The following is a 123,094-nucleotide window of genomic DNA, read 5'->3' as shown; positions in this document are numbered from 1 at the left end:
AACATTAATGTCCTCAACTGGTGATTTGGACGAGAACTCGTCACCCCGTACATCACTACCATAAATAAGTATCGGTCGTATTAGTTTGTCAAAAAGCGATAGTGACAAGGTGATGGACAAATTGTGTATTGCGCCTAATTTAGTTTTGAGAGAAAACAGTGCTTTTTAAGCTTTTCTCTTAAGGTGCTTTAGAGCTTCCTTAAATTGTTCACTTGCAATGATTATTAAGCCAATATAATTAAATGTTTTGACTGTCACAATGTCACTGCCCCCTAGAAAGAAAGTGTCACTGTTTAGACATCTGTTTGATTTGTTAAAAACTGATACTTTTTTGGGGGGGTTACAGTTAATTGCCATTTATTAACATATTCTGACAAGTTATCCAGACATGATTGTAGTCCATGCTTTGTTCTAGAGAGAAGGACCAGGTCATCTGCATAAAGTATGCAGTTGACAGGCAAATTTTCAAGATGAAGACCTTTGTTATACGACGCACTGATTTTAATCAATACTTGTCCACATTTAATTATATGTTGTTTATATGTGGCTTACTGTCTAAGAATGATAATTTTCAAGCTAATCAGTTGTATTCACAGAAGGAATAGGAGCTGATACGAATATGTGTACACACATGTTGTTTAAATTAGTGCCGAGGAAGTGTTTTGTGAATCACAGTCGTCATGGTTAATTTCTATCAAAATGAGACATTAAATTGATTCATCGGACAAGCCCGTTTTTAGAGTCTGATTTGTGGCCGTACATGTAATACACTGGCATTGTATCAGTACAATCGTCAATGTGTTCTGGTCACTTTCATCAAGAAGCCAGGTCAAGGAGTACCTCATCGTTCAATGATTTTATTGTTTGAGCTGTGCGTTCTGTTTGTCTTAATGGATGGCGTTCAGTTTGATTGATTGGTGTATTGTTCACGTGACTACTGAAGAGTACATTGAACATCTAAAAACTGTAGGAAGGATAAAGGAATGACGTCACACTAAATTTAACTTAAAATAGTTAGATGAATAGCCGATCTGATTGAAATCCAATGTCATTTTTTTGTTTTTTTGTTTTCAAATTGTATTTATTATATTTTTATGGCTAGTTTTTGTTTTACTGTTCGTTATCAAGTTATTTATATATATATATATTTTTCGATTGTTTAATTGTGTCTATTGTGACTGTAAATATTTTTTTGGGTTCGGTTTAACTGTACTAAATATTAAAAATAATATTTTTCTGATTCTCTTCAAGTTGGCCATGAGGGCGCACTTTCATCACGATTGTTTCAGTCATTGCCTGAACCAATTAGAATAAGTCTGTATAATCTAATTCTGCCCACTCACATTGGCAAAATATTCATTGCCCAATATTAGAGGGTAACAATTAGAAAACTTGATATAGTACTACATTACTAGCTAGCTGTCAGGTATTTTGAAAGTAATTCCCGCCTCTCCCGGTATCAAATGGTTCGCCCCTTACAAGATGGCTGCGTCCAGTAAACGCATGTTGTCCACGCTGTTGTCAGATTTGAATGACACAGCGTCTTCCAAAAGACCAATAGCACACACTGTCGCAATTTTTGATGCTCACCAGACACTGAGAACACAAGTAAGTTGTTTTCCAATCATATACTATGTACTTTGCACATATTTTTCGTCGATGAGAAATGTGAATGTATGCTAGTTGTGATGTAGAGGGCGCTTCCAATAAGCGGCTCCTGTGAAATACATGTAGCTGCGTTAAAATGGAAGGGGATCAACTTAAGGATCAGCCATACGTCGTATCAATGTAGCATGAACACGTATGGTTATTTTTGAAGTTGTCATGTTATATGCTCTGCAGTTGATTATTTGTCTCAATAAACTATAAAGCCAAATAATACTTGCTTACTAGTAGCTTTTCAGTGTGTAGTTCTCATAGCCCCGAGTACAGTCCTGTAGGTTTGCCTTCTTCCGCTGATCATTCGACCCCCACAGTCCTGAGAAGTCGCATAGACCAGGAATTCGACACTATTGTGAAGGAATGTATCAAGCGATTTAAGAGGCATTCAGCTTTGCAGTTAAAAAATAAGCAAGTCGATATTTTTTTATTTTATTTTTTTATTAGACGCATAAAATCCTTAGGAAAGGATAAAAAGGGTCTTACAGAAAGAAATTAAAAAAAAAACTACAATCTAAAAAAGAAAACAAAAAAAGAAAAACTTTTCTAAAAAAAACAAACAAAGTCAAAAACAAAAAAAGACAATTTGCAGCCAATGGTGAATACAGAATATAAAATGAACACAAAATGTGGCCTAATACACTGATAGTTGTTGCTGTTTTGTTCCATAGCTGTTTTTTAAGAAGACAGCTAAGGCTGGTGCTAGAGTATGGTTTGCCATAATCAAAATGAATTTATTCTGACTATTTTCTTTATCAAAATTTGGAATTTTATTTTGTGCAGTCAGGAATAATTTGTCCCTATGGTGACTGTAAGCTGGACATTTCATTACAAAATGTTGCTCATCCTCAACTATATTTTGGCTGCACATATCACATGTTCTTTTATCCAGCGGCACATTATTATGTCTGCCTTTCTCAATTTTAAGGTCATGGTTGCTTGTCCTGAATTTTGCAATTAACCTTCTAAGACCATGGTTCTGCATATTAATTAGGTAATTTTCAATTTTTAAATCTTGTTTGAAAAGTCAAACGTCAAACTATTCTAAATGCAGCACCTTAACTGGAAGCGAAATTACACAAGATTTCCCACTAGGGACGATCGAATCAACATTTTCCAACGTCAACCGAAAATATACGCCGCCATCTTGTTCTTGACATATTTATTTACAAAACATTGTTTTGTTGTGTAAAACTAGCTTTCGCAAACGTTCCACTATTGTAGGTTCATTTTTCGGCCACAAATTTATGATCGTTAGATTGGTCGATAGATGTTTTAGCTAGTTACAATCATGAAAACTGCAGAACTGTTCTCTGCCATAAATTTGTAGGCGGGTGTCGAATCCTCGGTTTATGAAACTTCTTAGGACTGTGGAGCCGAATGATCAACGGAAGAAGGCCAACCTACAGGACTGTACTCGGGGCTATGGTTCTCATAGTGAGTAGAGCTTTGACGCCGTAACTGGTCCTTTCATCGGAGTTGAACAACTGGTATTAATCTGGGAATACCGCGGGTACCATTCGTAAGAAACATTTGACAATTTATAGAATGGGTTTTGCATCATGCATTCTTTTTATACTAGTATATCTTAGTGACATACTACAAGTAATGATCTTATTGGTGTTGCAGAAAGACAGTTGAATATATTTATTGAAATTAATAATCCGCAGAACAGTTTTCTATATAGATAAGAAATTATAGTACAAAACAAATATACAGCTCATTCTCAGCAATGAAATAAAGAAATATATATATATTCCTTAAGTATCAATTGTTTAACATTTGGGGAAATAGATTATGGTACCTGCTGACCATGAAGTTCTTGTTGTATTTGTCATGGAATTTTGCTAAAAATTCGAAAAAATATTCATTACAGTTTTATTGTCGTAGTGATATTTCTGAACACTCAAACTGATACAAATTTAACATATTTGTAGTTACTCTCACGAACCTAAGCGTATATATCAATAATTTGTTGTTAATTTTGTTATGTAATACTCTACCATGAAGTCCCAGATGAAAGTGACCATTGTTGACCATGGTTGTTAAATGGTACAAACAACCATAGTCACCAACCATGGTTGACCATGGATATATGACCATGGTTGTTTGTGCCATTTAATGACCATGGACATGATCAGAGAAGTTTGTAACATTTACTACCTCTCAGACCAGAATTTGTCTTCATGTTGTTAAATGTTTATTATCATTAGTCTTAGAGAAATTCTATAAGCAATTTGGTTCTGGATTTATTTTCTCCCATTCAACATTCTACCAAAACATGTGACTAAATTCACCATGTTTCATCCAGGCTCGAATACTATTTTTCTTTTTAAACTAGTTGCAAATCTTGTTTCTAAACTTGTAACAAAAATATGGTGGGTGATTTTTTTTCAGATAGCTTTCTGAACTTACTTTTTAAAAATGACAAGATATGGGAGTTTGTTTTTCAGTACAACATTTCGGCAACTGGTTGACGATGGACATTTAACTGTTGAGCTAGTCATCCTTGATTATTCACGAAGTTACTCGCGTCGATGGGAGAAATAAGAAGAGGATACTATACAATAACAATAACACAAGCCATCTTGACGGTTAACGGAATACAGGAATATTCCCTAATTTATTATGCACACATGCGTAAATGCAAAAAGTGAACTTACAAAAACTCATGAACCAATAGAATTTGGTCTTTCACTAACACTGGAGTTTACAGCCTAACATTAACTTGGTTGAAAACTACCGGTACATTATATGTGTGCAAAAACATGTCTGATTGTTATAATTCTCAATCTCTATAAGCATTGTCTAATGCTTCAGAAATTTGTGTCATCCAAATAGAGATCAAACATTAATATGTCATGTTTGTTGACATCGTGTTAACACCATGCAAATAGTGTTAATTCAGGCAGTGTATTGCCAAGACTAGAAAACATTGCATCACACACTGATCCCAGACTGGTGACACTCATCACCCGTGTCACAAGAAGGAGTTTACAAGGGTCACATGGTTCGATGTACCCTGGCTTTTGCCATTTATGCACTCCCATAATATTTTATTTTATTGAGAAAACACCAAAAAAAAAAGAGATTGTATGTCTAGGGAATGTAGGTGAGATTAGTAAGTGGTAAAAAAAAAATTGTCTGAGAAACACAGGTAACACAAATTTGGAGAACATTTACAAGCTTACTACCCCTATAAGAAAGTGAGAATCATTCAATGAGTTTTTGTTTTTTAATGCTGTGATGTGTTTTTGTTTTCAAGTAAAAATGAAAATGTATGTTCAAGTATTCCACAGTATGAAAAATACTGTCTGTCCATCTAAATGTATATACCGTATTTACAACTGAAAAGCAAACAAACTAGCTTGTATTCTGTTCAAAGTAGTTGCCTTCTTGATTGGCTAAAGCTGATTTCCACATCATTGTAATTTTTTTAATTCTGTATCTGTATGATAAATTATAGAGATATATAACTCAGAATTGTAAATCTTGTTATTAAAAGATATGCACCAATACACACCAGTAATAACCAAATATTCAAAAACCGTTACTGTAAAAGGGTTAATTATTCACGGGGTTTTAATTTTGCTTATTTCGCTGACTGGAAAATGCGCTAAATTAAAACCCAGTGAATATGTAAAAATCGTAATAAAACACATTATCTAAATGATAAAACAGTGAATTTAAAACCCACTGAATATGCCTGAAATGCTAAATCAGTGAAATTTAAACCCAGCGAAAATTAATCATTTTACAGTATTATTGTTGGTAGTAAGTTCTGATTAAATTTTATTGCAGCCTTCAAGTCTTGCTGATTTCATCGGTTTTATACATACATCTTTGCATTCATCTGAATCAAGGTAAGAGTGGTTAAAGCAATTGAACATTCACATTTCTTTGTACAATATTGTGTCAATGCGATGTGATGTTCATTGTTATTTCAGTCTCTATGGAAACAGTTTGGTATGCAACCTTGAACGAAATTTGCATCATTCAGGGTTGCAGTTTTCCCAAGCATGTTACACAATTTGTATACTTTTTAGTAGAATTTCGTCTTCTCTTATTAATTCTATTGAAAAAAGGAGTTTTCTTGTTAAAGTGCTATTGTAATCATACATGGCATGTTTCACATATAAACATTCAATGTATTGTACTACATTGGGTATGTTGCATTGTACTCTATCATATAGGACACGGGGGGGGGGGGGGACTTGGGGTTTTAAAGGAAATGGCATTACCAAGTTTGAAGGATGGTTGATTGATTTATTAATAACAAATTAATATTTTATTCTACACTTGTCTGAAACAAAAATTTCTCAGATGATCATACAACATTCAGTGTTTGAAATAACCTCCTCCATGATGGGTAACTTTTTACTCAGACAGGATAAAATCCTAACCTCCAAGTCCATGTGTCAGGCTGCTATATCAGTCATATATTAAGATTTAGGACTGTATAATTATGAATACGAACACATCATTTTTTAGCTCCGCTGTCGACTTTGTCGAGCGGAGCTTATCATTTGAGTGATTGTCCGTTGTCATCCGTGTCAATGTTTTACTTTTTCGACTTCTTCTTGAAAACTACTTGGGTAGACCTCTCTCAGATTTGTTCATTTTATAATGATATCTTTAATTCTCTAATTTTGGTGAATATTTTTGTCATTTTTGGTAAAAAGTGATATTTTCAACTTCTTGTTAAAAACCGCAAGTCCAATTGCTTTGATATTACATATATATTTACTAAATGTGAACCTCTTATTCATTTTGTAATGATATCTTTAATTCTCTAATTTTGATGATTATTTTTGTCATTTTTGGTAAAAAGTGATATTTTTGAATTCTTGTTGAAAACAGTAAGTCCCATTGCTTTGATACTATACATATTGTTCATTTTGTAATGATATCTTCTGTTCTTTTATTGAAATGTGCATTGCTAACAGCGGTGCTATCTCCGCCGACTGGTTGCTTGTTTTAAAAATCATTTTGGCTTTCTTTCAATTATGTCAAAAAGTACTGTATCGCCAATAAAAACATTTCTGGACACATTAGAATTAGAGTGAAACTTCATTATGGGGATTCTCTTGTTCAAGTCTAAATGCACATATGTGACTGTCAAGATTTCCAGTTTACATGATCAGGTGATAATTTGAGCTGAGTTCCGTTCGGTGTGTGTGTGTGCACCATATCATCATCGTCATATTTCAGACACACTGTGAGGTTTTTATTCATATGCATATAGACCCAAAAATGTGCAGATTATAATTAAGCGTCATTCTAAATTACATGTATTTAATAGAAAGTTGAATTAATGTCAATAAAGTAGTAGTAGTAGTATTTTGTTTGTCAGAATGTTACCTTTTTTTTTATATTGTTTGATATCCTGATTTGAATAAGATTGCAAGATATATTATCAGTATTATTACTGCGTAACTAGATCCTGCCATTTCCATGCATGAGTTCAGGCAATGGCTGTTTTCCATGCACATCAATTTCTTGGTGCCTTGCTGAAGTTGACTATATAACCTTGACATTGCATTTCCGATATTGAACACTGCCTTAAACAATGTTTTTAAAAGTACTCGAACTTGATCTGTGCACTTGAAACCATTTTCTTTGTTTTGTTTTTTCATGTCATTTGACATATCCTGTGTATGTACATAGTATCAAGTATGTACATATTGGGGCATGACCTATATTTGTAGGCTCTTTCACAACTTGCCTTTGTAAATACTTTTTTTGAATATTGTCAAGACCAGGTTCAATTTGAACAGTTTAAATGGGAACTGTGTTTGCAATGATTGTTTTGTGACTTGATCGAATTTGTAAAATTGATGACCATTTTGTCTAAAATTCTAAAATCGCAGTCTGTAAGTCTCAGAGATGAACAACGCTAAAATTTCAATAGTTCAATAGTTTTTTTAGCTCCACTGTTGACTACAGTACTCATCCGAGAGAGGCTGCTTGTTTTTATAGTATCCATGCTAGTTCCTCTGTATGTGTGATTATAATCACCACATTTTGTCAGTCTATGCAGTTCCAGTCACATAGCATTGATATGGACATACAGACAATGCATGACATGTATATATGACTTGATTACAGGTGAAAACAACACATGGATTGTTCATTATTTGTTATTGCTTGTTGAGTTATGTTTTATAGATTAGCTGGAATAGGATTACTACATACATTGGTTTCTCAGTGTACTACAGCAGTTTTCACACAGCATTGTAGCACATGGATCAGACTCTTGTTAAATGGACTACAGGTGAGTGTCTAGTGTACTCACTTTGTGTTTAAAGTTTTGTGAACTGGCTTTGTTGGAATTATACTAGTTGGGAAGGGAACATTGTTCAACATATGCAGCAGGATTGACCTAGTTATCCTAGTTATGTAAAGCAAACTCGTACATTTTATTTAAGTTAAAAACTTTAGTGTGTGTTTCAGATACAATAATTGCTTTTCTATCCCTTCACACTCACAATGTCTTTACATTTCTTGACATATCATAATAATATGATATATTTCAGTCACATGATCCACCGGACATCATTCAATCTGCAGCTGAAGTATTGTCTGAAATACTGGAGTATGTTGCCGGAGTGTCTGAGTTATCCAGAGAGATTGCATCCTGTCATATCGGTAATATAATTACATGGGTTATATCTTCAAAACCACTGGTGAGTTCATAGTTGTCTTGCTAATTTATGTAACTGGCCAATAAGTGATTTTTCGTTCACTTCAAGATCTTGCGTATTGTGTGAAAAGTGCTACCTTAACATCTTCCATAAAAATCAAACGATTTGAATTTGAATTTTTAGCGTCAATGTTGAATTGCCGATCTTTGAGAGGGGAATATTGTATTAAGATTCCCTCATTTCATCAAAATTGATGATCGAATGCCTATAGCACATTAAAAAACATTATAATACTACATTTCTCAAATCCCTCAAGATATTTGACACACTGCGATGCTATGACCTTTGTTTGATTTCATGCATTTTGCGGCTTTCTGTAAAACATTGCTGATAAGCTGGAAATGACTCACTGAACACAGTAATGACAGTAACTTAACCTTTTTAAAATAATACATGTATGTACCAAGATATCTAATCATCATATTTCATCAGTATGAATGAATAAAAAATAATGTTTTTCTTAATTTACATATATTTTGAAAGATTTTAAAGGAAACTGCAGCACACCCAGTTATTCATCAACTATTGAACCCAACACTCAAAATAAAATTGTTATTATTTTGATGTAAGTGCCTGAATTGTTCCACAACTTTGTGTTATATTTAACAATTTCAGAATTATTTGGCAGCTGTACAAGTTCTCAAATCGTGTTTCCAGTACTTTCCTGCGCCATGTGGACCATTCAAGTCAAAAGCGGAAAAATTTCTGTTACACATCTTTCAGGAAACCCATCATCCTAGTATCTTAAAGGTAACTGACATCCAACAACATGTAACACTCAAAGTGATTGGAATATTATACATAAAACAGTTCTTTCTATTGGCTAATTTGTTTTGATAAGTTTTCCAATCATTGTGAGAATCTTGTTATAATTCTACTGACTCTCATAAACCATGTTGTTTATCTGAATTTATATTCTCTTTTTTCTGTAACCATCAGTTGGGATCATGTGACATTGTTATCATTGGGTTTGTATTTAGCTTTGTTGTTTTAATTCTTCTTCTCTTTTTCCTCTTTTAAATTTTACACTAGCTCATGGAATCTTTTCAAACTTGGCAAGATGCAAATGAAAATGTGCATTTGACTTTTGACCTGTCACTCACAGTTTGATGACCATCTTGGATTTAAGGAGGAACAGTATTTTTTAGGGATCTGAGTGATCTGAAATTGTTGTATGATGTGCATTATTTCTCATAAATTGACATTATGCTGCTTTATTTATGATATGACTGATTTGTTCATTGACAGGCCTCTTGTCAAGTATTTGCATTATTACCTGGACTGGGTGGTGCTGGTTCTAATGGAATAAAGCACACAGAATCATGGATCACACAATGTAATAATATCATAGGGACATTGCATAATATACTATCACAACTTTATCAAGATATTGAAACAGGTCAGTTGGCTTACGAGTGTTTTTTGTTCATAACTAAAGTGTCAATGTACATATGTAGTAATAAATGTCCGATGAAGGTATATGACTTATGTACGATATTATGCAATGAAGATACAATTGAGTGTGTGTGCCAGTTCTAACCAGTGTCGTTTATAGGGTTTAACCTATAACATTCCCAGCTTTACCTGTGACCTCTAACAATGAGATATACAAATTGGTGGTGTATAATAAACTAATCATTCATGTTATACACCAGTGTTGATTTTTCTTCATAATTATTATTAATATTATGATTTGATATGATTGTTATTCTTCTTTGTTCATTTGATTTTTCCTGCATTATTATTAATTTTGGATTCTCATGGACTAACTGTGACTAGTGGATTGACCTCATGACATTGTAACATCCTATTTTCTCTGTGAATGTGACAATTATGACATTTTTTGCAATTTTAGGGATAGAAATGTACAATGTCCCTGAGACATCAGTACCATTAGGAGAGGTGCTAGATATTGAACCACAGCGTACATTTCTACTAGCAAGTCAATTTCAGATAATGACAATGTGTCTCAAGTACCAGATAAGGTTAGTGTCTTAATTTCATTTATAGTGTTTTAAATAACATTGACATTGCAAACATCTTTAGCAGGACACCGCTAAGAAATTTTTTATTTATCTTCCACAGTCAGAGTTTTTCGTCAGTTGTACAGATGCCGGTAGAATCTATTTTGTCTATCGTATGTAGAACATTATCAATTAATTGTAAAATACTGGTAAGTTAGTATTTATGGATTAAACCGACCTTTGAACTGCAAACTCTTGTCTTTTACTGCATAGGGGCTAAGGATGGGTTTATTTTTGTTTATTTTGCTGATAGCAAGTTAGTCTTCATCAGCGCATACAACAGACATGTTTACAAATAAGCGTTCACCATGAGCCTTTGTATTTTTAGCAAGTGCTGTTAAAGTTGCCTGAGACTTGTTTCCTGTGCGTATACAGGTGATGATCCCTTAGCTTTAACATGTGTTAAAATTAAACCCAGTGACATTGAATATTTAAGTACATACATTTCCAGTAAAGATGTTGAGAATATAGTAACAATACTTTATAGAAATAGTCCTTAAAAAAAACTGTTTAAATTCCTTAAATTTCCATGATTTACCTTTGTGCAACTCATAAAGTTTTTTTTTTATTTATAGCTTAATTATCTTTCTTTCATTACAGGCAAACAAAACTACTACAGAGTTTGTGTTACTGTCAGGACTTCTTCCTTCATTACACATTGATGCATTCAATGTATTAGAATCTCATATCAAATGGTAAATTGTCTTTATAATTCTATATAACATTTCTGAACTAGAAATACCAATTCATAGAGTGTGTAATGCATGTTTTCACTTACTTGAATAATAGACCATATTGTAGGGTGTTCCAGGGCAATACAAGACTTGCTGTTTCATGCAACATTCAAATTCATTATTAGGGAATTGCGGATAAATGATGCCACATGTACTGCTCATTATTGAGTGATGGATGATAGGACAAGGACAGGGATTTGTGCAATAGCGAGTGAGACAAAAGTCGAAAGCGTGCATTTTGATCTGAGTCGTGTTATCATGAAATAATGGGCACTGCAGAGTCGTTTATTTCAATTATAAGAACAGTACCACAGACTGTCAAAAAATTGAATATACCGGGGGTACATGCAGTGGTAGATTGAAAAGAAAAAAATATACAGTTTAGTTAGTGTATTTAAAGTTGCGGGTAGAAGAGCAAACAACATGTGAACATATATGTACACATATGTTAATTTCCAGATGAATATGACCAGGATTTCTTCACCTGAACAAATATTTGAGGGTTACCGGTACTTAAACTACTGAGGTATTTATAGAAATGTGATGTGGGGGTAAAATTGAATGTTGACAAGTCGCACATAAACTTTGTTTGTGTGTTTATCCACCGACCTCAAGCACTACCCTGTTAATGTTTATAACAAGACTGCACATGGTACTGGTTGACTAATAAGAATGTAAAGGGCAGCTCATGCTATTATACCATAATAAAATAATGAACTTTCGTAGTGAAAATAATGAAATTCTTACAGTTAAAATACAAGCTTTCTTGGCAAAATGGTGTGATGCTGATGTCATGAGTTGATGCTACCATCATGGAATTTTCTTGACTAATAGAAGTAGAAATGCTTTCAGCTTCAAATATGGCTGTTTTATCTGAGAATCTTGAAGGTAGAGAAGCAAATCTGTGTGTTTACATCTATTTTGTAGGAGTTTGAGCTGGCAAATGTGTGTTTTCTAATAAAAATTACATTGCATACATGAACATGTGGTTTCAGACAAATCAAAACAATGTTTTGATATTTGAAACCTGTTTTGGGGTAATTCACCAAAACAGTTACATTGAAAGAAATCTAATCAGCATACCATGAGACTTTTCAAAAATGTATGGAGGACCAGTTTTCTGACTAATAGGCACTAACAGGTCATATAAACACACTTCGGGTGAACTGAACTTTATGGTTACTGCAAATAAAAAATCAATTCTGAGCGGCAGATAACATATAATACCAGAATGAGGCCACCAAAGGAATCCAGATAATCACCACTAGAGGGCGCTAGATAGTTGAAAATTAACTACAAACCAGCAATTAACCAAATTTATGAACAGCATTTACAGTAATTTATAAAATATTTATATAACAATCACCCTAAAAAACGTGTGTCCTTCATTCAAATCCAAATCTGACGCTTTCATTGGATATATACACCATTTGGTAATGCCCATTCCCCATGAATGTTTGCAGTTTTATTAATTCTTTGGCCATTTTACTACCTGAACACAAAAGATAACACCTGATGTGTTGTTAATGGTCAAGTTGTTTCATTTGTCATTTGAATTTTTTTAAACATTTATAAATATGTTTTCATGAAATAGTGTGTTTATATTTAGCGCAATGACATTGATAATCAAATAGAATCAAACTTGTCTTGTCTATCATTGTGTAATTCATTATTGACCCTATACTTTCACCCATCTTTATTTCAGTTGCAGTAGTCATTTGATAGTGCATGGACTGGTCATCAATAAAGCCATACTCCAGACATTGAGCTGGACTAATGCAGAACAGCCATGTTATGGGCAACAACACCCATATAGGTAATGCTTATAGGAATGACTCAGATAAAAATAAATTGTAGGCACTTTAGTATGCAGTGAAGTCAATATAAACTGACTACGGAACATTGCATTATTACTTCCAACATGTTTAGTGGTGTTTGTTACAACATTGTACTGTTTGAATATCGCATATTGAAAGTCCTATATTTGATGGGGTAGTTACAATTTGAAATAACATTGTATGCTTGTAATCAAATAAAAATGCACTGTGTTCAAGTATAAAATGCTTGATTAAAAAATTCAAGATTTTAATATTTTACCATATTACATTATTTAGAATCTAAATTTACACATAATCAATTTGAAAATGGGTTTGTCAAGTCACTGTGTTTGAAATTCGAGTGACTCTCGCTGTACTCTAGTTAAACATTCTCAACAAATTAGTCACGAATTTGTAATCCTGAGATGTCTTTACAAAGCTCACATATGGTATATTGACTACACAACATATACTGTAAAACCATTTATTTGCACTGGCATTTACTTTCACTATTTTGATGTTTTGAGTGATCTAACTGGGTTTTAAATTCACATACTTGACAGGAAAACAATGAGTTTGATTGTTATTCTATGTGTTCACATGGATTTAAATTTAGCAAAATTAAAAACCAGTGAATAATCAATATGTTGATACTGTAATACTGTGTTTGATGGAAGGTGGTCCACCACAGAGAAATATTGACCGCAAAATTAACCGTCTATAGAGTACCATCTACAATGTGATTGAGAAATAATGCCAAACAGGGTTAGTCCATAGTTGTAAATTGAATGTGGACAAGACCATTAAAACAATGTTTCTATCTGTGTTTACAACCATAATTGAATTGTTCTTCTCAACATAATAATGTGGGGGGGAAATAAAAAATTATAAAACAAAGTGGAACCTGTTAATGACTTCCTTCTTGTCGAATCATCTCTCCTCACACATCATAAAAATTGCTGTGTCTGGGGGCATCGGCTGTTGCCGAATTGAAAGTGTCAAGTCAAAACAAACACTGCTATGAATATTCCAAGGAAAATTACCCAGGTAGTAGGATAGCGGTTGTAAATGAGCGTTTTATTATGACGCCCACTGTATAGAAATTAGTTCAAAGTTCAAATACATGTAGTGTTAAATATCTTATTATTTATGTAATAATAGCTATAATGAAATGAAACATGGAAGGTTTTCTTCTAAAAATCATTAGTAAAAATCATATTTTCATAGAAATAAAATGTTAAATCATGGTCTTCTAGTAACCATGGTTAAATGTATGTTTGTTGTCAGCTCATTAAGGTCTTTTTGTTATGATGTCTTAACAACATGGCTGTCAACTGTTGGTGCAGCATCCGGTATTGATGTCCATGCTGACAAGTTGATAGAATTCATCCTGCAAGATATTCAACTGCATCAAGATGATACCAAGGTAGTTTTAGTCTTATTTCTCAACTTCTTGCATTCATGGGTAGATTTCTATGGTGTCAGGTGATTTGACTTTCTGTGTATCCCACAACTTGAAAATTGAGTCATCTAATCTTAAATGTTGGTTGAATTATTATATACTTTCTGTGATTTATATTTATATTTTTTCCAACCAGCATAGCCATAGACAGACAGACAGACAGACAGAAAATAAGATTTAATAGTTTGCCTTACAATAATACACTTTGAGAAAAAATAAATACCAAAACATATTTTTGAGTTTTCCAAAGTACAAGCCTATATTCAAACTAGCAGGGAGTGAATCTTGTCATGTGCATATCGCGAACGTGTATCTGTACTGACAATTAAGTTAGCTTTGAGATTGAATACATGTTGTGCTGTTTTTTTTGTTCAAAAGTCCATTGCTGTTTATTGAAACTTTTGGTATGGGCTTGTTACATCATTTTTTAACTATGTATGCTATGCTCTCTGTTGACAGCTTGAAGTTGCAAATATTACAGAAAGCAGAAAGAAGAAAAAGAAAAAGAAAACTAGTTTTGAAATATCAGGGCAGATAGTAGGACAGCAAAAAATATATCAGTTGGCAAATAGTGAAGTTACTCTTGCAGCTCTCAAAGGTACGAGAAATGTATTGTTTGCTAAATAACCTCTTGCAGCTTCTAGGGTATGAGAAAAAAATTGTATACTGAATAGATTCGAAGCTCTCAAGGGTATGAGAAATAAATTGTATACTGAATAGATTCAAAGCTCTCAAGGGTATGAGAAATAAATTGTATACTGAATAGATTCAAAGCTCTCAAGGGTATGAGAAATAAATTGTATACTGAATAGATTCAAAGCTCTCAAGGGTATGAGAAATAAATTGTATACTGAATAGATTCAAAGCTCTCAAGGGTATGAGAAATAAATTGTATACTGAATAGATTCAAAGCTCTCAAGGGTATGAGAAATAAATTGTATACTGAATAGATTCAAAGCTCTCAAGGGTATGAGAAATAAATTGTATACTGAATAGATTCGAAGCTCTCAAGGGTATGAGAAATAAATTGTATACTGAATAGATTCGAAGCTCTCAAGGGTATGAGAAATACATTGTATACTGAATAGATTCGAAGCTCACAAGGGTATGAGAAATACATTGTATACTGAATAGATTCGAAGCTCTCAAGGGTATGAGAAATACATTGTAAACTGAATAGACTTAAGGCTCTCAAGGGTATGAGAAATAAATTGTATAATGAATAGATTCGAAGCTTTCTAGGGTATGAGAAATGAATTGTATACTGAATAGATTCAAAGCTCTCAAGGGTATGAGAAATACATTGTAAACTGAATAGACTTGAGGCTCTCAAGGGTATGAGAAATAAATTGTATAATGAATAGATTCGAAGCTTTCTAGGTTATGAGAAATACATTGTATACTGAATAGATTCGAAGCTCTCAAGGGTATGAGAAATACATTGTAAACTGAATAGACTTGAGGCTCTCAAGGGCATGAGAAATAAATTGTATAATGAATAGATTCAAAGCTTTCTAGGTTATGAGAAATACATTGTATACTGAATAGATTCGAAGCTCTCAAGGGTATGAGAAATACATTGTAAACTGAATAGACTTGAGGCTCTCAAGGGTATGAGAAATAAATTGTATAATAATAGATTCGAAGCTTTCTAGGTTATGAGAAATACATTGTATACTGAATAGATTCGAAGCTCTCAAGGGTATGAGAAATACATTGTAAACTGAATAGACTTGAGGCTCTCAAGGGTATGAGAAATACATTGTTTGCTAAATAACCTCTTGCAGCTTCTAGGGTATGAGAAATAAATTGTATACTGAATAGATTCGAAGCTCTCAAGGGTATGAGAAATACATTGTATACTGAATAGATTCGAAGCTCTCAAGGGTATGAGAAATACATTGTAAACTGAATAGACTTGAGGCTCTCAAGGGTATGAGAAATACATTGTATACTGAATAGATTCGAAGCTCTCAAGGGTATGAGAAATGCATTGTATACTGAATAGATTCGAAGCTCTTAAGGGTATGAGAAATACATTGTAAACTGAATAGATGTGAAGCTCTCAAAGGTATGAGAAATACATTGTATACTGAATAGCTTCAAATGTCTCAAGGTATGAGAAATAAATCATATACTGAATAGATTCAAATGTCCTAAGGGTATGAGAAATAAATTGTATACTGAATAGATTCAAATGTCTCAAGGGTATGAGAAATAAATTGTATACTGAATAGATTCAAATGTCTAAGGGTATGAGAAATAAATTGTATACTGAATAGATTCAAATGTCTCAAGGGTATGAGAAATAAATTGTATACTGAATAGATTCAAATGTCTAAGGGTATGAGAAATAAATTGTATACTGAATGGATTCAAATGTCTCAAGGGTATGAGAAATAAATTGTATACTGAATAGATTCAAATGTCTAAGGGTATGAGAAATAAATTGTATACTGAATAGATTCAAATGTCTCAAGGGTATGAGAAATAAATTGTATACTGAATAGATTCAAATGTCTAAGGGTATGAGAAATAAATTGTATACTGAATAGATTCAAATGTCTAAGGGTATGAGAAATAAATCGTATACTGAATAGATTCAAAGCTCTCAAGGGTATGAGAAATAGATTGTATACTGAATAGACTTGAAGCTCTCAAGAATATGAGAAATACATTGTACTTTTGAATACAAGTTTGAGTTTGGAAAATTACTGTTACTGAGCATGAGATCAGTCATACAAGTCATTATTCCTGTAGACTAGTAACACTGCTTCTTGAGAGTCTACCTACATACATTTATACATGAAATATGTTTATATGTTATTCCAGGTTTGACAGTGTTGATTCAAGTCAAAGGAACATCACTTAAACCCACATTACATAGGGTAAGCCAATATCAATATCAGTTCTAGTTGCGACCAGTATTCAGAAATTAACTTTGTAGGGCGAACAAATATAGTAGTCATTACTGTGTGTTCTGAAAATAAATGTGCGTGTAATAATTCAGAAAGATACTACCTCATGGAATTCCTATCATTCTATATTGTGATCTGCTTTCACCGGATTATATTGGACACAGTATTTACATTGATGCATTATGGGATTCATGAACATTCTGAAATTGTCATTATTTTGTTAGTTGAAAATAATTGACTTCTGGTTTTAAGAGCCTGTATTCTCAAACTTATTGAATGTATTAATATAAGGTTATTACGAGAATACCTCAAAGTATGCACAAAGACAGTACAGCTGGAGTATCGACCAACGCGTGGCGTACTGTCTGAGTGCATACTTTGAGGTATTCTCGTATTAACCTTATTATTATATATATTTTCAATCCAAGGATACATCATGGGAATGCCGAAATCCGAAAAGTTTAGAATAAAATCAGCAAACTTCTTTGTGTGGAGTCTTGTCAAACCCCGATGGCAGCCATGTTTGTTTTTATTATTAGAGGACGCTTGCGTGCGTAATCATTCCCTTATATGGTAGGATGGAAATACCCCGTAAAATACCTCAAAATTACGGCACGCTGTAACATATGGTGTTACGGTGACAGATGTATAATAATAGGTTATATGTGTACATCATTATGATTCAAATTCAGTCTGCCAGTGGACATTATATTTCAGAAAATACACGTGTTCAAGCTTTGTCTTTGAACATTCAAGGTCTCTTCTGTACAGATACATAGTCTCATCAAAGATGGTAGAATGGTGCCCATTTTGTTATAAATTCTCAGGTTCAATGCACCTTTCCAAGTTGCAACTTATATCGTAATATATTGTAGTTCCATCTATAAGATTGAAGGATTGTATCTGAATGATGTGTATGTTGCTTGTATGCCACAAGTCTACACAGTTAGGTACTTGTATATGATGAATGTCAATGTTTCCTTACAGGATATCCACACTGCTATAGTGCCCCTATTACTTGATATCCAACAGAATATGCACAAACTACCAATACCATATTCATGTGCTAAATGTCGTCAACAGCTCTATCGTGTAATATTATCCTGTATGCTTTCACCTCATCCAAGATGGCCACCTCCGCTGCACTATGCAATCAGAGTGTTCAGTTGTGGACTACAAGATCCAAATATCGAGGTGAGATGCACAAAATGTAAGGTCTGATTCCTTTTCTTGAATTTACTTTTCAATTTATAAGCTAATCTAAATATTTATAAAATGTTTCAGGTTTCTAGTTTTTGTCGAGAAGCCCAGTTGGTCTGTAATTCTATCATTCATCCACGTGTACCAAGTTTGTGCTTGCCACTAACACTTGCGGATTTACCACCAGTGCAGAGTGATACAACAAGTAACCAGGTCCATAAAAATACAGAACAGGTTGTGCCAAGCATGGTAACTTTATCAGCTATGGGAGATATGCCAGGAAAGAAAGGCGAGGGTGATCCTGAACCTCTACTGGTCCATGAGGATGTTACTCATGCAGAAGTGCAGAATGAATATCAGAAGACAGAAGAAGCGAGTCTTGTTACTATGGCAATAGAAGCTGAAGCAAGTGATGATGACAAGGAAGATAAAGACGTGAAAGATGAAGACAGTTCGAATTGTGAGGAGGAGGAGGAAGAAGTGGAAGAGAATACAAACAAAGCGACAAAAAGAAAACACAATGCAGAAGAATATGTGAAAGATGAACCAGACGCCAAAAAAGTAGGTATTTTTTTCACTAAATTAGTTTCCATTTAATGCAGCTCTCTTTTTCTATATATGCCCATTAAGACAGTACATTATATTTGGTAATCATAGATAATATAGAAGAAAACATATAAATTAATCGGTCTGAAAAGCTTTTATTTACCATGAAGACAGGTTATTGTCATGCTCCTTGAAAACTATAATACAGAGTAAATGAAATAAGTAGTAGTATGTCACTTGATTGATACAAGTCTTTTTGATTCACAAAAATACAACACAATATATGTACTGGGGTACATTCTAGTGCCATGAATGTAGATAAACACTGTTCAATATGTATCCTATGTCAATGTATACAACTCAAGTAACAGTACAATTTGTTTATACATGAAATTCAGACATGTTCTGTGCAAAGAATGTGTCACTTCAAAGCTTTTATAATGTGAAATGCATTTCTTGTCACTACAGGTAATGGATAGCTATAAAATTCCTGCCATTTCTTGTGAAAAAGAAGAGCTGCATATGGAAGATGAAAAGGATGGATCTGATACAGAAGCAATGTTAGCAACCTTTGTAGATGCATCTCCTGACTCTGAGTAGATGAAAATGTCAGAAAACTAAATGGAATCAGTTACTTGAATAAAAGGAAATAAATGTTGGCAAATTCTCATTTGGGTATTTGGTGTCAGAATTATCCACTCCTGTATTTGCATAATCACTATTTTTCCCCCCAAGTCATGTGATAGAGTGTTTATTTTACATATAAAGTGACCAATTGCTATCTAACAAGTTATAAATCTTCAAAATTACAACTGTTATTTGATTGGACTACAAGTCCAGCTGGACTCTACTGTCTATTGCTATTGACTATGGTGTGTCATTAGGGCCATAATTATGTTGAGTGGTGAACATTTATTACCCTTAACCATCAGCAATTTTTAAATTATCATATTTTAACATAGCAAGTTGGTGCTACTCTCCTGGACATGTATGGAAATAGAAACCTTTGACTTCATACGGAAGAAATAGCCAAACAATGTACATGTTCTTTGGGCACAGTGGGTCAAACATATTACGATACTTCATGGTGGTAAAAATAATCTAATTTGCCGTGGGGTTTACCGCTCAATTTCGCCTAATATCCATTGATTTATTACAGCGACTCAAATACGTGCATAACCTATATAGGAAAGGTTTTGGCTTGTACTTACCCAAGCTGAATGAGGGAATAATATGTACCGGTAAATGTGTATATCTGTAGATAGCTCATCAAGTTTACACAGTAAGGATAGGAATAGTGATAAGTTAATTTGATCAGCTTATTGAAGTAGAGGATATGCCGTACTGTTAAAATATATTCCTGCCTGACTAACGTAGTAAATTTTAATCAAGGAGACAGAAGTGCAAATTAAAGCTCAAACAATACTGGAAAAAGCCCATCAGACCACAGATAAGTGTAAATTGAAGTACAGATTCACTATTACATTAAGTCTTCATATTTGTAATCTACAATTACAGTCACATACATTTTTGCAAAGTTCCACCGTAATTCTTTAATTGATGGTAGTGACATGCAAAGACATCATGCTGTTATTGTGATGCGACCTAACATTTTCTGTTGATCAGTCAAGTGACAAAAGTACAACATTGCACATTTATACAATATTAGATAACATACTCAATACAAATTTTACATTAATAGAGTGGAGTTAAAGAGTGTCATCTTACACTTAACCAGGCATAATGTTTCCAAATAAAATGACTACAATTTTCAGAAACGCTTTTGGAAACATTTTATGCAATGGTTAAAGCTACTCCTAGTTTAATTTGGTGACATCATTGTAAACTTGCTGCTGTCAATGGGGGGAAAAAACACTTCTTAATAAATATCAGGCTCCCACAGATTATGCTGGACATCAAACAAATGAAATATATTTACTAAGAATAAACACAATGCAATAAAGCCTTGCAACTCCATGTCTGTAAAAATAGTACAGGCCGCACCTTTTAAGTGTTGAAAAGCCATTTTACCATGGCACTGCTTAGTTTACCCCCAGCTTCCTGAATTATAATACCGGTAGTAATAAATATTCACCATAATTTAAGGTGTAAAAATTTTAATTATGGTCCTAATGACATGTTCTAACAGGACCACCAGTATATCAAAATAGACGAAACAGGATGACCCATTGGGGGGGGGGGGGGTGAAACATTGAAACCGGTTTTGGTATTTACTTTTTCCATAATACATTTTATGATTGCTTAACTCCACCCCCAGTCAATCAGTTTCACATTGAATGAGCTTGTAAAGTTAAAAGAATTTTAATTTTATCATTGTGGTACAGATATGCCGTGAAACTTGAAATTATAATGTTGCTCTATTTAGAGAAAAGGTCCAGGAATGCAAGACTTAACAGTTTTTTCATGACTATACATGTATCTACCATGTTGATCCACAGCTGTACAACTTGAGAATTTTGATATACCATATGAAAATATAGTCAATTTTTTGTTATGTAGGTACTAGTACCTAACAGATGATTTATTAACGTGAACTTTATGAACTGACTAAACAGTGCCAATACAAAATCATGTTCAAAATTATTAAATACAAAAATGTGTAAATTATTCTTATGGCAGTGTAAATTGCAGTCTAGTATCAATAAATTCTGCTTACAGGAGACAAACTACAGCTTTGTATTTACTTGAGGTATTTATAAAATAAATGCTTCTGCAAACACAAGAGCCTCTAACATTTATGACAAGTCATCAAATGGGTATTGAGCACACACATCAGAAAGTGCCAACAAATACTGCATTAAAATAAGAGCCATGGAGATTCCTTGTGGTGGACGTACACATTGATATATAAGTTGGGATTGGAGAAATAAAATGCCCGTTAACAATCCAATAGAATATACTCTTTTACCACCATGCCCTGTGCATACTCAATTTCAACAATTAAGTGATTAATGACCACTTGTGCAGATCCTGTCTTAGAACTCAGAATTAACAATTCATGAGAAGGCCCAAAGTTCTGCTGATACTTTTATCAGTATCAGTACTTATTTGTATGTACACAGTTAAGAAACACACTGGTCAACTTATATTAGATTTAATGAGTGTTTCCCTAGGACAAGATCTGGCAACATGTACAGCCTTGCTTCACTGTTAAAATAAGGATTCCAGACTATTTAAGTGTCAAGCTAGTAGTTTGTTATTTTCCAGAATGATAATAGTAAATTCAATATGTCAGAATACTAATGGGCCCTGTCTATGGTTGTCATTTTCCTCCATATATGAACATAAAACATATACAAATAGGTAAAGTGTTCTAATTTCACCCAGGCATGGGAAGAACTTTATAATTTCACATGACTATTGTATTTCAGTTATAAATATGCACTTTATATCATTATACAGACTTGATGCATTGTCCATTCAATAACATTGGATCATGTCACAAGAAACTACAGTGGAGAAAGATTCTCACAACTCTTCACACTGCACTTGTATATACTGGTATATATATATATATATATATATATATATATATATATATTTTAAAAAATTGAAAAAAAGTTTAACAAAATTATTGGTAGGTTATGGAAAGCAATATCTGATCAAATGTCACAATTTGATGGACAAAATCATACCACAAGCTCTGCTCAGTCTTCTTTAACAACTGCAAATGTGAATACAATTATGAAGTAAAGTATTGTATTACTGAAAAAACCTTGACTCGTACGCAAATGTTTTACTGACCATTCTTGAGGTATCTGTGGAACAGACAATCAGGCTGTTCCAATAAGTACAGCAAATACCAGTACATTTATGTCTGCCTAAAAATGAGTTGCTTTTTTCATAGCAAATGTCTCTAACATGTAAATGTCAAAATAATCAAGGTGTCCTATGACCAATACATAAAATATATATACAAAATGACCTATAAATGAAACAATTTCATTAAAATACCTTTGATAAATTAAGAAGTGGAAATTGAATATCAGCATGCTAGATACTGATAAGTGCATGTTGAATTTTTTTTTAAGAGTTGCTTTACAATGCAAATATCACTCTAAAGAACTCAACATATAACTTATGTCCTTCATTTTCATAAATATTATCAGGAAATATGCATGCAATCTATGAATTGTTCTAGATCTATCTTTAAATAGTAAAAGGGTAAGAAGTATGCAAGAGCTTTCATGTGACATCCAATCCAGGATCAGAACTTGGGCTCCTAGTTTTTTTTCTCAACATGTAAGCATTTTGAGATCCCCTTGTTCTGTTAACTTGATTTCTTTCACTCCTCTGTTCAGTATCAAACTTCTGTTGTAATTTCAAAGCCAACTGAAAGTCAATTTCCTCCTGTGAGAGCTTCCTGGTTTTATTTGGATTAGCAAATTCATCAATAGCTCCTCTGTGGCATGTTTTTATTTTCTTGTTACGACTACTTTTTCGGTCACCGCTTAGCTGCCTCTTGCTTTGATTATTGGCATTAGTTGAGTTATGTAATGGCTGAGGTTCTCTCTGTTCATGTGTTATAATATCGTGATTAAGTACACTCTCATTTTCACGACTAAATCTACACTTTCTGGGAGTACTACAGCTTCCCTCTACTGATAAATCTAGTTTGGAAGTACATGGTTCAGAAACAGTGTTTAGTTTAGAGACCATCTCAATCTGATTGTTGCTAGAACGAGTTTTCCCAGATGTAACATGCTCAGTAATGATTGCAGTTTGTTTTGATATTTTTTTAGGTCTTCCTCTTTTTCTAGGGGTGTTGTGATTTTTGTCTGTACTATTATCACTGTGTTCTTTCACAAATATTTCAGACACATGTTTCTCAGCATTGTCTTCAAGCATACTTGCTTCTTTTGTTGAGCAAATTGAGTTCAGATTTGGTTCTGTAGATACGTCACAATGTTGAGCCATTTTATCATTTACTTTGTTGCTACTGTATTCAATGCCTAAAGGCTCATTGACACTTTTACTTTTAAAGCTATCTCCAACAAACATGTCCTTAATAGTTCTTGCCTTGGATTTTCTGGTTTCTTTCCTAGGCATACAACAATTAGTAGGTAACTGTTTATTCGAGGTATGTCTGATATCAACATCAACATTTCCTGATTTGTCAAGCGTTCTGTTACGATTACCAACTGCCACTTTGAAATTTACAGAACTTTCACTGTCTGTCTGTGACTGTAATACAGGCATTTCAAACCCAAGTTTGTTTTGATTTGGAGAAATGCTTTGCTGTGGCACAAGAACGGGTGGGAGTTGAAAGGGATCACATTCCATTTTTAAATTAGAACGATTGAATGCTTTAGCACGTTTGTCATTATGTTTAGCTTTCTTTGAAGGGGTCTCACTTGAATGCTCACTGGATGAAATTGTTGCTGATGCTTTATTTTTCTTTGCAGTTTGTCTTTCAACTAGATTTGGTATGATAGCAGTCCCTTCTTTTTTGAATACATTAACAGTGTGAGGAGATATCCTAGAAAATTCTAGGTTTGTCATGGTGGCTTTGGATTGGTTTTCCACTTGTCTTTTTCTTTCCTCCGTCAAACTCAGCCATCTGGCCATCACTAAAGGTGAACTTTGTAGCCAGTCATTGTCATCATTACTGTTAAATCTGGTTTTATTAAGATTCAGGGGAGTACTGTAAACAATGACAGGCTGCTGTAATTTGCCATTTGACAGTCTCTTTGGTGGGGTTCTAGGTGATACATGGATTGGCTTAAAATGATTCATTTCTGGGGATATACTGTCAATACTTGTGTTACTACTCCTTCCACACACATTAACAGGAGTAAGTTTCCCTTGTTCCACATTTTGAACTGACATACCACTGTTAGATGTCATTTCACTTGAACTTCTGTAAGGCACTGGCTCACTCATACACTCAACCAATATGCATGATTCTGGACTTGTTATATCAGATGAGGTGCTTCTACTTGGTTGAGATTTAGAAAAAAATTCAGCTATACTGGGAGAACTTTCTGGTCTATTTTTCTTCCCTCCACTGGCAGACCGCTTCTTAGATGTCCCATGAACTCCAGGAGACTATATGGGGAAAAGTACAAAACCAAATATTGAAGATATAGTTGCTATACATATGCCACAAAGAAGCTCCTACCTTATGACTAGTTTAGAATACAACACATCTTGGAAAAAAGTGGGATTCTAGGTGATAAATCCTGAGAGCACTCAAGATGCACTTATTATGAAATCTTCACCAAGAATACCAATTATTCCCATATTGTGATGGGATTAAAAGAATATTTATCCAGAATTTTTTCTCAAACATGCCTTGACAGAGCATAAAGTTCTACATATGCATGTTGATTTGGTTTTGGTTTTGATAATATCTGACCAACTGCTGGCAATTTTTTCCTTCCAAAATTTTTAACATTTTATCACCATTGCTTAGGCATGGCCAATTTAATTCAAACTTCACACATGAGTGATTTGATTTAAAATAGCCAACTGGCATTTATATAGATTTTATTTTCATGTGTCCTTAAACCATTTCTCAAACTAGTTTTTGTTGTCTTTACTCAGTGGGTCACATCATAATTTATTTTCAAAATTTGATTCAAACTAGCCACTTTCGCACTTGTGTGTTCTACACCAGTTCTCAGATACATTTACATCTATTTAGTTTAAATTTTGTATCAAGGCAAGACATAATGTTGTGAATATTCATCTCAACTGCTTTGGGGTTTTGATGAAATTTAACTGGCCGATGGCCATTTTTGTCCCAAAAAAAACAACCTATTATCACAATGTCAAGTATTTTTCATGCCTAGCTGAATTTTAAATGTGGTGCGAAAAACATACATGATTTTATATAAGGATTATACTGAAAACCCCCAAACAAATAATTATAATCTACTACATATTTCATTGACAATGAGATTGAAACACAATTTTAACTACAATTTAGAGCTTTCTCAGGTGAGCCTTCGTGCAGGTTGCTTGTAGGTTGCGACTCACTCGGTTAAGGTAGAAACAGAGGTAAAACATGTTAAACATTATTCTTTGATACAGACTTTCTCTAAAAGTTATTAAGCATACTACCAAAAACCTATACATCATCTGAAAGCTTAGAAACAGGCGAATACGGTAGTACTATACAAATTAGGGGTCGAAATTAAGGACTGTCCACATGTCCCACACAGGCAGATTTTAGCTGTGACAGGTAAATAAAAAAAATTACCTGACCCTGTGGGACCTATGAATGAAGATATCAAAATGTTACTAACTGACTAAATTAGGCAGTTCCATGTTAGTGTCTGGAAAAATACTTTCAGAAACTTATGAAAAGATGATCAGCCAAGAATTATCATTTTATTTACTGCATACAATTGTGAACAAGACTAGATATTACGGCGTAAATTTGGTTTTATAACACTTACATGTACTTCATCAAGTTCATTTTGCAGCTTTTTAGCCAATTCTTCATCTCCCACTGGTACATAGGTATCATTAATTTCATCATTAAGTCTCTTGGCTAACTCTTCATCAGTAACAACTATTTGTTCTGGCTCAAATAAGACATCGTCATCCTACAAATGAAATTGGTACAGATAACAAATATAAGAAAAATTGCATGAAAATCATACCAGTTTTTGCCAGCAAGCAATTTCAGGGTGTAAATAAATTTATTATACGTCTGCACATGTTATTATAGTTAATATAGCAATGACATCCAAACACAGTAACTATATTTGGTTTGTTTGTGCGAAAATGGTAGGGCAACTATCTAACAGCAAATAAATACCCTGGCTAGAGGAATGAATTTCCAATCCAACAAAAAAATGGGTTTAATAATCCTGAGAGTGAAAAGTCAGGATTTTAATTCTATTGAGGACCAAAGATATAAGTAGTGTTCACACTACACAAAGTACGGGCTAAGATTTAAACTAATCTTGTATGTTTGTGAATCGGATAGACCAAAATGCACACAGGAGGAAACAGTCGCTAACACTGGGTTAAAGTGTAACTGAATTGGGACAATTGACTTTCTTTGTGTGCAAAATTTATTTATAAACAACATTATGAAAAAAAAACAAGTGAAAAATGTACATAAATTAAATAAACGATCAATAATAATGTTCTGGATAAGGAAACGCCCACGTCCAATTTCTTGGCCGACTCAGAACGAGGCTTCAGCTAGAGTACCTAATTAGCATGCAAGGGTGATTTGTGACGTCACGGGGGGAACTTGTCATCGTTTCACAATGGCCGCTATATGCATGCAGTGCTCGGAAAGCGACACTTATCATCGTCTGACGAGAGTTATGAGATCGAGGAATATGATGACAACGAGAGATGTCACGATTTTGTTTTACAGTGCCAGGGACAAAGTGGCCCATACAGGTTTGAACCTGCGAGAAAATACGCGATGTGGGTGATAGTGTACCTTACCAAAATGACCATGACGATTCAGGCACCCGGTTAAGGCACAGGCACAGAGTTTAAACATCGTGACCGAAAATCTTAACGTTGTTATTTTTATTAAACTCCACCTGAACAATGTATCAATAATGTTAGAAAATCTGCACTCTAAAATGTAAATTTGTGTGCGACTGGTAGGACGCGAATACCTACAACTGCAAGATCGAAACAAATGAAATTGTACTGATAAATGATTCGGGCGTAAATGATACGTACTGATAAATGATTCGGGCACTGCAGATAACGTTATGAGGAGAAGGTCCATTCCAATATTTCCTGGTGTTCTTGACGGCTTTGGTCCACTGAAGCCGTAAATTCGAATTATTGTTGTTCCCCCCCCCCCCACCCCCAAGGAGAAGACAAGCCGAAGGACCATAAAAGTATAATACTAGTATTACACGTATTTGTGTATTTGTCAATTTTGCATATATTTGGTATATACATGTTCGTATATATCTAGAAAAATCTTGTCTTTCGTTAATAATTTCATTTGTTTGAAAGGTCCACCGACCGTGTCCCAATAATTTGTTTGGAATATCGATCCCTGTTGGTTTCTCCAAACGGTCCCGACGTCCGCCATTCAACACAATCAGCATTTATTTATAGCAATTCACCGGGATCATGTTCCGTAATTTGCTGTAAAACCAAATAATGAAACAAGTACTATTTATTATATATATTTTTACCTCTCGAAACTACAACAGTGCGTAGAGTTATTGCAGTGGAATAGTCGCCTTGAAATCGATGGAACTTCAACTATCCATTTCTCACCTTGAAAGAAAAAAAATCGAAGAGCATCGGGGGATATATATTTTAACCAGTCTTGCCAATCGCTAGCTTTATTTTATTCGAATCCATAAAATTCATGAGTTTTTCGACATTTGTTGGCAACTTCCGCGCTAAAAATGGATGAAAATGTGGGTGTGGTTCTCTCGCAAAGTTCTGTCGATAATACGGACAAATATGGTTCTGTGACCCAGGTCGTGCCCCGATCAGGTGACTCTCATCCAATCAATGGTGTTGTAACAAAGCATATTTGATGCAAATTGAAGGGTCGTCGTACCATCCAATCTCCGGCGTCGATTCACTAAGTTTTTTTGCACTGTGACAGGCTTCACAATTATTCACTGAAAAAACATCGGCATATTTTGACCATGGAGCTCCATGTTTTGACAAACGGATGGGATTTGACCTCAGTTCAAAAAAAGAAAAAAAAACAGGGCTGAGATACAAATCAGTTTTGTGAGTTGGGAAATAAGATAAACCAGACTAGGCTGGGGTCGACGATTTTCAGTATCGAAGGACTTCCGTGTGAATCATAATTTTCAAATTGTTCATCGGCTGGTCACCAAATACGTCCATGCTGATCGTGACTTAATTTTGAAAATTGGATGTCAAATTTTATCAAAGACCGACGCCATCACAACCATCCAATCATAGGTGGGAATGTACGCACTTGTTTTGGAACTTTGTATCAAGATGACTGGCGACAACGCCGACGCACCAGGCAGCGTAAGTGGGTTTTGCATGTATTAATAGTCCAGGCATGGGATCGGTTCTCTTACCAGCAAATAAAATGAGTGAAAAAAAGGTAATTTTATAACAAGAACAGTTTCATTTCGTATATAGCAAATTTTGTTGTATCCGAACGACGATTGCATCGTGTGATTTAAATTTATCACAATTTTCCTTGCAGCCAATACGACACTCGTCACCTTGCCAATTGTAATTTACTTCACAAAGTTGTTGGTGCCCAATACTCGCAACACTAAAATAATTCAACAAGATATCTTTTTAGTAAAATGTCATTTTACTCTTGATTATTTTATTTTATTATTTTATTCCCCTTACCGCCCTGAATTTCAAATCGATTATATATCAAACTTCTTTACATGTGTTTTCCTTTACTGTGTGAAAATAATGAGGTCATACTCATGTCACAATACTTTGAAGCTGATGCCATGTTGATGCCATGAGACTGCGAACCTGAGGCCACGATGATGTCACAAAATAAGCGAGGCGAGCACAGCTTCAATTTTCAATGACGCGAAGCTGATGCCACAATGATGCGATGCTGGGGCGACAATGAAGCCATGCGTAGGCGACAATGATGCCACAAAGGCCAAAGCTTTCGCAAGAACTGTACTGTATGCTGGTTTACTAAACGCTTGCGTATGGAAAATGGTTAACAATCTTGTCTGCTAGCAATCTCCTGCTTTATGGTCCCGTTGGTGGCGCCATTTCGGCAACACTCGTAATGCCGAAAAAACTCGAAGGTGACGGGAGAGGGGGGCGTGGCCCAGTTTTGGAATATCATTGACTGTTTACCCAATTTATATACCATTTTCACTTGATTTTTTTTCATAATGTTGTTTATAAATATTTTTTGCACACAAAAAAGTCAATTGGCCCAATTCAGTTACACTTTAAGGAGTGTCTGTACTTGTTAAGAATATACAAAAATCTATGATTACTAGTGCAGTAACTAGGAAGGTATACATGATATTTCTATGCTTATAAAACAATACCAAAACAATTCAGAAAGTGCAGATTACAGAATAACAGAAAGTAGCACAGAGTCTCATCGTCAGTTCATTTCTTCTCAAGAACATTCTGTTTATGTGTGTTCGCGTTGATTGTCATGACGGTATGGTATATCGAAAAGATTAGTTATGAATATATTAGTAAATCGTTTTGGGCACTTCGCTTAATCAATATATTTTCCATATTTGAAAATCTAGATAGCATGACATGATGGTTGCTCAAGACAGGAACTACATATCTCGAGAAACAGGTAAGCCAATCACTGCCATCGAACAACACTTATTTTCACAATCCACACAAAAATTACTAACATTATTGACTATTGAGATGACACATAATTTGAAGATGGCTGAGCTCAATCTCCAGAATTCATCAAAGGTCAAACTCTGCTCAAGCTAAACATGTTTACACATTTTTGAAGGCTCAGGCCTTTGGGCTTTGATTAAATGGTGTTGTTGTGAAATCAAGCTTATAAATGTCATAGTCCCTTTAAATAGAAGATGCATATACCTGATAGACATGACTTAGTTTTTTTGCAAGTTCTTCATCCCTTAGACGCTGTAGTTGCAGTGATCGTTTTCTCTCTTCAATTTGTCTTTTTTCTTCTTCTTGTAATTGTCTAATGAGCTCCTCACTTGCTCGGATTTCCATTGCTGCCTCTTTTTTCTTCAATTCTTGCAACTAGAAACCAAGTTTTAAGTTACTTATTTATTTATTTACTTTATTTCCATTATTGCCATATATATATATAATACAATTATTAAAAGCTACATTACAGAAATATATATTATTCGCCATAATATAATATAATGCAGATATGGCTGGTAAGCAGAAGTTAACTTTGTTAAGTTACTCGTAGTCCAGATCTAATGAAATAACAAAAAATGTAAATTCATCCTCACAACCTCATCAACAAGTTATTGTTAATGACACAGTCCCTGTCCAAAATTTTGTGATCTGACATATCAATTTGATGCTGATGAAGTCATTGAAGTTATAATGAAACAAACAATAGGAGATGGATTTGTAAAAAATTATGATTTAGTGCTTTTACACAATAATTGGACATTGGGCAGTCATATTGAATCAAATTACAAAACTAATGTTCATGTTGATGTATCTATTGGTATACTGTCTTTGTACAAAATTTAAACAGAAATGTTCATTGCATTCATGGGAAAGTAGGCATGGGTATCACGAAAAACAAAATGGCCACCAGTCAGCCATATTAGTTTGAATCACAGAAAAAATCTGACATGCAACTATAACCCAATATGTATGATCATCATACCAACTTTGATCTAAATTGGCCTAGTCATCTCTGAGAAACAGCTCCGGGCACATTTAGGTATCAGAAATAGCAAATTTTACATCCAAAATGGCCGCCAGTCAACCATTTTTGCTTTGATCAAAAAGTAACTTGACGCGCATATGCAAGACATGTCTTCATGTAAAGTTTGAATGAAATCCGTCAATGGATGTCTGAGATATAGCCCTGATATAGATATAACCCTGTTTTTGAACTTTGTCCGAGCGGGGACTAAAAAAATCGCACTTATTTGGGGTTAAAAATTTAAAAAAATTTCAATCAAACATTTTTTAGGGACTTGTATTTTCATTGAAAAATCCACCTATACCGACTTTCAAAGACGGCAGTTAGACCCACCAAAACGAAAGAAAATATTACAGAAGCTAATCTAAAATTTTATACATTTTTTTCTTGCTGAATTAAAAAGTAGGCCGCATAAAATTTCATTACAGTGTCATCAGCGCATCATTCTAAAAAAAAAAATCACATTAACGAACCTCGAGCGCCAATTTGTTTTATTTAATTAGTAGCAAAAGATTATTTTAAAAGAAGTTTCAAATAAAAACGAACACAACTACATTAGCAAATGATCGCGATAGCGCAATCCGATCATGCTGTGTTTCACAATTGTTGATTATCACCTAGTAATGATTATAATAACGTGCAAACAATAAATTCGTTGAATTGTTATGAAATGCAAATAAATTTTAACTTATTTCATCGAATGATTCCGGTCGCATTTTAAACGCTCGATGCTGTAGAATAATCTGCCATGAATATCCGCCATGTTTTGACCTGACGTTTTTTGACAGGTCAACTTGCTAATTAACCAATCAAAATGATGGATGATGCCAATGTGTTCATAGCTAATTTAAATATGTTAATGTTATTGAACTTCAGGTTTGTGTATATAACCAGCTGAACTCGCGCAACCATTCTTGGCAAAATTTCTATTTGTTGCTACTGACTTGCTTGAAATAACCATTATACATTTTTGCAAGTTATAGCCACATGGGAACTTGTCTGGGTGAGTAACATTGTGAATTCACCCAGCTGTTTTGATACACAGCTGAAATCAACATGTATGGACAGATTGCATAATCAAGTTCAATTATTAATGTACCAGATTCTGTCGTAAATTTGCCCAGGGCGATTTTTCGGCAGTTTTTTAACGCGTTATTTCAATCTTTTCTGATGCCTAAAAGTCTCACCGTAATCTTTGACGCCGCCTATTCAAAAGTATGGTGTTTATTGCGACTAGCGTGAATTGGTATAACTTCGTTTCGACAATGAGCTGTTATCACTGTAAACAATATTAAATTAAACTAAATCAAGCCAAAAGATCGTAAAACAACATGGGCAAATCTTGGTGGTTGCGTTCATTAACATTAACACATTTAAGTGAGCTATGGTAATTGAACATGTTGGCATCATGCAGCATTTTGATTGGTTAATTAATTGGACCTATCAGGTCAACTTGTGTAAAAGAGAAAACATGGTGGATATTGTATCACACTGAGCATTTACATGACGTGACCGGAATCAATCGCTTACGATGAAACTAAGTTGAACTTTACTTGTTTTTCATAACAATTCAACAAATTTATTTTTTGTACATTATTATCACTACTGAGTAATAAGCAATAATCAATTTTGAAAAGCAGCATGACCGGTTGCGCTACTTTGATTACTCGGGGTATTTGCTACTAAGCAATGCAGTTGTGTTTGTTTTATTTGAAACTTCTTTTAGAATATAAAATAAAAATAATAAATGCATATTACATTAAATATGCTGAGTATTTTTTGTCATCAGGTGACAAATTTTTTTTGATGAAGCACACAATGATTGGTATGGCCAAAACAATGTTGGTTGTTGGTCTTTTTGTATAACTTTCTAGACTGTCTGGAAACATTCCATTTACTTAGTATTTAAAGTAAATGATACAATGATTAAGTGTCCGTAATGAGCTGCAAATAGTTGTTGTGTAATACTATGTAGTAGGCGTGCAGGAAAAAATTGTTCTCTTATGGAGGCTGTATGTGTCAGAAATCAACAAGACATTGACTGACTGCTTCATGGAGTGTGACCCTTTGTTTTATTTTTTTACGAAAATGAACACACACAAAATTAAATTAAAATAATCAACTCAAATTCAGAATAAAATGGTTTCCAAAATGTTGAGAATTTATATCAACATGAAACAATGCACGCATATACATGTAGTGTCCCCCACGTGATTACACTGTGACAAGTGGTCTTTCAATCAAAATATGCTGTTTCGCAGCGTGATGTACACTGCGACCCTTTTGAAGAGTGTAATAATCAACATTCGACGAGTTGCACTTTCACATAACAGAGTTAGATTTTAGAACCCCATACATACATGTAGTTTTGTCAATGTTCTCATTGTGTTAATTTGTGTATTAAAACAGACAGGGACAATAACATGATGGACCATTGGCAAACATCCTGCATGAATCTGTCATTTTTTGTTCCACTCGAAAATTCATGCAAACATTAGCAACCGACATGGGCAGATACCTGAATATTACAGCAATAATAAATGAATTGCTTATGTATAGACACAATCCCATCTACAGAGAGAGACAGTGGTGTGGAGATTTTATTCATGAAAGATCAAAATACACAAACAGGAAACATATCAGGTGGTCTGAATAGGGGCTTTAATACATCGTCCAAGAAAAACAATTCTACTGTTATAGTTAAACACTTAGCAGAAGCACAGACTTGTATTGGACTACCACTATCCATAAAAGCATGTAGGGCTCTATTATAAAAGTTGTGTTTAATTTGATATGCACCTATTATTTTTTTTTTCATTATTTTTTCAAAACTATTGCAGTCTTGACCTTCCATTTAAACAATAACAAAAAATAATAGGATTTTGTTTATACCCAAAGTACCTTTTTCATTTCTTTCTCATATTCTCTTCTGACTTCCCCTGGTTCACACAAGTGAGGTTTACTTGGAGAACTAATTTCTGGAAAAAAAACAATATGAAGGGATGATGAAATGAAATTGTGATAGCCAAACTGTCAAATATGCACATTGTAAACAACACACGCATTGCCTTTCTCATGAGTCATGGCAATATTGGCAATTCGCCAAGTAACACAACAGCACAGTTTTGCTTTTTTTCTATATATACACGCAAATTGAAGATAAGACTGCCAAATCTCTAATGTAGAAAATCAAATTCAACTACACAGACGGCGAAGCTGAGAGAACGAAAGTGGGCGTGTCACCATACATATGTGCGACCGATTTATTTGGCGCGCTGCTTCAAAAATCTGCCGTCTGCCGACAGTGACAATTGTTTTGGTGTTTGTGTCAAGAACACTGCGTTACCTTCATCCTGGCTTTCATCTTCAAGGCCTTCGATGCGTCTTCTACATTTTTCAGGAAACGCCGATAATATACTTTCCCATCTTTTTTGATTGATCAATTTCTTTTCGCGAGTTTTCTTTCTTGCCCAGCTGCTAATACGAACGCGACACATCGGGCAAGTAAAGTTTGCTTGTTCAACATTTTCACGAAAACACGGCATACAGAGTTCATGCGAACACGGCATAGTAACAGGCTCAATCAAAATTGACATACATATTGGACATAAACATTCCGAAAGCTGTAAATCTGTCATGTTAACAACAGTTGTACTTGACAACTGCAGCTCTTGAGACGACGTATCTTCTCGCAAGGCCGCCATTTTGTTAGCCTCGCGACTACTTCTCGCGCTGCGCGAGACTGTCAATAGTACAATTTGCTAGTTTATCATGTTAAAACACGTAATATAGTGTCAATAAAATATAATATAAAATAATATCGCATATCATTTCAACAGTTATTACCACTGACATCTCCATCTATTTTTTTAGACTAACTCTAAATTTGTTTACGTTTATCAGTAGATACTCCCGTGATGCTTTGCGAAACAATATGGCGGAACCCTGTCCACTTCTTGCTGGTTGGTATTTTTTCTTGGTATTTTCAGAATAACTGTTTTTCCTTGAAAGCATATAGTATATACTGTTGCAAAATAATATCACCTCTCTATGGCAGAGATAACATTTGAATAACAGTGTGTGTAGAATAATTGTTTTGTTACATTGGGTTCGTCAATCCGGAGCACACGTGGATTTGTGTTTATTTTTTCATGGAACAAGATGTCAAATTATTCCACGATGCTAAGTTGATTGTATTTATGTTGACGCGCAAACAAATTACATGTTAGTAAAGTAACAGAAAAAAAAAAAATGTTTGAAATAAAAACAAGCGAAAAGAATGTTGTGTCATTATTATCAGAAAATTAATAAAAAATACGTTCATTGTTTTGAATCAAAAGGGTTAATAATTAAAAAAAACACAACTAAAATTCAGGAATAATGTTGATACATGTTGCTTCTCCAAAGTTGCCTGTCATAGGTACAAAAATAGCATGTTTGGTCTGCTGCATTTCGCTATATAGTAAGAACTTGATAACTTTATTTACCTGTCCACAGGGAAAGAAATATACCTGTCCAAGCTTAAAATCTACTTGTTTGTGTACTTTAATAATAAATGCAATAGCTATGGTGTTCAATAACCGAAAATCACCAAACAGTCTGGTGTCGTTGGTATTGGTATTAATTCAGTTTTCTGCAACACTGAGTTAGGTCCCTCTTTATTCAATTCAGAGCATGATTATTTTACTCTTGTTACCACACCACTCAGAGAAATTGTGTTCAAGCATGCTTCTGAAGCAGAATCCAAACAGCAATGCACGAAACAGCTCTCAACTACATTTTGCTGACAATACAACTACAATAGAAGTTGAAGTACATTAAAAATAATTACATGTATACAAATCGTGTATTGTGTGTCCTTACAAGACTGGAATGCAATTAGCATTGGTAATTTGTCAGATGCCATTTGATACGATGTAAACCAGTGACAGAATCAGATCAGATTGATTTTTCAACCAGCTTTACAAACAAGTGATACCAGTTGATAACCAGTTTATAATAATTACTATTATTATTATCATTGTGTATATTATTTATTGTATATTTTCTGGTGAAATAAAAACAACAACAACAACCTTGTATGATTCTCATATTCCTTATAGTTTATCCACATGCATGTCCCCTGCTCAGCGTATATGGCACTGGCTCATATAATTGGTCATATTACATATTAGTATGTCATAGATGTTGATGATGTACGATATATATAATTGGTACTAAACAAGTCTTGGTTTAACATATTAATATTCATTAACTTGTATGTATCTGATATATCAACTTAGAAAAAGTAATATTAATTTTCCCGGGCAAGATTTTTTAGATGTATTCAAGATCACGTTTATTCATTTGGATGTGTTGATTGGTTCCCAAAAGGTGGAATCCTGAATACAGAACACCCAACTTTTTGTCACTGCTCTAAAGTACATTTTAAATATATTGAAAAAACTTGCCTTAGACTTCTACATGAATATTCATTTGCTCCACTAACATATATCAACAATGTCACACATTTGATTATATCTGACTGGATACATTTCTAATAACTGCTTAGGGCACAGTTCATCTTCAGCATCTATTGTTGGAGGTTATTCCAGTCTGTGGTGAGTGGTGACTTTGTTGAGTCCTGTAGTTGATTTATTCTCAGTTTTGTGAAGTTCTATTTTTTTAATTAGAGCTTGAAAAAATTGTAATTCAAACAGATGAGCCAATTTGTAATAAAAAATTTCTGTACATGGTTCTGTTCAGGCCATAGAGGGGACTGTACATGATGTGATATTAAAAATGAAACAATGCTACCTAGCAGTATTTTAAAAAATCATTCTTTAAGCCATTAATTTAGAGCACAAGATAAAACACCCAGGGTACTTTTTTTTTCTGGATAAAAAAGTAATTGATGGAATTCTTTGGTAAAGTTGTTCCAGTTAACTTTCTGCTGATACTAAATTTTGCAACTTTCTCTGAAATCCTGGGAAATTTATCTCTTACTCAATTAAAACATTTTATAAGTAACCTTACTTGGAGTGAAATGGAAAAAATGTACTAGTATGGTTGTAGTGTGGTCAATCCAATTGTCACTGTCAGTCCTCAGTAATGACACAAATACTTAATCAAGTGTTTCCATTCCTATTTATTTTGTTGCAGTGAGAGGGTCTACTGGCCTGTCATTGTTTGAAGGTCCACCATCATTGAAAGAACATTCTGATTTCCCAAAGTAAGTTTTCCATCTCTTCAGCATACGCCGATATAGACTCCCAAGAAATCATTTATTGATAAGTTACTCTTGATGTCTGAATGGTGCGAGTTGATCACCAGCTGCTAATCAATGATGCATTTCTTAAAATTCATGTTAATATCTATATTTGTTTTCAATCTTCAGAGATATCAGTAACAAGTGTAAAGTGTGTGCATACAGTTCAGATGGTGCTTTGTTTGCTTGGTGTAATGGACAAAGGTAAGACCACAACTTGTAAAACACAACATGACTGGGATATGCAGAGCTGCCAACCCTTGCAAAAAATTTGTATTGGTTACGAAAATACAACGGGAATACGCTAATATGAAAACACATCAAATAAATACGAATCTACGAAATTTAAAAAGGTATAAAACATGGTCAAAGCAGAGTTCACGATCAGTTTACGCTACTCACGAAAAAATGTGTGTTTATTCCGTGATTGGGTAAAATACATTTGCACTGTTATCATCGCGAATCGTGTAAAAACTATTCTTTCAAGACTTGTTTTACCTTTTAAAAATTGTTAATCACCTCTTTCGAAAACCACCATGCAGTTTTCAACTGAAATCAATGCCAACACATTGTACTACGACATAGCTTTACTTCTGCAATGTTATTTTTATAATCACTAACATTTGGAAAATTTTGGGTTCTACCAGCAATTCCATGCAGCATTCTGATTGGTTAATGGCATTCTTGACCCATCGGGTCAAAGGACATATGTCGGTCAACCAATGCGTCACAAACATCATGGTTTGAACAAGGTTTTTTACCAAAGCACTCAAGTGATCAAAAATAACCACTCCTGAAGTCAAATAAAAAAAAAAGAAGTAACATTTTTTGCATGGCATCATGACTGAGTAAGAGGAATTATTGGTAAAATAGGTGTATAACGTAAGTTATGTCACGTTGTAACTTTGATGATCGTTTGGATATTATCTTAAAATTTAATTTTGCAACAATTCAAATTTTTTTGTTTCTTGTTAATTTAATCCAATGCATTGTAATTAACCCATACAGTTTGATGTATTGTTTTGAGACAACATTTACCTTAACCCACCCTATGGTATGGTATGCATTAGTGCTGCGATAATACATGATCAGGTCTTTATATATGTAAAACACTGCAACTTAAAAAAAATATGAATTTAGTAGGTGATGAGTACTAATTCTGATTTTCAAAGGTTGGCAGCTCTGCATATGACTAGTACTGATGATTGTGTGGTAATTTCTTACATGTTATTGAAGGCTGTGCAATGTATAGTGTTGTAACCATGAAAGTTGACTTTTATTAGATGCGTTCATGGTCAAATTTGTTAGACTTTGGGAGCTGATCAAAATCAAACAAGTGGTTTCCATCCAGGGAAGCTCCAAGGATCTCTACCTATATGCAAATTTATGCAAGAATATTCATGAGCTGAAAGTTCAGTGCAACACATTGTATTCACAAAATAGGACAACTAAACAATTCATGAATGTAGCAAGGTTTTTGCGCTACCTATTTCCTGGTGTCGCATAAATAAAGTGTTTGCTTATTCATCAAAACGTCAATTTCAAAACATTATGGGTTGTAATATTTCCTGTGTTATGTTTCTTTATTGTTGAAGAAAAACATTGGGCTACTTGAGTTATAATATGTTGCTATGATCTGAATAAAACAAATTTTCCCCACTAAAAACTAGCTATAGTGGATCGCACTGAAATAAAAACTTTGCCTTCAAAATGGAATTGCACAACCCTGTAAATTTAGGTCAGAAGTAATAATACTGTTTTCATGAATGCATAGATTTTAGAAACTTAGGGCCATAAATAATTGCTGTGTCACATTTCCTTGTTGATTGGAACACTGAAACGTTTGAGGACTTGTTATATCTTACGCTGTTTATTTCACAATAAAAACGAAATGTAGTGGTTCGCACTGAAATAAAAACTTTGTCAATAAAATGTAACTACCGGTATGAAGTTCAAACTGCATACATTAGAAATCTCTGACTAGACATGATTGCCTTCCTGAAATTTGGACCGATTTCTTTTAATGTTTTTTATTTTCAAAGGCAGACATCTGGTAGTTACACTTTCTATAAATTGTAGTTACACTTTCTATAAATTGACTACTAGTGGTTGAACCTGTTTGTATTCAGAACAAATGATGCTTTCTGGGTGACTTCATTAAAAGTTAATTAGTGAAATCAGCGGAGCTCCTTGAGAGACCAGGTAACTCCTTGGAGCTCCCCAGTCTGGAAACCACTGGTTTGATTTTGTTCACCTGCCTTGACTTGATTAATGTGAAAATAGCAATAATGTGTTGATAGTGTTTATAGTGTTTGAACACCAGTGCGAGTCAGTTAGCAATGTTGCTTTTTAGATAAGTCGCGAGTACGCTCTGTGGCACAGATAAAGTTTTGTACAAACACAATAAACTAGTGCACTGATAACATGTAATTATATAACAGACAGTAAGCTAAGCAACATTTTCTGTATCCAATATCTTGCATAGAACCACCAAGGCAAGCTGAAACAGTGAAATTAGTGTGTTTCTATTTTCTTGAGGTGTTTACCCCAAGAGTTACCATCATGACTTCAAAACTGACTTGCATGCACTGTATGTATGCGGAGGAAATTTAAAATTTTGTACAAATTTCAGATTGTAATTCTAATAGCAAAAAAAAAAAAAAAAAACTGGGAATGTTTCATACATGTACATGTAGAATAACTGTATTTTTTTGAACCTTGTATAACAAAAACATAAAATAAGGTATACTCCATGTTATAAATGATTTTTAAAAAGCAGTAGTGGTTTACACCTCAAAACAATGGTATCTTCCATGACACTTTCGACTCTGCTGATGAGAAGTCATATATAGTAAATTTTAAAAGCAGTCATTCTCTAAACCCAACATTACTAACTGACTAGCAAATCTTATGACTAATGAGCTGCATTGGTGTTGGAACTCAACATGTGGCAGTAGTAAATGTAAACCGGTTTCCACTTTGTGTATCAACACAAAACAAATGAATAGATAAAATATCACTTGGTTTACAGTGTTATTATAATAGAAGTAGCGTCATGTTCCCTTGTACAGAGGATAAACAGACCAAAAACCATATTTTTAGAGTTTTCTCCAAAGAACAGTATTCTTGCAACATGGGAACCTTATGTGGGTAAGTCATTTGATTTTGTCTCTATTTGTGTATTTAGCATTTCTATTGGGCATTTAGCAAGCCAATGCATGGTTTACTACATTGATGCTATATTTATTTAAATTCATAATATCTAAAGGAAGAATAGTCCCAGTGTCCATTTACCGTATGAAGATTATTTTTAGTCCCCATTCAGATGCACTCCAAGAATAGGGACTTACGTTTTGACCTCTGTGTTTGCATGTTACCTGTATCTCGTACATGAGTTATCTTCACACATACATCACACATTTGGATCCACACCTATATATCAGACATTTACTTACCAAACCTTTTCATTCTTTAGATGTACATCATGTCGCACATATGTACATTTGACAATTCAATTCAAGATGGCCAATTAAGACCATTTCAATGTTAAAAATTTATCAAAATCAAGCAATTCTGCCAGTCCAGAACCTGATTTTGGTCATGTATATGTTTCAATGAAACTTGGTACAAACATTGGACAATATGGGACCCCTATGCACATCTATTTGTTTTTTGGATTGGATTAAAAACGGCTGACTGGTGGCCATTTTGTTTTAACAGTTCTAGAGCTCTTTACATGTACATCATAAATTATGTTGGACATGTGCATATTTATTCATTTGGTTATCTTATTCAAGATGGTTGAATTGTAGTTGTTTGTAGTCCCCATTCAGACGCCTTCCGAAAACGAGACATGGGGATTGACCTCTGTGCATGTGTCCATGCATCTGGACTTGTATCTTGGACATTCCTGGACTGATTATTATCATTGTAACTTTGTGTACACAAGCATCTATGATGTGCATAGACAGATTTTGTTTGTATGTATGTACATTGAACTTTATGGGACCATAATTTACATCACTTTGTTTGTCAGATCTGACTCAAAATGGCCGACTGGTGACCATTTTGTTTTAATGAAAGCAATTTTGGAGCCATATCTCTGACATTCTCTTGATCGTTCATGTTCAAACCTTTTTTTTCTCAAACTTAAGAACTCGCTATGTTATACAATCACTTGTCACCATACGAGATATGAATGTCAGCAAGGTTGACCTGAGACGAGTCAAGTGAACACAGTACATGATTGTAGACTTGGAGGATGGTCAGCGAATGGACTTTCCATTAAATAATTATTATGATCAGCTTGTATTAAATGTTCCACTACACTTGCGGTTCAGTAAGAGCAGTTTAGTTAGAAATCAATAGCATATGTGTCCAAACATTTTCATTTTATTTTAATGCGTAATTTGTGCTTACATGTACAGCAATTTATCCAAAAATGCCCTGACAATACTGTATTACCGGTACAACTTGTGTGACAGTCGGTTAATAGTAATCTATGAATGTTGAAGTGTCAAATATTTCATTGCTTCAGAATAGATCCATTGTTAAATTCATAGTCAATGTTTTCATTAACAGCATCAAAGGATATTCCCGGTGGAAATCCCAACTTGCAGCTCTGGAATGTCAAATCTGGTGATCACATCAAAGGATTTGTTCAGAAAAGACAAGATACTTGGTATGTGGTTTTATCATTTGCATATTTTTATCCAAAGATGTAAAGACAATCCTCTAATTGTTAAAATGGATGTCTGTTTTTTCTTTACCATACAAGTATGGAACGCTAAGGAATCATTGGGTGTCACTCATTTTGATGAATTAATTGATAGATTACAATCACTGATATTATGCCTGCTTGCGTAAATATTATGTTAGTATAGCATGCATTGGGATATTTTCATGAAAATATAACTGAAATCCTAGAACATGGTACAGTCGTAAAATAGATCAAATAAGATCAACGTTCACAGACTTTACAGTGATGTGAATTCTAATGAAGTTTATTGTCTGAACAAAGCACTTAAAAATGTGTTATTTTCAATCCCACAACAGTTATTAATATGTCTGTCGTTATTTTAGTTTTTGTTTACTCATTGTCCGAATCAAACTGTCTTGAGTAATTTTTCATTTGAAACAGTATTGTCGCTGTTTGTCTTGTGCATTCTCACTTCCCATGCTACAATTCAATGTCTTATGATCGGTTTGTCAGGTGTCCTCAGTGGTCATCAGATGAGAGTCTTTGTGCACGGAATGTCAATAATGAAATCCATTTCTTTGAAGGCAATAATTTTGGTAAGTTAGATATTATTTTTGCTGGAATATGAATTTTGAAAAATAAAAAGTCTAGGGTTTATGTTTTAACGATGGATGCAGATGAATACTTTCGACTTGGGAAATTTATCGCCTGTGACTGAATGTTTAAATATCTGAAGACAAAAAAAAAATTATTTATTCATGAACTTTTAGTTTTATTAAATTGTGGAGTAATGCTATGAGAGAAGCATAGTAATTTTGTCTATGCATACAAGCTTGGGTAACCCCACTGTTTTATTCTCACCTTGTTATTCATTTGATGTACACCTTAGCTATAAAAATATTAAGAAATTATATTGAATTGTCTGTGTTCTTGGCTTGCTAGAACAGACTATATAGTTACTACCTTAACTGTAGCCAACTTACAAATGCCCATTTGCATCACAATTTACACATACTAAATTATTTATTTTAGATACAATTGCTAAAAAACTTCACATACAGAAAGTATCTGACTTCCAGTTGTCTCCCGGTGATATGCCGTGCAAGGTTGCTGCGTATGTACCAGGATCTAAGGTATATCATCTCATGGCTATATCTAGCGCCCTCTAGACTATTCACATGTCAATGCATACCTACTTGTTTTTCATTCACATCCACAACCTGTGGTTTACAGCAAGTCTCAGAAATATTGGGGCAGCCAATTTGCAAACTCGCTAGCGAATTGGCTAACTGCTTGGGTTATGACTAAATAGTTGGCTTTCAAATCTCGCTGGCATCGGATTGTGAAAAATCGTCATAATATATCCCTGACATGTTTATGTTCCAACTATATCACTATAAACAAAACTATACATCTTAAATTTGATAACTAACAGGAACTGTGCCATGCATGGCTTGTTCTATTGTTTCAATTAGTTTAGCTTCTTTACATTTCCACTGTATTCTTTACCCCTAAAAGACATGAAATAAAACACAACCATCATTGGTGCAGGGAACGAAATGCAGAATGTTTTGCACCAACGTACCGCATGACTTGTACATAGAGGGGTCATATAAAAGGAAAGCTGTATATCATCATCTATAGAGTGATTTTATATTACTCTCGGCACAACAAACCCATTCCTTTCATCTTTATAAGTATTTATAAATTTCAATGGCATTTGAATCCAACCAGCCAATCAATGAGCACAGTGCGCAACTTTAGTTGAAAATAATCTAATCTTTTTTTTAGTTTTGATGATTAATGTATTTTGTTTCAGGGTGCGCCTTCATTTGTACGTATATTTAAATATCCTAACTTAGAGGGCCCTGGTGCTGCCCTAGCTAATAAGAGTTTCTTCAAAGCCGACCGTGTCACAATGTTATGGAACAAACGAGGTAAGCGGAAAGTTGAACTCAAACTTGCATTCCATTCGTTATTCAGTAAATGCCCAAGATGTAATGCTGTGTTCAATTCAAAACCAAAGACTTGTAATTTCTATGTCAGTGCTTTCACCGACACTTTTTCTCAGTCTTGCTTTCACTGATTTTGTTCAAATTTTCAAACTTGTCATTCTTTATTTGTCAAGCATGACTCTGGCCTATCCTTTAAAACTTGGTTATTAACATCACATTTGAGGTTTAACAACATGATCAGTATTCACTGTCACTTCTCGTACACTCTTTTCATGGTGTATGTTTTTGGATCTGATCACATTTGACCAATTGCTGGCTATTTTTCAAAAATATTTCTTGGGTGCACCAACACTGATTTAAGCGCAACACACAGTCAGTCACTGATAAGTGTTTGATACAAAATGGCTGATTAGTGGCCTCGTTTCTGAAACACTTTGACTAATTTTCTACAAAGTTGGTACATAGACGTCATATGATGAAATTTTTTATGGACTGACTTTCAAAATGCAAAAGTATTTGGTCTCAATCCATTGAGCAACTCAACAACCAAATATTAAAATATGATTTTTGGATACATCCTATCCCCTTTCTGTGGATGTTTTATGTTGCATATTTTATAAATCTTCTAGTTTATGAGTGATGTAATATCGTCATCTTTTATTGAGGTCGTGATTTACTTGTAATAACTACAGTGGATGTGGATAAGACTGGTGCTTCATATTACGGTGAACAGACTCTGCATTATCTTTCTACCAATGGAGAAACATGTGCTGTGCCCTTAGGTGAGTAAGATACAACTAGATAAAGGATAATCACATGTGATAATCAACTGCACATATATCAAACAACAGTTGTTGATGCATTTAATTTACTGGCATTATCACTGGGTTATTATTCATACGAGAAAATCTTCATCCTTGCATATTAATAGTTATGAAATAAATACCAAAGTTATCCTTAAATAATACAGGCTATAAAGTGAATATGTTATCCAAATTAAATAGGAATGAATTTATGGGACAATGTATAGATGACCATTTTGCCATATCTGTGTGTTTCACACGCAATACAATGTGTTTGTGATATACTTCCGATTAATATTGCAGCCAAGAAAGGACCCATTTACAGTGTTGATTGGAATCCAAATTCTTCAGATTTTTGTGTTGTGTATGGCTGTATCCTTTCATGTAAAAGTCTTCTGTGATAGTTTACTACAACTGTGTGGTAAAGGTATTGTATATATTAAATTAAATTAGTCAACTGCTTGGTACATGAAGTGCAGAACTGGGCTCTCACAATAAACTTTTAAAACATCTCCACTAGTTGGAATTTCAATTTTCTAATACGATAAAATGTCAGCTCAGTGTAACTTATTGATGTAGTCTAAAGATCTATAATAAATCACTTTCTGTTCATTTAGCTGCATTTTCCAATTTCTAAAACACAAGGTAGTTAAATCATGGCTCCAGATGTATGAAAGGAAAGATTGCTATCAGATATTCGTATACAAATGATGCTCAAGAGACGTGCATTGATTCATGGTTATCCATGAAATCACTCTTTTCAAAATCAAAATGCATGGGGTATTGTATTTGTTTGTCATACACAACATTGAATATACAAGAGATACAAATGTGATGCTAGTTTACTAGTTGGGTGAGATTTCAGCGTAATTTTTGCCTAAAACAACAAAGTACAAATCAAATAAACCATAGCAAAAGTGATATGCATTGATGTTGTATGGAACACCTTGTACATGAAGAATTGCCAAAAAAATCCATGGATTGGAAGTCAAATATTACCGTCATAGTAAATAGTGAAGAATATTTAAAGATTATTGATTTTGTTAAAATAAAAATCAGATGATGTGTACTCCAGCCTGAATAGCCTATAAAGCATGTGTGTATGTACATGTATCACTATGCTATATATTGTCTTTCCCTAACACACCTACTCAGTCATGCCTGCAAAAGCCACATTATATAATTTGAAATGTGACCCAGTGTTTGATTTTGGTACTGGACCAAGGAATACAGTTTATTTCAATCCTCAGGGGAATAATATCCTTTTTTAAATATATTTGATTTTGTATTCAATTTTGTTTGTTACTGAAATATTGTTCATCGGTGTTGTTGAAGTTTGGATAATTGTTTACACCTGAGATATTTTATGATGTAACTTTAACTAGACACATTGCTGATTTAAGTTAATATTTTAAAAAACAATTCAGGGTTCAGTACTCAAAAGAGTAGACGAATCTGAACTGGACTTGTTGATAGTCAACAATCAGATACAGTACATCATGAATATTTTTAAACCAATTTTGGCGTAGATCTGTTTTGTAATTTTGTGTCAGCAGCTATTGCTGACTGAAGTATACAAGTCTCGCACATATTTAATGGAGTTATTATATGGAAAAAAGGATAAAGCCTCAGCAAGTTAATGTAAAAGCTGGCTCTTAAGGTAGAGATGCAGTTTATTTGGCAAGCTTTTTAATTGAGTAATTAGACAATGAAGATAGTATTATATATCCAACATGTTATATATTTTCTGAAAGCTTATTATACAAACTTTGTGAAACTTGTCTTTATTTTGAATATCCAGAATGCGTTTTTGATTTTGGGTCAAAAATATGCTTTTTTGGGCAAAAGTTGTTTAAAAAAAATTAGCTTAAAAACTTCAAGTCCGTTTGTGGGTAAAATTACATCACTGGATACCTTGGTATACTACTAATTCAAATGCGTCTGCTCATCTCTCTAACGGCTATCAAAATCGCACAGCATGACCTCAAAGTTCACTATTTTCTATTTTTGCATAATTTATATATCTATATTAATTGCGGACTTGTTATTTTTGTTCCACTCGCCGTAATAAACTGTCCGGACGCATTTTGAAGGGGGAACACCTTGTCAATAATGTGTGAAAATTTCAAGGCAAATGGCCAAAGCGTCTATCAGCTATTTTAAAATAAAACCCAAGAATTCACCAAAATTAGAAGACGAGAAAAAGGCTAATTTGCATATTTGCACGTTCAACCGGGAATTACTGCTTTGTCATACTTTGTCAGACTTTCTAGACTATTGAAATTGAAAGTTAACGTATAAAAATAGACATTTGATGTAAAATCGTTGAATCAGAACAACTGCTCTCGAATATATAAATCAGAAACACGTCATTCGTACCAGTGTTTTGATGGGGTCGGTAAAAACACGTGGCAATGCCCGGTAAATATGACGTCATTTCATGAATTATTAAACAGGGGGCGGTCCTAAGAAGGTGACCTTTTATCACGACCAAAACATCATGGCTTCTCTTCAATGTATTTTCAATAAAAAATCTACAAGTATTTCAGAGCCTATGGTTTACCGTGAAGAGTACAAAGTGGGATATTAAATTATTTATCCTCGATGAGTTTTATGTAGTATTGAGAACCAACTCCAGGAAGCGAACGCACAGTAATGAATAATCGCGTAACCCTAGAATTGAAACGCGAGGCACAGAAGTTTCCAATCCTATTTTTCCCACTGCAACATATTTGTTAAAAGAAATATTTGAATTCTGTTCGTTTTTTTAAGGAGGCATTTTTTTTATTGTTTTTATTTTTTTTCGATTTTGGTACGCCCTATTCAGCGCTTTTCTAAGACAGTCTCGGACAATCAGCGCACGGATACATGTACAAAACATGTTGTTGTACTACCGGCGACGGTCGTCTGCAAGAAGAGAGCTCCAGCACATACAGTAATCAAAGAAAGCTTAGAAAGAACTCCCATGTGCTGAGAGTATTGGAGACACATTAAATAACAGAAAATCTATGTCTCCAAGTTTAATTGAAATGTGATTAGAACCAAAAAATTATGAATTATTATGCTTATTAGGGAATTAATATGAACAGATTTTTACCCCAAACTAGTTAGGTTTGTACATTGTCCTAGAGCATCTTTGTACTAAGTTTCATTGAAATGGAATAATTAGCACCGTGAAAACTCCAAAATTTCGACCCCTCTAAAAATTTGACCGCCTATTTATTTGCCGGGTTTCGGTGTTTTATTTACCTCCAAATTTTCGACTCCACTAAAAATTGCCGACTCATTCTTATTCGAAAATTGCGACCAGTTTTAGTTTTCCCCCAAACGAAAAAAAAAAACGATGTGAGCGTTCAAACGGGACCTTCCTCAAAGGCATGAATCCGGGTTTCTGATTGACTGAGAGATTTTTATTTTATTGGTAACGAAAAATATATTCTAAATAAACGAAGTTTCAAATAAAAACGAACACAAAAATCTCGGCATGCTGCGTTTCTGAATTGTTGATTATTACTGTACTCAGTAGTGATTATAATAATGTACACAAAATAAATTTGTTGAATGGTTATGAAATACAAATAAAAGTCAACTTAGTTTCATCGTAAGCGAATGATTCCGGTCTCGTATAAACGTTTGATGCTGTAGGATATCCGCCATGTTCTCTTAGGTCAAATAGGTCAAATCGCTAATTAACCAATCAAAAAGCTGGATGATGCGAAAACGGCATGATTTTTTTTAAATAAAAAAATTAGTTGTTTTTAAAAAATAAACTGGTCATCTGAAGAATAATTTAACATTGTTCACAGTGATAACAGCTCATTCTCGAAAGGAAGCTTACCCGCTCACGCTAGTCACGATAAAAATCATACACGTGTACTCTTGAATAGACAGACGTCAATGACTACGGTAAAACTTAGACTCTATTTTAGCCGGCAGGATTGATTGAAATGTCCGAAAAATGACGCCAAAATACACCTTAAAAGTCCCATTTTATTTTCTTAAATCCCATTATATTTTTTAATCCAAGGGCGAATTTACGGCAGAATTTGGTCCCTCAAATCACCGGTACGGTGCTCAAATAAGGGACACGTGAGCTTTGATTCTAACCGGATACATTGCACTGGGTCGGGGAGATCGTTTGCTAAACTTCCATGTATCTTTTGTCCAATGGGTACCTGTACTTCGAACATTCGCAAGTTTTCCTAGGTAGTGCGAGACAGCTTTGTCTTTTGACCTATTAGTTTTGTGCTGACCTCTTCTCCGCGTCTTGATGTTTTGTTTTGCTTGTCATAATACTCACTGATTGATGACTTTGTTTAGATTTTGAGTTACAACTCGGCCACGACCTTTGCTTTTACCGTGAAACATGAGGAAGTTTACGTCAATTGACGGACATTGCATTTTTTAAAAACTAATGAAGCACACTGTCTATCATCCCCATTTTTTTTTGCTGATTTCTATTCTGAAAAATTCGACCGTCCGAAAATGCACCTTAATTTTGACTCTAAAAACACGTCACATTTCTAACACAAATTATTTAAAACCGGTCGAAATTTTGGAGTTTTTACGGTACTTTAGATATCAGTGTGAAAGATTAAAATTGGTTAATTATGCAAATTAGGTAATTAATATGTACAGATTTTAACCCACAATTATTCAGGTCTGTCTATTGTCCTACAGCATCCATGTACATTCATTGATATGTGATGTATAGTACCTGAGATATCAGTGTGAAAGTTGGTTAATTATGCAAATTAGGTGATTAATATGCACAAATATTTACCGGAAACTAATTGGGTCTGCATAATTCTAGATTCATTGAAATATGATGATTAGTACTTTAGATATCAGTAGAAAAGCTGAAAATTAATTATGCAAATTAGGTAATTAATATGCACAATTATTTACCCTAAAACTAATCAGGTCTCTGCATAGTCCTAAAGGATCTATGTACCAAGTTTCATTGAAATGCGATGATTAGTACTTGAGATACCCGTGGAAAAGCTGAAAATTAACTAATTATGCAAATTAGGTGATTAATATGCACAAATATTTATCGAAAACAATCAATCTCTGCATAGTCCTTGAGTATGTAAGTACCAAGTTTCATTGAAATGTAATGCTAACTACTTATATCAAATGCTGAAAATTAATTAATTATGCAAATTAGGTAATTAATATGTACTGATATTACCATAAAAACTATCAGGTCTGTGCAGTGTCGTATGACATCTATGTACCAAGTTTCATTGAAATGTGATGATTAGTACTTGAGATATCAGTGGAAAAACCGAAAATTGACTAATCATTATGCAAATTAGGTAATTAGTATCCACGGATTATTACCAAAAACTAATCAAAACCTAGCATTAGTTCAGAGCATCTATGTACCAAGTTTCATCAAAATCCAATGAGTGGTTGTTTAGATATCAGTGGAACAGTCATGGAACCACTAAAAAATAGCTAATTATCATGCAAATTAGGTAATTAATATGCACGGATTTTTACCAAAAATTAATCAAATCTGCACATATGTTCAGAGCATCTATGTACCAAGTTTCATCAAAATCCAATGAGTGGTTCTTTAGATATCAGTGGAACAGTCATAGAACAGCTAAAAATTAGCTAATTATCATGCAAATTAGGTAATTAACGAGCATGGATTTTTACCAAAACCTAATCAAATCTGCGCATTGGCCCAGAGCATCTATGCACCAAGTTTCATCAAAAACCGATGTATGGTTCTTGAGATAGCAGTGGAACAGTCGGACACACATACACACACACACACACATACACACATACACACATACACACATACACACATACAGACACACTAACTGCAAAGACTCCCATTTTGTGCTTCGCACATGGGAGTCAAAAACTAATGAAGCACACTGTCTATCATCCCCATTTTTTCATTTGCTGATTTCTATTCTGAAAAATTCGACCGTCCGAAAATGCACCTTAATTTTGACTATAAAAACACGTCACATATCGAACACCAATTATTTAAAACCGGTCGAAATTTTGGAGTTTTTACGGTACTTTAGATATCAGTGTGAAAGCTTAAAATTGGTTAATTATGCAAATTAGGTAATTAATATGTACAGATTTTAACCCACAATTATTCAGGTCTGTCTATTGTCCTACAGCATCCATGTACATTCATTGATATGTGATGTATAGTACCTGAGATATCAGTGTGAAAGTTGGTTAATTATGCAAATTAGGTGATTAATATGCACAAATATTTACCGGAAACTAATTGGGTCTGCATAATTCTAGATTCATTGAAATGTGATGATTAGTACTTTAGATATCAGTAGAAAAGCTGAAAATTAATTATGCAAATTAGGTAATTAATATGCACAATTATTTACCCTAAAACTAATCAGGTCTCTGCATAGTCCTAAAGGATCTATGTACCAAGTTTCATTGAAATGCGATGATTAGTACTTGAGATACCTGTGGAAAAGCTGAAAATTAACTAATTATGCAAATTAGGTGATTAATATGCACAAATATTTATCGAAAACAATCAATCTCTGCATAGTCCTTGAGTATGTAAGTACCAAGTTTCATTGAAATGTAATGCTAACTACTTATATCAAATGCTGAAAATTAATTAATTATGCAAATTAGGTAATTAATATGTACTGATATTACCATAAAAACTATCAGGTCTGTGCAGTGTCGTATGACATCTATGTACCAAGTTTCATTGAAATGTGATGATTAGTACTTGAGATATCAGTGGAAAAACCGAAAATTGACTAATCATTATGCAAATTAGGTAATTAGTATCCACGGATTATTACCAAAAACTAATCAAAACCTAGCATTAGTTCAGAGCATCTATGTACCAAGTTTCATCAAAATCCAATGAGTGGTTGTTTAGATATCAGTGGAACAGTCATGGAACCACTAAAAAATAGCTAATTATCATGCAAATTAGGTAATTAATATGCACAGATTTTTACCAAAAATTAATCAAATCTGCGCATATGTTCAGAGCATCTATGTACCAAGTTTCATCAAAATCCAATAAGTGGTTCTTTAGATATCAGTGGAACAGTCATAGAACAGCTAAAAATTAGCTAATTATCATGCAAATTAGGTAATTAACGAGCATGGATTTTTACCAAAACCTAATCAAATCTGCGCATTGGCCCAGAGCATCTATGCACCAAGTTTCATCAAAAACCGATGTATGGTTCTTGAGATAGCAGTGGAACAGTCGGACACACATACACACACACACACATACACACATACACACATACACACACACATACAGACACACTAACTGCAAAGACTCCCATTTTGTGCTTCGCACATGGGAGTCAAAAATTCTAAAATTTCGACAGGTTTTTAAATAATTGGTTTTGGAAATCTGACATGTTTTCGAGCATTTTCGAGCGGTCGAATTTTTCTGAATAGAAATCAGCAAATGAAAAAATGGGGATGCTAGACAGTGTGTTTCGTTAGTTTTGAAAAAAAGAATTGTCCGTCAAATTGACGTAAACTTCCCCATTTTTCACGGTAAAAGCAAAGGTCGTGTCCGAGTTGTAGGCTAAAAAAATCAAAATCAAAACAAAGTCATCAATCAGTAAGTATTATGACAAGGAAAACAAAACATCAGACACGGAGAAGCGGTCAGCACAAAACTAATACATGTAGGTCAAAAGAGTTGTTAATGTATCAAGTTATCTCTCTCTGTGATTTATTTTTCATGGAGATTATTTGCTTGTTTTCAATTAATTGTAGGGTACCTCTGCAATTTATTTTAGCATTGTCAGTTGTTTCATTTCACGGAGTTCATCCGGTTACGAACGAAGCTGTCTCTACCCCAGACCATTCGTCCCGGTGTTATCGCTATCGCCACACGAGACTCCAGCTTGTCTCCTATACAATTTTCCTTCCGCCCACGTAATTTTAATATTCATATGACCTTTGCACTGACATCGATAGCCAATCGCATTCGACCGCGGACGTCACTCTAAATAAACAACTGAATAAATTAATATACCATATTTGGAAGATAGCGGGTAAATTCAACGTTGTTGGTGTGTTCCTTCGGGTTCCGAAGTCGCACGAAACGAGTTCATGTTCCGTTATCTTTCGCAAGTAAAACAGGTCGATATGTATTAAACATGGCATTTGTTTTCTTGTTTTAACCCCCTTATTACGCAAGCTTCCGTCGAAGTGGTGTTTTTTTCGACGATTTGTGGCATGTTGCAAAACGAACGAAACATTGCGGCATTCTTAGCGGTGGATAAGGGATCGACTATGTCGTCACATTTATGTCTCGTTTGAAAGAGAATAAACAACCGCTCAGAAAAATATGTTGCTAATATTTAAGTGCGGTGCCTTGAAATCGCCTGCCCGACGTCCAAATTTCAAAAGGATGTTCGATTTGCAATGACAACCGTTCATATGTACTAGGCGACGTTACTAATTACTACTAAGGTCGGTGTTTGCATTAAGAATTATGGAACAAAAGATCAGCAAAGCAGTGCTTTTGTCGGCGATTTTGTCAAAGGGAATATTGATAAAATGTTGCAAAACAGAATCGCGAGTTGGGTGAAAAATTGCGCCGGCGGCATTCTCAGCGATGGCGACACCCGAGAAACACCGTGTCACGGTGCATTCGTGCATCAGTACACCGAAGAAATACATACATATTGTTGCGGACGACTATTGTAGACTGTGTTCGTGTAGTCTTCGAGTTTGTGGACAGTTAAAGTCGTGTGTGAATTTATTCAAGCCAGGAAAAGCAGGAGGGATAACTTATGGAAATCGTCTTTCCAATTTGATCCAGTGCGACGTTGTGAAAGGAGCGACTCTGTCGTCTCATCTATGTCTAGTTTGTAAGAGAAAGATTGATAACGCAGAAAAATCCGCCAATAATGTAAAACAGTGGCGTGAAATTGTCAGTCATTCTAATATCTCCCAACCTGTGAACGAAAGGGTTAAGCGTGCTGCCTTGAAATCGCCTGCCCGACCACGTTCAAGTTCAAAACGACGTTCCATAACTTTCTCACATTCAATTTGCAATGATGACCGCAGTTCAAATGTACTTAGCGACAATTTCCTTAGAAATCATTTTGATTTGATTTATGGATGGCGAGCACCGACACTCCGATCCGATGAACTAATCAAAACTAAAATGGCGCGTGTCACGTGACTTTGTTTACTAAATATAGCGTGGGCGTTTGATTGACACTCAACTCATTAGTATTCCACCAATCACAGCTACATCTACTTTCTGGATGTGCGCAGTCAAATTGTATAGGAGACAAGCTGGAGTCTCGTGTGGCGATAGCGATAACACCGGGACGAATGGTCTGGGGTAAGCTGTCTCACACCACCTAGCAAAACTTGCGAATGATCGAAGTACAAAAGATACGTGAAAGTTTGTATCTCCCGACCCAGTGCAATATATCCGGTTAGAATCAAAGCTCACGTGTCCCTTATTTGAGGGACCAGATTCTGCCGTAAATTCGGGATGGGATTAAGAAAAAAATAAAACGGGACTTTTAAGGTGTATTTTGACTTCATTTTCGGACATTTCAATCATTCCTGACGCCTAAAATAGAGTCTAAGTTTTACCGTAGTCATTGACGCCTATTCAAGAGTATGATGTTTATTGTGACTAGCGTGAATGGGTAAGCTTCGTTTCGACATGGTTTCGACAATGAGTTGTTATCACGGTAAACAATGTTAAATTATTCTTCACATGCTCAGTTTATTTTTTGAGAACAATTATTTAAAAATAAAATCTCCCAGTCAATCAGAAACTCGGATTCACGCCTCCAAGGAAAGTCACGTTTGGACGCTCTCATCGATTTTGTTTTTCGTTCGGCGGTCTGATGCCTTCAGTGTAGATTTTGCCTCTTCCGACATAGAAATCTTCTGAATCTTCTTTCTACCTCTCTTTCTTTTTACGCCACGCATAATGTAATGATAAAAATTAGGAAAAAAACGCCGAGGAAATATAATGTTTGGTTTGCTAGCGAGCGAGAACTGATTTCAGAATAATTGTACATGCGCGTGATTGAATGAACTATGACCCGTACAATCGCGATTTGCATATTGTCAATCAAAGGTCCTGTTATTTGCTTACTCATGCAAATTAGGCAATTGGACATAAACATTGCCACGTGTGAGTGTTTTGTATTTTTAATCAGAAAATAACCAGCAATTTTAACGGTGTTCCATTAAGAATTCATTGATCAAATTTTCACAGAATGTTCTCCAGATAAAAATCTATATGAAAAACGAAAAAAACTATTTTTGATTGAAATTCACAAAGAAACTGCATCTCTACCTTAAAGCTCATGCAAACATACTTGTAAACAGTAACATGTAAACATGCCCGTACCATTGTATTACTTTCCTGAACTATTATCACTTATTTGTCTTGCTGGATTTGGTAATCTGAGGGGTAACATGGTGAGTATTGGGATCTCTAAAGTTGTATGCTAGCAGTTTAAAGTGCCTGTGAAATGGCTGCTATTTTCACGCCTAAAATTATCCATTGATACATAAATATTATTATTTTGTTATGTTTCTAAGCATGAATTATTTTTTTAAGTGAAAAAATGTGTTTTAAACTCAATCTACGGCAACTTTATTTTTGTGTATTTTAAAACGAGGCTCCTCATTAACTTCTTATTTGCATACAGAAATTCTCCTTGTGACGTCAGAAGGGGAAGTCGCATGGCAGCTTACATTGCCGATACGTGTAAATAAGACAAATTTCTTCTGCAGTTTTCTCGTCTTTGACTAAATTTTCACTTATGTACTTGTTCGTCGAGGAGGAATGGACCATAATGAACACATAGTATCAATTTTTGTTGCATGGGGTTTACTTAGATGTTCGTTCTGGTGTAGCTGGTCACCGTGATCGTCAGCGGCGCACGTTTGTACACTATCGCTGGACAAAATAGAATTTGACATCAGAATTATCTCGTTCTTTAGCAGGTTACTAGGCACGTCACTACACTGTTTTATTTCATCGATCGTCTGAGGAAAGCTTTCAAAATTAAAATAAAAGAGAACATATTTTGACATTCTAAACATTAGACCATAGTGATCACTGTAAAATAATTTAAAAAACGACAAATCACAGTTACAAAATAAATGACAGCCGCGTGGAAATAAATTGAAATTTTGTTGAAATAGGTGAACGCGTCGGGTCACGGCGAGGGCAAGTGCGTTAAAAGCGGCGTTTAATTGGATAACAAAAATAATCGGGATCGACACACATACAGATAAATTCAAAGTGGATTCGAGTTAGCGTGATCCATGGCGTGATTGTCATAATTATAACATCATATTAAAACTTTATTTGGTGGAAACACATTGACCAAGCCCGGATTCTTATTTCAGAAATTATTACGCAGATCAAGCTGCAAGCATGGAGGTAAAAAAAGAACAGAATTCGACATTCAACACAAACCACCAAACAATTCAGAAACTTTTAGCCTTCGAAAATGAAAACAATTAGCAGTGTGTAAGGGCTGTGTAATTTCCTGTTTGTCCGACGCTTCGTTTTCGTGTCACTGTCAAAATTATTGCTATCTTTTACCTCAGACTAGTAATACTAGTATTACTAGTCTGAGCTTTTACTTAACAGGGACTAAATGGTCTCTATAAAACGATAATCAGGATCGCAAAAAAGTCGACTCATTTGAAACACTTGCCGGACATCTCTCTCTCTCTTCTGAAATACGCCTCGGTGATCATGGTCCGGAATCTATTTCTTTCAAAAGTGTTGCGCCAGGTTTATGTTGTCGGCATTTCTCTTAAAACCTAGTTGTTTTTTTCATGAACGAGGACAGTTTTTCCAAAAAATGAATCTGAGGTTAAGTGGCTTTTGTCCACTAATGTCGCACCTTCGGATCGATTAGAAACGTGTGAATACTTGCACTATGACTATACGTTTCACAACACAACATCTAAAAACTCTCTCTCTCAAAAAAAAAAGAAAATAGACAAAAAAAGAAGAAGAAAAAACGCCGACTGAAAAATGTATATCGTTTAAAAGTATACTGAATGACCAGTGTTATTACGGCTCAGGGGTATGACTTCCTCTCACATTTTGGCATTTGATGGCGCACTTTCGGCGAGTCGGAAATCCGGAAACAGTCAACCGTTTCAGGATAGGTGAGCGTGGCTACAACACGAGAAATATCCCAAATTTACTTGGATACGAGTAATCATTTTCAGCAAAAAAATCAATAACTGCTCGTTTCAGTGGGATACAGATCTAAAATGGGAAACGCGAGGGTAGGCATTGCACAGGCACTTTAATGCAAATTCTACATGTTCTGTTGAAACTGCCAATGGAATGCAGATAGTTACTGTGTACCAATCTTGTAGGCAAAAGAAATTAACCTTTTCACCACCAGATTTTTTTGTTCAAATTTTTCTTTAATATTTCTAGAAATGAACCTTAATTTTGAAGCCAACTGACAAAATTTGAGTCAATTTTCAGCTTTTACTCAAAAGATTTGACTCGTTTTATTCCAATCTTCTAAACGAAGGAGCAGACTATAAACAGGACTATTTTGTGAATTTGTGATGAAAAGATGGAACTGGTGGTGAAAAGGTTAAACGGGAGATGTTTACAGAGACAGGCCACTTGATTATGGCTATCTAAAAAAATTTCGGAAAAAAATGCTTTTCCTACATAGTTGTATTGTAGGTTTTTATGGTATTCCCAAAATGAGTGGAAACCTGTGTTAGTGTGGTCAGAAATAATTTGAGATCCATTAACAATGACTTGTTATGGTAATTCATTATGTATTACCCTTCATGATTTGATTTCAAGGAATTTTGGGATCGCAAACAGTTGAATATGGTGAGCGAGATGCAGGCCAGTGATTCTACATCTTTTGAGTGGTGTCCAGATGGGGTTCATATCCTGACATCAACATGTGCTCCAAGACTCAGAGTTGGCAATGGGCAAGTTTCTTATAAATAGAATTAGTCTTGGTCTTTATATCCTATGACTAAAAATACACCTCAATCCAAACAAATGTAGTATCGAAGTGATTTATTATTAATGAGAAAAAAATGTGTATTATATATTGAAATATTCAATACTTCAATTTCATGATGTCTGATGAATGACTATTTGTCGTATGCAAACTGATATCCATGTACAGTGATACCCAATTTAGATCGTCAGTCCGTCTCATTTACTAATCAACACAATGTGCACTAATTAGAAATTAGCAAGACTATCAAGATTATCATAAAACATGAGCAAAAAACACACTAACCATTACCATTTTATATAATTACTCACTGTCTGGAAGTGATTTCTAGATTTTTCGATTTTGCAATTTACATTTCCTGAATTCTCATCATCTCCTTCAAATATCACATCCCTTCCATATCTTCATCATACATGTCTTTTATTGTGTTGTACTCAAAGATTTAATTTCAATCTAATAGGGACATTTATGTAACATTGTTAAATGTGTAAATGGTCTGTCATTATTTACACACAGGTTCAAAATCTGGAATTACTCTGGTGCTCTTCTTTATGAAACGACAATAGAAGCCAATGCTGAATTGTGGGAAGCAAAATGGCAGTCATTCCCAGTAGAAGTATTTCAAGAAAAGTCTACTAGATCAGGGGGTCATAGTGCTATCAAAGTCTCCAAACCAGAACCAAAGCCAGCTGCTTATCGGCCACCAGGATTGAGAGGACAACCTCAAAGAAAAGCTGATGGTTTGGTAGGATGCAATTTTGTATTTATTTCTCATTTATTTGATGTTTAGCAAGTAATCTGTTTAATCGTTTTTCTTCATTTCTTCTCTAGCATGCTGATGATAAAGAGTTACCTCAGAATATGAAAACTCAAACCACAAATCCAGGTAAATCAACTGTTGTATCATTTTGCAAATCAGCTTAGCGTCATAGGCTACATTTGTACTTTGAGATCATATGTCAAAAGATTTAATCCTTCATGTTAGTAGTCCGATTTCCATTAAACAGATTCCAATTAAACATAATATGTAGATTCCCTGGGATAATGTACAGACCTGATCAGTTTAATAATCCTTCTATATTAATTACCTAATTGACCTAAATGCAATACTTATCCATACATGTTCAATTCAATCATTTTCAATAGAAGGTTTATCCAAGACTGCATTGAAAAAGAAAAAAAGAAAAGAAGCTAAAGTGAGGGCTCTGCAACAGGCTGATCATGTTGTGAGTACATATTTTTTTTAGTTCTAATGTCATCGAAGATGTTATATCAACAATGCAGTGATTATTAGTTTATTTTATTAGATTATTTCCTTGAAAAAGGCATATTCTGTGAATATCTCTTCAGGTTAACTCTGTCTCACTTTAAGCTAATTGGGTCAGTATTTCTGGTGCATTATTATAGAATTGTGCAATGTAAATAAGTCCTTTGCATACATGCATGGATAACTAATAAACATGGCAAATAGCTAATATTGTATAGAATAATATCAACTTTGTTTTGAGTAAGACACTTTGAAAAGACAGCAGAGCTATTTAGACCATGAGGTCGCTTGTTTGTAAATTCTGTGTAAATTCTCCTGAAATAAGAGTGAAGCATCTCTGTTGTCTCTTGCAGGATTCAAGGTCACAGGAACAGAAAGATGCAATTGCCATGGCAACTTATGTCACTGCTCCAATTTCAAGTGGTGATAATAATCCAGCTAAGGAAACAGAGAATAGACTTAGAGCAGTAAAAAAGGTTGGTTTGCTCAAAATATGGGAAACATGTTGTGTGTGTGTTTGTGTGTGTGAATGAATGCGAGGCAGGCGTCTTCTCAATAAAATTTAGAAAGTAAAGTACCAACAAAAGTAACTTGTGTTCTGGTGACACTCAATTTTCGACTCCGACTTCATGCCAGTTGCCTGAATTCCGGTAAAATGTATACTGCACTATTTCTTTTTACATGCAAGATTTAATAACAAAATGTTAAATTTTGTCACCACTCGTGTGATTGGTCAGATTTAGAAGCTCAATCCCATGATTGTGGTTCAGTAGTTGTTTTATTGGACCGAGTTTACCAAGTTTCCAATTTTTTAGTTTATATTCTATTCCATCAAAGCAGTTTTACAGAATAGTTCATAGAATGCTGTGATCCATCCTACAATAGATATAGATAGATTGATTAAGTTGTTTCCGTCTTTGAATCAGAAACTGAATCAGATAAGAAAGATGAAGGAAGAACAGGCATCTGGCAAGAAAATGGATCCTAATCAGCTGAAGAAAATAGCATGTGAAGCGGAATTACAGAAAGAACTAAAGAAGCTGCAGATATCATAGCAAATGTTTATTTTATGAAGATGAAATAAAACAACATTTCAGTGTCTTCCTTTTTCTCATTATTTTATATACATACATTTTATTCTCTAAAGTAATGTTTATAACAGCTTTAAAATGAACAATAACATGAATATGAAAAAACTTGTACTCTTAGTAACAACATTGCATTATAGAATCACTGTTGGACATTTTTACGGTGGTAACCACAACATAATTTTATTTAACACTCCGCCACTATCAGTATCTTCAATAGTTTGAAAACAATATTATCATTATTTTTCCAAATATTGTCATCAAGGCAGTTAATTATTAAATTATCCTATTATAAAATTTTCTTGCATATTACTCATCCAAGTCTATTTCAGTTTCTCGAAACAAAAGGCAGCATTATAGACAGCCATGAATGAGTTGATAGGTTGTTTCCATGGTATATTAAAACAAATCTAGTGCCATGAATAATATTTACTTTCTGTCCCATATAACTATATATCTTTTCTTGTAAGTAAATTGTCAATTTCAGGTTGCATCTGTCTAGTTGTGATTGGGCTAGAAATAAATGCAAGTACACCATTAACTGGTGCTTTAATTATTAATTTGTTCCCTTGTGCGGTAACACATACTTTGTGGCAGCGATGTCAAGAGCATTCAGGCCAGATTGGGCGTGTGTAAACAAAAACTCCAAAGTAGATTGTGATTAAATTTGGTACCTCAGGGTAATGTGCAGACATGATTAGTGTTAGGGCCATTTTGGTACATATTAATTGACTCCTGTGTGCACACAATGGGAGTCTTTGCAGTTAGCGTGTCTGTATGTATGTATGTGTGTCCGTCTGTTCCACTGATATCTCAAGAACCATACACTGATTTTTGATGAAACTTGGTGCACAGATGCTCTGGGCCAATGCGCAGATTTGATTAGGTTTTGGTAAAAATCCCATGCATATTAATTACCTAATTTGCGTGATAATTAGCTGATTTTTAGCTGTTCCATGACTGTTCCACTGATATCTAAAGAATATTTAAAGAACCACTCATTGGATTTTGATAAAACTTGGCACATATATGGTCTGAACTAATGTGCAGATTTTATTAGTTTTGGATAAAAATCTGTGCAATATTAATTACCTAATTTGCATAATGATTAATCAATATTTGGCTTTTCCACTGATATCACATTTCAATAAAACTTGGTACATAAATGTCATAGGACACTGCACAGACCTGATAGTTTTTAGGGTAATATCAGTACATATTAATTACCTAATTTGCATAATTAATTAATTTTCAGCTTTTGATATTTCAAGTAATAATCATCACATTTTAATAAAACTTGGTTCATAGACGTCATAGGACACTGCACAGACCTGATAGTTTTTAGGGCAATATCAGTATATATTAATTACCTAATTTGCATAATTAATTTTCAGCTTTTGATATTTCAAGTAGTAATCATCACATTTCAATGAAACTTGGTACATAGTTACTTAAGGACTGTGCAGGACTGATTAGTTTTGGGGTAAATAATTGTGCATATTAATTAACTTATTAGCATAATTAGCTAATTTGCATAATTAATTAATTTTAGCTTTCGATATTTCAAGTAGTAATCATCACATTTCAATGAAACTTGATACATAGTTACTTAAGGACTGTGCAAGACTGATTAGTTTTGGGGTAAATAATTGTGCATATTAATTAACTTATTAGCATAATTAGTTCATGTTCAGCTTTTGCCTGATATCTCGAGTAATAATCATATTTCAATGAGACTTGCTACATAGATCTTTTAGGACTATGTAGAGACCTGATTAGTTTTAGGGTAAATAATTGTGGATATTAATTACCTAATTTGCATAATTAGTTAATTTTGTCCATGGATATTCCACTGATATATAAAGAACTACCAATTGGATTTTTAATGAAACTTTCTCATCATCAAATTTCAATGAATCTAAAACTATGCAGAGACCCAATTAAATAGTTGTGCTTATTAATCACCTAATTAAAATAATTAATTAACACTGATATCTCAATTACTGATCGTCACATTTGAATAAAATTTGGTACATAAATGCTCTAAGACGATAGACAGGCCCGATTAATTATGGGTTGAAATTTGTTCATAGTTTTTTTGTTCTAATCATATTTCAATGAAACTTGGTAAATAGATATTACATTATGCAGACCTTATTAGTTTTACAATCAAATCAAATTAGTTTTCAGCTTTTTCCATCAATATCTTGTATACAAGTAATTTTGAATTAATTTTTAATGTGTCTTCAATGCTTCTCAGCACACGGGAGTTCTTTCTAAGCTTTCTTTGATTTTCTCATTTCAGCCAGTGTTAACAAAATATCAAAAACTTCATAGTGAAGTTTTTATAACATAAACTCTGATGGTGCATTAGGATTTATCATAGCCCTGCGTACAGTGATGTGTGTACGGGGACGCGGTCGCTTGATAGATGTCCCCACCACAGCCCTGCGTACAGTGATGTGTGTACGGGGACGCGGTCGGTTGATAGATGTCCCCACCACAGCCCTGCGTACAGTGATGTGTGTACAGGGACGCGGTCGGTTGATAGATGTCCCCACCACAGCCCTGCGTACAGTGCTGTGTGTACAGGGACGCGGTCGGTTGATAGATGTCCCCACCACAGCCCTGCGTACAGTGATGTGTGTACAGGGACGCGGTCGGTTGATAGATGTCCCCACCACAGCCCTGCGTACAGTGCTGTGTGTACAGGGACGCGGTCGGTTGATAGATGTCCCCACCACAGCCCTGCGTACAGTGCTGTGTGTACAGGGACGCGTTCGGTTGATAGATGTCCCCACCACAGCCCTGCATACAGTGCTGTGTGTACAGGGACGCAGTCGGTTGATAGATGTCCCCACCACAGCCCTACGTACAGTGCTGTGTGTACAGGGACGCAGTCGCTTGATAGATGTCCTCACCACAGCCCTGCGTACAGTGATGTGTGTACAGGGACGCGTTCGGTTGATAGATGTCCCCACCACAGCCCTGCGTACAGTGCTGTGTGTAACGGGACGCGGTCGGTTGATAGATGTCCCAACCACAGCCCTGCATACCTCCATAGATAAAGTCTGGGTGCGCAAGTTAAAAATAAGTAGTTTCCCAGCCGAAATCGGTTGAAATGACGATAGTTATCAGTAACAACCATTACAAAATTATCTGAAACTGAAATGTCTTAAAAAAACAACTACTAAAGACGGAAAAATTGTAAATGTGTAGGTACCGGAGGAATCATCCACCAAACGTCAACATTTTTAATTTAATTCATGCGAGAGAATGCGTTTGTTTTAGGGCAAAATAGCCGATTTCATCCACAATTGGACTTCGAACTGGGAGTGCTGGATATATCTGTTAATCATCATTTTTGGTACCTGGGCATGTTGTTTCATTAAAAAAAGTTATATTTTTCAAAGTCCCGTACTTCGTCTATGGAGGTACGCAGCGCTGTGGTAGGGGACATCTATCAACCAAACACGTCCCTGTACACGCAGGGCTAGATTTATCAGTGCAAATGTACAAGAACTGATGAGTGCACCAGGATTTATCAGTGTTAGTGCACACAACCGGATTTTAATTACAAATACACTGCAAAATTAAATATTCAGTCTCCCACAATATTTGCCACTCGATAATTGTACATTCTACACTGAAAATTATGTTAACTTTATATTGTGAAACTTGTAGCTGTGTGTATTAATTATCAATAGCATATCAATTGCAACCCTGAATGCACTCTTGATGAGGGATGAGTACAAAGTCTAAATTTATGGTGTACATATTCATAAAATTCCCTTAGCTGATAGGAAGTACAAATACTGTGGAATACTTTATTTTCGCTGGATTTAATTTTCGCTGAAAAGGCTTTTTGCTTGGAATTTATTTTCACTGATTTTTGATGAGTTTAATGTGAAATATAGGAAAAAAAGTATATTCGCTGGATTTTATTTTCACGGAATCATCCCTTCAGCGAAAATAAATTATTCTACAGTAGTCAATATTATTAATCGTTACATAATGTAGGTACAAATACTTATGATACAATGGTTGAATGTCAATTGTACAACTAGAGATCTGATTGGATAAAAATAAGTGAAACCTTGGACTAAAAGCTTTCTAAAATAAACAGTTAGATGTGCCATCAACTACTCAACATACTGACCAAAAATCACCTGATCACAGAAATCTGCAATTTTACAATACGGATTTTGAAGTCTCCTATCGCATTTCACAGTATAAGATCTGGTAGTGATATATCAAATTTAAAAAAAATGTAAAAATATTGTTTAAAAATGTTTTAAACATGCTTAAAATTAATTTGGTTTCCATGGCAGAATTGGTTCACTTTGAAATCATACTGGCTTGCAAATAGTTGTGGACATTCAAGTCATTTAGACCCTGCACATAACTCACACGTTGGTTTCAACACTCAAGACATTGCCAATTTTATGGATAGAAAACTTAGTAATCAGCTGAGGATTGTTCTTGTCCTGTTTCATTAACATGAGCTTTTTCCCACTTTTAGCAAGGTACTGTCCTATAAATTAAAAGGAAATCAAACAAATGTAAAGATCTCCTGTGTACTAAAAAACAGGTATTGGAGGCAAAGGAAACATTTAAAGTGAGAGGGTCGTCACTTGCTCACACGCAGGAATTGAGTTCAAGCGATGATAACACGCTAAAAACGCAAGGACTCATGGGTAGACGCTTGTTTGTAAACAATGGCGTGCTATGGCCATCTGAAGCATGCGCTGGTGACAACTCCCTTTCTTTAATTAGCAACCACAAAAATCATGGATAGAGCTAAACACTAGAACATGTTTTGTATATTATGTTTGGCAAAGCTGGGAATCTTGTGAACAAAGAGTAATCTACTGCAAGATATTTTGCTTACTTGAAGACCTACCTCGATACTTTGCTGACTCAAACACAATACGATCATCTCCTTTCATCATCTTTTCAAAAAATATTCTGCTGTCAATTTTTTTCAACTTTTTGAGATTGTTGAATAAAGGTCTCTGATGGAAAAGTAAATGAATCGATTAAAAACAAGTGTAATTATTACAAATTTGTATATTGAGAACCAGATTAAATAACAAAAGTATGGGGATAACATTAATGACCAGTATCTTTTTTTTGCAAGGCAAAAGTCCCGAAACAATGCATTTTGTTTGGAAAATACAGACCAAAAAGTCATAATTTTATAAAACAATAGTAATATACCTTAGATCATATAAAAGTTTCTAAAATTAATAGTTCAGCAACATATCTAAGCGAAAAGAAGCAAGGAAAGTACTAGCAAATGTGCAATGTATTTAGGCAAAATCAAAAAATTAAATTAAAAAAGGGCAAAAAACACTGCTATTTCCAACACCTGACAACTTGGAGAGTATATTACTACCATATTACTGTTCACAAGCAAAATGTCATCCAGAAATAAACGATTAAACTACACATAGCATTCTTTTTAAAATGTCATTTAACAAAAAGTTAAGGGAGCCATCTATTGATAACACTTTCAAAAAAATGTGACATAAAAAATGCTGAAAAAAAGCAAAAATAATATCGCACGGAAATTATAGAATTCCTCGTTTCTAGCATGGATTTACTAAAAAAAAATTTATGGAAGATCAACTCCAAATCTATATGGCCAACTTGTACCTACAGATTAACCATATATACAAGTTTGACAGTGATTGTCAGAATACTATTTGATTCATCATGCCCACATGAAAAGTTTACAATGGACGACAGGCATTTTGTGGCTAAGTCTTTCCCTTCACTTTATTTACCAGTAAGCCAAAAATTGACCAGTTAAGAGCTGTTCAGTTTCATTACTGAATTTTTTCTAAAGTATTCACAAATACATGTAGTACACAATCCTGACTCTTGAAGGTTTATTCTATCATATGCATGGAGAAATGTGTCCTGGTTTGAAGAATGTTTAAATTTGAATGATGTTGATACAAAAATCTCCACTACTCCTTCATTAATAACACCTTTTCTATCAGTTGTGGTACATCCACAAAACTTCTGTGATGTACAAATGTATTTGTTCATCACTTGGACAAATTTAATAAAAATCTTAAATTTTTTTTTATGGATGGATGTTAACCTTCTCACCACCAGAATTTCTCACACAAATTTGCATGTTTTTTCTGTATTCTTCAATATTTCTGGAAATGAACCCTAATTTTGGAGCCAACTGAATCATAAAAATGTCGTCAGTCTTCTGAAGGAAAGTGCAGACTATAAATAAAACTATTTGTGATAAAAAGAAGGAACTGGTGATGAAAAGGTTAAGCAATGTAAAAGACCTTTGTCACAAGAGGGCGCTATTTAAAATTAAGCTGGGTTAAATGCAAAGGTATATTTAATGATTATTACCTGGACAGTAAGAGCTGATTTCTTAACAACTAAGCATTGTTGATGCACCATATTATAAAAGACTACTGCAATGGATGGATAAGTGACATTATCTGTCTTGGCCTTTTCTTCAACCTTTTTCGGCCACACAACACTGTACCTGTATATTTTCCATTTACCTTCATGGTTAACAATATGAAAACTGCCATTAGTTAAAAATTATAAATTGTATTCACTGGCAATTACAAGAAAACATAATCAATGCTCCCAAAAACAAAAGTTTTTACATTTAAAAATTAATTCTATAGGTTTAATCCCAAGATTTTCTCGGCTATGAGACATCAACCATACCTGGGTTATTTGGGTTTTACATTTGCAGCAAAATACCAAAACTCAATCTGCTGTAGTCAAGCTTTGTTACCATGGTAATAAAGTAATCAATCAGGTGAGAATGGATTAAATTAGTTTTCATTTTGAATATGATGGGACTCCATAAAGGCGGAAAAGCTGCATGTATTTGTGGATGTGCCTTCAGGTATGTAATGCCATAATTATTAGAATCCTGGTAACTTAAAAAAACAGTATACTATCAGACCCAGTTTTAATTACAGTAACATTAGAGAATAGATTTTTGCTAACATGCAAGTTTATTGCAATTTCTTACCACGGTCATCATTGATATGTGCAGGAATGATGGCAATAGATGAGCTTGATGTCATTGACAGTATTAAGCTGGAGTCGCTGCTAGCAGTGTAGATGTAACAGTCTCCCTCGTAGTAACAGCGCAATTTGGGGTACTCATTGTCTGATTTTGTAATATATTCTTCTTCAAATTCAGCAATTACTTCAATTTGGACTTCGTTATCTAAATTGCAAGCAAACAAAGTGTACTAAACAAGTGATAAAATATTTGGGTATACATACGTTTATAAACAATCAGGATGCCTGCCATCATAATGCAAGAACGCTAGTAAAGGCAAAGAAAGGTTTGTTTTTCTGTAGATATGTGTTGAAGATCTGAATTTATCCTGATTCTAAAATTTGCTGCCTTCTGTCAACCTTCTAATGATGCAATTTGTGAAAACGTCCAAAAGTCGCTAGTATTCAAGAAGATAATAGTTAAACAACTTTTTGTTCGGCCAAGAAATAAATTCTCGTCATCCTGCATCATCAGTTAAAAAAATACACACTAAAGATACACAATAAATTGGCTATATTCAATAATATCAATGTAGGCAAGGTACACATAAATAGGCTATGTTCAGACTAGTAAACTTGCCACACTCGAATGAAATACAATTACTTTTGTGTCAATAAATAAAGGAAATCACACTATTTAGAATAGCGTGCAACCTGTTGCCACTCACTCACACAAACGCATAGTCTTGCTACGTATAATGTCAGCTGGCTAAAAGTAGAATCGATAAACGCAAAAGGAAATTCGCGCGGCACAGAAATATATAAAGAGAAACCCAACTAAACACAAATGGGTAAAATTTCCTCAAATACTGTCACCACCTAACACAAGTGACCCCAAATATTAGTACAACGTCTAAATGCAAGCAATAAGAAACAACAAACTGACATTTGAGCTAACAAGACACTGACGTCTCTCACGCGCATACACAGATACACACAGTGACAAATAAAAAAGGGGAAACAACCCAAGAAAAGTCTGAATAAACAGAAATAAGTGCACTGATAAATAACTCACAAGTCAATGTTCACTATTCGGTCTTTAGCTGCTTTTCCACGTCAGAACACATAAACGGCGATTTCCTGGGGGATTTCTGTCACAGCGAGGCAAAACAACAATGTACGGCACCACAGGAACAGCAAGATTTCACACACTAGACTTCATACACACGTACTTTACATACGTTGCGCTGTATTACAACCAAGTCCGACTCAATTTCCTACAAGCACTTGTCGCAAACAATACAAATCATGTACTGCGCAGTGTTCGTGTCACGATAAGCCTGTCCAACACTCACTCTTCCCCACAGCCTTTCCGTTGCTTCCCGTCCTTCCACTCTTTTTGTACCCGTTTCTCCGTCCTCGCGCTGTTTCTCCTGTTTCCTCCTCCTCGCGATGTTCGTTCCTTCATTCTCGCGCTGTTCGTCCCTCTCGCTAAGTTCTGATCTAGCGTTGAAGCGTACTCAGCCCATTGCTTTGCGCGAGTCACATCATTCATAACAACTTTGTACAGATTCCACTGTTTCCTACGAGGTTCGCCATGATCACATGACAGTGTTCTAGAAGTAAACAACCGATGATGGGCGAGACCATTCATGAAAACGGGGGATGTCACTATCACACAAGGTTGAGCACAGCATACAAACTTACAAACAATGTGGCAACAACTTACACAATCTCACAACAAGGGACAGGAAGCGACTGTTGCCCCAAAGTTTACAAGAGAAAACTATGGGTGCGACACTAAAATTTGCTGCCTTCTGTCAACCTTCTAATGATGCAATTTGTGAAAACGTCCAAAAGTCGCTAGTATTCAAGAAGATAATAGTTAAACAACTTTTTGTTCGGCCAAGAAATAAATTCTCGTCATCCTGCATCATCAGTTAAAAAAATTTTGAAAAAATAAAAAAAACATTCATTATAATTTTTATGAAAATCAAAAAGAACAATTTTAAAACAGAAACATAGCGGAACTATAACCACCTATACCTTTTGTTATATTTTGTAATATTTAAACTTTGAAGTGTTTTGAAGCATTTTGGGTGTATGACACGCAAGATGACTCACGTTAGCACTACTTTGAATAGAGAGCCCTGATTTCAATTTCTTAAAAAGAGCAAAAAATATCAACAAACAAAATAGGAAGAATCAGTTGCTTATACAAAAGGATTAAATACAAACAGTTAAATAACAGAAACAAAGAGGGAACACAATTGAACCCAGGTCTGTCAGTTGAGGCTGATTCCATTTAGAACCAATGGAGATTTTAAGCTACTTTTTTTACATATATCTGAAAAAAATATAACAGCTAGACACACAAACTTTGAACTTGGCTAAGTATTTATATTAAATCAGAATATATAGTAAAATGAAAACAGTTGAATAAATATTTTTTGACTTATTGCACTAACAAGCCAGAGTTAACATGACCGACGACATGACGCCGCGGACAAAAACATCCACTTCCACTTCCTCATTTATGATTCGGGCAAGGTAAAAATGGGTTTCGATTTTGGAGAATGAATTGACCAGGAATTTTTACTTGGCCTCAAGTATATAAACACTCACTTGTAATTTCCATTTTCAATTTGAACTTTGTGAATACATACATCATCTGATCATCATCACTATCACCACCATCAATATTGTCTTCTGTCTGTCTTCTAATTGTCTGTACAAGTGACAACATTAACGTTTGATTATTGAGGATAACTTTACCATGGAATTTGTGAAATGACAAAACAGATAGGAAATGGTAAAGTTTATAAAGATTCTATAAAAATTGTCGTAGATGATTGTGATAAAAAATGTAATTCATATTGATGGATTTTCAGTAAAGGTACACCTACCACATCAAATTCCTCATCAAGATTGTAAAACATATCGAGTACTCCACCATGCTCACAATCAAACAAAGGAAAATCATTAATTTTGTGAATAATATCACCATTCCTGTCAACATAAATGTAAAAAATCTTGTTACAGCAGGCACAAACACGATTTGTACGAGAAGTCAACGAACTCCCTAGGAAAGTCCCTGAGAATATTGCAATACAGCGAAGGACTTTCTTATTTGGGGTATCAAACAATCTTATGTTATGAAAATGCCACTTGTTTTTAGGCTAATTCATTTTTGTCTAGGTACGTTCTATGGCTAAGTTGTCTGTTTTCATATTACAACAATGTTGCGACTATACAAATGAAGTTGTAAATTATCAATACAAATTTTATTTGCAGTCGCTTCAACTGTCTTGGGGAAGTTGATGGAGTTATTGGAACTCATAAGAATCTCATTTGCGGTGGCTGTAATGAACTAAAACGTGAAGTCACATAGGCAGTCAGTAGTACTAGATGTGATGAAAGAAATACAATAGTGCCCAGTTGACTACACTTTTGTTCTATAAGAAAATGGTGCCACCCTCACTTGACAAGGTGTTGAAATTTAAAGCCGAACACAAAGGTTATAAAAACAATGTATATTGAATCATAACATGGTAATCATTACATTCACTTGTACACATCATGAGATACTTAGAGGGTGCTGGAAGCATGAAAATAGATGTAGGAAATGTTAAAAATGTATAGTCATTAAAATAAGAATCTTTTACTTTTTGAGTTGTTCAATGTTGTCTTGACATGTATGCTTTAGAAACTGCAGATGACATGCTCAAATGTTTTTGTTTTTTTAACTAAAATGGCCATAGATTGGTCAGATGTCATCAAAATGAAAAACAAATCAACATGCATACATGTATACCATTATATACTTAATTTGAACTATATCTGTCAAACCATGTCAAGGAAATGGTTAAAGACGTGTGAAAATAAAATCAACATGGCTGTCAGTCGGCCCTTTTGAATGAAATCACAAAATAAACTTATCTGCATCTGCAGTAACCTGTCATGTGTGCAGGCAATCATGCTATGTTTGAATAAAATCTGCCCAGACATGCATGATGACATTTTGACATTTTTTCAAATTTTTTGATTTTTGCCAAACTGATTAACATTCAACAAAGGTTGGTATATATAACATAATACATACCTCATGTTAAGTCGATGTGCCAAGCTACCATCGTCTACTTCTACAACACTATGTTGGTATATAGATTCTACCAATTCAGTTTTAAATGTCATGCCCAGGTCAACAAGTGTATTTGGATCATTGTCTGGATGTGGGACTTTAACACTAGACACTCCCAACTCTGGTAACTCTGGCAAATCCTAAATAAACAACAAAATATGATAATTTTTTTGAAAGCCAACATATACGAATTGGCATGTGCTGACACATTTAAAGCAGGACTGGCACTAGTTCCCACCAATGCTCAAAGTGCTGTGACCAAGAGGACCACAATTCTTGTCAATACAGTAAAAAAATATACTATATTACTAGCACAAAACATCTGTTACATAATTGCAAAGAAAAGAAGTTCTGTGATTTGTCAACATTATATATGTTTCATTGCATAACATCACATTTTGAAAATAGTGGTATTGTCAAATACAACATAAAACTTTGAACTTATTGTTTACACTTCCTATTTCAAAATGAAATATAATCTGCTGAAATCAGTAGTAACAGCATTCGTGTGTCAGAGCCTTCTTGATCTATATTTTATTTGGCCAATCTAATATAATACTGCCATACAATGTAATTACAAATCATGATTTAACACTTTAATCTAAAAAGTGTGAAATGTTCCATGGTCAGGGTTTGCTTGAATGCAGTGTGTTGTCATATAAATTTAGAATGAGCCTAAATGTACACAAGGAGCAGGTACATGTCTCAAACCTCTTCTGTGGCTTCACATCAAATTCTAACAAGATTATATTTATATTGCAAATCATAAGGCAGAAAATATTGCATGCAATTCAATGGACTTTATGTTAAGCAGAGATGCTGAAATCTCACTCGCATCTGAATCTATGGAAATACTTGTCTATTTTTGACTATTTGCAAACATTTTCTGACCCGGATATCTTGTAAATATCGTATTGTATGTGGTATATGGCACATATCGTACCACTTCATGCATACATCAATAGTTAGAAACAACATTGTTGACACCCACATTGTATACACAAGCATTATTTGCGACCACTCTATTCAAATTAAAGCATTAACAGATTGGATGACATTGAACTCATTAATATTTATTTATCCTCACTACAATGTCAAAGTACCATAAATACTTTGTTTAATTGTAATTAAATATATTTAAAAACAAGCAGCCGTTCGGGTGAGATAGCTCTGCTGTTAGCGATGCACATTTCAATTATTAATGAACTGATATCATTAGAAAATGAACAAATCTGAGAGAGGTCTGCCCGAGGTACCTATATGTATAGTATCAAAACAATCAGACTTGCTGTTTGCAAAAACAATTCGGAAATGTCACTCAAAATTAAAAAATTGAAGATACAATTACGAAATAAACAAATCTAAGAGAGGTCTACCCAAGATACATGTATACCAAGTATCAAAGCAAAAAGGCTTGTAGTTTTCAAGAAGTCGAAAAAGTAAAAAGTTGACACGGACGACAATGGGCAATCACTCATATAAGTTCAGCTCGACAAAGTCAACAGCAGAGCTAAATATCCTCACCTGGGGAAAATATAAATTTATAAAAAATGGATCTTGGCAAGGCCTTTGACCTTGTGAATCAAAATATTTTGATGACAAAAATTAAAATGGTTTTAACAAGTCATTGAAAATGACACAGTCCCCATTAAATTTTTTAAAGTTCTCTTTGTGCTTGTCATATTAAAGCGGAGGGGTTGTCGCGAGCATGTCCTTGAAACTTGAGTTCCAAGTGGCATATACAACAGATTGTTTATTTACATCAAAACACGTGTTCCGTGTAGTAGTAATGTGGTAGTAATATCTTTGATCTGATTATGAAACACTGATATGTATGATGTATGTGCCAAATATGAATGAAAATGGTAGATAAATTGTAGATAAATTGTAGAAATATAGTAGTAAAGCCAAAAAGTTAGATGGCTGTCAATCGGCCATCCTTGACCAGATTTTGAAACAAATTGTCATGGACATGCATCCTAACATGTATAAAGTACATGTATGTGCCAAATTTGAATGAAAACTGACAGAGCACGTCCAAGATACCGCATAAAAAAAAAAAAAAAAAGATGCCTGCCAGTCGACAAATCTTTGATCCAATTGCGAAATAAATCGTCATGGACATGTATCCTAACATGTATAATCTATGTACCAAGTTTGAATGACAACTGACAAAGCATGTCCAAAGTACAACATTTTCAAAAAACAAGATGGCTGCCAGTTGGCCATTTTGAATCGAATCGCTAAACCACTGCATGTGCATATGTTCCACATAAGGTACTGGGCACATACAAAGAATGAACAGAATCGGTCCACAGGATTCTGAAATTTGACTCTGGACAGACTGACGAATGGACGGACAGACTCAGGAACTCACCGACAGTCGGGACATGTATCCTAACATGTATGATCTATGTACTAAATTTGAATGAATACTGACAAAGCATGTCCAAAATACGACATTTTCAAAAAACAAGATGGCTGCCAGTCTGCCATCTTTGATCCAATTGTGAAATAAATTGATATGGACATGTATCCTAACATGTATAATCTATGTACCAAGTTTGAATGAAAACTGACAAAGCATGTCCAAAATACAACATTTTCAAAAAACAAGATGGCTGCCAGTCTGCCATTTTGAATCGAATCGCTAAACCACTGCATGTGCATATGTCCCACATAAAGTACTAGGCACATGCAAAGAATGAACGGAATCGGTCCAAGAGATTCTGAGATATGACTCCGGACGGACGCACGGACGGAGACCGAATTATAAGTCCCCGAACAGGGACTAATAATCAGACCATGTCATTCTTTACTTCATAATTGGACATGTACAAACAATGTGTAAACTTTAAAGGCAAATTGTCATGCTTTAACAGTGTAGAAGCTGGTGTCCACCAAAGGTAAATCCTCTGCCCTCTACTTTTTATTCTTTTTGTGAATGATATGCGTTATTATTATTTTATTATATTATTTTTGCTGATATCACAATGTCCTATACTGCTGAAAAAATCATTGAAATCTTAACATTGTAAATAATTGGTGTGAGTTGAACAGTTAGCGTGCATAAGGCCTGCTCCAATTTTTTGTTTGTTAGGCCAGCCTAATTTGGGGATTAAAATTAGGGCAAGCTCTGGCTCAACTTCCGAGGTGTGACTCATTTAGGCTAGCCTAAATAATTTGGTTTGTGTTCACATATACAATTTAGTCAAGTCTAAAATTTGGATAAGTCTAAGGCCTGCCTTATTTTCCAATGTACACCCACCTAATACTTGTGCTTAAATCAAAGTCGATGGTTATCACCACTAATAGACGAATGGGCATTATCGATTTGTCAAATTTTAATTTTATTCTCAATAATAAAGAGCTGTGATATGTGTCAAATGAAATGTCACTGGGTGTTGTATTAATCACAATCTTGGTTGTTCCAAATCACATCAATAAAACCGAAAAGCAGGTTATATCTTTTCACTAGATACATTTTCCAGGAAAGTGTTATTGAATTGTTTTATTTTTCCACCTATGTCGTAATGTTCTACTGTCTGGAGCAAGTGTTAATGTTATTCAAATCTTAGATCGTCCTCCAGAGACGATCAATGAAATTTATTTTAGACACTGAACCAAACTGCACCAACAATAAATCATAATCTGGAACTAAATTCAAATTAAATTAGTCTTTCAGTGTTTTTTAAATCTATTCATAGGCTGGTTCCCTATTATGTCCCATCACAGTCCCTCCACATTATTACATTGGAGGGACACTGTGGTCTCATCAATGTTTGTTAAAAGAAAAGTCAAGTCTAACAAAATAATACTCCCAGATGAAAGAGTTCGACAAATGTAACACAATTTACAGCTTTTTCATATCACTTTTTATTCTCTAGATATTTAACTTTTCATCATTGATTCTTCAGCAAGCATTATGTTTGGCTTGACTTCCCATTTTTAAATATTCACCATCCAAAATGTATGCCCCTCTGTCCACCCGTTATTGCCTGTTTCTAGAACATGGACTGTCATGTATGGGTGATCTCAGTTTGTCATTTTTTTTATCTGTACTTTTTTCACAATTTCCATCAGAATAATTTTTATGGATTGTACATTTGTATTTTTATTCATTTTTTTGTTTTTGCCCCCCCCCCCCTCTCATGAAAATAGGTACTGGAGTTATCAAGTTTAAATAAATATTATCTATCTATCAAATTAACCAATCCAGCAAAAGTTATGTTGATTTCATTAGTTCTAATTATTATTAATAAGTTTGTTATACATTATCCAATATTATTCATTCGGCAAGTGTTTTATTTTGACTAAGTGGGTGAAGTGATCGCTGTTGCTTTGTCACATAATGGCATGTGTGTGCATTATTGGTGTAGACAATTTTCAGGTCTTGTGCCAATCACTATTAAATATTTTAATTTGAATGAAAACTGATGATCGATATTTACAAATTGTTATAAATATCTTTATAAGCAAAGCACTGTTGTGCTCGTCACTGTAGTTGTGCACTGTATTTCTCTTTTAAATATTAAATAGTTGCTGGCTTTTGTGCCCACCTCCGATTGAGATAAATTTTGCTTCTATATACGACTATGATTTCTGATCTCATCCAGTGAGCTCACCACTCACCTACTCCCAAACACATTCTGCGGTTCATAATTATCGCTGCATGAGGGAATAACACTTTAAAATTTAGCGTTTGTTCATGATACCCATGCACAACCACACCTGATTGTATGGACAGTCTTATGTTTGTTTTTTATGAGTGAATAACTACCGAAAGCAAAAGCCGGGTAGACTGCAAGAAACTGTATGCTAGTCTAACACGTTCTGGATTACTGAGTGGTATTCACGTAAGAGGGACAAACATTGTACTGTAACACAGGAGATCGCATCGTAACGTGAACAATCATTTGCATCCTATTCTACCGCAAAAGGAATAAAATCGATGTGACGTCGTGTGATTAGTCTGAAACTTTTTTATGAAACTTACCGCGTTCTGATTAGGTTGTAAACATGATGGGATGGGATCCTCGACGAAATCGGAATGTCCCTCATCGTCTAGTCGAAGAACCAGTAGCCTTTCTGTGGCTGATTTGTCGCATACTTCTTCGGAGTGACCATTTCTCTCTTCGCGTTCATGTACGTTTTTCCTTCGTGAAAGTGAAAGGTCTGTCTTGTCCGCCATCATTGCATCCGGTAATACAGCGTGGAAAGTGACGACATGGACTACCCCCCATCCAGGCACCAACCATTTTATGATGGGGGTGATGATGGAAAGAATTTAAAGATCAAGCTGGGAGGGATATAAAAACATGTATAAATTTAATTATTAAAGCAGCTTTTCAATAATACGGGAACGTAAACATGGCAAAATGAGTTTGTGATTACTGAACTGGTACAGAAGATAAGACTTATAAATTATTCTTGTACTTTGCGTACTACTACAGTCCCTCTATTACCTGTGATATAGGAAATGTGGTACTACACTACCTATGTACCGTGATCGTTCTACGAATTCACACCCACGCTAACACACACTAGCTGAATCACCGTCGACCGTACGACGAGAACCGACCAGCACAGCGCCACCACATGACAGACAAGGTCGACGCAGGTAACTCATTAGGTGTTCGGAAAAATAATGGATCTCATGAACTCGTATAATGAACTAACAATGGGGTGATCAGAGGCCAAATGAATTTATAATATTTTCTGGATTCTAACATTTCGGTTTTTTGGCGTAATTTCAATGAATTGGCGACAAGTAATCTCAATTAAAAGTTTAGCTGTAGTTTTTCATAGTTTTGCCCGTAACTCGAACAATCCAGCATCTGCGTCAAAACAGAGAGATGCCGAATCGTTCGAGTTACGGATATTGAGTTGCGAACATCGAGTTACGAAAACATCGAGTTACAAAAATGACCACGTCCATGTTTTAAAAACCACGCCTACCCTTGAGAAACACACGCCCAAATTGTAACTCGATGACCAACTAACAGTTAACCGAACTTCGAGTTATGGGTGACACATTTTATTTTAATGTGTTATTTTTTTTACCCATAACTCGAAGTTGAGTTTGAAGTTACTAAATCTGGACGTTCAACAAAAACAAAAATGTATCTTGCCCGTAACTCAAAGTTCTGTTAACTGTTAAAGCCTGGAAGTCGTCATCTGCGCGTACGTCAGATGGCCATAGCGTGTCGCCCCTCCGAAAATCCAACTGAAACCCTTTGTGTCGGCAAAATTTGTCCCTCTATATGCAGAAAATATATTTCAGAGGGTCTACATTTCAGATCTCGCCCCTCATGCAAAATTGCGCGCCGCCGCCTCTGAAGTAATACATGTCTTTTCCATGATCCGTGTAAAAAAACGGAAGAACAATAAAACAAAACATTGGATTGATAATGATTGTTCGCATTTGGTATTTTCAACCGCGAACAACAAAACAAAGAAATGTTAGCGTTGATATTCTCGCCAAAACCATGTTCATTTCATACCCCAACACTAACATTCATATATTCACAGTCCCTCTATCACGATAGAGGGACTGTGATACATGTATATTTAACAATATGAAACAAACAAACAAACAAACAAACAAACAAACAAACAAACAAACAAACAAATAAATAAATATAACTTCTTTCACTGTTGCCATGGAGTACTTTTTGGAACAGACTATCTATTCTATTACAGTTTCAAAAAATCGGATACACACAAACAACAAAAAGTATATAGTAGCCATTCCATTTTACGCCTGTTGAAATTCGCCGAATTTGACGACAAAGTACATCCCCGAGCTTTATACGCAATTAATCGTTGACCACATTTACAATAGTTGGCGAGCTCATTTCCGGTGCAACAAAGATGAAAAGGCACAAAGATACCGGTAAATACGTAGAGTAGCATTCATTACATTCGTAGCAGTCCTTACAGGATATTTACAACTAATGATTCAATGGATATGTTTTTTGTGCGTTTTTTTTAAGTGGTCAGTAATTACAGAGGTGAAATTACACTTCCGATTGTAGGCAGCACCATTTGACTGATGGCCTGCGTTGTGGGATTCACTATTTCTAATAAACGGCATGGTAAATACTATGTCAAATCAAAGTAAACATTTACTGCGTGCATGATTCGTACCGACGCTCACGTATGGAACCTAATCGCCTGGCGCGTCTTTCTCTCAGAACCGTTGTAAAGTTATATACAGCCATTTCAGTTATTGCCGAACAAGATCTCGGTTGCGTATGAATAGATTTCGTTCAATATTTGTACATACATTGGACATTATGAAACCTTGATGCACGTCATTTTGTTTCTAAGATCAGATTCAAAATGGCTGACTGGCGGCCATTTCGTTGTTTTAATGAATGTGGTTTTGGAGCTGTATCTCTGACATGCCTTGATTAATCATGTTAAAATATGCATCATATATCCTGCTTCACATATGCACATGCATTTAATTGGTAATCAGATTCAAAATTGCCGAATGACGACTATGTTATTGTTATCAATTTATCAAAATCAAACATTTCTTCCACCCAGGTACCAGAACTTCGTCTTGTATAGATGAATTTCGTTCAACCTTGGTACATACATAGGATATTAAAGGACCTTATGCACGACATTTAGTTTTTCAGATTGGATTAAAATGGCCAACTATGGAATGAACGCTGTTCCAGAGCCATAGATACATCATACGTCATGTCAAACATTTGTATGAAGATCCAATTCAAGATGGCCGAAGTTGACATTTTAATGTAACAATGCATAAAAATAGAGAATTTCTGTCATGCAGAACTCGGTAACGCGTTAACAGCTATTGCCCATTTGTGTATATACTCTTATATAACAGGATAATTTTACAGATCAGATTCAAAATAGTCGAATGCAAATGCCTTTCTGATATATATTAACTGATCACAGTCAAACTTTACAACTACATTCCGCATCGTGTAATTTATTTCATGTTCCGATTCAAGATGGCTGACTTATTCAGTTTTAAAAAATGTTTATTATTGAACTAATGGTAATTCGCTCTAAGCAATAGTTGGTGGTTTGTTGGCGTTGGCGAAATAAAAGGCGGGTTCATCTGATTTTTCTATTTAATACAATTAGTACATATGCAATGTTAATAAGTCAGCTACATAGCTAGCAATGTCGCTGTTTTGGTGTACGAAACAATATGGCATGACAATAAGTCATCCGCCTCTTGTTAATATCATTACATTAAATTCACACAGGAACCATAATTGATCATGAGTATTCTGTTTTAGTGTTTGGAAGGTATCGAAAGAGTCGCCAGCGGTAATTAGCACAAGTGCCATCCAGGGCAAAACTGGTACTCATAATTTCATTAGAAAAGCGCATTGGATTGTGGGAAAATCCATGTTTATCAACACAAATGTCGGACATGCGCGGCGCAACGACTACCGCGTATCGGTATACGCTGTACTGCTCCAGTTTCTTCTCCCTCTTCTATAGAAGCTAAGATTAACGTTTTTTACTAGTGTACATGCATCGACCATTCAAAGTGAGGCTACATATAATTAAATGTAACTAATATTTTAACAGTTATGGGAATATATAATAGATATATTAATTATTCACTGAGTTTTAATTTTGAAATTTTCGCTGAAAACTACATTTTTTTACAGTATTTCGTAAAGTAACTAAACAACGCCCTCAATCAGATTGTAAAGAAACAATATCCCCATTTTAGAAGCACAATAGTTATGTATTATTCTTATACTTTAGGCCAGACTTTTATTATCCCTTGTTTCGCGAACCCGCCGAATGAACAGGAGCCGAAAATGAAAATATAATTTTATTTCAGCGTAATTTCTCGCACCCGCCGACTTGTAAGTGCAAACAAATGCTAAAAAATATTATTTTTATCTTCAATTTTTTACCGCCCGCCGCGGCATAACAAATCCAAGGAATAAAAAAAGTCTGGCCTTACAGAATATTAAAACGTTCGTGAGTCAACGAAATAGTCATTCGACAAAATATGGGAACGATAATTTTTTGAAAGAAATATGATTAGGAAATGTGGTCAGTCTAGTATTACGCCCATGTTATAGAGGACTACAGGTGGACAAGTCCTAAATCATTCAAAGTCCATATGCATATTTAGTTCATGGTGATTTTGTAACTCTATTTTGGTGGGACAAATATTGGAGATGCTTTATGGATACTTTCATTCCGAAATGTTGACAAACCTGCATGTTTAAAGTTAGCATATTCCGCAATGTTGATCGACCTGTATGTTTAGAATTAGTGTATTCCGAAATGTTGATAAACCTGTATGTTTAGAGTTAGCATATTCCGCAATGTTGACCGACCTGTACTGGTATATTTTAAAACAAGGTATTTCGAAATATTGACAAATATGTTTAATATATCGTATTCCGATCTGTAAGTTTAGAACATCGTATTCTAAAATATGTTTGTGGTGTTCAGACGAGCCTATTCATTCGGGTTGAAACTCGACTCCGATCACAGTCAGCTGGCGTACATGCGATAATAACATAATTGCAATTAATTTATCGACACTTACTATATCGGGGCAGCCATCTTGAATACGACTTTAAACTAAAGAAAGAAACAATTTGAGAAACGTTTCCTACTAATGGGCGAAAAAATAACACTTTCAAACTATCCATTATTGTGTATGTGAATTTCGATCACAGGAATTCTGAAATGGCGATATCCAACATCGCCCTCAACCAACCCCAGGATACTGATGTGTATCATTGGATAACTCCGTCACAAATAAGCTGACACATGTTTTCGATACTGGAGACATGCACTTTACTCGAGTTTGAATACAAAAATTGCATAAATATATGAAAAATAGAAATGAAAAGTTTGTGACCATATCTTAGATTGCGAATTTAGAAGTCAATTATTAAATTAAATTAGTCTATTATTCACTCCCAATTATTGATGACACGACAGTACTTCTCGATAGGGGGACTGTGACGATACACAACAAATTTATTCAGAAACAATTTAACTCATCACATGACCAGTGATTTGCATATCCAAGTTGATCTGTATAACTTTCTGATACCTCAAGAATCACTAAACAAATATATGAAACTAATTGGTTTCACATGTGGTGTGGCATATATGTTAATAGTCCAGGGTCGAGTTCTGTTATTACATAAATTAACCAATTTTTAGAGGGTGCTTAGGTATTCATTCATCAAACATGAACAAAACTTGGTACACACATGTTCTAAGAAATCCTGATTATTTAGGGTAGAATTCCATGCATATTAATTTGCGTAATTTGCATGAATGAACTATTTTCTGATATCTCAATAGCTATCGATCAGATTTCAATGAAACTTGCATACAGGTGCACTAGGGGTAATCCAGATGTAACATGTTAATTACCATGCATATTAATGACCTAACTTGCATAACTTTCTTATACAGTGTATATCCACAATTTATTTATATTAACTTTGATGCATGTAGATGCTCTCACACAATTCACTGACAGCAAATCACTGTTGTACAATCAAATTTATTACCTTATTTCTATTTTACATGCTTTCAATAGTTTTAGAACAAGCACAAGTTCTTTTTAAGCTTTCTTTGATCGATAGGTTTCTTTGAACATTACTATGGTAGCTTTAATTAATATGTTATAAATTTGTATACTGGCAATATAAATTGTATTTATATTTTTAAATAAAAAAATAATGAACTTTAAATATACTGGCTTCAAAAAGAAATTCTAGTACAAGATTTTGCGTTTTAAAAAAATATACAACTTCTCATACAATTTCAGTCAAATAATCAAATAATGCTGTCAGAATAGTTTGAGCCAAGCCATAATTAAAATCATTTATGAGACTTTAACATCTGGCAAATCTTAATTTAAAATACAAAATTAAAATCAGTTCAATTGAAAATAAATACATTCTTTATTTGATGAATGTTAAAAAAATAACTAAGATGTTATTTTTAAAAAAAAGAAACAGTTAGTACATAAATTGTATAAGATACATCAGAAAAAAAACTGTCAATAAATCACAATATTTAAAATATATGTATGATATACATACGCATTTTAAGGCAGTACTGGTAATTATAATTTGAAACACTGAATAATGTTGGTGAACAAAACACCTGTACATGTAGATTAATCATCTCCACAGTAACCATAGCAACACTATTATTAGACATCCATGCTTAACTTGAATTTTGTACTTGGTTCCAGATCACTGGAATCTTTCTGTTCTATCAATAAGACACCTTTGCCACTCTTGGCTAAATAGAGATCTAAAAAAATCAGAAACATACACAATTTAGACACGCATGTATTTTGGCACTCTTAAAAGTTAAGCATTCAGAGTTGAGTTATGTGATTATGACAAGTCTGGAGAGTGTGGGATGAGTAAAGTACAGCCACGTATTTATGGCATGTCTGAAGGACAGTGGGGTGAGTTAAGATCAAGGCATGTGATTATGGTACTGGGTATGTCAGGAGAACAGTGGAGTGAATTACGATCAAGTCATGTGATTATGGTATGTCTGGAGGACAGTGGAATGAGTTACGATCAAGTCATGTGATTATGGTATGTCAGGAGAACAGTGGAGTGAGTTACGATCAAGTCATGTGATTATGGTATGTCAGGAGAACAGTGGAGTGAGTTACGATCAAGTCATGTGATTATGGTATGTCAGGAGAACAGTGGAGTGAGTTACGATCAAGTCATGTGATTATGGTATGTCAGGAGAACAGTGGAGTGAATTACGATCAAGTCATGTGATTATGGTATGTCAGGAGAACAGTGGAGTGAGTTACGATCAAGTCATGTGATTATGGTATGTCAGGAGAACAGTGGAGTGAGTTACGATCAAGTCATGTGATTATGGTATGTCAGGAGAACAGTGGAGTGAGTTACGATCAAGTCATGTGATTATGGTATGTCAGGAGAACAGTGGAGTGAGTTACGATCAAGTCATGTGATTATGGTATGTCAGGAGGACAGTGTAGTGAGTTAGGATCAAGTCATGTGATTATAGTATGTCTGGAGAACAGTGGAGTGAGTTAAGATCAAGTCATGTGATACAATGGACACTTTTCAGCTGAGCATATTGAATGTTATACCAGTGTTGCTTACCTCTGTATTTTGCTGACTCAAACACAATATGGTCACTTCCTTTCACCCACTTCTTTTTAAAAAATACATGGCTGTCTATAGTCTTTAACCTGGACAGGTTCTTTTTGGAAGTTTTCTAAATAGATATAAAAATGATATGAATCACACATATAGTAACTACCAATAGTACCGTACTGTAAAATACTTTATTATAGCTGGAATTAATTGTTGTTGAAACATTATAGGTGTTTTGTATGAAATATTTTGATTGTAAAATATAGGAAAAAAGGTATATTCACTAGATTTTAATTTCACTGAATCATTTCTTCAGTGAAAATAGTAATCAAAGAAAGCTTAGAAAGAACTCCCATGTGCTGAGAGTATTGGAGACACATTAAATATAATTCGAAATTATTTAGCTGAAAACTAATTATGCAAATCAGAAAATTAATATGACCAGATTTGAGTGTAAAACTAATGAGTTCTGCGCAATGTAACAGAAAATCTATGTCTCCAAGTTTAATTGAAATGTGATTAGAACCAAAAAATTATGAATTATTATGCTTATTAGGGAATTAATATGAACAGATTTTTACCCAAAACTAATTAGGTTTGTACATTGTCCTAGAGCATCTTTATACTAAGTTTCATTGAAATGGAATAATTAGTACCGTGAAAACTCCAAAATTTCGACCCCTCTAAAAATTCGATCGCCTATTTATTTGCCGGTTTCTGTGTTTTATTTACCTACAAATTTTCGACTCCACTAAAAATTGCCGACTCATTCTTATTCGAAAATTGCGACCAGTTTTAGTTTTCCCCCAAACGAAAAAAAAAACGATGTGAGCGTTCAAGCGGGACCTTCCTCGAAGGCATGAATCCGGGTTTCTGATTGACTGAGAGATTTTTATTTTATTGGTAACGAAAATATATTCTAAATAAACGAAGTTTCAAATAAAAACGAACACAAAAATCTCGGCATGCTGCGTTTCTGAATTGTTGATTATTACTGTACTCAGTAGTGATTATAATAATGTACACAAAATAAATTTGTTGAATGGTTATGAAATACAAATAAAAGTCAACTTAGTTTCATCGTAAGCGAATGATTCCGGTCTCGTATAAACGTTTGATGCTGTAGGACATCCGCCATGTTCTCTTAGGTCAAATAGGTCAAATCGCTAATTAACCAATCAAAAAGCTGGATGATGCCAACGTGTTCAAATTACCATAGCTTATTTAAATATGTTAATGTTATTGAACGCAATGCGGAAGAAATTGGTGTTGTAGTACGATATTTTGGCTTGGATTTTGATGCGAAAACGGCATGATTTTTTTTAAATAAAAAAATTAGTTGTTTTTAAAAAATAAACTGGTCATCTGAAGAATAATTTAACATTGTTCACAGTGATAACAGCTCATTCTCGAAAGGAAGCTTACCCGCTCACGCTAGTCACGATAAAAATCATACACGTGTACTCTTGAATAGACAAACGTCAATGACTACGGTAAAACTTAGACTCTATTTTAGCCGGCAGGATTGATTGAAATGTCCGAAAAATGACGCCAAAATACACCTTAAAAGTCCCATTTTATTTTCTTAAATCCCATTTTATTTTTTAATCCAAGGGCGAATTTACGGCAGAATTTGGTCCCTCAAATAAGGGACACGTGAGCTTTGATTCTAACCGGATACATTGCACTGGGTCGGGGAGATAGTTTGCTAAACTTCCATGCATCTTTTGTCCAATGGGTACCTGTACTTCGAACATTCGCAAGTTTTTCTAGGTAGTGCGAGACAGCTTTGTCTTTTGACCTATTAGTTTTGTGCTGACCTCTTCTCCGCGTCTTGATGTTTTGTTTTGCTTGTCATAATACTCACTGATTGATGACTTTGTTTAGATTTTGAGTTACAACTCGGCCACGACCTTTGCTTTTACCGTGAAACATGAGGAAGTTTACGTCAATTGACGGACATTGCATTTTTTAAAAACTAATGAAGCACACTGTCTATCATCCCCATTTTTTCATTTGCTGATTTCTATTCTGAAAAATTCGACCGTCCGAAAATGCACCTTAATTTTGACTATAAAAACACGTCACATATCGAACACCAATTATTTAAAACCGGTCGAAATTTTGGAGTTTTTACGGTACTTTAGATATCAGTGTGAAAGCTTAAAATTGGTTAATTATGCAAATTAGGTAATTAATATGTACAGATTTTAACCCACAATTATTCAGGTCTGTCTATTGTCCTACAGCATCCATGTACATTCATTGATATGTGATGTATAGTACCTGAGATATCAGTGTGAAAGTTGGTTAATTATGCAAATTAGGTGATTAATATGCACAAATATTTACCGGAAACTAATTGGGTCTGCATAATTCTAGATTCATTGAAATGTGATGATTAGTACTTTAGATATCAGTAGAAAAGCTGAAAATTAATTATGCAAATTAGGTAATTAATATGCACAATTATTTACCCTAAAACAAATCAGGTCTCTGCATAGTCCTAAAGGATCTATGTACCAAGTTTCATTGAAATGCGATGATTAGTACTTGAGATACCTGTGGAAAAGCTGAAAATTAACTAATTATGCAAATTAGGTGATTAATATGCACAAATATTTATCGAAAACAATCAATCTCTGCATAGTCCTTGAGTATGTAAGTACCAAGTTTCATTGAAATGTAATGCTAACTACTTATATCAAATGCTGAAAATTAATTAATTATGCAAATTAGGTAATTAATATGTACTGATATTACCTTAAAAACTATCAGGTCTGTGCAGTGTCGTATGACATCTATGTACCAAGTTTCATTGAAATGTGATGATTAGTACTTGAGATATCAGTGGAAAAACCGAAGATTGACTAATCATTATGCAAATTAGGTAATTAGTATCCACGGATTATTACCAAAAACTAATCAAAACCTAGCATTAGTTCAGAGCATCTATGTACCAAGTTTCATCAAAATCCAATGAGTGGTTGTTTAGATATCAGTGGAACAGTCATGGAACCACTAAAAAATAGCTAATTATCATGCAAATTAGGTAATTAATATGCACGGATTTTTACCAAAAATTAATCAATTCTGCGCATATGTTCAGAGCATCTATGTACCAAGTTTCATCAAAATCCAATGAGTGGTTCTTTAGATATCAGTGGAACAGTCATAGAACAGCTAAAAATTAGCTAATTATCATGCAAATTAGGTAATTAACGAGCATGGATTTTTACCAAAACCTAATCAAATCTGCGCATTGGCCCAGAGCATCTATGCACCAAGTTTCATCAAAAACCGATGTATGGTTCTTGAGATAGCAGTGGAACAGTCGGACACACATACACACACACACACATACACACATACACACATACACACACACATACAGACACACTAACTGCAAAGACTCCCATTTTGTGCTTCGCACATGGGAGTCAAAAATAAAGTATTTTAAAGTAACAAGTAAAATGTCAATGCTCTAAGCTTGCATATTATATTTGACACTATGAGAGATGCTACAATTATTTATGCTGATTTCAACCATCATGAAGGGAATTGACATTTTAGAGCATTCATGAAAACAAAAGTCAGATTACACGTTACATAAGATGGGAGTTTTTACAAGGGAATATGAAAGCTAGCTGGTGTTTTTCAAGATAACTGGATATTTTGTGAATCATAACTGTTCCATACCTAATCCAGCAGGATGGGTCATTGAAAAAAATAGGACATGATGATTTAATGGAATTCAAGAAGACAAAATAGATTTTTCACCAAACATTACATTTCAGCAACGTACATGTTTGTAAACACCTGGATAGAATGTGCGACAGATGGAAAACTTATACAAAGCAGTTCATGTATCCCAATGTAATTTTCATGATTTGCTGTGACTAATAGAATTTGAGATTATCTATCACTCAGAATGAAATGTTTTCAATAAATAAGAATAGAACAAAATATTTCTGGTTATCAAAAAAAGCACCAATGACACCTGTGCACATCACAATTTTGGAAATCAAGTTGACCAGAAAACTTTCTTTTTTTTAGGTCTATCACAAGAGATGGTCACCACATATATATATAGTGTGTGGAAATACATGAATGTAATTTGTTACCTAATCTGATTCAAAATTAAAATAAAATAAAAATAAAATTACCATACAAATCAGTTGGTTCAATTCCGAAATGGACAGACATTTGTCATATTTTACGTTGTATAAAACCATGGCAAAAGATGGGTATTTGGTTGTATCAGCCTGAGCTATGATGTCAAACTTAATTGGCCATAGAACGCTATAGAGATACACAATCCACTGACCTGTTGACAAAAAAATAATAATATGGATTAAAACAAAGCATTAATAGATCACCACATGACATTGCTGTTGTTTAAGTGAATACATGTGTACAAAACTGAAATGAATCAGGCCAAATGAACAATGCAAGTCAATAAGTGTACAGACCAAATAAACAATGCAAGTAAATAAGTGTACTGGCCAAATGAACAATGCAGGCCAATATGTGTACAGGCTAAATGAACAATGCAAGTCAATATGTGTACTGGCTAAATGAACAATGCAGGTCAATATGTGTACTGGCCAAATGAACAATGCAGGTCAATATGTGTACTGGCCAAATGAACAATGCAGGCCAATATGTATACAAGCTAAATGAACAATGCAAGTCAATATGTGCACTGGCCAAATGAACAATGCAGGTCAATATGTGTACAGACTAAATGAACAATGCAAGTCAATATGTGTACAGGCTAAACGAACAATGCAGATCAATATGTGTACAGACTAAATGAACAATGCAAGTCAATATGTGTACAGGTTAAATGAACAATGCAAGTCAATATGTGTACTGGCCAAATGAACAATGCAGATCAATATGTGTACAGACTAAATGAACAATGCAAGTCAATATATGTACAGACTAAATGAACAATGCAAGTCAATATGTGTACAGGCTAAATGAAAAATGCAGGTCAATATGTGTATAGGCCAAATGAACAATGCAAGTCAATATGTGTACAGGCCAAATGAACAATGCAAGTCAATATGTGCACAGGCCAAATGAACAATGCAAGTCAATAAGTGTACAGACCAAATAAACAATGCAAGTAAATAAGTGTACTGGCCAAATGAACAATGCAGGCCAATATGTGTACAGGCTAAATGAACAATGCAAGTCAATATGTGTACTGGCCAAATGAACAATGCAGGTCAATATGTGTACTGGCCAAATGAACAATGCAGGTCAATATGTGTACTGGCCAAATGAACAATGCAGGCCAATATGTGTACAGGCTAAATGAACAATGCAAGTCAATATGTGTACTGGCCAAATGAACAATGCAGGTCAATATGTGTACAGACTAAATGAACAATGCAAGTCAATATGTGTACAGGCTAAATGAACAATGCAAATCAATATGTGTACTGGCCAAATGAACAATGCAGATCAATATGTGTACAGACTAAATGAACAATGCAAGTCAATATGTGTACAGGTTAAATGAACAATGCAAGTCAATATGTGTACTGGCCAAATGAACAATGCAGATCAATATGTGTACAGACTAAATGAACAATGCAAGTCAATATATGTACAGACTAAATGAACAATGCAAGTCAATATGTGTACAGGCTAAATGAAAAATGCAGGTCAATATGTGTATAGGCTAAATGAACAATGCAAGTCAATATGTGCACAGGCCAAATGAACAATGCAAGTCAATATGTGTACAGGCCAAATGAACAATGCAAGTCAATATGTGTATAGGCCAAATGAACAATGCAAGTCAATATGTGTACAGGCCAAATGAACAATGCAAGTCAATATGTGTACTGGCCAAATGAACAATGCAAGTCAATATGTGTACTGGCCAAATGAACAATACAAGTCAATATGTAAACTGGCCATATGAACAATGCAAGTCAATATGTGTACTGGCCAAATGAACAATGCAAGTCAATATGTGTACTGGCCAAATGAACAATGCAAGTCAATATGTGTGCTGGCCAAATGAACAATGCAAGTCAAATGTGTACTGGCCAAATGAACAATGCAAGTCAATATGTAAACTGGCCAAATGAACAATGCAAGTCAATATGTGTAATATGAAAACGTAACAATAACACTGATTTTCAATAAATGAATGAAAATGTATGAACAAAACACAAGTTAACAAACTATGTTCAATAGCCAGAGCATCTATGTACCACTAGTTTCATTGGAATCTTATGAATGGTTCTTAAAATATCAGTGGAACAGATATATATATGTACATATAGAGTAACATTCAGACTTCAATGGTTTGCTTTGCACATGGGAGTTAAGAACAGTAACATTTGCACATGTGGTATACAATGACGATGTTTGTTGTGTATTTTCTACCAGACAGACCTAAATTACCATCTCCTGGTACCGGTATATATCGCAGAGAATCACAAACACTTTATATAGCCTTGACCAGAGATCAAAATCACATATAAATAAGTGTTTTATTAAGTCTGGATAAAGTCAACATCACTGTTGTTCCATCAGAATTTAGCTTGTAGATTTTGATACACCCTATTTTGCAATCACTTTTTTTTTACGTTTTACTATTACTAAAAATAATGCTACTGACACTGGTTATGAGTCATGGCAATCACGGCGTTCTTTATGTCGTGTACAAATTAGTAAAGTGTATAGCGGTTATTGTTACTATCTTCACAATCTAAAAAGTTAGAAATGTTTACACATGTGATCTCTTACCACCATCATCCTCAATGTGAGCTGGAATAATCTTAACAGATGAGCTTGATGTCATTGACAACAAAGAAGTAGAATCACTGGTAGCAGTATGGACATAACAATCTGACTGTTTGTAACAACGCAGTTTTGGTACATTGTTTTTAGTGAACTCCCTCTGCCACTCAGCAATAATTTCAACTGTAACATTATCATCTGAAAGAAAACCCGACAGTCATGTGAGAAGGTTTAGAAAACGATAAAGCCCTGAAAAAAAATATATTATCTGGTCAATTCATTTTCCCAAATCACATGTGTGATTTTCAATTATAATTTTAAAATTGTCATAACAATTGTTATTATTAAAATTATTAAGGTTTTCCCAGAAATCTTCTTCCCACATTTTAACTGAAATGCGCATAGACAATCAGAAAAATAAAAATGTTTTTTTTCCCAGACTTAACCAGATCTTTACACTCAGAACATTATCAGATAGTTTGTAACTATAAATATACTCACCTTCAAGTTCAATTTCAACTTCAATTTCCATATAAGTACATACATCTTCATAATCATCATCATTACCATCAACAACATCTTCCGGTGCTCTACTCAAAGTCTATAAAATAAAACTCAAAGCTTAGAAAGAACTCCCATGTTCTAAAGGGTATTGAAGGCATGAAGTACAAATAAGGAATACTGTATTTACTCTATTAGAAGCACAACTCAAATAGAAATAAAGTAAAAATTGCCTTTATTGCATGCAATTGAATCATGTCTTATTTTAACCATAGACATTCCGTTGTCATTTACATTATGACAGGGCTTCACCAATTGACAGGGTTTTGCTAACCCTTCATCAATCACCAATTGGCAGAAATATGCTAATTCTTCACCAGTCGTCCAAATGTTCGGTAGGGCTTCCCTAACTCTTCACCAGTCACCAATTGCAAGTTAATTCCCATCCCAACCACACAACAGATAAGATACACAGCAACAGAATTAAAAAATCTCTAAAACCACACTACCTGAAAAAGCATTACTTACAAGTTTGAATTTTTGGGTAATCTGAAAAAACTTGTTGACAACATCGTGATGATCAGAATCCAATAAGACAGAACCATTAATTCTGTGAATAGTATCACCATTCCTTCAAACAAACAAACATATGAAAATAAATTATTTTGCAGTACATATTTTATGCATTGATTAAACCCAATGATTATTCCACATACTACTAGTAAAAGGCAAAAGTAAATTCTAAATTATGCAAATTAGGGAATTGTCTCTGGAACCTATGTAGCAAGTTGGTGGAAAAGCCAAAAATGTATTATTATGCAAAGTAGCTAATTATTATGGATATATTTAAACCCCAAACTAATTAGGTCATCGCATTGTCTCACAGCATTTATGTACCAATATTCATAGAAATGTGATGATTAGCAATTAAGATATTGGCAGAAAAGTTGAAAAATTGCATTTCTATACACTGGACTATCAAAATATGACTTAAGACCAGAGAAACATCGCATCTATGTACATGTATGTGCTACTGATAAAGCAAATATAGAGTACATTAAAGGGGAGCAGAGGTGTGGCTTTTGACACTCTGTACATGAAATTTGAGATCTATGAATGAATTCTGTCGATAAAAATAACTTGTATGTGCTGCGAAATGCCCTAAATATCGGGTATAAAACGAACTGTGAAGCAGACGACAAACTTCCGCTTTTCCTGTTGTCATTTCGCCTCTAGAGGGCCAGTCAAATGACGTCATCAGTGAACACTGATAATTGAACCCATTCATGCTAGTACGCCAATCCCATAGAAATGCTACTATGAAAGACCTTGTTAACTGACTACTAAGTTGAAACATGGCGAAATGTTGAGCGCATGAATGCCATAACGATTCATGTTAAGTTTCTCGAAATCCCAAATAAAAAATAACGTTGTTGGTTGCGAGAAATCGGCAGAAGAACTAACCTGAAAATGAAGACACGTACAGCGCTCTAGCTATAGTAAACAGTGAGTAAATAAATATTGTTTGAGTTAAAAACTAAATTAGAAATACGCTAATATCATTACAGTAATCATTTCGCCCAACTTCCCACTTTCAATCGACCGCTTATCGCTTAATTTCCGACCGCACTGTATTTTCCGAACGGAAAACGACCGCATTTTTATCGTAATTTTTCTCTCACCGACCCATTGAAAACACCGACCGGTCGCCCAAACACTGGTCACTGGCACAGGAGTGATCGAAATAGTGGTTTTGAGTGATACAGTTTGGGGATACAATGGGTACTAACTATTATTAAATTCCAAACTACTCTTCAAATCTATACCACATTGTATCGTTCGCGGACGAAACTTCACCTGTGTCCAATATTAAATAACTGACTTTGCGTAATTATTATGAAATCGATATATTACAATGTTGAAATTTTTAGAGCCGGTACAACATTGTAAACAAATTTGCGTAATTAGAAAAGCAGCGCACTAAGTAAACGACCTCAAAATATACAAGTTTGTGTACAGCACCGTCAGAACTAATAACAATTTTACAAGATTGACGCGCGGAGCAAGAAAGAAAAAGATTGCTAAGGTAAAGCGCCTGTTCAGTGCGTGACTTGGGGGTCAAACTTCGGTCAACACACACTTGATGTCAGCATTGCCGCGCAATAAGTTATGCAATAAAGTACTTCAAATTCAATTGCATCCCAAAATGATGTCGTTGATCACTCAGTCTTTTGCAAAATATTATAACTAGTTTCCAAGCTTTTGATGCAGCCAGATTTATTTAACTTTGTGGAAATATAATCTTTTTAATTTCTCAGTCCTTTCTGGGCGACCTGCGGCTGTTTGATTTCCTACTCGCTTCTAAGCTAGCGATTGGTGAGAATGGTTATTAATATATTACCCAATGCACTTGTAAATCGGACAGTCATACCGCAATTGTGTTGAAACATTTTTGGGCAGTAAGTAAAGTCAGAATATTGTTTAAAATAAAATATTCCATCCCAATCAAATCTAGGTCAAAGGGTCAAAGTGCGTGCATATAATTATAGATAGTTAAAAACTAAATAGATTTGAATGTTTGACGGCTATTCAATGTTTGTGCAAACCAGAATAAAAAAGGTAGTGTATACAATAGCGATATGACTGAGATATCATGGCATTTGTTTACAATATTGTACCGGCTCTAGTATTTGACACAGATGAAGTTGTTCGCGAACGATACAGAGTGGTATAGATTTGAAGAGCCGTTCAGAATTTATAATAGTTAACACTTGTTGTATATCCCCAAACATTTTGACTACTCCTGTGCCGGTGACCAGTGTTTGAGCGAGCGGTCGGTGTTTTCAATAAGCGAGCGAGAGAAAAAAAAAACGGTAAAAATGTGGTCGTTTTCCAGTCGGAAAATACAGTGCGGTCGGAAATTAAGCAATCGTTTAAAAAGTGGGAAGTTGGGCAAAATGAGTACTGTGGTTCAAGTGATATTAGCATATTTTTCATTTAGTTTAACTCGTACAATATTTATTCACTCACTGTTTACTATAGCCAGAACGCTGTACTGTCTTCACTTTCAGGTTAGTTCTTGAGCCGATTTCTCGCAACCAACAACGTGATTTTTTATTTGGGATTTCGAGAAACATAACATGAATCGTTACGACATTCATAACACAACACCTCGCCATGTTTCAACTTTTAAGTAGTCAGTTAACAAGGTCTTTCATAGTAGCATTTCTATGGGATTGACGTACTAGCATGAATGGGTTCAATTATCAGTGTTCACTGATGACGTCATTTGACTGGCCCTCTAGAGGCGAAATGACGCCAAGAAAAGCGGAAGTTTGTCGTCTGCTTCACAGCCCGTTTTATACCAGATATTTAGGGCATTTTAGCACATATAAGTTGTTTTTATCGACAGAATTCATTCATAGATCTCAAATTTCATGTACAGACTGTCACAAGCCACACCTCTGCTCCCTTTTATATTGTAAATCCTTCACTGAAAGACAATAGCTGATTGGTCAGATGTGAAACGTTTAGTGATAGGGTTTCTGATTTGCCAAATATCAACATGAGTAATAATATTTTTTATTATTATCTCTTCGATCATTCCCAGACCACTAGATTTCCACCAGACCCATCCAGTGTAGATAAAGAGTCACGTCATGATCTCCTCCCCTTCTTTCGTTCCGAATCCGTGCGATAATCATCTAGTATATTCAGTACATTTTCCTTAAATGACAGGTGAGGTGCTACAGTAGTAGGTGTATATTTGTTTAATAAAAAGGTATGTTCTGTTATCAATATTTACAGACAGCATGACAATCGTACCCTTTTCATCTGTCTGAACTTTATGAACCACATAGTCAAGATCTCTGATAATTAACCCTACATTATGAGCTGTGTCCTGGCCCAGGACTTGGTCACTTGTTTTCCACATTGTAAGTGGAGTGAATTTCATGAAGCATAATCATTCAATGATTGAAACACCCTCTCTCTGACGAGTAAACATACCAATTCAATTGATTTATTATACAACCTGTTATTGATATAGAGTCGACCATTAATTAGTAACCCTAACCCTAACCTCTATTTTTTTTTTTGCAGTCTCTTACGCAGAGATCTTCTTGAACAAACATTCATCTCTTTCATGGCACAAAGTCGATTGGTAAAGAACTGTCTGCATTGCAACCATTTTGGAAATTTAACAATATTGTGACGAGGAGTATTCCGTCCTTCATCACCTTTTAAAACTATTGGTGTTTGATGTGTATTTTCAATTATCACTTCCAAAATTTTCTTTAAATGTTAACTGATTTGCAATGTGGAATTCATGATCCATAGAGAAGACCACTCCTACAATGAATAAATACAACAAGCATCAAACCACCTACCTAATCTTAAGTTGATGTGCCGAACTATTTTCTTCGACTTCAAGCACACTATGTTCATACTGATCATTATCTAACTGAATAGTTCTAAATTTCATTCCTAAGTCAATGCGTTGACTGGGAGCATTGGGATGTGGGATTCCCACTCTAGATTCAGGCCATTGAGGCAAATCCTGAAAAGATGAAAAAAAAAATAGTAAATTTATCATCCTCATCGTGATTTTGTTTCTGCATCATCCTGTGTAACCAGTATTTTTGTTTTTAGATAGAAAACCTTCTATAATTATACTGTAATTTAACTGTGGCTAATTTTAAAATTAAATATAATGTACAACATGTTTTTTCTTCAAAATTAAAAAACAAAAAGAATCTTAATGTTTAGTTCATGATTAGTAGCACACCACATTCTCACCAGAGTAAAATCATAAAGGAAATGACAAATCACAGTGAAGGCCAGTTAACCGTGGACAATAAATCTGTTTTACTCTTTATGATTTACACTGATCATGTCACTGTTATGACACTGAGGACCAAGTCTGAATAAAATCTACAAAAAAAAGTTTGAAGACATTTTCAAATGTTTTTTTTTTGGACTTAAATCAGACAGTCGGTCAAAGGTCATCAAAATGAACAAAAAAAAATCAACATGTACTTTAATCTACTTTGAACAAAATGAGTAATCCATCATTATGAAACAAATACCTGTGAAAAGTAGACAAGGACTTGCACATGTTGAATATAGACTGGAATGGAATGGAATTTCCATGTTGAACTGTTCATGGGTGCCGGATAGTTTTATGGGCTATTTTCAGGGCCACTGGTTCCAAGGCCACTCATGGACTGATGAAAAATACCTGTCACTTTCAAAAAGCTTTTGTGGTAGCATGTAATTTATGGGGGAAAAATCTGGACTCGAAAACTTTTTCTCTTCCATGGCAACCGTGCTTATAATTAAAAAAAAAATCAAAATGGCCAGGAATCATGAAATTAATACACCATCTGGTCATTGAAGCAGCACAAAAATTTTATGTTTCAGGTCGCTCAAATTCCAGATGTGTTTATCATAATTGCTGATTCACTGTCTTGATTTCAGATGCAGCTTTTCAGAGAGGCAGTCCCTTTATTGCAAGTGAATCCTTGCCAGATACCCTCTGGTTTCCCTATACTATCAATTCTTGAATTTCGACATGCAGCACTGAGTACATGGGCATCTCAATCAAGAGTTTGAGCATGGGTAATGGTTTGCAACAATATGTATAACATCCAAGGTAGTGCTACAACTCATCCACACTCAACTATAAATGTACATTTTTCGATCGTTTAAAATCATTATCTAGGCCAGTACACACCCTGTAACAGAGAAGTTTATTATAAGACCTGTACAGAAAATAAGCTCAAAGCCCACAGATATAGAGAAGCCCCACACAAGACCCGTTCCACATTTGCGCCACAATATGTATCCCATTTTGACTTGTCTCGGTACCAAACCAGTCAGACATGTTCGAGAAATGACGTCGGAGAACGGACGGAAATCCCCAAAACACAACGAAGTTATAATGTAAAAACTCATGATAAAAAGCGCCGGGTGTGTGGATGAATGAGCGAATTCAATGAGAAACAACACAGAAATCCTTACCTCACTCAGCTGAGGTTGTAAACACTGTACACAGTGCTCCTTTATATATTCGACGCCATGCTGCATCACATCTACGCATTTGTCAACAATGCCGTCAACCTCGTCGATTGGTTGCTCTTCTACATTCAAAACACCAAATTGCGTTGATATAGATTTCTGTCTTTTAAAGTCATGGGGACGTTCTTCACATGGAGATCGAGAACGGGGTCTTGAACCGATCATAGCTGTCGTGGATTCGGCGTAATTTTACGTGGCATCTAGTTTTTCAATCTACGAACACCAAAGCAATTTCACTTATAAAGAAGGAAAAGGGAATCCCCCCCACCCATCACGTGATCGGCTATGCTATTTGTGCAGAGGGGTTTTGCCAATTGTTCGATGAAGGGTAAAACTCTTACTGCTATGGAAACAAATAAAAAAACGAGGTAAAACGACCAATACGCGTAGTTAGTGTAAATATTAAGCCATTTTAAAAAGGGGATAGTCATTTTTGTAATTTCATCCATCCATCCATCGATTTTATACACCATATCGCACTTCAAGTTGGCACCCGCTACCATAACCAGACTGGAACAAAATATCGCCTTTCCGATTGCCATATTTGGTCACAAAACCGTGGGCGGCGGAAACGAGTTCTCATCGTTATTCTCATCACAACAAAGGCATTATTTATAAATATTTATAAGTTTTTGATGAGATGTGAAAGTTCCAAGAGACTATGGTTTAGTAAATAAGCGAATGATCAATTTCTAGATGCACATCGCCTCTGGAAAACTAAGTATACTATTTAAAATAATGCACAGACTACAATAAGAAACTGAAATTATTAGAATAATAAGTTTAAATTAAAGAGGATAACAACAATTAAATCTACTACCGATAGTACTCGATCAACCTGGATATTCGAACAGGTGGCATGATTTTTAAAACAAGAAAGGGCTTTAAAAAGCATAGCACGTAGACTTCGTGATGTACATTTACAATATTAAATAGTTTAGTGAGATAAGTTCCAAACTGACGTTACATTCAATTCATAGGATTATTAAAACAGAGCCTGGCATGGAAATTTATACCAGTATATCAGTCTTGATTGCGGCACAACGTAGTAGTTCCACACGATTTCGGAATACCTTTGTTGCGATGAGAGTAATATAAACAACCAAATTATTTGCTGTTAATTTCCGGTTGCGTGTTTATTAAGAACTGCGACAACGTATACGTGTCAGTTATGAACTTTTGAACTATGATTGTTACGTGATAGTACTGAGGCCCATGTGAAATGTGTTGCACGATGCTTTTTGTCCAGAAAAGTTTGTCTAAAGCTAGACCTACTGCTTCAATCCATGTCGAAGCGCCCCCAAATCTTATTACGTTACACAAATGTTTCCAGCGTGCATGATAGCTAGATTTATTATAATCCGATAACTCGTACACCAACTTTACACCAGTTTATTACCAAACGCTTCAGCGTGGTATTAAGAGTTTGTTTTCAGGGGTGGATGATACCAAGGTGGGAAATGGATGCACATATGGGGTTAATTCCTTGAATTGCAATATAGAGGGTTCAGGCTGAAATACAATATATAGTGTTTTCATGTTTCGTCTGATATTTCTGTGGTATTCTGATGCTGTAAGTAATGCACGATTTGTTCCGAAATTCAGTATATTGTGTGTATTCCAGGGTTATTCGTTTTTTGCTGAAAACACCCCTATTTTTTAGTGGCAGAGTCAAATAGTCTCACTCCCACTGAGAAATCTGCATTGTTGCTTGAATGTGAGTTAATTAAACACATTTTCCAGACCGGCGAAAGAGTATGCAACAGCCAATTTTAACAGCCTGTCACGTGATTTTAGTCTGAATGTCAACAAGAAGAGGCTAGTCCATTTTACGCAGGAGTAATTGGGAGTAGAATATGTGAGGGATAGTATCAACAGAGATGTGTATAGTGAAAAGTAATATCTATACTTCATTTACATCTCTGAGCATTTCTGTTTTAGTATATTGGTTTGAAAATGTTGAACTTGCATGATTTGCAATGTGTTTTTTTAATGGGACTCTCCTATTCCCGGGTTTGAACGAGAACGGCACACCACGTGATTCGTTTGAATACAATGCTGATGGCAAACATGCCGTGTTACTGCGGTACTTCACTGACGGGATGACTTACTGCATGCTACAACTTCGCTTGTGATGTTACTTGTTAGCCATGGATTACATGAATCTTGATTACCAGTCAAATGTTGCTCATTTGACGTTGGTAATCTTTATTTGGAACTGAGTAACTTCCTGGTACTTCGTACTATGATAAAAATCAGTCAACATACATCAAGTTCTCTCAATCGTAGTATTCCATGTGATGTACACCTAATATGCCAAAAATGTTGCTGAACGATTTGAACTGAATAAAAATAGCAGACGAAAATTTGTTTACAAAATAAAAATACTTCGGTTGCCAATGAAAACCGGTAAAAAACAAGCAATATGTTTTCGGCTGTTATCATGGAAGGGACATGAACGTGAAGCTAACGTCTGTTTATAACTAAAACCGGGCACCTTATACGAGGTTTGCAAAATAACATGGCAGTCATTAGAAGTCACTTTATTTTTTTGTTAGGACGTATTCAGCCGTTAAATGTATAATTTCCAATCGTTTTGCGATAGTATTTTCTAGATTGGAAGCAGCATTTACATTTTATTCAAAGTTCAAAGCTGCGTTGGGATTCCGTTGACAGTGGTAACAATGTCGGCGCCGGTGATCTCTTACCAGTGCGCAACGTAGCCAAAATAAAAGGCATGATCATTTGGGCACTGCTATTACAATTCTTTGGCTGTTGCCATGGTAGCGGTGGGTCAGGATTGTTTTTCCAATTAGTGATGGTACGACCTGCCTGTCAAGTATGAACCGTGACAAAATCAGCATAGCCAAAAAAAAATCACAGAAGAGTTAAAAAGCCATTCCTGCTGAACAGTTACTCTAACTTCGGGGTCAACTTTCTCATTAATGAAAAAAGATATCAAAAATTCAAATAGTAACTTTTGCCCACACTCCAGCCGAGTACAATGAGCTATGTCTGAGGTGTTGTATCACAGGGAGTTGGACAAACTTGTGTATTTTAATAAAAAATGTTATATAACTTTTCTTTTACCCCCCTCCCCTTCCTGGTATCTATTTCAAGTATTTTTGTCAGGTTCAAATCGTTCACCAGCATTTTTGGCATGTTAGATGTACATCACATAGAATACTAGGATTGGGAGAACTTAATGTTTGTTGACCACCTGGAATCTGTGTTTTATAAATCTTGAAGGGCTCTCGGAAGATCCACCCGCTGCCTGGACCCGCAGTAAAATCTCCGATTAATATGGAGCCGCAACCATCAACATCGATATACCATGAGGTTTCTGCTGGCGACGTTGCGGCGTTACTCAGTTCCAAATAAAGATTACCAACGCCAAATTAGCAAAATTTAACCGGTAACCAAGACTCAGTCTATCCACGACAAGCACGCAACATCCCAAACGAGGTTGTAGTGTGCAGCTCACGAGTCAGCGACGACCGATTTCAACGAAAGTCATTCTGTCAGTGGAGTACCGCAGTTGCACGGCATGTTTGCCAATGTACAGATCTGTGGAGGAACTTTTAACTTCAACATCAACCGTGTATCGTAGTCGCCCAGTTTAAGTTCTGGTTCTGTCGTGGTCCCAACTAAAGGGCGACAGTCGTCGTGTCGCGTCCTGTTCGATAAGGGACTCACAGCGACGTATACAACGCGTGTAAAATACATTGTTTATTTACATGAAATTCGAACACGCGCTGTGCTACGACCACCGCGCTTAAACATCCACGAGTTATTTATTCGGACAATGACTTAAATTAGACGTCTGATTATTTTATTTTCACACGTGCAGCGACACGCGTTCTACACTGACAAGCGTTGCTAGGTCGCAGCACTGTCTTGGAGCATATTAATGGGCAATTGGGTTCCCCGATCTAAATTTCTATCCCGGTTTGTTGCACGTTCTTTTTTTAATATGAAATAATCAAATATGGGACATGTGTATAATAACAGAACCCCACACCCTCCCCGTGGCTTCGCTCGTGAAAGTACGGCAGCAGGATACACCGCATCACTCGTGAAAATAACTTCCATACGCAATGAAAGCCACGGGGAGGGTATCTGTCATAATACTTCATTATCACTGAAAACATTTTTCCCCTGAAATAAATTCCAGTGAATATGCCATTTCCCTCATACTATATTGAGACACAGCGCAGTGAAAATTAGATTCACATGTAATGCTTGAAAACATGTCAGCAAAAATAAATTAAGTGAAATTCTACGTGACTTCATAATAGTTGGAAATGAACACATTACACCCGACCCTACCACTCCATATACAATGTAAACTACACCCCAAAACATCCTTTCACCCACAGTTACTACCGTGTTTCACCAGTGTATTCTATTTGACGTCAGGAGAAATTGAAATAAACAAATTAATTATAATTTCAGCCTCTAGTTGACCACTGATTAAATAAACTACCTCGTCTTTATGTCAACTTGCAGTTATTCGTTGCCTACATCAGTGACTTCAAAATATATGTTTCAATCCCAGGAATTTCACTCGCTGTTAATTGCATGGGAGTGGCAGTCTTTAATGAATTTCTATTGTCATGTCAATTTCTTGCGATTACTCGAACATTAAGCTGTAACCACATACCGCCTAGGTGCTGTAATTAAATCCTGGTGTAAGCACCATATGAACTATGAACAATGCATGTGAAGCCAGCTGTCGGGTATATTCAATCCTATAGATTTCTCATTGTTTGGTAACTATTTGCTGCAAATGCAACAAAAATCAATATAAAAAATATTACCCACACAGTATTCTACAGGTTACTTGTCCTTTACAGAGTTCCTATAATATTATTGTTACAGAGCATACAACAATGTACAGCCGATAGGATATCGTGTAACACGAACAAAAATTTAAGAACTTTCATTGATTCACAGACCTTAGAAATTCACGTATTTCTAAATCCGTGATTGCTTGCAAGAAAATTTAGTCATAATAGCTTTCAAGTCATTCTCAAACATCATTTGGGAGCGCCTAGAAGTGAATCAAAATAAATGTTATGGCTTCCCTCTGTTGATTTTGACTGATACTAAATAAACCAAGAAGTCATTAGAATTACAAATGAAGTCATCGAACTTAGTGTGATATTTAGATACAATGGAACCACACAGACCACGACAAAAGGAAAATAAAACCTATAGAGTCTAATCACAATTATATACAAGCTATACAAACATTTTAAAAATCAATTTGAAACTTTTGAACACTACTCAGATTTCAATAGCGAAATTTAGGGAATACTTGTTAATCCAATTTCATGGGATGACACAGACAGAGAAGTGTCACACACAATTTTACAGAAACAAGCAAAATAACCTGTCGAATGAAACGAGGCAAAGTACCTTTAATAAATAAAATCTGCTGTGCAGCAATAACATACAACCACATTGAAATAAAGCGTCGATATCTTAGATATCGACCGCCGAGAATATGTTGTGACTGCATAGACCACGGTAACACCGAACACAACTTGAACTACGCTCCTACAATGACAAAGTGAAAGGCGGTAAATACTTCTTTCTATATTTATTATCAAAAATTGCTAATTACCATTTTTAAAAAAAAAAATAATGCTGTTTTTTCGAAAAAAATAATTCCAACAGATCGTACTACGACATCAATTCATTTCCGCATTGTGTTACCAGAATGCCTTCGGAATTTCCCGAGTTCTGCGTCCGTATATACTAAACCTCAGACTAGTAAAACAATAATACACAGCATTCTAATCGTACAAGAAAACATCATGGTGGAACGATCTAACTCATTCGACAATGATGAAGATTTTGGCTTTGACTGATGAAGATTTTGGTTTTGGCTTTGACTGTGTTCCGCCAGACTCTGCCGGTAATCATTTTAATCTCGTAAATTCTGATGCTAAGTAATTACAGTAATACTCTGATAAAATAGGCACATGTTTGTGACGATTTATGTTTCTTATAAGTATTGTTGAAATCAATGACGATGCAACTAACTTTGCAATGTTATTGTCCACAAAAAGACGTAATATTCCCCTCAATCTGTCACACAGTGAACTAAAATTGTCATTTATACACTTTTTTGAAAGGAGTGCTCGGATAAGCCCCCACCCCAACTAAAACATAACTTTTGGAGTACATTATCCTGGGCTAAGTAGGACGAGTACGGTATAAACAGCGAAATGGCCGGTAAGAGTTCAACGGATTTAGTATATATAAGATTTGTTAAGTGGATTGCAGCTTTTTGTGTCGAATACGGTTGTTTCTCTGATAATGTTTATCATATTCGATTGGATCCTAAATTCAAATACGGGTAGTTGGCTCAACCAGAATCAAACTAAAACATCATCCTGTTCTTGAAAGGAATATGGCATTATTAAGTTTGGAAGTTATGAGAAATACTGTTATGATAAATACTGGTAGAACAACTTATTTGAAGTTCACTTTACTTCACAAAAATTTACCCCAACCATGATATTGGAATTCTATATTTCAGGTAATTCTTTGACCGAAACCCCCCACCCAACCCCATATAATGAATGCCTGCATCATTTTAATGCAATATTAAATTCACTTAGGTTATTTTCAGTCAGTATTTTAGGGGTTGAGATTACAAGATTTTTTTTGGGGGGGGGGGGGGGGGTCCACCAAATTGCATTTATGAAAATAAGGTTTTTACATTACATGGCCTTTTGAATCTGGCTACCAGTTTACCAATCACAAAATGATTGACATACCTGGCATGATTTAGCAGTACTGTAACATGAACATACAATAAACCATTCTGTCATTGGTAGTTCCCCAAAATTTAGAGTGACAAACACAAACGACGGATTAAACTCCTGTGCCTATTCTATCAATATTTTTGAGATAATTCTATTTATAATATTTGCATCCAATTTTCACAAGCTTTCAGTATGTACATACATCGTATATACCACATTAGATTTTTTACATAATTGTTGAATTATAAAATAATCACATCTATCATTTGTAAAAATCTAGCACAGTTGGTAAAGGGGAATTATCAGAGACTTTTATGCTTGTATAGCCTCTTTCATAAGCTGTGCTTGTTCAAAGTTAATCATCAGTTAACAGTGAAAAAATACAACTAAACAAAAGGAGTTCTGTTGTTTCTTTTATTGTTTGTAACAATTATTGTTTATAGAATCACTATAATTACAATGCTATTTCCAACAATATACAATGTGAATTTATGGAGAGAAATTTCTAATGAAAAAGTAAACTGAGAAAGTATATGCAAAATTTAAAACAGACTATAAGTCTGGAAACATATTTGAGTAAGCTAGACTGAGAAAAGGAAATTGTATATAAAATTTAGAAAATCTAGAAATAGAAAAAAGTAGACACGCATAACAAAAACTCTAGTGAAAGATATGCTAAAGATGTAATCGAAAAAGAGGAACACTTTCTATTGATGATACTATAAATATATAAAATTTCATCAACAATCTATTCACATATTTACTTTCAAGTAGAGGTACTAACATTATTTTTAATTTAGCTTATTATATATGTTAAACAAAGAGGCTCTCAAACTGATATTATTTATTTACATCAATTCTATCATATTTTGATAAAATATCACTTTTTGCTATAACCCAAAGTAAATTTACACAGAGGCAATAATATATTATTATTATTATTATGCATATAAAGGTTTCCCAATTCTCACATTAAATAAATATACCCCGGTACTTAGTTTATCATAAAAACTCGTATCATACTGTACTATGGTACAACACTACCCACATCAAACATTAAATGTGCTTATTAAGAACATTTATCCGTCTAGTCATATAAATGATTCTAATCATAAATATACACAATTCTATTTATTTTGTTAAAAACAAGACTGACGCAAAGAGGTGTAAATAAATAAATTAAAGGATGCACTTTTCATCATCAATCCGAGATTTAGTGATTATCTTACAATAGCATATCTATCCCATGGCAATTCAGTGTAAAAACATGTCATTATCAAAAATACCATATTTACTTCATTAGAAGCACATATGAAACAAAAATCACATTTGTTGTATACTGAATCATTAAATATTACATGCACCTCTGTAATTTACATAAGCGCAAACAGTCCATCAGTATCAATAAATGTAGCCTTGCTTATTTCTAAGTGAATCATGTTTTTGTATTAAAATACAATATTATACATCTGTCACCGTAACGCCACAAGTTACAGTGTGCGGTAATGTTGCGGTATTTTACAGGGTATTTTCATCCTACCAAGCGTCCTCTAATAATAAAAACAAACATGGCTGCCACCATGGCACGAGAAATAGTTTCTAAAGAATTGTTCAGTGTAGTTTCCAATGTTTGAGAACACCGTCATAGTAAGCAATAACAGCAATTCACTTAAACATTCTCAAGCAGAAAATACATTCAAAATAATTTTGCTTTAGTTAAAAGCAAGTGTTCAAGTTAATGCAAATGTGCAGAAAATTTTTTGGGAAAGACTTGTTTTTGGTAAAATATGGCTGACAGTCACTTAAATTTCATCAAAACCCAGAAATTAATTTAGAGAATATTAACATTATATTAGTGAAAGTATATCTAAAAAACAAAAACAAAAACAAAAATTGTCATTAGTTAGTCATTTTGAAACAAAGTGCATCAGTAATCAACCAAGTGGAGACAAATTTACATGAACACAATTGGTCAAGGTACATCCAAAAAATGGAAAGAACTTGTGTGCTGAGAGAATTTGAAAACATATGAGCTAAAAATAGGGAATATTTAAAAATAACTCAAAATTTAAGACACCTGGAGACTAATATAAATCTGCTATTTGAGATGCACAATGTGAAAACAATGTTACCATAGTATTGAATTTAAATAGTTTCCATAGGCTACATTTTGTGACCTACTTTGTCAGTTACTTAGTGCTTGTGGATTACATTTCAGTCATTTGTTTTGTTTTCATGGACTTATGAAACTCCATTTCACGACTTGGATATGTATATACATATCCAAGTCGTGAAATGGAGTAATGGAGTAAGTGATGTATGCCTACTGTATACAGAAACACCAATTCATACAATAAATTTACAAGATTTTGGTATTTCTGCTTGGATATTTTCGTCTTTTTGATGGCCATATTTGTTTGATTTGTATATCTCCATGACTACTGCTATATGAATGTCCTTCTCTGCTAGTATCTAACGTATTTGATATGCTATAAAATGGTGCAGAGATTTCTTCCGTTGGTGAGCCCTCCCCCTACCTACTTCTTTCATCACTTAATTGTCTATTCAATGGTTTTTCATCATCTGCTGATTTGTGTTGTAATACACTCAGTCCTGCGCACACTAATTGTCCTAATGTCGGCCTCCATTTAGAACTGGTTGGCAACTGGAACAATAAATTTTTCCAAAACTTGTCTTGTTTTCTACCGGCATTTGGTTCCCATTTTAGACAGCGTGTGACACCAATGACATGCTTCAACGTTTTCATGTGGTCCATGTTAATATTTGCAGGAAGTTTTTCCAACTTAATGATCACTATACGAGTTTGAAGTTTGAGAGATTCTTCTAGCGCGATTTGAAACTCGTACGGTCGCCAGTGAGTTTCTTTTACATATTCAGGACTTTCTAATACTATTTGATCATTATCAGGTGGAACTTGTATATAATCAGGAGTTAACACTAGAAGAAAACAGCTGCTGTCTTTCACTGATTCCACAATATTGTCACATGTGGCTGAAATGTCAATTTTGTGAGAAAAAATTATTTAGTAACACAATTTCAATGGAGATGCCCTTAAGTAAATGAATTCTGTGAAACAATAGCGTTCATTTCCAACAATAGTTCATGTACTAATTGCACAATTTGACTTGGAATTTTTTTCTTGCTAGTCGTGTCTTAACATGATAATTTCATAGTCAATATATTTTAATCTTGACCAAACAAAACCAAATCTTTAGTCTAGTTTAGAGAGAATACACTGATTGCAGAAGTGTATTTACTTCCAATATATTCACTGAACTACTGCTTACATGGTACTGTAAATGGATTAATTATTCAATTTTGCTTATTTCGTTGACTGGAAAATGTGCTACGTTAAAACCCAGTGAATATGTAAAATTTATCTAAATGATAAAACCGTGAATTTAAATCCCACTGAATATGCCTGAAATGATAAATCAGCGAAATTTATAGCAAGTGAAAACTTAGTCATTTTACAGTAACTCAATATGCAAATTACATGTACAGTGGAAATTCACCAATGTGTATTATTTGTACCTCAAGACATTAATTAAACAGACGAGACTGATCTAGTGTCCTGTTGCACAAGACTGTTTATTATACTTGTGCTAATTAAGGCTTTCACATCTTGACTGTGGTTCTATGCGATATTAATCTGAAAAGTCAGTACAGTAAGCAATTACAAAATTCTCTCTTTTGATGTATCAGATTCAGCTCGGAATTGGATGAAAATATTTATGATGTGATTTCAGAGTTAACTCGGGCAACCCAACTTTTCAAACACAGGATATATGACATACTTGATAATGTTTCAACTTACCCACCCCAGCAAGCAGATCCCGCTCAACTAAGCAAGTTTTAAATCCCCACTTGTTTTCCAGGTATTCCAAAAGTTTTTTACAAAACTTTACGGTTTTCTCGCTCCCAATGTGTGATATGAACACATCATATGTTTTACCTAGGAAGAAAATAAGTGAAAATGTTGTACGGCTTTTCATTGTTATTATATAGTGACTGTTATACAATATTTAGTGTCAGTATGTACATTATCAGGTGAGAGGTCCTTTAGGTACAAGGCAATATATGTGTTATAAGGTTTTAAGAACACTGGAGCTTCCTGTGCCATTAAATCATGCAGTATGGCACTTTTGAGGAGTTTGACTTTGCATAACAATCCTAATATCTAGAACCCATTTATACTAAATGAGTTTATTGGTATAATTTCATGTTTGCCTATTACCTACCACTATCTATTATACTAGATGAGTATAGTGATATAGTTTCATGTTTGTCTATTACCTAACATCATCTATTATACTAGATGAGTATAGTGACATAGTTTCATGTTTGTCTACAATCTACCACTATCTATTATACTAGATGAATATAGTGAATAGTTTCATGTTTGCCTATGACCTACCACCATCTATTATACTAGATGAATATAGTGATATAGTTTCATGTTTGCCTATTACCTATCACTATCTATTATACTAGATGAATATAGTGATATGGTTTCATGTTTGCCTATGACCTACCACCATCTATTATACTAGATGAATATAGTGATATAGTTCCATGTTTGCCTATGATCTAACACCATCTGTTTTACTAGATGAGTATAGTGATATAGTTTCATGTTTGTCTACAATCTACCACTATCTATTATACTAGATGAATATAGTGATATAGTTTCATGTTTGCCTATGACCTACCACCATCTATTATACTAGATGAACATAGTGATATAGTTTCATGTTTGTCTATTACCTAACACCATCTATTATACTAGATGGGTATAGTGACATAGTTTCATGTTTGTCTACGATCCACCACTATCTATTATACTAGATGAATATAGTGATATAGTTTCATGTTTGTCTATTACCTAACACCATCTATTATACTAGATGAGTATAGTGACATAGTTTCATGTTTGTCTACGATCCACCACTATCTATTATACTAGATGAGTATAGTGATATAGTTTCATGTTTGTCTACAATCTACCACTATCTATTATACTAGATGAATATAGTGATATAGTTTCATGTTTGCCTATGACCTACCACTATCTATTATACTAGATGAATATAGTGATATAGTTTCATGTTTGCCTATGACCTACTACCATCTATTATACTAGGTGAGTATAGAGATATAGTTTCATGTTTGTCTATGACTTACCACCATCTATTATACTAGATGAATATAGTAATATAGTTTCATGTTTGCCTATGACTTACCACCATCCATTATACTAGATGAATATAGTGATATAGTTTCATGTTTGCCTATGACATACCACCATCCATTAGACTAGATGAATATAGTGATATAGTTTCATGTTTGCCTATGACCTACCACCATTTATTATACTAGATGAGAATAGTGATATAGTTTCATGTTTGTCTATGATCCACCACTATCTATTATACTAGATGAATATAGTGATATATTTTCATGTTTGCCTATGACTTGCCACCATCCATTATACTAGATGAGTATAGTGATATAGTTTCATGTTTGTCTACGATCCACCACTATCTATTATACTAGATGAATATAGTGATATAGTTTCATGTTTGCCTCGCACGCTAACTCTTTCATCGATACCGACAACAGGATGTTTACACAAGTGTTGCATATTATCCTTGTCATATCATAATGTTTAACCTTGTATCCATATTTTGGCATTAAAGCACTGTGGATATTTATTAGTACTAAAATGACTATGAAAACGCATGTTGACTGAGGTGTCTGGTTTATGACAACCCTTGACATTTCACAACTCTTAACATAAATAATGTACATGCACATGGATACCATTAGAAAAATTATAAATTGTTATAATCCCAGCACATTTAGTTTATTCTGTAGTTGTGTATAGGTCTTGGATAAAATCAAAGAAAGCTCAGAAAAAAACTTCTGTATACGGAAGGAAAAGATTGAAGCCATAAAATAGATAAATAATCTAAATTAATTAAAATTGGCCTATAAAAGTATTAAAACTCAACAATGCATCGGCAAATATTGTTTTGACAAAGTTGAATCGAAACCTACCACATATCAGGATATATTGAATGAATTCAATTAAATATGCAAATTAGATAATTATTGATACACATGATCATATTAATTTTCTCAACAAAACAGATTGTTGAGATGCAACTATATATACATTATACAAATTGTCTATAAATTTACATATCATTATTCACAGATTTCAATCCCAAACTGGTCATCATCCAAACCATTAAGCTGATCAAAGAAAATTTCGAACTCCAAAACAAAAAGCAAATTGTATTTATTGCATGCAAATTCAATGAAATACCTTTTATTTTGACGATAGACTTGCCTTTGTTTTTCTTATTTATTCAATGGACTTGCCTTTTTTTGAACAGATGTGCTTTTAATAGGGCAAATACAGAATTATATATCTTGTCTGACAACACAATTATAGTCCAAGTTGCATGTCCCTATCTGCAACGGTACTGAAGATATCGTATTATGCATATTAATCAGGTCACATGACCATATATATTCATCTGATACATTGGCCACATATCTTGTCCGATGACTTCATTGTGTCACTGGTTGCATGTTACTATATGCAGCAGTACTTAATATATTACAGTTATGCATATTAATTAGGTCATATGACCATATATAGTCATCTGATACATTGGTCACATCTCTTGAAAGATGACTTCATTATACTATAGCACTGGTCGCGCATCTGCACCATTTAAATCAATTTTTTTTTCATATTTTAGAATTGTTTTAGCTTATTTTGTATGTGTTATTTTGGACTTTACACTAGCTCTGTATTGTATACGTGCCAAATAAAATCCTATCCTTAAATCTGGTCACATGACCATACAATGTATATGGTCATCCGATGTTAGTCATATCTCTTGTCAGAAATTACAGTTATGCATATTAATGAGATAACATATTCATCATATCTTCTGTCAAATGCCTTCATTATAACACTAGAATGTTTATATCTACAGCAGTGCTTAATACATTACAGTTATGCATACTAATTAAGTCACATGAAACAATTAGGTAGTTCTTGAGAAAAAAGTGAGATGTACAGCATGAAATTGGCTACTTAATATGCAAATTAGATCATTAAGATGCACAGATTTTAACCAAAAACTAATTTGGTTTGTGCATTATCCCACAGCATCTATGTAACAAATTTAATTGAAATCTGTTAAATGGTACTTGAAAAACCAGTGAAAAAGCTTCAAAATGACTAATCAGGTCTGCACATAATGTCAGACCACCTATGTATCAAGTTTCATTAATTCTGTTTGGTGGTGAAAATGCTTAAAATTGGGTAATTAGGTTATTCATATCCTCAGATTTCAACCAAAAACCAAACTAGTCTGCATATTATCCCAGAGCATCTATGGTACCAAGTTTTTCACTGAAATCTCATAATTGGTTAAAATAAATTTGATTCAACTTTAATATAGTTGAAATATGGTTGGATAAAAGAGCAACTCTTTATGGCATTGCATTTTAATAAAATAAAAATGCAAAAAAGTAAAAACAACATCATATAATTTGCTCTTACTAAACCTAAGCTGCACAAACTTAAAATAAATTTGATTAAATAATAATAGTGAGGTTCGTCACTTAGTCAAGCTGTTGTCACTTGTTATGTCTGTTATTGAATGAAAGTCATCACAATGTTGAATTCACGCATACTAACTGCAACACGTCATTGTCAATGACAGTCCCCATCATGTTTTTAGTGACTTTGTCAAACAATGAAAAGCATAGTCAGATTATGTTTAAATATTGGGATAGTATTTAGCATATTAACACAATGCTTGATCAATAATCAACATGCACATTATGGTGCCATCAAGTCCACATTACTTTCACTGATTGGTTAATTAGGATTCATAGAACATGATGCTTGATCAATAATCAACATGCACACTGTGATGCCATCAAGTCCACATTACTTTCACTGATTGGTTAATTAGTCATAGAACATTGATGCTTGATCAATAATCAACATGCACACTGTGCTCCCATCAAGTTCACATTACTTGCACTGATTGGTTAATTAGGATTCATAGAAGATTGATCAATAATCAACATGCACACTGTTGTGCCATCAGGTTTGCTAACAGTTGATGACATGTTCAAATTTTGCAATTTTATTCATTTTTCATAAAAATGGCCGCAATTTCACTAAATTTCATTGAAATCCCAAAATAATTAAAAACAACATTTAACCTATTATATCTTGCCTTTGTACCAAATTTACACCCAATCTGTAAAATCATCTCTGTAAAATTGGGCAGAACACTCTTAAAAAAACAAAATGGCCACCAGTCAGCTATTTTGAATCAGATCACAAAAAACAGTGATGTGCATCAGTAATCCACCATGACTGATGTCAATGCCAAGTTTGAATGTAATTGGTCAAGGCTTGTCTAAATAACATTTAATGACACGTTTGAATTTTGTGATTTTATTTGTTTTTGATGAAAACATTCAGCTAAATTTTGCTGAAAACGAAAAATAACTGAAAACAACATTTAACCCATTATTTCTTGCCTTTTTACAATATTTAACCATAATCTGCACAACAGTCTCTGTTAAATGAGCAGAATGGCGGACTGGTGGCCATTTTGAATCGAATCACGAAAAAAAAAAATGTGCATCAGTTGATGACAAATGTTGATTTTGGCGTTTTTTGGGACAAAAATGGCCACCAGTCAGTCAAAGGTCAACCAAATCAAAAATAAATCAATGTGCACATGTCTCCCATTATGACTTGTCTTTGTACCAGCTTTGAAGAAAATCTGTCCAGGCGTCTCTGAGATATGATGACGAACGCATAGACAGACGGGCGAATGAACACACGAACATAACCCAAAACACAAGTCCTCGTTTTAAACTCCGTCCGACTGGGACTAAAAACATTGTGTGGTTCGCACAAGGGGGAGACAAAAATCACCACCAGGAATAAAACTACGAACGTGCAATGAACCCTTAGACAACACAGTAAAAGGTTTCATTTCTGTTTTCCATTCAATTCAGCGATGCATTCACATAATAGAGGTCAGGCCCTGCGTTACAAGTCATGCATATATAATGATTAGAAACACATGACTGGGTGGGATTTCCCAGGCTTTCAATTCTTAACAAAACTGTACAATGCTTACAGATATAGCAACAATTGAAATCTATCTCCTGTGAGCGAGTGAGATATGTTTTTCAGTTTCGATATGATGAAATTGCCTTTATTAGACAATTAAACTACATCTCACAGATTTCATTTGACAGCTTAATTCCATAAATAAATAATTTCAGTAACTTGTCAGTTCTTAGTAAATTTATCTTTATAATCAGTCTTTGCAATACACAGATCAATAAGGCACAATTTATTAACACTAACAGCAACACCTCATAGTAGGAGTATAATTATACATATATTGTACATTTTTGTATGTTTAATTCCCAGTGAATCTTGTAATTTGTAAATGTAAATTTGTAATTTGTGTCCACTTTTTATCTTTCACTGTTAATAATTTTTGTTTTTATTGTCTTGTAGTTTCAATGGTCTTACTGCTGTACTTTCCAAAGTCAGTGTTGTGTCAATAAATAAATAAAATAAATATCATGCAACATTTTTGGAAATTGTTTATTGTAAAACAATCATTCATACCAATTCATACACTAGTAGACTCTTGGCTGAGATAGCCCCACTGTTAGCAATGCACATTTCAATTAATAAACTGAAGATATCATTAGAAAATCAACAAATCTGATAGAGGTCCATCTGTAGTACCTATACAGTGTTTGAAATTACTGCCCGACCATACGCCCGGCACAGGTAATTATTCAGTAGGACTGGTGAAAATCTTAAGTTACTAGCTCTGTGGTCGGGTAGATTTTTTGAGAAAATAAAAAAATATTACTTTTTACAAAAATTACAAAATGTCTGAGGATGCATGATTGTTTTCAAAATTATGTACCTAGAGATCTGATCTGACCATTTTGACATGTAAAATAGGTATAAACAACAACAATCCATGAACGATGCATGATTTAGCGAATTCTCACACTATGTGTGGGCTGGTGAATTTTTAGCAGGACAGGCAAGTTTTTCAAAGTCGAAAATATCAAAATTAAAGACATCTTGAAAGGTACATATATACTAAGTATCAACAGTGGAACTAAATATATATGACCATTCTAATACCTTATTTTATTTATGACCTGTGATTTTGAGTTTAGAAAAAAGCATCCATTATAGTTAATGCAACTGTTGACTGGATGCGCTGAGAAAATTCTATATTACTGAGTTACAGAATTGTAGACATCAGTGGATATGGTTGCACTGTACAGCATCTCAAATTACACAGTTGAATAACTTTACAAGGGAAGACATTGTGCTTAAAAATCCCCCAAATCTCATCAGACAGCATTAGTGGTCTGATTATTACATTGTCATGCAAATAATCACTATTCTGGGATTCACCATTTGAACGTCTATGAGGGATAAAGATAAGATAACTTTATTGACATTATTCTTTCTATAGAAGATGAACATAGTCAAGTAAAATAAAAAAAAAAGTAAAGAGGATAATCAAAAAATTAAAATAACAGATTAATTAAAAGGCAATTACAAGGTAGTACAGAATCAGGTGTTTTATTAATACATACACACCTGTTTGCATTATAAACACACCAAGCTTAATGTGGCAGTTTGTCATAATGTAAATAAATTTATCGGGATGATCCATTGAAGTAAAATTAGGATTATCCTTATGTAAGTCTGTAAAAAGTATCTGCCTCATTTTATTGTGCTGTGGGCAGTCCATAATGCAATGGTACTCATCCTCAACTGAGTTATTGTCACATCTTGTGCAGATTCTGTGTTCCAGTTTTGTTTTTGGTCTAGTATACCCCCCTTTCTCAATCATAAGCTGATGGTCACTAATTTTTAATTTACAAATACATTTTCTATATTTTGAATTATTCACATCTATCAAATACTTTTCCATTTTGAAGTGTGTTTTAAACTTCCTGTGGGTGCTAAGTTTGTTGTTCCTGAATCAGATTTTTCTAAATTAATGTCACTTTTCCACTTTTTTGAATAATCATCTTCTATTTTTTATAAAACTTCCTTCACACTTTTACCATCCCCCTTCCAGTAATCATGTATATTATCAACACCAGTTATTTGACTGATTGTTGTTGCCTACTTTGATTTGTTGTCGATATTGTAAGACATTGCCTCGTGAATTAAAGTGTTTTCTTCCACGGTGCATGTTAAATGTCTGTGTATTATAATGTGATATTTGGTTTGTATTCATATCTCAGTAAGTGACATGCTGTTCCCATTTTAAACACCATTTTAATGACCATGATGTCACACAGTTTGTTGTGTTAATAATTTATTGTCCCACAAACAATACCTGTTCATTCATCACCCTGATACTTATCCACTGAAGTCCAGGGGTGACATCTGGGGCACTTAACAAGACCCACCTTCAGATATTTGTTTGTGTAATGTTAAATGTGCCTAACTCTATATAACATGTACCTCTGATTGTTGGCTGTATCAGTTTATACTCTGATAAGATATTTATACTATGTCTCAAACTGAATCAAACAATCATCTATCAAGCAGCGATGTGATCAATCAAAATTTGGAGGACTATGTTTCATTGAATATAACAATTACCAAACAAGATAGATCTGATGACATATTCTGACAACTGAAACCTTCAAATAGTTTACTGTTGTCATGTGATTACTGTTGTCATGTGATACTGTTGTCATGTGATTACTGTTGTCATGTGATACTGTTGTCATGTGATACTATTGTCATGTGATACTGTTGTCATGTGATACTATTGTCATGTGATACTGTTGTCATGTGATACTATTGTCATGTGATACTGTTGTCATGTGATTACTGTTGTCATGTGATACTGTTGTCATGTGATTACTGTTGTTATGTGATTACTGTTATGTGATTACTGTTGTCATGTGATACTGTTGTCATGTAACTTGTTGTTATTAAACTTATCGATTGTTATCATGGAAGATTGTTGATTGTCATGTGACTGTTTTAAAAAAAAAATTATCCATGGAGTGTGAGGGCGCTGTCATAGCACATTCAAACACCACTTACCGTACTGTAAATGCAATAATTATTCACTGGCTTTTAATTATGTTATTTTCGCAAAATCCTCTAAAATAAATCCATGAACAGTTTCCCTGCCAAATAAATGGTTTTACAGTATACAAATACAACATGGATTTCTAAGTTTAAATACTAGGGTAGTAGTGCAGGTGATCATCAAATCATGTTACTGTTCGACTCATGTTTATGGTCTCTCATTTTAACTTCTTTTTTCTGGCTAACAATAACACTCTTTGTGGTAAGTTTGTATTTATATCATTAGATATGCATCCAAAATTGGTGATGTGAAAAAAGGGTTTTGAAAATTTCCAGCAACTGACCTGTTTTTCCCCCAGAAAGACTCATTTCTTAGTTTTGTCCTTCTTAGCCTTGCAACTTTGAAATAAAAAATTGGATTTACGCACTGAATGGTTAAAACAATGGGTGTTTAGTTTGCGTACCGTGCAAGTGTTTGATGCTGCATGAGCAGTTCATTTTTAGGTTATTCTTTTATTTATTTTTTCAAAACACGCATTTTCGATAGTCTAACGTGAATAACTCGTGACCAAATAATTTTTTTTTTAAAAAGCACAGACACATTCCTTTGCGTGAGGTTCATTTGAACAAGATGTTTAAATTTCAATTGAATCGGCTCACCCACTCTTTATCTACTGTGGTTCAAAGTTAGTTTAACTAATTAGATCTTGGCATTGTCTTAAGAGTATATATGTACCAAGATTCATTGAGAAAAGATGAGATATATACAGAATATAGATGATGAGATATAGATAATTAGGTAATTAATATGCAAATATTTTTAACCTAAAACCGATTATGTCTATGTCTAAGTCTATGCATTGTCCTATGACATCTATGTACTAAGTTTCATTGAAATGTGATGATTAGTCCTGGAGTTATCAGTGGAAAAGCCCATAATTGACTAATTGTTATGCAAAGTACGTAATTAATATGCATAGACTTTTACCAAAAACAAATCACATCTGTGCATTAGTCCACATCATCTATGTACCAAGTTCCAATGAGTGGTTCTATTGATATTAGTGGAACAGTCATGGAACAGCTAAAAATTAGCTAATTATCATGCAAATTAGGTAATTAATATGGGTGGATTGTTAAGCAAAACCTAATCAAATCTGCCCATTATCCCAAAGCATATATGCATTTTATCAAAAACTAACATATGATTCTTGAGTTATCAGTGGAACAGACGTACACACACACATACAGATGCACTGACTGCAAAAATGAATACCATATTTCCTCTATTAGAAGCACATGCACTTATGTAATTGGCAAATGTGGACATTTCTTTCCACTGTTCAATTTATAAACTTAGTGCAAAATATAACCAAACAGCTCTTTTCACCACATCCTTTTAAAGAGAATATCGTTACTGTAATGCTTTTCTGTAAATAATTTGTTTTGACCATGTTTTAGATGTGTATATTACGCGTATATATGTTAACAAGTTTGTTTTAATGTAATCCATTGACACTGTAAACGTGCTTTAGATAACACTTCCAACTTCAGGGGAACGCGCCACAAATAGAATACAGATAAACAATATTTTCAGGTTAAATGTGCTTCTATTAGAGATGTGCTTCTAATGGAGGAAATACGGTATACATGTATTGCAGTTAATAATGTGTACAAAAGTAATTTTTTTTATAGGTTGGCCTAATATTACCTCCTACTCATGCATATATGATACATCATTACCTCATCTTCTATTGAAGCAAGTAATGACAATTGAGCTGATCATTAAGTGTCTTGAAAAAATGTTGAGTCATCATCAATAGTAAATGCACTTACCATCAGTGTCTACTTTCCTAATCTTGTATTTCCATAAAAGTTGGATATCAAGTCCAAATTTGTATCGTATAAGTAGTCCGAGTGGCAAGATAAATATAATGATGACACCAATTATAATCAATATATATAAATATGGGCTTTGAGGTTCTGCATTTGGATCTATAATACAATCAAATGTGTGATTCTTGTTAAAAATTTGTACTGGTTACTTGTTGATTGAGATATTCTATGATGTCTCGCAGCACATGGATGATTAGAAATAATAGCATCTTTTTCATGTATCATATTTCAAGGTCAGACTCCAAAAAAACATGCTCAGTGGATTTTTCCAGTTTAAACCAAAATGTGTTGAAAACATTTTTATTTCAAATTCAACAAAGTGAATATTTTTTCCCTCCACAGAATAACAGTAGTGAGAGGATTTTTTTAATGCAAGTAGTCAGGATTATTTTCAAATACATAAAATGCATTCAGAAATTTGATAAGCAAAGCAAGACATTTTTTTCAGTAACTTATATTCCATTGTTTTCAACCAAAAGAGAACACTGCCTCATTGTAACATCATTTCAAGACTTGTTCAAGAAAACAGTAATTGCATATGGGTGAACACGTATGTCCTACCATGGAGTTAAATAGAGTAAAAAAGCACACCAGAAAGTTTACTTGTGGTGTTATAATATGTTCAAACCTTTGTCTGACCAATAAACATTCAGATAAAACATGATAAAACAAAATCAAAGTAATTGGATGAGTGTTGCCCTCATTAAAAGGGGTGTGTACGTACATCGCATGAAAAATGTTATATTTCATACCATTTACCAATTTCAATACGCAATTTAAAACAGCGATCGTAGCATGCGCAGTTCCCCAGGTGACCTTTCAAACACCGGAAATAAATCAGATCGACAGAAGTTTGTTGACAATCGGGTAAGTTACAGTATTTTCTTTATGGTTTTTTAAATCTTTGCTTTAACTTGCTTCGAGAACTACCGAACGCACTGTGTAAACAGATTTAGGGATCACCCGGCTACGCAATTACGTTTTTAAGTGTAATTAAAAGTAAACATCAGTGTTTATTTATTACTTCAAAATAATCATTGGCAAAACAGATAGATCAAAGGAAATTGGTCAGTGGTTCATCCTGTGTTAGTACGTCCATGGTTCAACCAAGTATTGATTTGGAAATGACTATACCCAGTATTGACACAATGCTACTTACCACCATACTTTAATGTTAGAGGTACGTAAACATCGCCATGTCCATTAGCAGCTTTGGCAATATATTTACCATAAGTGTTCTTTTTAACATTAGAAATGATTAAGCCAACACCCTGATAGGCACCTTTATCCCTGCAATAAGGAACAATTTGGATTATTTACTTGCTCCAAAAATACTTGATTTAGGGTTCTTATAATAATATCTTTATTGCAACCTTTCATCACCATATTTCTATCAGTTTAAAGCAATATGAATTGGAATATTTTGTTGAATTAACAAACTGGTTAAGAATTCAAGATGGCAAACATTTTAAAGGCCCAATTCAGTTTACAGAAACCCTTGTAGTTGATTTACAAGCTGATAACACTAATGCTCTGAAGTATTATTGTGTATAGCAGTCAAGTCACCTTATCAGAGCATGGACCTGAGTTACATAACGACAAAACTAAAAATGGAACAAAGTGATGTGGCATTGACCATTTCTTTGAATCGTGTTTATTTCATCAATGGCTTTCGCCTGAAATGCAGATTGGCTGTATCATATTTATTTGCTATCCTTTTATCGTTTAAATACAATGTGATGACCAGGAATATATGCTCATACATCATGCGATAGTATTCACTGAACAGTGTTCCCACATTCAATCTCTGGTCCCAATAAAATCATTATGACATCACCAAATTACTGACTAGCGACCAAAATTTGACTATAGATGAGTAGCAATAGTACTTTTGTGAAATTTCTTTACTATTGTAAAACACAGTTAGAAAGCGACACATCAAAAGGTCAAGTTGAGTTCATCGCTTATGATGTATATTCTGACTTTGCTATGCATTTCTTGTACTTTTATTCATGGAGTTAGGGTATCTCTGACTTTGCTATGCATTTCTTGTACTTTTATTCATGGAGTTAGGGTTACATAATCATGTTGTCATGAGCTGATAAAAGTGGCACTTCACCGCTAACCCACAATCTGATAACTTGTGTGTGTCCCTCTTTATTTTGATACGCGAGTTTTCATGTTTTAAGTTTACATTGTACGACATAATCGACCTGTAACTTTTCAGGATATCAGAGTTCTTACATCATCGTTGTGTTCACCAAAGTGACAAAGGTTCACACACTAACTTTTCACAATTGCTAAGTTCACATTACAGGATCTCGACATGTGTTGAAAATTGTTTCCTGATTGGAGAGTGATTATACAGCAGTTGCGTTCACATCAGTTGAGACCCACTCGGCTTGTTCCGAAATCATGAAAAAACAATACGCATATAATAATGATAATACACAATGTAATTTATTTGTTGTTATGGTATTTATTACGAGTCATTGTGCACATATGCAGCAAAAAATGTGAATAACAATTATTTTCCATGTAGATGTAGCATTGCAAGAAAAAATATAAATTCGCATTTGCTGATGACAGTTTGCATCCATTACTACAGTATCTGACCTTATATAGTATGAATCAGTAGAAATTCACCACGAGGGCGCGATTTTGGTTCATCTCGGCATGTGCCGAGTTTCAGTCTCAAGCATCTATCAATGAGATAAGTTTTTTTCGGCACTTACCGCTTCAGTCACATTTTGGCACATGCCGACTCGGCTGGGTCTCGACATGTGCCAATATCTTTAAAATAAACGCCACTGTTATCAAAATTCTTACATCATCGTTGCGTTCACTAGAGTGACCAAGGTTCACACATTAACTTTTCAACATACTTTATTCTAATACTTACCTTTGTGTAGTATATGTGCTGTAAGTCTGATTATCTAGCTCCTCAATGAAATAAGTACCAGTTTTATTTTCTTTCCGAAACTCAACCAGGTTGTAGTCTCCTTGTCCAACGTAAAACTCACAAAAAAAAGTAACATTTGCACCAGGAAGTGTTTTATAATCTTGACAGCGTGGGGTGAATGACCATATTGGAGGATCTAAAAATTCTGCATCTGTCATAGAAGGACACAAGAATTATGGATTCAGTCAAGGAATGTGGCAGATCTTTCAAGTATGTAACAATCAATACAATATTTAGTCTTTTCAAAAACACAGAATTGAATTCTTGTGCATCTTTCTGTGTTTGCATCTCCACCGGTATCTCGGAGAAGCCTACACTGATACTTTCAAACTTCACAAACATATCATGCATAAATATGTTCAATTAATTCTAAATGGCCAACCAGTGGTAATTTTAATTTCAAAAATATATTAAAAAATAATGCTTCTCTTTTCAAGAAGTGGATCTCGTCCGTACATGAACATATTTTGTCATTTTGCTATTCAGATCAGATTCAAAATGGTCAAGGTGGCAACATCTTTACTCAACCAATAATATTAAAACGTTATATATACACACATGTCATTTGATCGTTTTCGTAAATAAAAATATCAATTCCGGTAAATAAATATTCTTTAAAATATATTAAAATATACTAAATTTAGGATGAATTAGTGCATTTCATTCAAAATAAAATGGTTGATTTGTGTAGACGTTTTTTTAGTAAGCGAAAATCCTCATGGTTAACTCTATGGGAGCATGCTCATTTGCATATCATTTGCATATCATAAAAATTCTGAACATGAAGACCGGCTACTCATCCAGTCTAGTTTAGCGAATCGATTTCACACCACTAGTGATCTGCATGCCAATCTTAATCAACTCACTGGGAAAAGATTGAGTTTGAGCACAATAAAATCAAGGCTATATAAGGATGGTAATCTTCAAGGTTGTTTAATTGCTAAAGAAAATCAAAGAAAGCTTAGAAAGAACTCCCGTGTGCTGAGAGTATTGAAGACACATTAAAAATTAATTCAAAATTACTTGTACATGAGATATTGATAGAAAAGCTGAAAACTAATTATGTACATCAGGTAACTAATATGAACAGAACAGAGCAAAAAAATTATGAATTATTATGCTAATTAGAGAATTAATATGAACAAATTTTAACCCAAAATTAATCAGGCCTGTCTATTGTCCTAGAGCATTTATGTACCAAATTTTATTCAAATGTGATGATCAGTAATTGAGATATCAGTGTTAATTAATTATGTTAATTAGGAGATTAATAAGCATAAATATTTACCAAAAACTAATTGGGTTTCTGCATAGTTCTCTTTAAAAGTTTCATTAAAATCCAATTTGTGGTTCTTTATATATCAGTGGAACATTATGCAAATTAGGTAATTAATACCCAATTAAAACTAATTAGGTCTCTGCATAATCCTAGAAGATCTATGTAGCAAGTCTCATTGAAATGTGATGATTACTACTTGAAATATCAGAAGCTGAAAATTAATTAATTATGCAAATTAGGTAATTAATATGTACTCGTATTACCTTAAAAACTATCAGGTCTGTGCAGTGTCCTATGACATCTATGTACCAAGTGTCATTGAAATGTGATGATTACTACTTGAAATATCAAAAGCTGAAAATTAATTAATTATGCAAATTAGCTAATTAATATATACTGATATTAGCCTAAAACTATCAGGTCTGTGCAGTGTCCTATGATGTCTATGTACCAAATTTCATTGAAATGTGATGATTACTACTTAAAATATCAGAAGCTGAAAATTAATTAATTATGCAAATTAGGTAATTAATATGTACTCGTATTACCTTAAAAACTATCAGGTCTGTGCAGTGTCCTATGACATCTATGTACCAAGTGTCATTGAAATGTGATGATTACTACTTTAAATATCAAAAGCTGAAAATTAATTAATTATGCAAATTAGGTAATTAATATGTACTCATATTACCTTAAAAACTATCAGGTCTGTGCAGTGTCCTATGACATCTATGTACCAAGTTTCATTGAAATGTGATGATTACTACTTGAAATATCAAAAGCTGAAAATGAATTAATTATGCTAATTAGGTAATTAATATCTACTGATATTACCCAAAAAACTATCAGGTCTGTGCAGTGTCCTATCACATCTATGTACCA

The 123,094-nt window shown here is 34.4% G+C and overlaps 6 protein-coding genes across 6 annotated transcripts in view; 2 read left to right on the top strand and 4 right to left on the bottom strand.

The window, feature by feature from the left end:
* The first annotated feature begins 1,465 nt into the window (after window positions 1–1,465).
* On the top strand, window positions 1,466–19,734 carry LOC100378410 (proline-, glutamic acid- and leucine-rich protein 1-like). Its single transcript, XM_002732062.3, has 16 exons — window positions 1,466–1,608; window positions 5,461–5,522; window positions 7,828–7,933; window positions 8,196–8,345; window positions 8,979–9,113; window positions 9,612–9,762; window positions 10,219–10,348; window positions 10,449–10,536; window positions 10,988–11,082; window positions 12,827–12,937; window positions 14,226–14,364; window positions 14,860–14,998; window positions 17,233–17,288; window positions 18,306–18,512; window positions 18,603–19,079; window positions 19,533–19,734. Exons 1-16 carry the CDS (start codon window positions 1,483–1,485, stop codon window positions 19,662–19,664), a joined length of 2,304 nt encoding a protein of 767 aa, XP_002732108.1. The 5' UTR covers window positions 1,466–1,482; the 3' UTR covers window positions 19,665–19,734.
* An 857-nt stretch (window positions 19,735–20,591) lies between these two features.
* Window positions 20,592–35,132, bottom strand: LOC102803140 (uncharacterized). The gene is made up of 5 exons (XM_006813142.3): window positions 34,754–35,132; window positions 34,309–34,385; window positions 30,585–30,755; window positions 26,489–26,638; window positions 20,592–25,133 (listed from the first exon to the last, which is right to left on the bottom strand). The coding sequence occupies exons 1-5, from the start codon at window positions 35,109–35,111 to the stop codon at window positions 23,271–23,273; spliced, it is 2,619 nt and encodes an 872-aa protein (XP_006813205.1). The 5' UTR covers window positions 35,112–35,132; the 3' UTR covers window positions 20,592–23,270.
* A 185-nt stretch (window positions 35,133–35,317) lies between these two features.
* On the top strand, window positions 35,318–60,489 carry LOC100378556 (eukaryotic translation initiation factor 2A-like). The gene is made up of 18 exons (XM_006813139.2): window positions 35,318–35,369; window positions 37,549–37,618; window positions 37,784–37,858; window positions 40,686–40,804; window positions 42,236–42,335; window positions 42,867–42,949; window positions 43,386–43,486; window positions 44,173–44,290; window positions 44,974–45,090; window positions 45,415–45,483; window positions 46,267–46,368; window positions 55,529–55,569; window positions 57,953–58,086; window positions 58,638–58,866; window positions 58,953–59,007; window positions 59,268–59,347; window positions 59,742–59,864; window positions 60,315–60,489. Exons 1-18 carry the CDS (start codon window positions 35,342–35,344, stop codon window positions 60,441–60,443), a joined length of 1,773 nt encoding a protein of 590 aa, XP_006813202.1. The 5' UTR covers window positions 35,318–35,341; the 3' UTR covers window positions 60,444–60,489.
* Window positions 60,490–64,016: 3,527 nt separating this feature from the next.
* Window positions 64,017–76,858, bottom strand: LOC100378855 (uncharacterized). Its single transcript, XM_006813143.3, has 8 exons — window positions 76,616–76,858; window positions 71,581–71,759; window positions 70,385–70,487; window positions 70,104–70,206; window positions 67,504–67,704; window positions 66,861–67,018; window positions 65,380–65,491; window positions 64,017–65,010 (listed from the first exon to the last, which is right to left on the bottom strand). Exons 1-8 carry the CDS (start codon window positions 76,811–76,813, stop codon window positions 64,883–64,885), a joined length of 1,182 nt encoding a protein of 393 aa, XP_006813206.2. The 5' UTR covers window positions 76,814–76,858; the 3' UTR covers window positions 64,017–64,882.
* Window positions 76,859–82,145: 5,287 nt separating this feature from the next.
* Window positions 82,146–97,369, bottom strand: LOC100379003 (uncharacterized). Its single transcript, XM_006813144.3, has 8 exons — window positions 97,056–97,369; window positions 95,423–95,592; window positions 91,563–91,665; window positions 91,035–91,134; window positions 90,540–90,731; window positions 87,932–88,092; window positions 83,772–83,886; window positions 82,146–82,926 (listed from the first exon to the last, which is right to left on the bottom strand). The coding sequence occupies exons 1-8, from the start codon at window positions 97,275–97,277 to the stop codon at window positions 82,823–82,825; spliced, it is 1,167 nt and encodes a 388-aa protein (XP_006813207.1). The 5' UTR covers window positions 97,278–97,369; the 3' UTR covers window positions 82,146–82,822.
* Window positions 97,370–106,306: 8,937 nt separating this feature from the next.
* Window positions 106,307–123,094, bottom strand: part of LOC102803481 (interleukin-1 receptor accessory protein-like 1) — a 22,933-nt gene continuing 6,145 nt past the window's right edge. The window contains exons 4-8 of the mRNA XM_085497605.1: window positions 120,874–121,084; window positions 119,131–119,261; window positions 117,906–118,070; window positions 107,730–107,867; window positions 106,307–106,903 (exon numbers count right to left, since the gene is read on the bottom strand). Of these exons, the coding sequence (XP_085353731.1) occupies window positions 106,425–106,903; window positions 107,730–107,867; window positions 117,906–118,070; window positions 119,131–119,261; window positions 120,874–121,084 (1,124 nt within the window). The 3' untranslated portion in view covers window positions 106,307–106,424. The remainder of the gene's footprint in view (window positions 106,904–107,729; window positions 107,868–117,905; window positions 118,071–119,130; window positions 119,262–120,873; window positions 121,085–123,094) is intronic.

Source organism: Saccoglossus kowalevskii, chromosome 1 (genome assembly GCF_978046115.1).
Source record: "Saccoglossus kowalevskii chromosome 1, keSacKowa6.1, whole genome shotgun sequence".
NCBI lineage: Eukaryota > Metazoa > Hemichordata > Enteropneusta > Harrimaniidae > Saccoglossus > Saccoglossus kowalevskii.
The sequence above is the reverse complement of the archived record's forward strand: the minus strand, read 5'-3'. Positions and strand labels throughout refer to the sequence as shown.

Excerpts from the sequence above, each read along its gene's own strand:
- LOC100378556 (XM_006813139.2), top strand. The coding sequence starts at position 35,342 with ATGGCGGAACCCTGTCCACTTCTTGCTG. Across the intron at positions 46,369-55,528 it reads TTTCAATCCTCAGGGGAATA|TTATTTGTCTTGCTGGATTT; the intron begins ATATCCTTTTTT and ends AACTATTATCAC. Across the intron at positions 58,867-58,952 it reads AAAGAAAAGCTGATGGTTTG|CATGCTGATGATAAAGAGTT; the intron begins GTAGGATGCAAT and ends TTTCTTCTCTAG.
- LOC100379003 (XM_006813144.3), bottom strand. The coding sequence starts at position 97,277 with ATGATCGGTTCAAGACCCCGTTCTCGATCTCCATGTGAAGAACGTCCC. Across the intron at positions 91,666-95,422 it reads GCACATCAACTTAAGATTAG|GAATGGTGATACTATTCACA; the intron begins GTAGGTGGTTTG and ends GTTTGTTTGAAG. Across the intron at positions 91,135-91,562 it reads TTACCCAAAAATTCAAACTT|ACTTTGAGTAGAGCACCGGA; the intron begins GTAAGTAATGCT and ends TTTATTTTATAG.
- LOC100378855 (XM_006813143.3), bottom strand. The coding sequence starts at position 76,813 with ATGATGGCGGACAAGACAGACCTTTCACTTTCACGAAGGAAAAACGTA. Across the intron at positions 67,705-70,103 it reads ATTGAAAATGGAAATTACAA|ATAACGAAGTCCAAATTGAA; the intron begins GTGAGTGTTTAT and ends CTTGCAATTTAG. Across the intron at positions 65,492-66,860 it reads AATCAGCTCTTACTGTCCAG|AGACCTTTATTCAACAATCT; the intron begins GTAATAATCATT and ends CTTTTCCATCAG.
- LOC100378410 (XM_002732062.3), top strand. The coding sequence starts at position 1,483 with ATGGCTGCGTCCAGTAAACGCATGTTGTCCACGCTGTTGTCAGATTTG. Across the intron at positions 5,523-7,827 it reads TTGCATTCATCTGAATCAAG|ATTAGCTGGAATAGGATTAC; the intron begins GTAAGAGTGGTT and ends TATGTTTTATAG. Across the intron at positions 14,999-17,232 it reads TACTCTTGCAGCTCTCAAAG|GTTTGACAGTGTTGATTCAA; the intron begins GTACGAGAAATG and ends ATGTTATTCCAG.
- LOC102803140 (XM_006813142.3), bottom strand. The coding sequence starts at position 35,111 with ATGGCGGCCTTGCGAGAAGATACGTCGTCTCAAGAGCTGCAGTTGTCA. Across the intron at positions 30,756-34,308 it reads ATGAGAAAGAAATGAAAAAG|TTGCAAGAATTGAAGAAAAA; the intron begins GTACTTTGGGTA and ends CTTGGTTTCTAG. Across the intron at positions 26,639-30,584 it reads AACTAAGTCATGTCTATCAG|GATGACGATGTCTTATTTGA; the intron begins GTATATGCATCT and ends TTTCATTTGTAG.